Source organism: Anser anser (assembly GCF_964211835.1).
Source record: "Anser anser genome assembly, contig: HAP1_SCAFFOLD_105, whole genome shotgun sequence".
In the NCBI taxonomy this organism is placed as follows: domain Eukaryota; kingdom Metazoa; phylum Chordata; class Aves; order Anseriformes; family Anatidae; genus Anser; species Anser anser.
This window is the reverse complement of record NW_028153892.1, coordinates 7,465-122,808: the sequence shown is the minus strand read 5'-3', so window position 1 is coordinate 122,808 and position 115,344 is coordinate 7,465. Positions and strand designations below refer to the sequence as shown.

The 115,344-nt window shown below is 52.9% G+C and overlaps 5 protein-coding genes across 6 annotated transcripts; 3 read left to right on the top strand and 2 right to left on the bottom strand.

The window, feature by feature from the left end:
- Window positions 1–28,306: 28,306 nt before the first annotated feature.
- LOC310891212 (coiled-coil domain-containing protein 81-like) lies at window positions 28,307–56,263 on the bottom strand. 2 transcript variants are annotated; one of them, XM_083853493.1, is made up of 3 exons: window positions 46,391–47,328; window positions 45,014–45,151; window positions 28,307–29,694 (listed from the first exon to the last, which is right to left on the bottom strand). In XM_083853493.1, the coding sequence occupies exons 1-3, from the start codon at window positions 46,664–46,666 to the stop codon at window positions 29,545–29,547; spliced, it is 564 nt and encodes a 187-aa protein (XP_083709619.1). In that variant the 5' UTR covers window positions 46,667–47,328; the 3' UTR covers window positions 28,307–29,544. The 2 variants fall into 2 exon arrangements, 1 of the variants encoding a protein (XP_083709619.1); XR_014577480.1 differs by lacking the exons at window positions 28,307–29,694; window positions 46,391–47,328 and adding an exon at window positions 55,298–56,263 and having other exon boundaries at window positions 38,256–45,151.
- LOC310891217 (olfactory receptor 14C36-like) lies at window positions 48,228–49,761 on the top strand. The gene has a single exon (XM_083853497.1). The coding sequence runs from the start codon at window positions 48,468–48,470 to the stop codon at window positions 49,557–49,559; it is 1,092 nt and encodes a 363-aa protein (XP_083709623.1). The 5' UTR covers window positions 48,228–48,467; the 3' UTR covers window positions 49,560–49,761.
- Window positions 56,264–61,497: 5,234 nt separating the features above from the next.
- LOC310891211 (coiled-coil domain-containing protein 81-like) lies at window positions 61,498–79,305 on the bottom strand. The gene is made up of 3 exons (XM_083853492.1): window positions 78,368–79,305; window positions 76,992–77,129; window positions 61,498–61,672 (listed from the first exon to the last, which is right to left on the bottom strand). The coding sequence occupies exons 1-3, from the start codon at window positions 78,641–78,643 to the stop codon at window positions 61,523–61,525; spliced, it is 564 nt and encodes a 187-aa protein (XP_083709618.1). The 5' UTR covers window positions 78,644–79,305; the 3' UTR covers window positions 61,498–61,522.
- Window positions 79,306–79,508: 203 nt separating this feature from the next.
- On the top strand, window positions 79,509–81,738 carry LOC310891216 (olfactory receptor 14C36-like). The gene has a single exon (XM_083853496.1). The coding sequence runs from the start codon at window positions 80,445–80,447 to the stop codon at window positions 81,534–81,536; it is 1,092 nt and encodes a 363-aa protein (XP_083709622.1). The 5' UTR covers window positions 79,509–80,444; the 3' UTR covers window positions 81,537–81,738.
- A 16,601-nt stretch (window positions 81,739–98,339) lies between these two features.
- Window positions 98,340–99,390, top strand: LOC310891218 (olfactory receptor 14C36-like; the record flags this gene model as incomplete). Its single annotated transcript, XM_083853498.1, has 1 exon — window positions 98,340–99,390. One exon carries the CDS (start codon window positions 98,340–98,342, stop codon window positions 99,279–99,281), a length of 942 nt encoding a protein of 313 aa, XP_083709624.1. The 3' UTR covers window positions 99,282–99,390.
- Between the last annotated feature and the right edge of the window lie 15,954 nt (window positions 99,391–115,344).

The following is a 115,344-nucleotide window of genomic DNA, read 5'->3' as shown; positions in this document are numbered from 1 at the left end:
TATTTGAGAAATTTGTCAATAATTTTCACCATTCCTGTGCCTAGCTTCTATCTTAAGTGGATATTGTTTGATTCAAACAGGTTTGGCTCCTTCCTTTAATTCCACCTTTACCAGTTGTGCCAGTTTCGACTTCCCTGGTACATCTGTTTCCCGTACTGTTGCTATAACTGCATTTTCTGCTTCTCTTGGAATATTAACAAAGGGTTTATCTTTGATCATTAGGATTTGGCCTACTTTGGACTCAGGTACCTTCATTATTAATTCTCCATCCTCAAAGGTTATTGTTGCATCTAATTTGGCTAATAGATCCCGTCCCAAGAGTGGCATCGGGCATTCTGGTACATACTAAAATTCATGGGTTAGTTCCTTACCCCCAAAACGCAAATCAAGGGGTTGTAAGAATGACCATTCCTCCTCTTTCCCTGTGGCTCCAATTATTGTAGTTGTCTTAGTTCCTAATCGTCCTTTTAAACTATTTAACACTGAATATGTTGCTCCTATTACATTTACAGCCTAATTAACACAGAGAAAGAAGCTCCCATAACCAACAAAAAATTCAAGCCTCTGTCTTCGTTTCCTAGCTTTATTTCAACTAGTGGACCTGCTAGGGTAGATGCCCCAGGTCCCCATCATTCCTGACTGTTGTAAGTTTGTCCTGCAGCCTAAGACAATTTCTTTCTGATATCAGGGGCTGATTGCCCTGGAAAGAGGCTAGCCAGTTGCCTCTCTCTCTCTCTTTTTTTTTTTTTTTTTAAGCCAGGTCCATTTTTTTTTTCCATTGCATTTCAAAGTTGGTCCAGAAATTCAAAAATTCCATAAATTCCATAGGGGTTTCTTTTGGACCTTGTTGGAACAGATTCTCATTTCCCAATTTAACCAGATTTTAGTATTTACATAATTTCCGGGGTGATTAGGGTCTCAGTGAGGGGGTCGGTCAGGGGAATGCAATGGTTGAAAGTTCCCTGAGCGGTCCCATTGGCAATCTGAGCTCACACAGGAACTCAGGTTGTTTCAAGAGTTAGCTGCTTTTCTGTTTCCACGACAACTCTCTCGGACCCATCACGGTCCCCCTGCCCCAGAGGGCTCACACCCGCGATTTAGAGATCTCAGCCTCGGGTTGAGACGGAACTATTAACATTCCTACATCCTCTTTCCCTGATCTCAGCCTCGGGTTGAGACGGAACTATTAACATTCCTACATCCTCTTTCCCTGCTCATTCAACTTCAAACAGCTCTGTTAAATACTACATGCCACACAACCTTTAACACCTTCAACAATCCTTTTAACACTTCCTTTATCTTTCTCCAGCCCGTACTTTTCTAATGCCAACACCAAAGGCTCAGTCAGGGGCCAACTTAATTCCAAACCTTTTCCCTCCAACATGCTGAAACAACATATCACTATACAACATTTCATCCTATTTTCCTTCTCTCCTCAAAAACATTAATTGCAAGACACTGTTATAGTCGATTGATCCATAAAGTGGCCATTTAGTTTATATAGTGGCCACCATTGATTGCAATACTTAGTGAAAGTCCTCTTGCTTTCTGTGCCCCCATTTCTAACAATATCCTTCCAATGTGCCAATATGCACCCAAGGAGGCTTTTTTTTTTTTTTTAGGACGTCTTTTTTTTTGGATTTTCCCCTTTTCCTTGATTTCCCATTCCCTTTTATTTATTTATATTAGTTACTGTCCCTTGTTTCAATTTCCACGCAAACCTTTTTATTGCAGGTTTTTACTATCTTTTCCTAATCTTCTTCCCAAATGTCCCAATTCTCTGGGATTAAACTCTTCTTTCCACATACAAACTTTACTATTTCAGATTATTAATGAGCCCCATTCCAATCATAAATCCGCAGGACTTCGGAAAAAACACCTGAAGCACTCAGCCTTCTGTCTTCTAGACAAACAATACCACCTTTTCCACAAAATTTACATTTCAATAAGACCGAATTTCAAGCCAAATGCTAATTTTTCTCATGCACTTTGTTAGTAAGCCTACACAAAACAAGGAATCACTCCTGTGTATCCGTCAAGATGGGGGTTTAAAAAGGTATTGAGGCCTAAATAAATTCGCTCTCCCCCTTCTTACCGAATTCCCAGGGCTCAGGCCCGAACCACCAAAGAAGTGGCTCTCCGTTCTACCACTTTGATAATCAGTCAGCCCCCCTCCCCCGATACTTGGGAAACTGACCGAACACCACCGCGAATATACCCAAACTTCTAAACTGTTACTTAGATAATGCTCCCACCTTCCTCCTTGACACAGTCAAAACATTTAAGAACAAAACAGGATTACAAGATGCACCACCGGGGGTGGATTGTTAGGATATAGAGGTGGTAGGTTATCCAATGACTCCCATTCATCATCTTTTTCTTTTTCCTTTTTTTTTTATTTTTTACTTTTTTGTTCTCTTCTTCGTCAAACTTCTCGTCTGCTTTTAGTGTAAATATTGAGGCTGGAAAAGGACGTGAGATCCTGATCCATAATCCTGCATAATCACTTTCCTCCTGGCTAAAAGGTTCCTTTGAATTAACATGTATATTTAAGGCCTGGCAAACCCAGTCTTCAAAGGATCCGAAAACGGGCCAAAAGACATGTGGTCTTAAAGGCTCCTTTGGCCATTCTGTCATACAATACTGAACCATTTTTAATTTACTTTTTCCCTTTTCTGGGGCCCCTATCGTTCCAATTTCTAATCATTATCGCTAATGAACTTTCTGGTGGTATGTCTGGTAATTTGCTCCCTTTTCTCTGGTCCCAGGTCTTCAATTTTGTCTGACCCATCTAGGAATTTTACTGTGGCAATTCCTACAGCCCTTGGTTGCCTTAGTGAGAGTGTCTTGCAGGGGGTTTAGGACCTATCACCCACCCACGAATCCTATAGGAATCGCTTCGGTCCTTCACCGGCCAAGTCCCTCGCGGGAGATTGGAACCGCGGCTAGAAGACCTCCACAATCGCTTCGGAACTACGTTCCGTCTCAGTCACACTCTCACACACACAGGCAACCGAATCCCACCCAACCGAACGGTATACGCCTTAAATACTTACGACTCCGTCGTCTTCATTCGGATCTTCGCGCGCAGAATTACGGGCAAAATATAGTGCTGCAGCCGGCAAAGGGAGCTCATAAAAAAATCTAAATCTTTGCTTGCCCTTATTCAGGTTCAAGATGGCATTAGCCCCGACCTGACTCGAACAGGAGCCACCAAATGGTGGGGGCGCCCCTCCTAGATCAAGTCAGAATTCAGGAACCAAGACCATACCGGACGAGCCCCCAGTTGTTATAAATGACTGAGTCCCAAATAGGATTACAATCAAAGTTTACAATTTATTAAATGAATAGAGGCAAGCAAACAGCGCTGGGTGCGTCCTGGTGGAGCAGAGACTCCCGGCGCACCCAGCGCTGTTTGCTTGCCTCTATTCATTTAATAAATTGTAAACTTTGATTGTAATCCTATTTGGGACTCAGTCATTTATAACAGAGAGAATTGAAAAAGCAAAAAGTGTGAGAACTCGGGGGTTCAGATAGTTAACAACTTCATAAGAAAGAAAACAAAGAAATAAACCAACAAATATAAGGGGAAAAACAAATACGAAAAAAACCACCTTCTTCTCGTATTTATAGGCATTGGTGAGATCCCTTCAGACCCTCCTCTGCTCTAGGCTAAAAACGTCCCTTATCACCCTGAGCCCGTGTAGAAACAAGCAAAACAAGGTCCCTATTTAGAGTCTGTTTTCTGGTGAGTGTGTTTGACAGCAACTGCGCAAGAAGACCCAAGCCCTCAGGTGCTATCCCGAGCAGCTTCCCTTCACGTGATGCAAATGCTGTGGCAAAGACTTATCCCTTGCTCGTCCCCGCCTGCAGTCACAGGACTGCCACACAGCAGGGCCCTGCAACAGGACCTGGGAACCAGGCGACTCGGCGCTGCCAGCCCACGTCTGGCTGCTGCTTTTATCCCTCCCTTTCTGCTGACAACCTCTCCCTCACAGGGAGGAGCAGGCAAAGCCCTGCCCTGCGGCCTGGTGCCCGTCCTGCTCCCACCACCCTGGGACCTGCCGCCCTCGGAGCCCTGGCGGAGAGGATCGCTGCTGTTCTCAGCGCTGTTGATCACTGCCAGTACCTGGGGTATCTGTTGGTCCTCCCCCTCAGACCAGGCTTCCCATGCAGCCATTTCTGCCCGGGCTTGCTCTTGTCGCTTTCGGTACGTGGGCCATGAGCTGTCTGTTTGGTCCCACTTTGAAGACAGGTTCCAGACCTCCTGGAGGAAAAAAAAAAACAAAAACAAAACAAAAACACAACAGCAGACAGGATTGGTCTCAGCTGTCCCTCAGGCCTAACCCGCACTCCTGCCCCCTCGCCTCAGCCGGTCTGTCAGCAGTGCTTCGACCCTCCAGGATGAGGGGCCCTGAAGCTAGGCCAGGCTCCTCAACTCGTGACAAACACAGCTGAACAGCCCGCGGTGACCAAAGCCCTCTGCCATCAATGACCCAGAAAGGCCTTGTTCCTTTTCCATGGCCCCTGGTCAAAATGAAGTGGCTCATGGCAACACGGGAGGCAGTAAGAGGCAGGGAAGGTGTGCGGGACGCCACCTTCTGTCTCCTGAGGAAGAGATGAAGGAGGTAACAAACGTGGAAATGAACGCATCCCAAGGGACCTGCTCGGGATCGCTCCACACAAAGAGGCTTTTGCACAGGCCCAAACAGCACGGTCATTGCAGCAAGGCAGAGCAGGTACCTGCAGCGCTCTCCTGGAGGCTTCAGGAGCAGGGAGCGCAGTGGTGGTTGTAAGGAATGGTCCAGCAATTCGTGCCACTAAGGGATTTGAAGGGTTAACATTGAGGCCTGGGTTTAGGTGATAAGAGAACAAAGGGATTTCTTCAGAGAAAACCTGCTGACTCTGCACGGACGTGCAGTAACTTCTGACAGCCGGCCAAGAGACCACTAGATAAGGAGGAAGAATATGAGCCTCCCCGTCTGAGCGGCCCCCAAGAGACTAACAGAGACTGATAAGCAGGCGCACCTGGGAGGACTTTGGATTCGGGAAACCAATTATAATAACCCTGCCTCTTCTAGAAGTAGTAATGAATATGTATTAGCCTAGGAGCATAAAAACCAGCCGCCTTACGTAACAGGTGTGCGTCCTGGTGGAGCAGAGACTCCCGGCGCACCCAGCGCTGTTTGCTCGCCTCTATTCGTTTAATAAATTGTAAACTTTGATTGTAATCCTATTTGGGACTCAGTCATTTATAACAGTGGTGGACTTGGCTCGAGGAGCTGTTTCCTGCCTGTCTGCCTTCTTCGTCCCGGGGGAGCTGCCCGGACACGGGGGGAGCACACTGCAAACAGACACCAGGAGGAGGCTGCATGAGCCCAGGGGAATTCAGTCTCCAGTCCAAGCTCGCAAGCTGCGTCAGCTGGCCAACAGCGGTCGGATTCCTCACCCTTCACTAGGATTCCCAAAGAAATTGAAGTAGCCCTCAAAACCTCACCAACTTACACTGTGGAGCAGTGCAACAAGGCCCGCAGTGCTCTCCAGACGTTTGACACAGTCCAGATAAAACTTCATGCACGGGAAACCATCTTCGCACGTCAGAACACCAATGTCCCTGAAGGCAAAGGGGACGTGCTCCTTGCTCCTCAGGAGGAAGCAGTACAAGAGGATGGTCTCTTGCACACAGTTCTTCACCACGTGCAGTGGGAAGGAGGTGGCTCGCGATAGCTGCACGCAGTTCAGCGGCTCGATCTTGACACCATCTGCAAGGAGAAGCAACATCCTCACTGCCACAGCAAGCCCAAGTTGCTTGCAACATTCAGAACAAGTTCCCAGAGAAAGGGTCGCTCAGACGAACTGCTCCTGGGGCACAGTTTCTTTTGGGGGAACTCAAGCTGTACCCTGACCGTCGGAGACAATCCTCTACTTCTCCCAGGCCTTTCCAAAGAGCAGGGAGAACAAACCGTTGCGGACATGGGGCAGGAAGAGGGGGGCTGCTGCCTTCTCACCAGGGAGGATCTCAGTGGGACAGTAGATCTCCTCCAGCCACAACTCATCGATGTCCAGCTGGAAGAAAGGTCTTTGAATCAAGAGCAGCTCTTCTTTGCCATGGAACTGCTCTCGGACAACACCAAAGGTCCCGAGTCCCGCAACCCAAACGCCCTGCACACAGAAAAGACAGAAAGGCCGAGGAGGGAGTTCTTGAGAGACGGGAAAAGGGATGACTGTCAGAGCAGGGGGACACTGCTCTGTGCCCTGCCCGCTCCTCAGGGACAATGGGGCAAGGTGGGGCACTTTGGAAAGCTTTGCAAAAGAGCCGCATCCTCTGTTTCTTTCGTCACCCCCCTCACAGGATTTGCCAACATCCCTTGGCTAGAGAAGCGCCCGGAGGTTTCCAGCACACGGATTAGGCCTGGGACTGACTGCCAGCAACTGTCCTAGGCACGGAGCCAGGATATTCCCCCATCTCTCTGCTCGCCCTCCCCACTCAGGCCGCAGGGAAGAGTGAAGCCCTAGGGTGTGCCAAACACCTGAGAGGCAGAGCACATCTGGCCTTGGTTTCTCTCCCAGCTGGCCAAGAAGCTGCTCCGGGCACCCCGGGCAGTCTCAGAGCACTGCCATGGTGCTCGAGCAGGGATTGCTCTGCAGGGCCCAGGACACCAGCCCACCTTACTCCGCTTCAGCTCTTCCAGAATGTACTCGGATACGGAGTACCGAGGCCCCCTCGGGACCCTGGGGTCCCCTCTAGTCCTTGACTAGAGGTGTGGTGCTGAGACCTTGTTCAGGTCCCTTGAGAAAGGCTGGGCATTGACAGATTGGCAGTGGATTCATCTGGTCTCAGCAGCATCTGGCTTCTTTTCAGGGTAACATAAATGTGATTGCCCTCCATCTACAAAAGCTCAGGCAGCTGGGGACAAGTCCAGCCAGCTCCCTCACTCTGCTCTGAGCCACAGGGAATCCCTTTGCCTCTCAGGTCTCACAACCATTCCCTGTGAGTGCAGCAGAAATGCTCAGGATTTCTGACTTCAGAGAACACTGTGTGGGCATGAAGAGGGGGAAGAGAATGTGTATAAAACATTGCCCCTAAAACTCCTTTCTGCCAACTACATTATGTAGCAGCGGAATGCAGATGTTAACATGCTGACATGAAGATGATCAGCATGCTGGAGCACCTCTCCTTCGAAGAAAGGCTGAGAGAGCTGGGGCTGAGCAGGGTGACCTCACTGCAGCTTTTCCGCATTTAAAGGGGTCTTCTAAAAATATGGAGAGCTATTTTTTTGATCAATCAAATCATGACAGGATCAGGGGAATGTTTTTAAACTAAAAGCGGGCAGATTTAGATTAGAGATTAGGAGGAAATTCTTCACTCAGAGGGAGGCGAGGTACTGAAACATATTGCCCAGATAGGCTGGGCATTCATTTCATCTGACAAAATCTGAAAATAAAACCTTGCCCTCCTGCTATGTTCCTGTGTACTCCCTGCACTGGGTCAGGACTGATTCCCTCGCGAGACCAGCAGCAGAGGCCCCTGCTCCTCATCGCACACTGAACCTTAAAAATGAAGCTCATGTCATGGAGCTAAATGAAAGATTCCAGCAGAGAAACAAAAAGCATTGGAGTATGGCAGGGGGAGGTCTACAAGGAATGGCATAGGGTTCACTCAGAGAAACCTGTCCTAACTTTTCATTGCCTTTTACTACATGTACAGATCTCCATACCCAACAGGCATCAGATGTCCAACAGCAGCTCCATCAGCGAGTTCCTCCTCCTGCCATTCGCAGACACGCGGGAGCTGCAGCTCCTGCACTTCGCGCTCTTCCTGGCCATCTACCTGGCTGCCCTCCTGGGCAACGGCCTCATCCTCACCGCCGCAGCCTGCGACCACCGCCTCCACACCCCCATGTACTTCTTCCTCCTCGACCTCGCCCTCCTCGACCTGGGCTGCATCTCCACCACTCTCCCCAAAGCCGTGGTCAATTCCCTCTGGGACACCAGGGCCATTTCCTACACAGGATGTGCTGCCCAGGTCTTTTTCTTTTTCTTTTTGTTTTCAGCAGAGTGTTATCTTCTCACTGTCATGTCCTACGACCGCTACGTTGCCATCTGCAAGCCCCTGCACTACGGGAGCCTCCTGGGCAGCAGAGCTTGTGCCCAGATGGCAGCAGCTGCCTGGGGCAGTGGCTTTCTCCATGCTGTGCTGCACACTGCTAATGCATTTTCTCTGACACTTTGCCAAGGCAATGCTGTGGACCAGTTCTTCTGTGAAGTTCCAAAGATCCTCAAGCTCTCCTGCTCAAACTCCTACCTCAGGGAAGTTTGGATAATTATCGTTGGATTCTGTTTAGCGTCTGGCTGTTTTGTTTTCATCGTGCTGTCCTATGTGCAGATTTTCAGGGCTGTACTGAGGATGCCATCTGAGCAGGGACAGCTCAAAGCCTTTTCCATGTGTCTCCCTCACCTGGCCGTGGCCTCCCTGTTTCTCAGCATGACCATATTTGCCTACCTGAAGTCCCCCTCCATCTCACCATCTCTGGACCTGGTGGTGGCAGTTCTGTACTCAGTTGTGCCACCGGCATTGAACCCCCTCATCTACAGCATGAGAAACAAGGAGCTTAAGGGTGCTGTTAGGAAAGTGATTGCATGGATATTTCTGATTAGTGATAAATTTAAATGATCTACACAAATGACTTCCCTTGCAGGCCTGCTCCTTGTTTATCATTATTGAAGTTTTTATCCTCAGTATCATTTGCATTTACTAATTTCTTAGAAATATGTTTCTTTATTCTTCGGCCACCTACTGCGGAATGAAACTGTTCTGTTTACTCTCGAGGCTTTATAATATGTGTATAACAGCAGGCCAGAGTAAACTCTGTGATAGCGTCTGCCTAATAAAATTGCATCTCCCCAGTGCTCTTCTTGAAGACTTGGTTCTTCTTTCAAAGCTGGTGCCAAGACCAGGGCTGAGCAGCTGCTCCCCGAAAAGCCTGTTGCTCCACGGATAAGGCAAAGAAAAAGCTCATTTTGTGAGCTGTGAGAGACCGAGGGTAGGATTTAGGAGTAAGCTGTTGGTGTCTGATGACAGCAGAAATGGTGAACAGTCACTGAGGTACACAGCCGTGACTGTCCCACAACCGTCAGGGCAGAGGACATCGTCCAGGAAATTAATGGGGAGCTGCCTGAAGCTGCCACAACCATGGAACCCAGTGAGAGGGTTTGGCAGCAGTGATCCCAACCCAGCTGGGTCTACTTCTCACCCTGTGCAGCTGTGTCTGTTTGCTTCTGTCCTGCAGTTCCTAGGGCCAGCACGCATCCTTGAGACAGTTTCCCCCAAGCTATCTGTTGGCCCTTACCTCAAAAGTCACCACCGGACGAGGCTTCTCAGCTCACGTACACCTGAAGGACTGGAGTGAAGCTGTGATCACAGAAAGAGCAAGCCCTTGGATCCTTGCAACATCCTTGGATCTCTGCATGGCTGGAAGCCTCTGCAAGCCCCATGGGAAAAGAGAGCCTACTGAAAACATCCTGATGCTCCATATACCATCCCCTCAGGCCATCAAGAAAGGTCCCTCAGCCCTAAGATCCAGCCCAGCTTCTTGTTGCATCAGCAACCAGGAGAAATTGCCCCAGAATACCCAACACTCTTGCGCTAGCAAGCAAATACGCCCATGTGTGTACATAAACACACCGTCTTGTACACACACACAAACGTGCACACACGGATACAGCTGAGCACACACAAACCGGTTCAACTGGGAACAGCATTTGCCCAGGGTAGGCAGTGACTGGAGCCTCACAAAGGGAGAGATCAGTCAAGCTGGAGTCACCCACAGGGACAGTACCGAATTAAGATGTCCACAGGCAAAAGATGACTCTGCAGCTCCTGTGGGATTCAGTGGGAGACAGCATGCACGAGGAAGGGAAGACACACAGGGACTGATGCTGTATAACCTGCCAGGCACCTAAGCACCGCACAGCCATTTTTTCCCCTCTCCCCTCACAGCAGGATGAATGAGAGAATTGAAAAAGGTAAAAGTGTGAGAACTCGGGGGTTCAGATGGGTAACAACTTCATAAGAAAGAAGACAAAGAAATAAACCAACAAATATAAGGGGAAAAACAAATACGAAAAAAACCACCTTCTTCTCGTATTTATAGGCATTGGTGAGATCCCTTCAGACCCTCCTCTGCTCTAGGCTAAAAACGTCCTTTATCACCCTGAGCCCGTGTAGAAACAAGCAAAACAAGGTCCCTATTTAGAGTCTGTTTTCTGGTGAGTGTGTTTGACAGCAACTGCGCAAGAAGACCCAAGCCCTCAGGTGCTATCCCGAGCAGCTTCCCTTCACGTGATGCAAATGCTGTGGCAAAGACTTATCCCTTGCTCGTCCCCGCCTGCAGTCACAGGACTGCCACCCAGCAGCACTGTGCCCAAGCTCCAGGAGCAATCGGGCCCAACCCAACACAAGGCCCAGGAGGAGAGCGCGGAAGTGAGAGCAGAGGAAAGAAGCAGCACCGGTTGCCGGGCGCCGATTGGCTGCCAGAGCCGCCAGGCAAAGGGAGCCCCACCCCCTGCCGGCTGCCTGGGGCTCGCTGCCATGGCAACCGTGCGACCGCCTGACCAGGCAGGGCGGGCGCCGCCATCTTAGGGGTCGTGGGCGGGCTGGGGGCGTCTCGGGGCCTGAGGGGGGGACCCGGCCCGTGTGCCCGGGGCGCCCCTGCCCGCCCCTGCCCGCCCCTGCCTTTGCTCGCTCCCTGTGCCTCACCGCCTTGTCTTCCCTTTTCTTTGCGGTGTCGAATGCACGAGAAGCCCGACAGGCTCGGGAAGGCGGCCAGTCACTTGCACAAGAAGCAATAGGGCTGGATGCTCCTGAAATGCTGCTTGTTGCTGGCCGGGGCGGCACCCTGCCACAGTCATGGTGCCAGCCTGGCAGCTTTGTGCCTGGGTATCACTGTGAGATCAGGCTAACAGGATGAAGGCTTTGTTCCTCATCCCTTCTGCTGAGAGAGGGGTTTTGCCTCTCGGCAGCAGCTATCCCCAGGCTCTCAGCATATTTAAGCAAACTAAATGCAGCTACAGCCTCTTCTTTGTCTGAGACCTGATCTCAGCTGATGAGGAAGGAATGGGACCAGCAAACCCTTTCCGGCTGCAGCAGCTCAGGCCCGGCTGCCCTGGCCCTGGGGCAGGAGGAGCTGCCTGAAGACCCCCAGGGATGGCACGGAGGGGCTGCAGGCCTCCCAGGGGCTGGCTTGTGCCTCGGATGTCCCATCTGTGGGGCTGAGCCCTCTGTGCCCCCAGGAGCTGCCGTGCCCTTCAGAGGGACTGGGGCTGTGGTGGCAGTGCCCAGAGCCCTGCAGCAGCCTGCTCCGGACACTGCCCTGGGGCCAGCCCAGCATGAGAAGCTGGGCTGGGCTGGGCAGAGGGCAGGGAGGTGGGCAGAGGGCAGGAAGGTGGGAGTGCCTCCACAGCAGAAAGGGATCCCTCAGCCTCTGTCAGACACCCCTTCTGCCTCTCCCCTCATCCAGACCCTGCAGCCATGCGGTGCCACGTGCACCCACCCTTCCAACCTGTGATGAGTTTTAGGCCTTGGCGGTAACCAAGGTCATGCCCGCTTTAGGAGGAATCAAAGGGTGTCAGAGGCAAGCCCAGGACTCAGGGACCGGGCTCCTGGACATGTCCTGACATCACTCAAGAGCTACTCGAGTGCCCCAGGACGGGAACGGAGCCGGCACACACTTACTCAGGCTGGAGTCTCTCCAGCTTGGCTGCTGCTCCCAACTCCTCTGCTGGGGCAGGGTTCTCAGCCTTCCTCCACCTCTTCCTGACCTCCTTGCTCCTGGGCTGGGCTGGAGGACGGGGAGTCCAAGCATGTTGGCTGTTGAATCGCTGCAAGGAGAAGACGCTCTCATCAAACAGGACTGGACACACAGGTGCTGTTTCCCAGAGGACCTCTTGAAAGGGCCCTGCAACAGGACCTGGGAACCAGGCGACTCGGCGCTGCCAGCCCACGTCTGGCTGCTGCTTTTATCCCTCCCTTTCTGCTGACAACCTCTCCCTCACAGGGAGGAGCAGGCAAAGCCCTGCCCTGCGGCCTGGTGCCCGTCCTGCTCCCACCACCCTGGGACCTGCCGCCCTCGGAGCCCTGGCGGAGAGGATCGCTGCTGTTCTCAGCGCTGTTGATCACTGCCAGTAGCTGGGGTATCTGTTGGTCCTCCCCCTCAGACCAGGCTTCCCATGCAGCCATTTCTGCCCGGGCTTGCTCTTGTAGCTTTCGGTACGTGGGCCATGAGCTGTCTGTTTGGTCCCACTGTGAAGACAGGTTCCAGACCTCCTGGAGGAAAAAAAAACAAAACAAAAACACAACAGCAGACAGGATTGGTCTCAGCTGTCCCTCAGGCCTAACCCGCACTCCTGCCCCCTCGCCTCAGCCGGTCTGTCAGCAGTGCTTCGACCCTCCAGGATGAGGGGCCCTGAAGCTAGGCCAGGCTCCTCAACTCGTGACAAACACAGCTGAACAGCCCGCGGTGACCAAAGCCCTCTGCCATCAATGACCCAGAAAGGCCTTGTTCCTTTTCCATGGCCCCTGGTCAAAATGAAGTGGCTCATGGCAACACGGGAGGCAGTAAGAGGCAGGGAAGGTGTGCGGGACGCCACCTTCTGTCTCCTGAGGAAGAGATGAAGGAGGTAACAAACGTGGAAATGAACGCATCCCAAGGGACCTGCTCGGGATCGCTCCACACAAAGAGGCTTTTGCACAGGCCCAAACAGCACGGTCATTGCAGCAAGGCAGAGCAGGTACCTGCAGCGCTCTCCTGGAGGCTTCAGGAGCAGGGAGCGCAGTGGTGGTTGTAAGGAATGGTCCAGCAATTCGTGCCACTAAGGGATTTGAAGGGTTAACATTGAGGCCTGGGTTTAGGTGATAAGAGAACAAAGGGATTTCTTCAGAGAAAACCTGCTGACTCTGCACGGACGTGCAGTAACTTCTGACAGCCGGCCAAGAGACCACTAGATAAGGAGGAAGAATATGAGCCTCCCCGTCTGAGCGGCCCCCAAGAGACTAACAGAGACTGATAAGCAGGCGCACCTGGGAGGACTTTGGATTCGGGAAACCAATTATAATAACCCTGCCTCTTCTAGAAGTAGTAATGAATATGTATTAGCCTAGGAGCATAAAAACCAGCCGCCTTACGTAACAGGTGTGCGTCCTGGTGGAGCAGAGACTCCCGGCGCACCCAGCGCTGTTTGCTCGCCTCTATTCGTTTAATAAATTGTAAACTTTGATTGTAATCCTATTTGGGACTCAGTCATTTATAACAGTGGTGGACTTGGCTCGAGGAGCTGTTTCCTGCCTGTCTGCCTTCTTCGTCCCGGGGGAGCTGCCCGGACACGGGGGGAGCACACTGCAAACAGACACCAGGAGGAGGCTGCATGAGCCCAGGGGAATTCAGTCTCCAGTCCAAGCTCGCAAGCTGCGTCAGCCTCTGCAGCAGACGGCAGTTCCACAACGAGCGGGCGTATTGGACTGGCTGTGTTCACTTCAGCAGAGACAGAGAGAGCCAAACGCGAAGCTGTGGCACCACCTGCCTTCAGGAAGGCTCGGGATGCCCGCATCCAGGCCCTTTTTGGTGGAAGAAGGAGAGGAGCAGTGTCTTGCGCAAGGACAGGAGCCGAGAGACACCATTATGGCCCACCCGGGCTTTACTTCAGCTTCTCCTCTGTGGCCCTGAAACACGGTGCGCTCATGGGTGGAAAACAGGTTATCGCTGCGGAGCCAGTAGCATCAGAGAAAGCCGTCAGGTAAGGAGGGCAGTCATGCCATCTCCCTACCTCAGCACTCTCTTGTGCCTGCCACAACTTTTGGGATAGCGTTTGAAAAAAATGCCTGAAAGAAACTTTCCCAGGAAGCCTCCCGCTGGGTCAGCCAAGGGCTGCGGAGGAAATGCACTCACCTTGGGAACATCTGGATCCCACGAGCGGTGGTCTCGCCACTGAAGGCGGTCAGATGTGCCGGCCACATTCTCTGCAAAGAGACACAGACCTGCTGGAGGGTTTCTGAGGCGGTTTTCTCACGGCTCTCATTGACAGGAAGCAAACCTGTCTCCCAAGCCAAAAGAAAGCCTTCTCTCCAAAGCCCTCCTCCAAAGCCTCTTCCATGAACCTTTGTTCTGCTCTGGAGGAGCTGCATGGCAGAATATGGAGGCTGTACAGTAACACTGCCAGGCTTTTTGCAGGGGCAAGCGCCCAGATGCTCAGAAGAAACTCTCTTTGTTAACGGAGAAAGCAGCTAAGGGGGCAAGCGAGGGGAAGGGCATTTGACTGGCCTGCCATGTCCGGGCTGGCCAACAGCGGTCGGATTCCTCACCCTTCACTAGGATTCCCAAAGAAATTGAAGTAGCCCTCAAAACCTCACCAACTTACACTGTGGAGCAGTGCAACAAGGCCCGCAGTGCTCTCCAGACGTTTGACACAGTCCAGATAAAACTTCATGCACGGGAAACCATCTTCGCACGTCAGAACACCAATGTCCCTGAAGGCAAAGGGGACGTGCTCCTTGCTCCTCAGGAGGAAGCAGTACAAGAGGATGGTCTCTTGCACACAGTTCTTCACCACGTGCAGTGGGAAGGAGGTGGCTCGCGATAGCTGCACGCAGTTCAGCGGCTCGATCTTGACACCATCTGCAAGGAGAAGCAACATCCTCACTGCCACAGCAAGCCCAAGTTGCTTGCAACATTCAGAACAAGTTCCCAGAGAAAGGGTCGCTCAGACGAACTGCTCCTGGGGCACAGTTTCTTTTGGGGGAACTCAAGCTGTACCCTGACCGTCGGAGACAATCCTCTACTTCTCCCAGGCCTTTCCAAAGAGCAGGGAGAACAAACCGTTGCGGACATGGGGCAGGAAGAGGGGGGCTGCTGCCTTCTCACCAGGGAGGATCTCAGTGGGACAGTAGATCTCCTCCAGCCACAACTCATCGATGTCCAGCTGGAAGAAAGGTCTTTGAATCAAGAGCAGCTCTTCTTTGCCATGGAACTGCTCTCGGACAACACCAAAGGTCCCGAGTCCCGCAACCCAAACGCCCTGCACACAGAAAAGACAGAAAGGCCGAGGAGGGAGTTCTTGAGAGACGGGAAAAGGGATGACTGTCAGAGCAGGGGGACACTGCTCTGTGCCCTGCCCGCTCCTCAGGGACAATGGGGCAAGGTGGGGCACTTTGGAAAGCTTTGCAAAAGAGCCGCATCCTCTGTTTCTTTCGTCACCCCCCTCACAGGATTTGCCAACATCCCTTGGCTAGAGAAGCGCCCGGAGGTTTCCAGCACACGGATTAGGCCTGGGACTGACTGCCAGCAACTGTCCTAGGCACGGAGCCAGGATATTCCCCCATCTCTCTGCTCGCCCTCCCCACTCAGGCCGCAGGGAAGAGTGAAGCCCTAGGGTGTGCCAAACACCTGAGAGGCAGAGCACATCTGGCCTTGGTTTCTCTCCCAGCTGGCCAAGAAGCTGCTCCGGGCACCCCGGGCAGTCTCAGAGCACTGCCATGGTGCTCGAGCAGGGATTGCTCTGCAGGGCCCAGGACACCAGCCCACCTTACTCCGCTTCAGCTCTTCCAGAATGTACTCGGATACGGAGTACCGAGGCCCCCTCGGGACCCTGGGGTCCCCTCTAGTCCTTGACTAGAGGTGTGGTGCTGAGACCTTGTTCAGGTCCCTTGAGAAAGGCTGGGCATTGACAGATTGGCAGTGGATTCATCTGGTCTCAGCAGCATCTGGCTTCTTTTCAGGGTAACATAAATGTGATTGCCCTCCATCTACAAAAGCTCAGGCAGCTGGGGACAAGTCCAGCCAGCTCCCTCACTCTGCTCTGAGCCACAGGGAATCCCTTTGCCTCTCAGGTCTCACAACCATTCCCTGTGAGTGCAGCAGAAATGCTCAGGATTTCTGACTTCAGAGAACACTGTGTGGGCATGAAGAGGGGGAAGAGAATGTGTATAAAACATTGCCCCTAAAACTCCTTTCTGCCAACTACATTATGTAGCAGCGGAATGCAGATGTTAACATGCTGACATGAAGATGATCAGCATGCTGGAGCACCTCTCCTTCGAAGAAAGGCTGAGAGAGCTGGGGCTGAGCAGGGTGACCTCACTGCAGCTTTTCCGCATTTAAAGGGGTCTTCTAAAAATATGGAGAGCTATTTTTTTGATCAATCAAATCATGACAGGATCAGGGGAATGTTTTTAAACTAAAAGCGGGCAGATTTAGATTAGAGATTAGGAGGAAATTCTTCACTCAGAGGGAGGCGAGGTACTGAAACATATTGCCCAGATAGGCTGGGCATTCATTTCATCTGACAAAATCTGAAAATAAAACCTTGCCCTCCTGCTATGTTCCTGTGTACTCCCTGCACTGGGTCAGGACTGATTCCCTCGCGAGACCAGCAGCAGAGGCCCCTGCTCCTCATCGCACACTGAACCTTAAAAATGAAGCTCATGTCATGGAGCTAAATGAAAGATTCCAGCAGAGAAACAAAAAGCATTGGAGTATGGCAGGGGGAGGTCTACAAGGAATGGCATAGGGTTCACTCAGAGAAACCTGTCCTAACTTTTCATTGCCTTTTACTACATGTACAGATCTCCATACCCAACAGGCATCAGATGTCCAACAGCAGCTCCATCAGCGAGTTCCTCCTCCTGCCATTCGCAGACACGCGGGAGCTGCAGCTCCTGCACTTCGCGCTCTTCCTGGCCATCTACCTGGCTGCCCTCCTGGGCAACGGCCTCATCCTCACCGCCGCAGCCTGCGACCACCGCCTCCACACCCCCATGTACTTCTTCCTCCTCGACCTCGCCCTCCTCGACCTGGGCTGCATCTCCACCACTCTCCCCAAAGCCGTGGTCAATTCCCTCTGGGACACCAGGGCCATTTCCTACACAGGATGTGCTGCCCAGGTCTTTTTCTTTTTCTTTTTGTTTTCAGCAGAGTGTTATCTTCTCACTGTCATGTCCTACGACCGCTACGTTGCCATCTGCAAGCCCCTGCACTACGGGAGCCTCCTGGGCAGCAGAGCTTGTGCCCAGATGGCAGCAGCTGCCTGGGGCAGTGGCTTTCTCCATGCTGTGCTGCACACTGCTAATGCATTTTCTCTGACACTTTGCCAAGGCAATGCTGTGGACCAGTTCTTCTGTGAAGTTCCAAAGATCCTCAAGCTCTCCTGCTCAAACTCCTACCTCAGGGAAGTTTGGATAATTATGGTTGGATTCTGTTTAGCGTCTGGCTGTTTCGTTTTCATCGTGCTGTCCTATGTGCAGATTTTCAGGGCTGTACTGAGGATGCCCTCTGAGCAGGGACAGCTCAAAGCCTTTTCCACGTGCCTCCCTCACCTGGCCGTGGCCTCCCTGTTTCTCAGCATGACCATATTTGCCTACCTGAAGTCCCCCTCCATCTCACCATCTCTGGACCTGGTGGTGGCAGTTCTGTACTCAGTTGTGCCACCGGCATTGAACCCCCTCATCTACAGCATGAGAAACAAGGAGCTTAAGAGTGCTGTTAGGAAAGTGATTGCATGGATATTTCTGATTAGTGATAAATTTAAATGATCTACACAAATGACTTCCCTTGCAGGCCTGCTCCTTGTTTATCATTATTGAAGTTTTTATCCTCAGTATCATTTGCATTTACTAATTTCTTAGAAATATGTTTCTTTATTCTTCGGCCACCTACTGCGGAATGAAACTGTTCTGTTTACTCTCGAGGCTTTATAATATGTGTATAACAGCAGGCCAGAGTAAACTCTGTGATAGCGTCTGCCTAATAAAATTGCATCTCCCCAGTGCTCTTCTTGAAGACTTGGTTCTTCTTTCAAAGCTGGTGCCAAGACCAGGGCTGAGCAGCTGCTCCCCGAAAAGCCTGTTGCTCCACGGATAAGGCAAAGAAAAAGCTCATTTTGTGAGCTGTGAGAGACCGAGGGTAGGATTTAGGAGTAAGCTGTTGGTGTCTGATGACAGCAGAAATGGTGAACAGTCACTGAGGTACACAGCCGTGACTGTCCCACAACCGTCAGGGCAGAGGACATCGTCCAGGAAATTAATGGGGAGCTGCCTGAAGCTGCCACAACCATGGAACCCAGTGAGAGGGTTTGGCAGCAGTGATCCCAACCCAGCTGGGTCTACTTCTCACCCTGTGCAGCTGTGTCTGTTTGCTTCTGTCCTGCAGTTCCTAGGGCCAGCACGCATCCTTGAGACAGTTTCCCCCAAGCTATCTGTTGGCCCTTACCTCAAAAGTCACCACCGGACGAGGCTTCTCAGCTCACGTACACCTGAAGGACTGGAGTGAAGCTGTGATCACAGAAAGAGCAAGCCCTTGGATCCTTGCAACATCCTTGGATCTCTGCATGGCTGGAAGCCTCTGCAAGCCCCATGGGAAAAGAGAGCCTACTGAGAACATCCTGATGCTCCATATACCATCCCCTCAGGCCATCAAGAAAGGTCCCTCAGCCCTAAGATCCAGCCCAGCTTCTTGTTGCATCAGCAACCAGGAGAAATTGCCCCAGAATACCCAACACTCTTGCGCTAGCAAGCAAATACGCCCATGTGTGTACATAAACACACCGTCTTGTACACACACACAAACGTGCACACACGGATACAGCTGAGCACACACAAACCGGTTCAACTGGGAACAGCATTTGCCCAGGGTAGGCAGTGACTGGAGCCTCACAAAGGGAGAGATCAGTCAAGCTGGAGTCACCCACAGGGACAGTACCGAATTAAGATGTCCACAGGCAAAAGATGACTCTGCAGCTCCTGTGGGATTCAGTGGGAGACAGCATGCACGAGGAAGGGAAGACACACAGGGACTGATGCTGTATAACCTGCCAGGCACCTAAGCACCGCACAGCCATTTTTTCCCCTCTCCCCTCACAGCAGGATGAATGAGAGAATTGAAAAAGGTAAAAGTGTGAGAACTCGGGGGTTCAGATGGGTAACAACTTCATAAGAAAGAAGACAAAGAAATAAACCAACAAATATAAGGGGAAAAACAAATACGAAAAAAAACACCTTCTTCTCGTATTTATAGGCATTGGTGAGATCCCTTCAGACCCTCCTCTGCTCTAGGCTAAAAACGTCCTTTATCACCCTGAGCCCGTGTAGAAACAAGCAAAACAAGGTCCCTATTTAGAGTCTGTTTTCTGGTGAGTGTGTTTGACAGCAACTGCGCAAGAAGACCCAAGCCCTCAGGTGCTATCCCGAGCAGCTTCCCTTCACGTGATGCAAATGCTGTGGCAAAGACTTATCCCTTGCTCGTCCCCGCCTGCAGTCACAGGACTGCCACCCAGCAGCACTGTGCCCAAGCTCCAGGAGCAATCGGGCCCAACCCAACACAAGGCCCAGGAGGAGAGCGCGGAAGTGAGAGCAGAGGAAAGAAGCAGCACCGGTTGCCGGGCGCCGATTGGCTGCCAGAGCCGCCAGGCAAAGGGAGCCCCACCCCCTGCCGGCTGCCTGGGGCTCGCTGCCATGGCAACCGTGCGACCGCCTGACCAGGCAGGGCGGGCGCCGCCATCTTAGGGGTCGTGGGCGGGCTGGGGGCGTCTCGGGGCCTGAGGGGGGGACCCGGCCCGTGTGCCCGGGGCGCCCCTGCCCGCCCCTGCCCGCCCCTGCCTTTGCTCGCTCCCTGTGCCTCACCGCCTTGTCTTCCCTTTTCTTTGCGGTGTCGAATGCACGAGAAGCCCGACAGGCTCGGGAAGGCGGCCAGTCACTTGCACAAGAAGCAATAGGGCTGGATGCTCCTGAAATGCTGCTTGTTGCTGGCCGGGGCGGCACCCTGCCACAGTCATGGTGCCAGCCCGGCAGCTTTGTGCCTGGGTATCACTGTGAGATCAGGCTAACAGGATGAAGGCTTTGTTCCTCATCCCTTCTGCTGAGAGAGGGGTTTTGCCTCTCGGCAGCAGCTATCCCCAGGCTCTCAGCATATTTAAGCAAACTAAATGCAGCTACAGCCTCTTCTTTGTCTGAGACCTGATCTCAGCTGATGAGGAAGGAATGGGACCAGCAAACCCTTTCCGGCTGCAGCAGCTCAGGCCCGGCTGCCCTGGCCCTGGGGCAGGAGGAGCTGCCTGAAGACCCCCAGGGATGGCACGGAGGGGCTGCAGGCCTCCCAGGGGCTGGCTTGTGCCTCGGATGTCCCATCTGTGGGGCTGAGCCCTCTGTGCCCCCAGGAGCTGCCGTGCCCTTCAGAGGGACTGGGGCTGTGGTGGCAGTGCCCAGAGCCCTGCAGCAGCCTGCTCCGGACACTGCCCTGGGGCCAGCCCAGCATGAGAAGCTGGGCTGGGCTGGGCAGAGGGCAGGGAGGTGGGCAGAGGGCAGGAAGGTGGGAGTGCCTCCACAGCAGAAAGGGATCCCTCAGCCTCTGTCAGACACCCCTTCTGCCTCTCCCCTCATCCAGACCCTGCAGCCATGCGGTGCCACGTGCACCCACCCTTCCAACCTGTGATGAGTTTTAGGCCTTGGCGGTAACCAAGGTCATGCCCGCTTTAGGAGGAATCAAAGGGTGTCAGAGGCAAGCCCAGGACTCAGGGACCGGGCTCCTGGACATGTCCTGACATCACTCAAGAGCTACTCGAGTGCCCCAGGACGGGAACGGAGCCGGCACACACTTACTCAGGCTGGAGTCTCTCCAGCTTGGCTGCTGCTCCCAACTCCTCTGCTGGGGCAGGGTTCTCAGCCTTCCTCCACCTCTTCCTGACCTCCTTGCTCCTGGGCTGGGCTGGAGGACGGGGAGTCCAAGCATGTTGGCTGTTGAATCGCTGCAAGGAGAAGACGCTCTCATCAAACAGGACTGGACACACAGGTGCTGTTTCCCAGAGGACCTCTTGAAAGGGCCCTGCAACAGGACCTGGGAACCAGGCGACTCGGCGCTGCCAGCCCACGTCTGGCTGCTGCTTTTATCCCTCCCTTTCTGCTGACAACCTCTCCCTCACAGGGAGGAGCAGGCAAAGCCCTGCCCTGCGGCCTGGTGCCCGTCCTGCTCCCACCACCCTGGGACCTGCCGCCCTCGGAGCCCTGGCGGAGAGGATCGCTGCTGTTCTCAGCGCTGTTGATCACTGCCAGTAGCTGGGGTATCTGTTGGTCCTCCCCCTCAGACCAGGCTTCCCATGCAGCCATTTCTGCCCGGGCTTGCTCTTGTAGCTTTCGGTACGTGGGCCATGAGCTGTCTGTTTGGTCCCACTGTGAAGACAGGTTCCAGACCTCCTGGAGGAAAAAAAAACAAAACAAAAACACAACAGCAGACAGGATTGGTCTCAGCTGTCCCTCAGGCCTAACCCGCACTCCTGCCCCCTCGCCTCAGCCGGTCTGTCAGCAGTGCTTCGACCCTCCAGGATGAGGGGCCCTGAAGCTAGGCCAGGCTCCTCAACTCGTGACAAACACAGCTGAACAGCCCGCGGTGACCAAAGCCCTCTGCCATCAATGACCCAGAAAGGCCTTGTTCCTTTTCCATGGCCCCTGGTCAAAATGAAGTGGCTCATGGCAACACGGGAGGCAGTAAGAGGCAGGGAAGGTGTGCGGGACGCCACCTTCTGTCTCCTGAGGAAGAGATGAAGGAGGTAACAAACGTGGAAATGAACGCATCCCAAGGGACCTGCTCGGGATCGCTCCACACAAAGAGGCTTTTGCACAGGCCCAAACAGCACGGTCATTGCAGCAAGGCAGAGCAGGTACCTGCAGCGCTCTCCTGGAGGCTTCAGGAGCAGGGAGCGCAGTGGTGGTTGTAAGGAATGGTCCAGCAATTCGTGCCACTAAGGGATTTGAAGGGTTAACATTGAGGCCTGGGTTTAGGTGATAAGAGAACAAAGGGATTTCTTCAGAGAAAACCTGCTGACTCTGCACGGACGTGCAGTAACTTCTGACAGCCGGCCAAGAGACCACTAGATAAGGAGGAAGAATATGAGCCTCCCCGTCTGAGCGGCCCCCAAGAGACTAACAGAGACTGATAAGCAGGCGCACCTGGGAGGACTTTGGATTCGGGAAACCAATTATAATAACCCTGCCTCTTCTAGAAGTAGTAATGAATATGTATTAGCCTAGGAGCATAAAAACCAGCCGCCTTACGTAACAGGTGTGCGTCCTGGTGGAGCAGAGACTCCCGGCGCACCCAGCGCTGTTTGCTCGCCTCTATTCGTTTAATAAATTGTAAACTTTGATTGTAATCCTATTTGGGACTCAGTCATTTATAACAGTGGTGGACTTGGCTCGAGGAGCTGTTTCCTGCCTGTCTGCCTTCTTCGTCCCGGGGGAGCTGCCCGGACACGGGGGGAGCACACTGCAAACAGACACCAGGAGGAGGCTGCATGAGCCCAGGGGAATTCAGTCTCCAGTCCAAGCTCGCAAGCTGCATCAGCCTCTGCAGCAGACGGCAGTTCCACAACGAGCGGGCGTATTGGACTGGCTGTGTTCACTTCAGCAGAGACAGAGAGAGCCAAACGCGAAGCTGTGGCACCACCTGCCTTCAGGAAGGCTCGGGATGCCCGCATCCAGGCCCTTTTTGGTGGAAGAAGGAGAGGAGCAGTGTCTTGCGCAAGGACAGGAGCCGAGAGACACCATTATGGCCCACCCGGGCTTTACTTCAGCTTCTCCTCTGTGGCCCTGAAACACGGTGCGCTCATGGGTGGAAAACAGGTTATCGCTGCGGAGCCAGTAGCATCAGAGAAAGCCGTCAGGTAAGGAGGGCAGTCATGCCATCTCCCTACCTCAGCACTCTCTTGTGCCTGCCACAACTTTTGGGATAGCGTTTGAAAAAAATGCCTGAAAGAAACTTTCCCAGGTAGCCTCCCGCTGGGTCAGCCAAGGGCTGCGGAGGAAATGCACTCACCTTGGGAACATCTGGATCCCACGAGCGGTGGTCTCGCCACTGAAGGCGGTCAGATGTGCCGGCCACATTCTCTGCAAAGAGACACAGACCTGCTGGAGGGTTTCTGAGGCGGTTTTCTCACGGCTCTCATTGACAGGAAGCAAACCTGTCTCCCAAGCCAAAAGAAAGCCTTCTCTCCAAAGCCCTCCTCCAAAGCCTCTTCCATGAACCTTTGTTCTGCTCTGGAGGAGCTGCATGGCAGAATATGGAGGCTGTACAGTAACACTGCCAGGCTTTTTGCAGGGGCAAGCGCCCAGATGCTCAGAAGAAACTCTCTTTGTTAACGGAGAAAGCAGCTAAGGGGGCAAGCGAGGGGAAGGGCATTTGACTGGCCTGCCATGTCCGGGCTGGCCAACAGCGGTCGGATTCCTCACCCTTCACTAGGATTCCCAAAGAAATTGAAGTAGCCCTCAAAACCTCACCAACTTACACTGTGGAGCAGTGCAACAAGGCCCGCAGTGCTCTCCAGACGTTTGACACAGTCCAGATAAAACTTCATGCACGGGAAACCATCTTCGCACGTCAGAACACCAATGTCCCTGAAGGCAAAGGGGACGTGCTCCTTGCTCCTCAGGAGGAAGCAGTACAAGAGGATGGTCTCTTGCACACAGTTCTTCACCACGTGCAGTGGGAAGGAGGTGGCTCGCGATAGCTGCACGCAGTTCAGCGGCTCGATCTTGACACCATCTGCAAGGAGAAGCAACATCCTCACTGCCACAGCAAGCCCAAGTTGCTTGCAACATTCAGAACAAGTTCCCAGAGAAAGGGTCGCTCAGACGAACTGCTCCTGGGGCACAGTTTCTTTTGGGGGAACTCAAGCTGTACCCTGACCGTCGGAGACAATCCTCTACTTCTCCCAGGCCTTTCCAAAGAGCAGGGAGAACAAACCGTTGCGGACATGGGGCAGGAAGAGGGGGGCTGCTGCCTTCTCACCAGGGAGGATCTCAGTGGGACAGTAGATCTCCTCCAGCCACAACTCATCGATGTCCAGCTGGAAGAAAGGTCTTTGAATCAAGAGCAGCTCTTCTTTGCCATGGAACTGCTCTCGGACAACACCAAAGGTCCCGAGTCCCGCAACCCAAACGCCCTGCACACAGAAAAGACAGAAAGGCCGAGGAGGGAGTTCTTGAGAGACGGGAAAAGGGATGACTGTCAGAGCAGGGGGACACTGCTCTGTGCCCTGCCCGCTCCTCAGGGACAATGGGGCAAGGTGGGGCACTTTGGAAAGCTTTGCAAAAGAGCCGCATCCTCTGTTTCTTTCGTCACCCCCCTCACAGGATTTGCCAACATCCCTTGGCTAGAGAAGCGCCCGGAGGTTTCCAGCACACGGATTAGGCCTGGGACTGACTGCCAGCAACTGTCCTAGGCACGGAGCCAGGATATTCCCCCATCTCTCTGCTCGCCCTCCCCACTCAGGCCGCAGGGAAGAGTGAAGCCCTAGGGTGTGCCAAACACCTGAGAGGCAGAGCACATCTGGCCTTGGTTTCTCTCCCAGCTGGCCAAGAAGCTGCTCCGGGCACCCCGGGCAGTCTCAGAGCACTGCCATGGTGCTCGAGCAGGGATTGCTCTGCAGGGCCCAGGACACCAGCCCACCTTACTCCGCTTCAGCTCTTCCAGAATGTACTCGGATACGGAGTACCGAGGCCCCCTCGGGACCCTGGGGTCCCCTCTAGTCCTTGACTAGAGGTGTGGTGCTGAGACCTTGTTCAGGTCCCTTGAGAAAGGCTGGGCATTGACAGATTGGCAGTGGATTCATCTGGTCTCAGCAGCATCTGGCTTCTTTTCAGGGTAACATAAATGTGATTGCCCTCCATCTACAAAAGCTCAGGCAGCTGGGGACAAGTCCAGCCAGCTCCCTCACTCTGCTCTGAGCCACAGGGAATCCCTTTGCCTCTCAGGTCTCACAACCATTCCCTGTGAGTGCAGCAGAAATGCTCAGGATTTCTGACTTCAGAGAACACTGTGTGGGCATGAAGAGGGGGAAGAGAATGTGTATAAAACATTGCCCCTAAAACTCCTTTCTGCCAACTACATTATGTAGCAGCGGAATGCAGATGTTAACATGCTGACATGAAGATGATCAGCATGCTGGAGCACCTCTCCTTCGAAGAAAGGCTGAGAGAGCTGGGGCTGAGCAGGGTGACCTCACTGCAGCTTTTCCGCATTTAAAGGGGTCTTCTAAAAATATGGAGAGCTATTTTTTTGATCAATCAAATCATGACAGGATCAGGGGAATGTTTTTAAACTAAAAGCGGGGAGATTTAGATTAGAGATTAGGAGGAAATTCTTCACTCAGAGGGAGGCGAGGTACTGAAACATATTGCCCAGATAGGCTGGGCATTCATTTCATCTGACAAAATCTGAAAATAAAACCTTGCCCTCCTGCTATGTTCCTGTGTACTCCCTGCACTGGGTCAGGACTGATTCCCTCGCGAGACCAGCAGCAGAGGCCCCTGCTCCTCATCGCACACTGAACCTTAAAAATGAAGCTCATGTCATGGAGCTAAATGAAAGATTCCAGCAGAGAAACAAAAAGCATTGGAGTATGGCAGGGGGAGGTCTACAAGGAATGGCATAGGGTTCACTCAGAGAAACCTGTCCTAACTTTTCATTGCCTTTTACTACATGTACAGATCTCCATACCCAACAGGCATCAGATGTCCAACAGCAGCTCCATCAGCGAGTTCCTCCTCCTGCCATTCGCAGACACGCGGGAGCTGCAGCTCCTGCACTTCGCGCTCTTCCTGGCCATCTACCTGGCTGCCCTCCTGGGCAACGGCCTCATCCTCACCGCCGCAGCCTGCGACCACCGCCTCCACACCCCCATGTACTTCTTCCTCCTCGACCTCGCCCTCCTCGACCTGGGCTGCATCTCCACCACTCTCCCCAAAGCCGTGGTCAATTCCCTCTGGGACACCAGGGCCATTTCCTACACAGGATGTGCTGCCCAGGTCTTTTTCTTTTTCTTTTTGTTTTCAGCAGAGTGTTATCTTCTCACTGTCATGTCCTACGACCGCTACGTTGCCATCTGCAAGCCCCTGCACTACGGGAGCCTCCTGGGCAGCAGAGCTTGTGCCCAGATGGCAGCAGCTGCCTGGGGCAGTGGCTTTCTCCATGCTGTGCTGCACACTGCTAATGCATTTTCTCTGACACTTTGCCAAGGCAATGCTGTGGACCAGTTCTTCTGTGAAGTTCCAAAGATCCTCAAGCTCTCCTGCTCAAACTCCTACCTCAGGGAAGTTTGGATAATTATGGTTGGATTCTGTTTAGCGTCTGGCTGTTTCGTTTTCATCGTGCTGTCCTATGTGCAGATTTTCAGGGCTGTACTGAGGATGCCCTCTGAGCAGGGACAGCTCAAAGCCTTTTCCACGTGCCTCCCTCACCTGGCCGTGGCCTCCCTGTTTCTCAGCATGACCATATTTGCCTACCTGAAGTCCCCCTCCATCTCACCATCTCTGGACCTGGTGGTGGCAGTTCTGTACTCAGTTGTGCCACCGGCATTGAACCCCCTCATCTACAGCATGAGAAACAAGGAGCTTAAGAGTGCTGTTAGGAAAGTGATTGCATGGATATTTCTGATTAGTGATAAATTTAAATGATCTACACAAATGACTTCCCTTGCAGGCCTGCTCCTTGTTTATCATTATTGAAGTTTTTATCCTCAGTATCATTTGCATTTACTAATTTCTTAGAAATATGTTTCTTTATTCTTCGGCCACCTACTGCGGAATGAAACTGTTCTGTTTACTCTCGAGGCTTTATAATATGTGTATAACAGCAGGCCAGAGTAAACTCTGTGATAGCGTCTGCCTAATAAAATTGCATCTCCCCAGTGCTCTTCTTGAAGACTTGGTTCTTCTTTCAAAGCTGGTGCCAAGACCAGGGCTGAGCAGCTGCTCCCCGAAAAGCCTGTTGCTCCACGGATAAGGCAAAGAAAAAGCTCATTTTGTGAGCTGTGAGAGACCGAGGGTAGGATTTAGGAGTAAGCTGTTGGTGTCTGATGACAGCAGAAATGGTGAACAGTCACTGAGGTACACAGCCGTGACTGTCCCACAACCGTCAGGGCAGAGGACATCGTCCAGGAAATTAATGGGGAGCTGCCTGAAGCTGCCACAACCATGGAACCCAGTGAGAGGGTTTGGCAGCAGTGATCCCAACCCAGCTGGGTCTACTTCTCACCCTGTGCAGCTGTGTCTGTTTGCTTCTGTCCTGCAGTTCCTAGGGCCAGCACGCATCCTTGAGACAGTTTCCCCCAAGCTATCTGTTGGCCCTTACCTCAAAAGTCACCACCGGACGAGGCTTCTCAGCTCACGTACACCTGAAGGACTGGAGTGAAGCTGTGATCACAGAAAGAGCAAGCCCTTGGATCCTTGCAACATCCTTGGATCTCTGCATGGCTGGAAGCCTCTGCAAGCCCCATGGGAAAAGAGAGCCTACTGAGAACATCCTGATGCTCCATATACCATCCCCTCAGGCCATCAAGAAAGGTCCCTCAGCCCTAAGATCCAGCCCAGCTTCTTGTTGCATCAGCAACCAGGAGAAATTGCCCCAGAATACCCAACACTCTTGTGCTAGCAAGCAAATACGCCCATGTGTGTACATAAACACACCGTCTTGTACACACACACAAACGTGCACACACGGATACAGCTGAGCACACACAAACCGGTTCAACTGGGAACAGCATTTGCCCAGGGTAGGCAGTGACTGGAGCCTCACAAAGGGAGAGATCAGTCAAGCTGGAGTCACCCACAGGGACAGTACCGAATTAAGATGTCCACAGGCAAAAGATGACTCTGCAGCTCCTGTGGGATTCAGTGGGAGACAGCATGCACGAGGAAGGGAAGACACACAGGGACTGATGCTGTATAACCTGCCAGGCACCTAAGCACCGCACAGCCATTTTTTCCCCTCTCCCCTCACAGCAGGATGAATGAGAGAATTGAAAAAGGTAAAAGTGTGAGAACTCGGGGGTTCAGATGGGTAACAACTTCATAAGAAAGAAGACAAAGAAATAAACCAACAAATATAAGGGGAAAAACAAATACGAAAAAAAACACCTTCTTCTCGTATTTATAGGCATTGGTGAGATCCCTTCAGACCCTCCTCTGCTCTAGGCTAAAAACGTCCCTTATCACCCTGAGCCCGTGTAGAAACAAGCAAAACAAGGTCCCTATTTAGAGTCTGTTTTCTGGTGAGTGTGTTTGACAGCAACTGCGCAAGAAGACCCAAGCCCTCAGGTGCTATCCCGAGCAGCTTCCCTTCACGTGATGCAAATGCTGTGGCAAAGACTTATCCCTTGCTCGTCCCCGCCTGCAGTCACAGGACTGCCACCCAGCAGCACTGTGCCCAAGCTCCAGGAGCAATCGGGCCCAACCCAACACAAGGCCCAGGAGGAGAGCGCGGAAGTGAGAGCAGAGGAAAGAAGCAGCACCGGTTGCCGGGCGCCGATTGGCTGCCAGAGCCGCCAGGCAAAGGGAGCCCCACCCCCTGCCGGCTGCCTGGGGCTCGCTGCCATGGCAACCGTGCGACCGCCTGACCAGGCAGGGCGGGCGCCGCCATCTTAGGGGTCGTGGGCGGGCTGGGGGCGTCTCGGGGCCTGAGGGGGGGACCCGGCCCGTGTGCCCGGGGCGCCCCTGCCCGCCCCTGCCCGCCCCTGCCTTTGCTCGCTCCCTGTGCCTCACCGCCTTGTCTTCCCTTTTCTTTGCGGTGTCGAATGCACGAGAAGCCCGACAGGCTCGGGAAGGCGGCCAGTCACTTGCACAAGAAGCAATAGGGCTGGATGCTCCTGAAATGCTGCTTGTTGCTGGCCGGGGCGGCACCCTGCCACAGTCATGGTGCCAGCCTGGCAGCTTTGTGCCTGGGTATCACTGTGAGATCAGGCTAACAGGATGAAGGCTTTGTTCCTCATCCCTTCTGCTGAGAGAGGGGTTTTGCCTCTCGGCAGCAGCTATCCCCAGGCTCTCAGCATATTTAAGCAAACTAAATGCAGCTACAGCCTCTTCTTTGTCTGAGACCTGATCTCAGCTGATGAGGAAGGAATGGGACCAGCAAATCCTTTCTGGCTGCAGCAGCTCAGGCCCGGCTGCCCTGGCCCTGGGGCAGGAGGAGCTGCCTGAAGACCCCCAGGGATGGCACGGAGGGGCTGCAGGCCTCCCAGGGGCTGGCTTGTGCCTCGGATGTCCCATCTGTGGGGCTGAGCCCTCTGTGCCCCCAGGAGCTGCCGTGCCCTTCAGAGGGACTGGGGCTGTGGTGGCAGTGCCCAGAGCCCTGCAGCAGCCTGCTCCGGACACTGCCCTGGGGCCAGCCCAGCATGAGAAGCTGGGCTGGGCTGGGCAGAGGGCAGGGAGGTGGGCAGAGGGCAGGAAGGTGGGAGTGCCTCCACAGCAGAAAGGGATCCCTCAGCCTCTGTCAGACACCCCTTCTGCCTCTCCCCTCATCCAGACCCTGCAGCCATGCGGTGCCACGTGCACCCACCCTTCCAACCTGTGATGAGTTTTAGGCCTTGGCGGTAACCAAGGTCATGCCCGCTTTAGGAGGAATCAAAGGGTGTCAGAGGCAAGCCCAGGACTCAGGGACCGGGCTCCTGGACATGTCCTGACATCACTCAAGAGCTACTCGAGTGCCCCAGGACGGGAACGGAGCCGGCACACACTTACTCAGGCTGGAGTCTCTCCAGCTTGGCTGCTGCTCCCAACTCCTCTGCTGGGGCAGGGTTCTCAGCCTTCCTCCACCTCTTCCTGACCTCCTTGCTCCTGGGCTGGGCTGGAGGACGGGGAGTCCAAGCATGTTGGCTGTTGAATCGCTGCAAGGAGAAGACGCTCTCATCAAACAGGACTGGACACACAGGTGCTGTTTCCCAGAGGACCTCTTGAAAGGGCCCTGCAACAGGACCTGGGAACCAGGCGACTCGGCGCTGCCAGCCCACGTCTGGCTGCTGCTTTTATCCCTCCCTTTCTGCTGACAACCTCTCCCTCACAGGGAGGAGCAGGCAAAGCCCTGCCCTGCGGCCTGGTGCCCGTCCTGCTCCCACCACCCTGGGACCTGCCGCCCTCGGAGCCCTGGCGGAGAGGATCGCTGCTGTTCTCAGCGCTGTTGATCACTGCCAGTAGCTGGGGTATCTGTTGGTCCTCCCCCTCAGACCAGGCTTCCCATGCAGCCATTTCTGCCCGGGCTTGCTCTTGTAGCTTTCGGTACGTGGGCCATGAGCTGTCTGTTTGGTCCCACTGTGAAGACAGGTTCCAGACCTCCTGGAGGAAAAAAAAACAAAACAAAAACACAACAGCAGACAGGATTGGTCTCAGCTGTCCCTCAGGCCTAACCCGCACTCCTGCCCCCTCGCCTCAGCCGGTCTGTCAGCAGTGCTTCGACCCTCCAGGATGAGGGGCCCTGAAGCTAGGCCAGGCTCCTCAACTCGTGACAAACACAGCTGAACAGCCCGCGGTGACCAAAGCCCTCTGCCATCAATGACCCAGAAAGGCCTTGTTCCTTTTCCATGGCCCCTGGTCAAAATGAAGTGGCTCATGGCAACACGGGAGGCAGTAAGAGGCAGGGAAGGTGTGCGGGACGCCACCTTCTGTCTCCTGAGGAAGAGATGAAGGAGGTAACAAACGTGGAAATGAACGCATCCCAAGGGACCTGCTCGGGATCGCTCCACACAAAGAGGCTTTTGCACAGGCCCAAACAGCACGGTCATTGCAGCAAGGCAGAGCAGGTACCTGCAGCGCTCTCCTGGAGGCTTCAGGAGCAGGGAGCGCAGTGGTGGTTGTAAGGAATGGTCCAGCAATTCGTGCCACTAAGGGATTTGAAGGGTTAACATTGAGGCCTGGGTTTAGGTGATAAGAGAACAAAGGGATTTCTTCAGAGAAAACCTGCTGACTCTGCACGGACGTGCAGTAACTTCTGACAGCCGGCCAAGAGACCACTAGATAAGGAGGAAGAATATGAGCCTCCCCGTCTGAGCGGCCCCCAAGAGACTAACAGAGACTGATAAGCAGGCGCACCTGGGAGGACTTTGGATTCGGGAAACCAATTATAATAACCCTGCCTCTTCTAGAAGTAGTAATGAATATGTATTAGCCTAGGAGCATAAAAACCAGCCGCCTTACGTAACAGGTGTGCGTCCTGGTGGAGCAGAGACTCCCGGCGCACCCAGCGCTGTTTGCTCGCCTCTATTCGTTTAATAAATTGTAAACTTTGATTGTAATCCTATTTGGGACTCAGTCATTTATAACAGTGGTGGACTTGGCTCGAGGAGCTGTTTCCTGCCTGTCTGCCTTCTTCGTCCCGGGGGAGCTGCCCGGACACGGGGGGAGCACACTGCAAACAGACACCAGGAGGAGGCTGCATGAGCCCAGGGGAATTCAGTCTCCAGTCCAAGCTCGCAAGCTGCGTCAGCCTCTGCAGCAGACGGCAGTTCCACAACGAGCGGGCGTATTGGACTGGCTGTGTTCACTTCAGCAGAGACAGAGAGAGCCAAACGCGAAGCTGTGGCACCACCTGCCTTCAGGAAGGCTCGGGATGCCCGCATCCAGGCCCTTTTTGGTGGAAGAAGGAGAGGAGCAGTGTCTTGCGCAAGGACAGGAGCCGAGAGACACCATTATGGCCCACCCGGGCTTTACTTCAGCTTCTCCTCTGTGGCCCTGAAACACGGTGCGCTCATGGGTGGAAAACAGGTTATCGCTGCGGAGCCAGTAGCATCAGAGAAAGCCGTCAGGTAAGGAGGGCAGTCATGCCATCTCCCTACCTCAGCACTCTCTTGTGCCTGCCACAACGTTTGGGATAGCGTTTGAAAAAAATGCCTGAAAGAAACTTTTCCATCTGGTATCACAGCTCCTTAGGCTGGAAGAAACAGCAGGGGCCACGGCAATCCTAAGCCACGGTGAGACATGTTAGAATGAAGGCAGGGGACATTTGCTCCCACAGACAAGAAGATGGACTCTGCTGCAATGTGGGGGGGCTCCTGAAGGGAGAAGAGCTTCTGCAACAAGGCCCTGCATTCAGCTCCCCCAGGGATCGGGGCCCTGGTGGAAAATGAAGCTGGTGTGCCAGTCTCAGGCAAACGTGCTGCACGCTTGCCATCCGTTGAGAGAGCGGCCTCCGCTGGGACGTGTGTCAGGAGCCACCCTGCGGCTGGTGGGTCCAAAGGGGACATCTCTCCTGTGTGGCTGCAAGTGGCTCCTTCCTCCTTTCCCCCAGGGGTCTCACCTGGTAGACGGCTTCTTCTCCACATCTTGCTGCCTTGTGCCCGGCTCCCAGCTTGTCAGGATGGGGAGGGAAAGCTTCTTCCTCCTCTGCAGCAGCTTGCCAGGATGGCTCTCTGAAACTAGGAAAGGAGGAAGCTCTTCAGAGCAGCCGCGTGGGCACTGCCTTTTAACCTGGTTCAAGTCAGCCAGCATGGGACAGGGACCACCTCCAGACAGCAGGGACCTGTTCCCTTACCTCTTCTGATCCTGCGCTCTCCTGAAGCTTCCTCCTGTGAGGTGGTGGAAGCTTTGGCCTCTGGCCTTCTCCTCACAGTCAGATGAAACCTGGCAACCAAACGATGACAGGGGCTTGAAGAAGGCTGGCCTCCTACCCGTTGCAGCTTGCTGGCAGTAATCCTCCTGGTGTTGCACGAGGCATGGCATCCCTTTTCCGTCATGCCCATGCATGGGGTTTGTTGTCAGTCTTCCCGCAGCACCAGAAAAGGTAGCCTAAATTCCCCTCCACATGCAGGCAACTCTCTTTGACGGGAATCGGAACAGCGCGGGCACAAGGAACACAACCACAATGCCCCTCCGCTCCAGGTGAAGACACTCGTAGCCGAAACTCAGCATTAGTTAAGCAGGAACCAGTCTCCCCGGGATTTAGCCCTGACTGGGTGCTGAAGGTGGAGACCCAGCCGCGCACGGTCCAAAGCAGGAGGTGGGAAGCCTCCCGCTGGGTCAGCCAAGGGCTGCAGAGGAAATGCACTCACCTTGGGAACATCTGGATCCCACGAGTGGTGGTCTCGCCACTGAAGGCGGTCAGATGTGCCGGCCACATTCTCTGCAAAGAGACACAGACCTGCTGGAGGGTTTCTGAGGCGGTTTTCTCACGGCTCTCATTGACAGGAAGCAAACCTGTCTTCCAAGCCAAAAGAAAGCCTTCTCTCCAAAGCCCTCCTCCAAAGCCTCTTCCATGAACCTTTGTTCTGCTCTGGAGGAGCTGCATGGCAGAATATGGAGGCTGTACAGTAACACTGCCAGGCTTTTTGCAGGGGCAAGCATCCAGATGCTCAGAAGAAACTCTCTTTGTTAACGGAGAAAGCAGCTAAGGGGGCAAGCGAGGGGAAGGGCATTTGACTGGCCTGCCATGTCCGGGCTGGCCAACAGCGGTCGGATTCCTCACCCTTCACTAGGATTCCCAAAGAAGTTGAAGTAGCCCTCAAAACCTCACCAACTTACACTGTGGAGCAGTGCAACAAGGCCCGCAGTGCTCTCCAGACGTTTGACACAGTCCAGATAAAACTTCACGCACGGGAAACCATCTTCGCACGTCAGAACACCAATGTCCCTGAAGGCAAAGGGGACGTGCTCCTTGCTCCTCAGGAGGAAGCAGTACAAGAGGATGGTCTCTTGCACACAGTTCTTCACCACGTGCAGTGGGAAGGAGGTGGCTCGCGATAGCTGCACGCAGTTCAGCGGCTCGATCTTGACACCATCTGCAAGGAGAAGCAACATCCTCACTGCCACAGCAAGCCCAAGTTGCTTGCAACATTCAGAACAAGTTCCCAGAGAAAGGGTCACTCAGAGGAACTGCTCCTGGGGCACAGTTTCTTTTGGGGGAACTCAAGCTGCACCCTGACCGTCGGAGACAATCCTCTACTTCTCCCAGGCCTTTCCAAAGAGCAGGGAGAACAAACCGTTCCGGACATGGGGCAGGAACGGGGGGGCTGCTGCCTTCTCACCAGGGAGGAGCTCAGTGGGACAGTAGATCTCCTCCAGCCACAACTCATCGATGTCCAGCTGGAAGAAAGGTCTTCGAATCAAGAGCAGCTCTTCTTTGCCATGGAACTGCTCTCGGACAACACCAAAGGTCCCGAGTCCCGCAACCCAAACTCCCTGCACACAGAAAAGTCAGAAAGGCCGAGGAGGGAGTTCTTGAGAGACGGGAAAAGGGATGACTGTCAGAGCAGGGGGACACTGCTCTGTGCCCTGCCCGCTCCTCAGGGACAATGGGGCAAGGTGGGGCACTTTGGAAAGCTTTGCAAAAGAGCCGCATCCTCTGTTTCTTTCGTCACCCCCCCTCACAGGATTTGCCAACATCCCTTGGCTAGAGAAGCGCCCGGAGGTTTCCAGCACACGGATTAGGCCTGGGACTGACTGCCAGCAACTGTCCTAGGCACGGAGCCAGGATATTCCCCCATCTCTCTGCTCGCCCTCCCCACTCAGGCCGCAGGGAAGAGTGAAGCCCTAGGGTGTGCCAAACACCTGAGAGGCAGAGCACATCTGGCCTTGGTTTCTCTCCCAGCTGGCCAAGAAGCTGCTCCGGGCACCCCGGGCAGTCTCAGAGCACTGCCACGGTGCTCGGGCAGGGATTGCTCTGCAGGGCCCAGGACACCAGCCCACCTTACTCCGCTTCAGCTCTTCCAGAATGTACTCGGATACGGAGTACCGAGGCCCCCTCGGGACCCTGGGGTCCCCTCTAGTCCTTGACTAGAGGTGTGGTGCTGAGACCTTGTCCAGGTCCCTTGAGAAAGGCTGGGCATTGACAGATTGGCAGTGGATTCATCTGGTCTCAGCAGCATCTGGCTTCTTTTCAGGGTAACATAAATGTGATTGCCCTCCATCTACAAAAGCTCAGGCAGCTGGGGACAAGTCCAGCCAGCTCCCTCACTCTGCTCTGAGCCACAGGGAATCCCTTTGCCTCTCAGGTCTCACAACCATTCCCTGTGAGTGCAGCAGAAATGCTCAGGATTTCTGACTTCAGAGAACACTGTGTGGGCATGAAGAGGGGGAAGAGAATGTGTGTAAAACATTGCCCCTAAAACTCCTTTCTGCCAACTACATTATGTAGCAGCGGAATGCAGATGTTAACATGCTGACATGAAGATGATCAGCATGCTGGAGCACCTCTCCTTCGAAGAAAGGCTGAGAGAGCTGGGGCTGAGCAGGGTGACCTCACTGCAGCTTTTCCGCATTTAAAGGGGTCTTCTAAAAATATGGAGAGCTATTTTTTTGATCAATCAAATCATGACAGGATCAGGGGAATGTTTTTAAACTAAAAGCGGGGAGATTTAGATTAGAGATTAGGAGGAAATTCTTCACTCAGAGGGAGGCGAGGTACTGAAACATATTGCCCAGATAGGCTGGGCATTCATTTCATCTGACAAAATCTGAAAATAAAACCTTGCCCTCCTGCTATGTTCCTGTGTACTCCCTGCACTGGGTCAGGACTGATTCCCTCGCGAGACCAGCAGCAGAGGCCCCTGCTCCTCATCGCACACTGAACCTTAAAAATGAAGCTCATGTCATGGAGCTAAATGAAAGATTCCAGCAGAGAAACAAAAAGCATTGGAGTATGGCAGGGGGAGGTCTACAAGGAATGGCATAGGGTTCACTCAGAGAAACCTGTCCTAACTTTTCATTGCCTTTTACTACATGTACAGATCTCCATACCCAACAGGCATCAGATGTCCAACAGCAGCTCCATCAGCGAGTTCCTCCTCCTGCCATTCGCAGACACGCGGGAGCTGCAGCTCCTGCACTTCGCGCTCTTCCTGGCCATCTACCTGGCTGCCCTCCTGGGCAACGGCCTCATCCTCACCGCCGCAGCCTGCGACCACCGCCTCCACACCCCCATGTACTTCTTCCTCCTCGACCTCGCCCTCCTCGACCTGGGCTGCATCTCCACCACTCTCCCCAAAGCCGTGGTCAACTCCCTCTGGGACACCAGGGCCATTTCCTTATACAGGATGTGCTGCCCAGGTCTTTTTCTTTTTCTTTTTGTTTTCAGCAGAGTGTTATCTTCTCACTGTCATGTCCTACGACCGCTACGTTGCCATCTGCAAGCCCCTGCACTATGGGAGCCTCCTGGGCAGCAGAGCTTGTGCCCAGATGGCAGCAGCTGCCTGGGGCAGTGGCTTTCTCCATGCTGTGCTGCACACTGCTAATGCATTTTCTCTGACACTTTGCCAAGGCAATGCTGTGGACCAGTTCTTCTGTGAAGTTCCAAAGATCCTCAAGCTCTCCTGCTCAAACTCCTACCTCAGGGAAGTTTGGATAATTATGGTTGGATTCTGTTTAGCGTCTGGGTGTTTTGTTTTCATCGTGCTGTCCTATGTGCAGATTTTCAGGGCTGTACTGAGGATGCCCTCTGAGCAGGGACAGCTCAAAGCCTTTTCCACGTGCCTCCCTCACCTGGCCGTGGCCTCCCTGTTTCTCAGCATGACCATATTTGCCTACCTGAAGTCCCCCTCCATCTCACCATCTCTGGACCTGGTGGTGGCAGTTCTGTACTCAGTTGTGCCACCGGCATTGAACCCCCTCATCTACAGCATGAGAAACAAGGAGCTTAAGAGTGCTGTTAGGAAAGTGATTGCATGGATATTTCTGATTAGTGATAAATTTCCCCTCTATCTACACAAATGACTTCCCTTGCAGGCCTGCTCCTTGTTTATCATTATTGAAGTTTTTATCCTCAGTATCATTTGCATTTACTAATTTCTTAGAAATATGTTTCTTTATTCATCGGCCACCTACTGCGGAATGAAACTGTTCTGTTTACTCTCGAGGCTTTATAATATGTGTATAACAGCAGGCCAGAGTAAACTCTGTGATAGCGTCTGCCTAATAAAATTGCATCTCCCCAGTGCTCTTCTTGAAGACTTGGTTCTTCTTTCAAAGCTGGTGCCAAGACCAGGGCTGAGCAGCTGCTCCCCGAAAAGCCTGTTGCTCCACGGATAAGGCAAAGAAAAAGCTCATTTTGTGAGCTGTGAGAGACCGAGGGTAGGATTTAGGAGTAAGCTGTTGGTGTCTGATGACAGCAGAAATGGTGAACAGTCACTGAGGTACACAGCCGTGACTGTCCCACAACTGTCAGGGCAGAGGACATCCTCCAGGAAATTAACGGGGAGCTGCCTGAAGCTGCCACAACCATGGAACCCAGTGAGAGGGTTTGGCAGCAGTGATCCCAACCCAGCTGGGTCTACTTCTCACCCTGTGCAGCTGTGTCTGTTTGCTTCTGTCCTGCAGTTCCTAGGGCCAGCACGCATCCTTGAGACAGTTTCCCCCAAGCTATCTGTTGGCCCTTACCTCAAAAGTCACCACCGGACGAGGCTTCTCAGCTCACGTACACCTGAAGGACTGGAGTGAAGCTGTGATCACAGAAAGAGCAAGCCCTTGGATCCTTGCAACATCCTTGGATCTCTGCATGGCTGGAAGCCTCTGCAAGCCCCATGGGAAAAGAGAGCCTACTGAGAACATCCTGATGCTCCATATACCATCCCCTCAGGCCATCAAGAAAGGTCCCTCAGCCCTAAGATCCAGCCCAGCTTCTTGTTGCATCAGCAGCCAGGAGAAATTGCCCCAGAATACCCAACACTCTTGCGCTAGCAAGCAAATACGCCCATGTGTGTACATAAACACACCGTCTTGTACACACACACAAACGTGCACACACGGATACAGCTGAGCACACACAAACCGGTTCAACTGGGAACAGCATTTGCCCAGGGTAGGCAGTGACTGGAGCCTCACAAAGGGAGGGATCAGTCAAGCTGGAGTCACCCACAGGGACAGTACCGAATTAAGATGTCCACAGGCAAAAGATGACTCTGCAGCTCCTGTGGGATTCAGTGGGAGACAGCATGCACAAGGAAGGGAAGACACACAGGGACTGATGCTGTATAACCTGCCAGGCACCTAAGCACCGCACAGCCGTTTTTTCCCCTCTCCCCTCACAGCAGGATGAATGAGATGTTATAAATGACTGAGTCCCAAATAAGATTACAATCAAAGTTTACAATTTATTAAACGAATAGAGGCGAGCAAACAGCGCTGGGTGCGCCGGGAGTCTCTGCTCCACCAGGACGCACACCTGTTACTTAAGGCGGCTGGTTTTTATGCTCCTAGGCTAATACATATTCATTACTACTTCTAGAAGAGGCAGGGTTATTATAATTGGTTTCCCGAATCCAAAGTCCTCCCAGGTGCGCCTGCTTATCAGTCTCTGTTGGTTTCTCGGGGGCCGCTCAGACGGGGAGGCTCATATTCTTCCTCCTTATCTAGTGGTCTCTTGGCTGGCTGTCAGAAGTTACTGCACGTCTGTGCAAAGTCAGCAGTTTTTCTCTGAAGAAATCCCTTTGTTCTCTTCTCGCCTAAACCCAGGCCTCAATGTTAACCCTTCACACCCCTTAGTGGCACGAATTGCTGGACTATTCCTTACAATTCCTCCCTTTTTTTTTTTTTAATATCATCAATTCGTGTCTCTTCTTCAACTTTTGTTAGTAGCAGTTGGATTTCATCAGTCAGTTCTCGGGGTGTCCATTTCTTAAGCATCATTATCGACACATCACCTTTTCTCTCCCAAAGTCATCACAAATTGGGTGCTATTTATTATCCGCCGTATCAACAACGTAAAGCAAGGTATCATACAAGGTATAAACAATAATGTCATTACACCACATAAAAATAAAAATAGCATTCTTTTAACCCATGGTCCACCGGGCAACCATGGAAAGAAATCCCAATCCATACCCTTCCAAGTTTGTACTGGGACGTGGGCTAGCTTTTTAATTTCTTTTGTTATCTGCTGAACCACTTTTCCATTATCATCAATTTGTAAACAACAATTAGAATCGTTCAGTTTTCCACACACTCCCCCTTCTTCTGCTAGTAAATAGTCTAAGACCATTCTACGTTGAAAGATAGCATTCCTCATCTGAGTGGATTGATCAGCCAGAAGATCCAAGGTCGTCGCTGTTTGATTGGTTACAACTTCGAGGATAGCTTGCGACCTAATTGTTCGGTTCAAATTATAAATAGGTTCTCGGGCTCCTGATACCAACTCATTCGGGTTCCACGTAGCTGGCCCATAATGCTGTATGATTCTTTCAGGAGGCCATTCATCCTTTCCCCATTTTTGGGCACTATCCCCGGATAAGGAAGTATCAATAGATCGTTTTACTCTGTTCAGGTCATCATATAATCTTATTCCTAAATGATTTCCTTGTGTTTGTGACAATAAAAAGAACAAGGGTCTTATGTACCCCACATAGCATATTCCCGACCAGTTTCCGGGTAGCCTCTTGTAAGCATGTTTGCCACACACCCAATAATGTCTCTTTAGGGCCCACGTCCCGTTTGGAAAATGGCCATCCCATCCATCTTTACCCTTTGGGGCGTGATAATACAGAGTGTCCTTGTTACCGAGTGGTCCTGTTACAATGTCTGCCCCGTTTGTACTCGTATATGCACGCTTCCAAGCTCCCACGTTGGGTTTCCACTTACAGTCACAATTCAGTTCTCTTTGGCGACCTGTCATATTATAAGCCTTTTTCGCCGTCCAATCTTGAAAGTGTGGGAAGCGCCTTCAATCATGGGGTTGGGCCCGCTTTCAGAGCTTGTGTTACCATTCAACCCTTCAGGGTGATCCAGCTCCTGGAAAAACTAATCACAATTTTATTATGGGTTTAAAAGGTTCTCATGTTATTTTTCTCAGGACAAACTGATCTTGGTGTGGGAGAAGTCCGGTCGAGGCACTCTCACTTGGCGGTCAATACCCATAGGGGTTGCCTCCCTCGGTAGACCATACACGCCGCAGTGGAGGGTCCTACCCCAGTCTTGCCTTCTCCCTTTCCTCCCTTCAGCCTTGTCCTCTTTATCCAGTGCCCTTAATTCATGCAGAACCTCATTGCTGGGATATCAGTTCCTCTTTAGTCTCAGTTTCAGTTCCCCAGGAGTGGACTCAACCCTCCAGGCTTCGGTAGTTATTGGTCCTTTTATTCTGGATGCGTGGGTCCAACCCCTTTCTGCTGTTCTCACAGCTGTTTCAGTAGTAAGTAAAACAAGGTACAGTCCCTCCCATCGGGGGTTCAATGATTCTTCTCTCCAGGTTTTTATTAAGACCTTGTCTCCTGGTTGTATTTTATGAATAGCAAATCCTAAAGGTGGTGTCTGAGTCATCATCCCAATTTCTCTTATCTCCTGTAATCTCCTTCCAATGGTAATTATGTATTTCTGGATACTATGATCCTCAACTACATTGTTCCCTAGGGGCATCCCTTGAGAATAAGGCATACCATATAACATTTCATATGATGATAACCAGTCTCACTGTGTGGTTTAGTTCTTATGTTTAAAAGTGCCAATGGTAAGCATTTCGTCCAGGGCAGCTGTGTCTTGATCATTAACTTAGCCAATTGTTGTTTTATTGTTTGATTCATCCTTTCTACTTTCCCTGAGCTTTGTGGGTGCCACGGAGTGTGGTATTCCCACTGAATACCTTTCAAGGGGTACATCCTTCAAATCTTTGTGGCTGGCGTATGTTCGATTATTTCCACACAACTGTGTTCCAACGGTCCTTCTTCTGGAACGGTTCCTAGAAATACTGCTGGATATAACAGGTTAGTCGTTTTCAAGGTTATGTCATCTTGTTCAGTTAGGATTGCCTGATATTTCATCATCCAGCTGGGTGATAACCAGTGCCCCCCCCCCCTTTGTTCCAAAACGGTTGTTACCATATGTGGTCCAAAAACTTCAATACGTTTTCCCATTTGAAGGCAAATAATTTTCTACTATCTTTATCAAGAGGTATGCAAAAGAAGGCATCCTTTAAATCTATCACGGTAAACCATTTATATTTCCCTTTCACAGATGTTAACAATGTGTAAGGATTAGCTACTACCGGGTGAATGTCCTTTGTTATTTCATTTATTGCTCTAAGATCTTGTACAAATCTATACTCGCCATTCGGCTTCTTTACTGGAAAAATTGGAGTATTGTATTCCGATTTACATTCTTCCAGAATCTGATATTTGAGAAATTTGTCAATAATTTTCACCATTCCTGTGCCTAGCTTCTATCTTAAGTGGATATTGTTTGATTCAAACAGGTTTGGCTCCTTCCTTTAATTCCACCTTTACCAGTTGTGCCAGTTTCGACTTCCCTGGTACATCTGTTTCCCGTACTGTTGCTATAACTGCATTTTCTGCTTCTCTTGGAATATTAACAAAGGGTTTATCTTTGATCATTAGGATTTGGCCTACTTTGGACTCAGGTACCTTCATTATTAATTCTCCATCCTCAAAGGTTATTGTTGCATCTAATTTGGCTAATAGATCCCGTCCCAAGAGTGGCATCGGGCATTCTGGTACATACTAAAATTCATGGGTTAGTTCCTTACCCCCAAAACGCAAATCAAGGGGTTGTAAGAATGACCATTCCTCCTCTTTCCCTGTGGCTCCAATTATTGTAGTTGTCTTAGTTCCTAATCGTCCTTTTAAACTATTTAACACTGAATATGTTGCTCCTATTACATTTACAGCCTAATTAACACAGAGAAAGAAGCTCCCATAACCAACAAAAAATTCAAGCCTCTGTCTTCGTTTCCTAGCTTTATTTCAACTAGTGGACCTGCTAGGGTAGATGCCCCAGGTCCCCATCATTCCTGACTGTTGTAAGTTTGTCCTGCAGCCTAAGACAATTTCTTTCTGATATCAGGGGCTGATTGCCCTGGAAAGAGGCTAGCCAGTTGCCTCTCTCTCTCTCTTTTTTTTTTTTTTTTTAAGCCAGGTCCATTTTTTTTTTCCATTGCATTTCAAAGTTGGTCCAGAAATTCAAAAATTCCATAAATTCCATAGGGGTTTCTTTTGGACCTTGTTGGAACAGATTCTCATTTCCCAATTTAACCAGATTTTAGTATTTACATAATTTCCGGGGTGATTAGGGTCTCAGTGAGGGGGTCGGTCAGGGGAATGCAATGGTTGAAAGTTCCCTGAGCGGTCCCATTGGCAATCTGAGCTCACACAGGAACTCAGGTTGTTTCAAGAGTTAGCTGCTTTTCTGTTTCCACGACAACTCTCTCGGACCCATCACGGTCCCCCTGCCCCAGAGGGCTCACACCCGCGATTTAGAGATCTCAGCCTCGGGTTGAGACGGAACTATTAACATTCCTACATCCTCTTTCCCTGATCTCAGCCTCGGGTTGAGACGGAACTATTAACATTCCTACATCCTCTTTCCCTGCTCATTCAACTTCAAACAGCTCTGTTAAATACTACATGCCACACAACCTTTAACACCTTCAACAATCCTTTTAACACTTCCTTTATCTTTCTCCAGCCCGTACTTTTCTAATGCCAACACCAAAGGCTCAGTCAGGGGCCAACTTAATTCCAAACCTTTTCCCTCCAACATGCTGAAACAACATATCACTATACAACATTTCATCCTATTTTCCTTCTCTCCTCAAAAACATTAATTGCAAGACACTGTTATAGTCGATTGATCCATAAAGTGGCCATTTAGTTTATATAGTGGCCACCATTGATTGCAATACTTAGTGAAAGTCCTCTTGCTTTCTGTGCCCCCATTTCTAACAATATCCTTCCAATGTGCCAATATGCACCCAAGGAGGCTTTTTTTTTTTTTTTAGGACGTCTTTTTTTTTGGATTTTCCCCTTTTCCTTGATTTCCCATTCCCTTTTATTTATTTATATTAGTTACTGTCCCTTGTTTCAATTTCCACGCAAACCTTTTTATTGCAGGTTTTTACTATCTTTTCCTAATCTTCTTCCCAAATGTCCCAATTCTCTGGGATTAAACTCTTCTTTCCACATACAAACTTTACTATTTCAGATTATTAATGAGCCCCATTCCAATCATAAATCCGCAGGACTTCGGAAAAAACACCTGAAGCACTCAGCCTTCTGTCTTCTAGACAAACAATACCACCTTTTCCACAAAATTTACATTTCAATAAGACCGAATTTCAAGCCAAATGCTAATTTTTCTCATGCACTTTGTTAGTAAGCCTACACAAAACAAGGAATCACTCCTGTGTATCCGTCAAGATGGGGGTTTAAAAAGGTATTGAGGCCTAAATAAATTCGCTCTCCCCCTTCTTACCGAATTCCCAGGGCTCAGGCCCGAACCACCAAAGAAGTGGCTCTCCGTTCTACCACTTTGATAATCAGTCAGCCCCCCTCCCCCGATACTTGGGAAACTGACCGAACACCACCGCGAATATACCCAAACTTCTAAACTGTTACTTAGATAATGCTCCCACCTTCCTCCTTGACACAGTCAAAACATTTAAGAACAAAACAGGATTACAAGATGCACCACCGGGGGTGGATTGTTAGGATATAGAGGTGGTAGGTTATCCAATGACTCCCATTCATCATCTTTTTCTTTTTCCTTTTTTTTTTATTTTTTACTTTTTTGTTCTCTTCTTCGTCAAACTTCTCGTCTGCTTTTAGTGTAAATATTGAGGCTGGAAAAGGACGTGAGATCCTGATCCATAATCCTGCATAATCACTTTCCTCCTGGCTAAAAGGTTCCTTTGAATTAACATGTATATTTAAGGCCTGGCAAACCCAGTCTTCAAAGGATCCGAAAACGGGCCAAAAGACATGTGGTCTTAAAGGCTCCTTTGGCCATTCTGTCATACAATACTGAACCATTTTTAATTTACTTTTTCCCTTTTCTGGGGCCCCTATCGTTCCAATTTCTAATCATTATCGCTAATGAACTTTCTGGTGGTATGTCTGGTAATTTGCTCCCTTTTCTCTGGTCCCAGGTCTTCAATTTTGTCTGACCCATCTAGGAATTTTACTGTGGCAATTCCTACAGCCCTTGGTTGCCTTAGTGAGAGTGTCTTGCAGGGGGTTTAGGACCTATCACCCACCCACGAATCCTATAGGAATCGCTTCGGTCCTTCACCGGCCAAGTCCCTCGCGGGAGATTGGAACCGCGGCTAGAAGACCTCCACAATCGCTTCGGAACTACGTTCCGTCTCAGTCACACTCTCACACACACAGGCAACCGAATCCCACCCAACCGAACGGTATACGCCTTAAATACTTACGACTCCGTCGTCTTCATTCGGATCTTCGCGCGCAGAATTACGGGCAAAATATAGTGCTGCAGCCGGCAAAGGGAGCTCATAAAAAAATCTAAATCTTTGCTTGCCCTTATTCAGGTTCAAGATGGCATTAGCCCCGACCTGACTCGAACAGGAGCCACCAAATGGTGGGGGCGCCCCTCCTAGATCAAGTCAGAATTCAGGAACCAAGACCATACCGGACGAGCCCCCAGTTGTTATAAATGACTGAGTCCCAAATAGGATTACAATCAAAGTTTACAATTTATTAAATGAATAGAGGCAAGCAAACAGCGCTGGGTGCGTCCTGGTGGAGCAGAGACTCCCGGCGCACCCAGCGCTGTTTGCTTGCCTCTATTCATTTAATAAATTGTAAACTTTGATTGTAATCCTATTTGGGACTCAGTCATTTATAACAGAGAGAATTGAAAAAGCAAAAAGTGTGAGAACTCGGGGGTTCAGATAGTTAACAACTTCATAAGAAAGAAAACAAAGAAATAAACCAACAAATATAAGGGGAAAAACAAATACGAAAAAAACCACCTTCTTCTCGTATTTATAGGCATTGGTGAGATCCCTTCAGACCCTCCTCTGCTCTAGGCTAAAAACGTCCCTTATCACCCTGAGCCCGTGTAGAAACAAGCAAAACAAGGTCCCTATTTAGAGTCTGTTTTCTGGTGAGTGTGTTTGACAGCAACTGCGCAAGAAGACCCAAGCCCTCAGGTGCTATCCCGAGCAGCTTCCCTTCACGTGATGCAAATGCTGTGGCAAAGACTTATCCCTTGCTCGTCCCCGCCTGCAGTCACAGGACTGCCACACAGCAGGGCCCTGCAACAGGACCTGGGAACCAGGCGACTCGGCGCTGCCAGCCCACGTCTGGCTGCTGCTTTTATCCCTCCCTTTCTGCTGACAACCTCTCCCTCACAGGGAGGAGCAGGCAAAGCCCTGCCCTGCGGCCTGGTGCCCGTCCTGCTCCCACCACCCTGGGACCTGCCGCCCTCGGAGCCCTGGCGGAGAGGATCGCTGCTGTTCTCAGCGCTGTTGATCACTGCCAGTACCTGGGGTATCTGTTGGTCCTCCCCCTCAGACCAGGCTTCCCATGCAGCCATTTCTGCCCGGGCTTGCTCTTGTCGCTTTCGGTACGTGGGCCATGAGCTGTCTGTTTGGTCCCACTTTGAAGACAGGTTCCAGACCTCCTGGAGGAAAAAAAAAAAACAAAAACAAAACAAAAACACAACAGCAGACAGGATTGGTCTCAGCTGTCCCTCAGGCCTAACCCGCACTCCTGCCCCCTCGCCTCAGCCGGTCTGTCAGCAGTGCTTCGACCCTCCAGGATGAGGGGCCCTGAAGCTAGGCCAGGCTCCTCAACTCGTGACAAACACAGCTGAACAGCCCGCGGTGACCAAAGCCCTCTGCCATCAATGACCCAGAAAGGCCTTGTTCCTTTTCCATGGCCCCTGGTCAAAATGAAGTGGCTCATGGCAACACGGGAGGCAGTAAGAGGCAGGGAAGCTGTGCGGGACGCCACCTTCTGTCTCCTGAGGAAGAGATGAAGGAGGTAACAAACGTGGAAATGAACGCATCCCAAGGGACCTGCTCGGGATCGCTCCACACAAAGAGGCTTTTGCACAGGCCCAAACAGCACGGTCATTGCAGCAAGGCAGAGCAGGTACCTGCAGCGCTCTCCTGGAGGCTTCAGGAGCAGGGAGCGCAGTGGTGGTTGTAAGGAATGGTCCAGCAATTCGTGCCACTAAGGGATTTGAAGGGTTAACATTGAGGCCTGGGTTTAGGTGATAAGAGAACAAAGGGATTTCTTCAGAGAAAACCTGCTGACTCTGCACGGACGTGCAGTAACTTCTGACAGCCGGCCAAGAGACCACTAGATAAGGAGGAAGAATATGAGCCTCCCCGTCTGAGCGGCCCCCAAGAGACTAACAGAGACTGATAAGCAGGCGCACCTGGGAGGACTTTGGATTCGGGAAACCAATTATAATAACCCTGCCTCTTCTAGAAGTAGTAATGAATATGTATTAGCCTAGGAGCATAAAAACCAGCCGCCTTACGTAACAGGTGTGCGTCCTGGTGGAGCAGAGACTCCCGGCGCACCCAGCGCTGTTTGCTCGCCTCTATTCGTTTAATAAATTGTAAACTTTGATTGTAATCCTATTTGGGACTCAGTCATTTATAACAGTGGTGGACTTGGCTTGAGGAGCTGTTTCCTGCCTGTCTGCCTTCTTCGTCCCGGGGGAGCTGCCCGGACACGGGGGGAGCACACTGCAAACAGACACCAGGAGGAGGCTGCATGAGCCCAGGGGAATTCAGTCTCCAGTCCAAGCTCGCAAGCTGCGTCAGCTGGCCAACAGCGGTCGGATTCCTCACCCTTCACTAGGATTCCCAAAGAAATTGAAGTAGCCCTCAAAACCTCACCAACTTACACTGTGGAGCAGTGCAACAAGGCCCGCAGTGCTCTCCAGACGTTTGACACAGTCCAGATAAAACTTCATGCACGGGAAACCATCTTCGCACATCAGAACACCAATGTCCCTGAAGGCAAAGGGGACGTGCTCCTTGCTCCTCAGGAGGAAGCAGTACAAGAGGATGGTCTCTTGCACACAGTTCTTCACCACGTGCAGTGGGAAGGAGGTGGCTCGCGATAGCTGCACGCAGTTCAGCGGCTCGATCTTGACACCATCTGCAAGGAGAAGCAACATCCTCACTGCCACAGCAAGCCCAAGTTGCTTGCAACATTCAGAACAACTTCCCAGAGAAAGGGTCGCTCAGACGAACTGCTCCTGGGGCACAGTTTCTTTTGGGGGAACTCAAGCTGTACCCTGACCGTCGGAGACAATCCTCTACTTCTCCCAGGCCTTTCCAAAGAGCAGGGAGAACAAACCGTTGCGGACATGGGGCAGGAAGAGGGGGGCTGCTGCCTTCTCACCAGGGAGGATCTCAGTGGGACAGTAGATCTCCTCCAGCCACAACTCATCGATGTCCAGCTGGAAGAAAGGTCTTCGAATCAAGAGCAGCTCTTCTTTGCCATGGAACTGCTCTCGGACAACACCAAAGGTCCCGAGTCCCGCAACCCAAACGCCCTGCACACAGAAAAGACAGAAAGGCCGAGGAGGGAGTTCTTGAGAGACGGGAAAAGGGATGACTGTCAGAGCAGGGGGACACTGCTCTGTGCCCTGCCCGCTCCTCAGGGACAATGGGGCAAGGTGGGGCACTTTGGAAAGCTTTGCAAAAGAGCCGCATCCTCTGTTTCTTTCGTCACCCCCCTCACAGGATTTGCCAACATCCCTTGGCTAGAGAAGCGCCCGGAGGTTTCCAGCACACGGATTAGGCCTGGGACTGACTGCCAGCAACTGTCCTAGGCACGGAGCCAGGATATTCCCCCATCTCTCTGCTCGCCCTCCCCACTCAGGCCGCAGGGAAGAGTGAAGCCCTAGGGTGTGCCAAACACCTGAGAGGCAGAGCACATCTGGCCTTGGTTTCTCTCCCAGCTGGCCAAGAAGCTGCTCCGGGCACCCCGGGCAGTCTCAGAGCACTGCCATGGTGCTCGAGCAGGGATTGCTCTGCAGGGCCCAGGACACCAGCCCACCTTACTCCGCTTCAGCTCTTCCAGAATGTACTCGGATACGGAGTACCGAGGCCCCCTCGGGACCCTGGGGTCCCCTCTAGTCCTTGACTAGAGGTGTGGTGCTGAGACCTTGTTCAGGTCCCTTGAGAAAGGCTGGGCATTGACAGATTGGCAGTGGATTCATCTGGTCTCAGCAGCATCTGGCTTCTTTTCAGGGTAACATAAATGTGATTGCCCTCCATCTACAAAAGCTCAGGCAGCTGGGGACAAGTCCAGCCAGCTCCCTCACTCTGCTCTGAGCCACAGGGAATCCCTTTGCCTCTCAGGTCTCACAACCATTCCCTGTGAGTGCAGCAGAAATGCTCAGGATTTCTGACTTCAGAGAACACTGTGTGGGCATGAAGAGGGGGAAGAGAATGTGTATAAAACATTGCCCCTAAAACTCCTTTCTGCCAACTACATTATGTAGCAGCGGAATGCAGATGTTAACATGCTGACATGAAGATGATCAGCATGCTGGAGCACCTCTCCTTCGAAGAAAGGCTGAGAGAGCTGGGGCTGAGCAGGGTGACCTCACTGCAGCTTTTCCGCATTTAAAGGGGTCTTCTAAAAATATGGAGAGCTATTTTTTTGATCAATCAAATCATGACAGGATCAGGGGAATGTTTTTAAACTAAAAGCGGGGAGATTTAGATTAGAGATTAGGAGGAAATTCTTCACTCAGAGGGAGGCGAGGTACTGAAACATATTGCCCAGATAGGCTGGGCATTCATTTCATCTGACAAAATCTGAAAATAAAACCTTGCCCTCCTGCTATGTTCCTGTGTACTCCCTGCACTGGGTCAGGACTGATTCCCTCGCGAGACCAGCAGCAGAGGCCCCTGCTCCTCATCGCACACTGAACCTTAAAAATGAAGCTCATGTCATGGAGCTAAATGAAAGATTCCAGCAGAGAAACAAAAAGCATTGGAGTATGGCAGGGGGAGGTCTACAAGGAATGGCATAGGGTTCACTCAGAGAAACCTGTCCTAACTTTTCATTGCCTTTTACTACATGTACAGATCTCCATACCCAACAGGCATCAGATGTCCAACAGCAGCTCCATCAGCGAGTTCCTCCTCCTGCCATTCGCAGACACGCGGGAGCTGCAGCTCCTGCACTTCGCGCTCTTCCTGGCCATCTACCTGGCTGCCCTCCTGGGCAACGGCCTCATCCTCACCGCCGTAGCCTGCGACCACCGCCTCCACACCCCCATGTACTTCTTCCTCCTCGACCTCGCCCTCCTCGACCTGGGCTGCATCTCCACCACTCTCCCCAAAGCCGTGGTCAATTCCCTCTGGGACACCAGGGCCATTTCCTACACAGGATGTGCTGCCCAGGTCTTTTTCTTTTTCTTTTTGTTTTCAGCAGAGTGTTATCTTCTCACTGTCATGTCCTACGACCGCTACGTTGCCATCTGCAAGCCCCTGCACTACGGGAGCCTCCTGGGCAGCAGAGCTTGTGCCCAGATGGCAGCAGCTGCCTGGGGCAGTGGCTTTCTCCATGCTGTGCTGCACACTGCTAATGCATTTTCTCTGACACTTTGCCAAGGCAATGCTGTGGACCAGTTCTTCTGTGAAGTTCCAAAGATCCTCAAGCTCTCCTGCTCAAACTCCTACCTCAGGGAAGTTTGGATAATTATGGTTGGATTCTGTTTAGCGTCTGGGTGTTTTGTTTTCATCGTGCTGTCCTATGTGCAGATTTTCAGGGCTGTACTGAGGATGCCCTCTGAGCAGGGACAGCTCAAAGCCTTTTCCACGTGCCTCCCTCACCTGGCCGTGGCCTCCCTGTTTCTCAGCATGACCATATTTGCCTACCTGAAGTCCCCCTCCATCTCACCATCTCTGGACCTGGTGGTGGCAGTTCTGTACTCAGTTGTGCCACCGGCATTGAACCCCCTCATCTACAGCATGAGAAACAAGGAGCTTAAGAGTGCTGTTAGGAAAGTGATTGCATGGATATTTCTGATTAGTGATAAATTTAAATGATCTACACAAATGACTTCCCTTGCAGGCCTGCTCCTTGTTTATCATTATTGAAGTTTTTATCCTCAGTATCATTTGCATTTACTAATTTCTTAGAAATATGTTTCTTTATTCTTCGGCCACCTACTGCGGAATGAAACTGTTCTGTTTACTCTCGAGGCTTTATAATATGTGTATAACAGCAGGCCAGAGTAAACTCTGTGATAGCGTCTGCCTAATAAAATTGCATCTCCCCAGTGCTCTTCTTGAAGACTTGGTTCTTCTTTCAAAGCTGGTGCCAAGACCAGGGCTGAGCAGCTGCTCCCCGAAAAGCCTGTTGCTCCACGGATAAGGCAAAGAAAAAGCTCATTTTGTGAGCTGTGAGAGACCGAGGGTAGGATTTAGGAGTAAGCTGTTGGTGTCTGATGACAGCAGAAATGGTGAACAGTCACTGAGGTACACAGCCGTGACTGTCCCACAACCGTCAGGGCAGAGGACATCGTCCAGGAAATTAATGGGGAGCTGCCTGAAGCTGCCACAACCATGGAACCCAGTGAGAGGGTTTGGCAGCAGTGATCCCAACCCAGCTGGGTCTACTTCTCACCCTGTGCAGCTGTGTCTGTTTGCTTCTGTCCTGCAGTTCCTAGGGCCAGCACGCATCCTTGAGACAGTTTCCCCCAAGCTATCTGTTGGCCCTTACCTCAAAAGTCACCACCGGACGAGGCTTCTCAGCTCACGTACACCTGAAGGACTGGAGTGAAGCTGTGATCACAGAAAGAGCAAGCCCTTGGATCCTTGCAACATCCTTGGATCTCTGCATGGCTGGAAGCCTCTGCAAGCCCCATGGGAAAAGAGAGCCTACTGAAAACATCCTGATGCTCCATATACCATCCCCTCAGGCCATCAAGAAAGGTCCCTCAGCCCTAAGATCCAGCCCAGCTTCTTGTTGCATCAGCAACCAGGAGAAATTGCCCCAGAATACCCAACACTCTTGCGCTAGCAAGCAAATACGCCCATGTGTGTACATAAACACACCGTCTTGTACACACACACAAACGTGCACACACGGATACAGCTGAGCACACACAAACCGGTTCAACTGGGAACAGCATTTGCCCAGGGTAGGCAGTGACTGGAGCCTCACAAAGGGAGAGATCAGTCAAGCTGGAGTCACCCACAGGGACAGTACCGAATTAAGATGTCCACAGGCAAAAGATGACTCTGCAGCTCCTGTGGGATTCAGTGGGAGACAGCATGCACGAGGAAGGGAAGACACACAGGGACTGATGCTGTATAACCTGCCAGGCACCTAAGCACCGCACAGCCATTTTTTCCCCTCTCCCCTCACAGCAGGATGAATGAGAGAATTGAAAAAGGTAAAAGTGTGAGAACTCGGGGGTTCAGATGGGTAACAACTTCATAAGAAAGAAGACAAAGAAATAAACCAACAAATATAAGGGGAAAAACAAATACGAAAAAAAACACCTTCTTCTCGTATTTATAGGCATTGGTGAGATCCCTTCAGACCCTCCTCTGCTCTAGGCTAAAAACGTCCTTTATCACCCTGAGCCCGTGTAGAAACAAGCAAAACAAGGTCCCTATTTAGAGTCTGTTTTCTGGTGAGTGTGTTTGACAGCAACTGCGCAAGAAGACCCAAGCCCTCAGGTGCTATCCCGAGCAGCTTCCCTTCACGTGATGCAAATGCTGTGGCAAAGACTTATCCCTTGCTCGTCCCCGCCTGCAGTCACAGGACTGCCACCCAGCAGCACTGTGCCCAAGCTCCAGGAGCAATCGGGCCCAACCCAACACAAGGCCCAGGAGGAGAGCGCGGAAGTGAGAGCAGAGGAAAGAAGCAGCACCGGTTGCCGGGCGCCGATTGGCTGCCAGAGCCGCCAGGCAAAGGGAGCCCCACCCCCTGCCGGCTGCCTGGGGCTCGCTGCCATGGCAACCGTGCGACCGCCTGACCAGGCAGGGCGGGCGCCGCCATCTTAGGGGTCGTGGGCGGGCTGGGGGCGTCTCGGGGCCTGAGGGGGGGACCCGGCCCGTGTGCCCGGGGCGCCCCTGCCCGCCCCTGCCCGCCCCTGCCTTTGCTCGCTCCCTGTGCCTCACCGCCTTGTCTTCCCTTTTCTTTGCGGTGTCGAATGCACGAGAAGCCCGACAGGCTCGGGAAGGCGGCCAGTCACTTGCACAAGAAGCAATAGGGCTGGATGCTCCTGAAATGCTGCTTGTTGCTGGCCGGGGCGGCACCCTGCCACAGTCATGGTGCCAGCCTGGCAGCTTTGTGCCTGGGTATCACTGTGAGATCAGGCTAACAGGATGAAGGCTTTGTTCCTCATCCCTTCTGCTGAGAGAGGGGTTTTGCCTCTCGGCAGCAGCTATCCCCAGGCTCTCAGCATATTTAAGCAAACTAAATGCAGCTACAGCCTCTTCTTTGTCTGAGACCTGATCTCAGCTGATGAGGAAGGAATGGGACCAGCAAACCCTTTCCGGCTGCAGCAGCTCAGGCCCGGCTGCCCTGGCCCTGGGGCAGGAGGAGCTGCCTGAAGACCCCCAGGGATGGCACGGAGGGGCTGCAGGCCTCCCAGGGGCTGGCTTGTGCCTCGGATGTCCCATCTGTGGGGCTGAGCCCTCTGTGCCCCCAGGAGCTGCCGTACCCTTCAGAGGGACTGGGGCTGTGGTGGCAGTGCCCAGAGCCCTGCAGCAGCCTGCTCCGGACACTGCCCTGGGGCCAGCCCAGCATGAGAAGCTGGGCTGGGCTGGGCAGAGGGCAGGGAGGTGGGCAGAGGGCAGGAAGGTGGGAGTGCCTCCACAGCAGAAAGGGATCCCTCAGCCTCTGTCAGACACCCCTTCTGCCTCTCCCCTCATCCAGACCCTGCAGCCATGCGGTGCCACGTGCACCCACCCTTCCAACCTGTGATGAGTTTTAGGCCTTGGCGGTAACCAAGGTCATGCCCGCTTTAGGAGGAATCAAAGGGTGTCAGAGGCAAGCCCAGGACTCAGGGACCGGGCTCCTGGACATGTCCTGACATCACTCAAGAGCTACTCGAGTGCCCCAGGACGGGAACGGAGCCGGCACACACTTACTCAGGCTGGAGTCTCTCCAGCTTGGCTGCTGCTCCCAACTCCTCTGCTGGGGCAGGGTTCTCAGCCTTCCTCCACCTCTTCCTGACCTCCTTGCTCCTGGGCTGGGCTGGAGGCCGGGGAGTCCAAGCATGTTGGCTGTTGAATCGCTGCAAGGAGAAGACGCTCTCATCAAACAGGACTGGACACACAGGTGCTGTTTCCCAGAGGACCTCTTGAAAGGGCCCTGCAACAGGACCTGGGAACCAGGCGACTCGGCGCTGCCAGCCCACGTCTGGCTGCTGCTTTTATCCCTCCCTTTCTGCTGACAACCTCTCCCTCACAGGGAGGAGCAGGCAAAGCCCTGCCCTGCGGCCTGGTGCCCGTCCTGCTCCCACCACCCTGGGACCTGCCGCCCTCGGAGCCCTGGCGGAGAGGATCGCTGCTGTTCTCAGCGCTGTTGATCACTGCCAGTAGCTGGGGTATCTGTTGGTCCTCCCCCTCAGACCAGGCTTCCCATGCAGCCATTTCTGCCCGGGCTTGCTCTTGTAGCTTTCGGTACGTGGGCCATGAGCTGTCTGTTTGGTCCCACTGTGAAGACAGGTTCCAGACCTCCTGGAGGAAAAAAAAACAAAACAAAAACACAACAGCAGACAGGATTGGTCTCAGCTGTCCCTCAGGCCTAACCCGCACTCCTGCCCCCTCGCCTCAGCCGGTCTGTCAGCAGTGCTTCGACCCTCCAGGATGAGGGGCCCTGAAGCTAGGCCAGGCTCCTCAACTCGTGACAAACACAGCTGAACAGCCCGCGGTGACCAAAGCCCTCTGCCATCAATGACCCAGAAAGGCCTTGTTCCTTTTCCATGGCCCCTGGTCAAAATGAAGTGGCTCATGGCAACACGGGAGGCAGTAAGAGGCAGGGAAGGTGTGCGGGACGCCACCTTCTGTCTCCTGAGGAAGAGATGAAGGAGGTAACAAACGTGGAAATGAACGCATCCCAAGGGACCTGCTCGGGATCGCTCCACACAAAGAGGCTTTTGCACAGGCCCAAACAGCACGGTCATTGCAGCAAGGCAGAGCAGGTACCTGCAGCGCTCTCCTGGAGGCTTCAGGAGCAGGGAGCGCAGTGGTGGTTGTAAGGAATGGTCCAGCAATTCGTGCCACTAAGGGATTTGAAGGGTTAACATTGAGGCCTGGGTTTAGGTGATAAGAGAACAAAGGGATTTCTTCAGAGAAAACCTGCTGACTCTGCACGGACGTGCAGTAACTTCTGACAGCCGGCCAAGAGACCACTAGATAAGGAGGAAGAATATGAGCCTCCCCGTCTGAGCGGCCCCCAAGAGACTAACAGAGACTGATAAGCAGGCGCACCTGGGAGGACTTTGGATTCGGGAAACCAATTATAATAACCCTGCCTCTTCTAGAAGTAGTAATGAATATGTATTAGCCTAGGAGCATAAAAACCAGCCGCCTTACGTAACAGGTGTGCGTCCTGGTGGAGCAGAGACTCCCGGCGCACCCAGCGCTGTTTGCTCGCCTCTATTCGTTTAATAAATTGTAAACTTTGATTGTAATCCTATTTGGGACTCAGTCATTTATAACAGTGGTGGACTTGGCTCGAGGAGCTGTTTCCTGCCTGTCTGCCTTCTTCGTCCCGGGGGAGCTGCCCGGACACGGGGGGAGCACACTGCAAACAGACACCAGGAGGAGGCTGCATGAGCCCAGGGGAATTCAGTCTCCAGTCCAAGCTCGCAAGCTGCGTCAGCCTCTGCAGCAGACGGCAGTTCCACAACGAGCGGGCGTATTGGACTGGCTGTGTTCACTTCAGCAGAGACAGAGAGAGCCAAACGCGAAGCTGTGGCACCACCTGCCTTCAGGAAGGCTCGGGATGCCCGCATCCAGGCCCTTTTTGGTGGAAGAAGGAGAGGAGCAGTGTCTTGCGCAAGGACAGGAGCCGAGAGACACCATTATGGCCCACCCGGGCTTTACTTCAGCTTCTCCTCTGTGGCCCTGAAACACGGTGCGCTCATGGGTGGAAAACAGGTTATCGCTGCGGAGCCAGTAGCATCAGAGAAAGCCGTCAGGTAAGGAGGGCAGTCATGCCATCTCCCTACCTCAGCACTCTCTTGTGCCTGCCACAACTTTTGGGATAGCGTTTGAAAAAAATGCCTGAAAGAAACTTTCCCAGGAAGCCTCCCGCTGGGTCAGCCAAGGGCTGCGGAGGAAATGCACTCACCTTGGGAACATCTGGATCCCACGAGCGGTGGTCTCGCCACTGAAGGCGGTCAGATGTGCCGGCCACATTCTCTGCAAAGAGACACAGACCTGCTGGAGGGTTTCTGAGGCGGTTTTCTCACGGCTCTCATTGACAGGAAGCAAACCTGTCTCCCAAGCCAAAAGAAAGCCTTCTCTCCAAAGCCCTCCTCCAAAGCCTCTTCCATGAACCTTTGTTCTGCTCTGGAGGAGCTGCATGGCAGAATATGGAGGCTGTACAGTAACACTGCCAGGCTTTTTGCAGGGGCAAGCGCCCAGATGCTCAGAAGAAACTCTCTTTGTTAACGGAGAAAGCAGCTAAGGGGGCAAGCGAGGGGAAGGGCATTTGACTGGCCTGCCATGTCCGGGCTGGCCAACAGCGGTCGGATTCCTCACCCTTCACTAGGATTCCCAAAGAAATTGAAGTAGCCCTCAAAACCTCACCAACTTACACTGTGGAGCAGTGCAACAAGGCCCGCAGTGCTCTCCAGACGTTTGACACAGTCCAGATAAAACTTCATGCACGGGAAACCATCTTCGCACGTCAGAACACCAATGTCCCTGAAGGCAAAGGGGACGTGCTCCTTGCTCCTCAGGAGGAAGCAGTACAAGAGGATGGTCTCTTGCACACAGTTCTTCACCACGTGCAGTGGGAAGGAGGTGGCTCGCGATAGCTGCACGCAGTTCAGCGGCTCGATCTTGACACCATCTGCAAGGAGAAGCAACATCCTCACTGCCACAGCAAGCCCAAGTTGCTTGCAACATTCAGAACAAGTTCCCAGAGAAAGGGTCGCTCAGACGAACTGCTCCTGGGGCACAGTTTCTTTTGGGGGAACTCAAGCTGTACCCTGACCGTCGGAGACAATCCTCTACTTCTCCCAGGCCTTTCCAAAGAGCAGGGAGAACAAACCGTTGCGGACATGGGGCAGGAAGAGGGGGGCTGCTGCCTTCTCACCAGGGAGGATCTCAGTGGGACAGTAGATCTCCTCCAGCCACAACTCATCGATGTCCAGCTGGAAGAAAGGTCTTTGAATCAAGAGCAGCTCTTCTTTGCCATGGAACTGCTCTCGGACAACACCAAAGGTCCCGAGTCCCGCAACCCAAACGCCCTGCACACAGAAAAGACAGAAAGGCCGAGGAGGGAGTTCTTGAGAGACGGGAAAAGGGATGACTGTCAGAGCAGGGGGACACTGCTCTGTGCCCTGCCCGCTCCTCAGGGACAATGGGGCAAGGTGGGGCACTTTGGAAAGCTTTGCAAAAGAGCCGCATCCTCTGTTTCTTTCGTCACCCCCCTCACAGGATTTGCCAACATCCCTTGGCTAGAGAAGCGCCCGGAGGTTTCCAGCACACGGATTAGGCCTGGGACTGACTGCCAGCAACTGTCCTAGGCACGGAGCCAGGATATTCCCCCATCTCTCTGCTCGCCCTCCCCACTCAGGCCGCAGGGAAGAGTGAAGCCCTAGGGTGTGCCAAACACCTGAGAGGCAGAGCACATCTGGCCTTGGTTTCTCTCCCAGCTGGCCAAGAAGCTGCTCCGGGCACCCCGGGCAGTCTCAGAGCACTGCCATGGTGCTCGAGCAGGGATTGCTCTGCAGGGCCCAGGACACCAGCCCACCTTACTCCGCTTCAGCTCTTCCAGAATGTACTCGGATACGGAGTACCGAGGCCCCCTCGGGACCCTGGGGTCCCCTCTAGTCCTTGACTAGAGGTGTGGTGCTGAGACCTTGTTCAGGTCCCTTGAGAAAGGCTGGGCATTGACAGATTGGCAGTGGATTCATCTGGTCTCAGCAGCATCTGGCTTCTTTTCAGGGTAACATAAATGTGATTGCCCTCCATCTACAAAAGCTCAGGCAGCTGGGGACAAGTCCAGCCAGCTCCCTCACTCTGCTCTGAGCCACAGGGAATCCCTTTGCCTCTCAGGTCTCACAACCATTCCCTGTGAGTGCAGCAGAAATGCTCAGGATTTCTGACTTCAGAGAACACTGTGTGGGCATGAAGAGGGGGAAGAGAATGTGTATAAAACATTGCCCCTAAAACTCCTTTCTGCCAACTACATTATGTAGCAGCGGAATGCAGATGTTAACATGCTGACATGAAGATGATCAGCATGCTGGAGCACCTCTCCTTCGAAGAAAGGCTGAGAGAGCTGGGGCTGAGCAGGGTGACCTCACTGCAGCTTTTCCGCATTTAAAGGGGTCTTCTAAAAATATGGAGAGCTATTTTTTTGATCAATCAAATCATGACAGGATCAGGGGAATGTTTTTAAACTAAAAGCGGGGAGATTTAGATTAGAGATTAGGAGGAAATTCTTCACTCAGAGGGAGGCGAGGTACTGAAACATATTGCCCAGATAGGCTGGGCATTCATTTCATCTGACAAAATCTGAAAATAAAACCTTGCCCTCCTGCTATGTTCCTGTGTACTCCCTGCACTGGGTCAGGACTGATTCCCTCGCGAGACCAGCAGCAGAGGCCCCTGCTCCTCATCGCACACTGAACCTTAAAAATGAAGCTCATGTCATGGAGCTAAATGAAAGATTCCAGCAGAGAAACAAAAAGCATTGGAGTATGGCAGGGGGAGGTCTACAAGGAATGGCATAGGGTTCACTCAGAGAAACCTGTCCTAACTTTTCATTGCCTTTTACTACATGTACAGATCTCCATACCCAACAGGCATCAGATGTCCAACAGCAGCTCCATCAGCGAGTTCCTCCTCCTGCCATTCGCAGACACGCGGGAGCTGCAGCTCCTGCACTTCGCGCTCTTCCTGGCCATCTACCTGGCTGCCCTCCTGGGCAACGGCCTCATCCTCACCGCCGCAGCCTGCGACCACCGCCTCCACACCCCCATGTACTTCTTCCTCCTCGACCTCGCCCTCCTCGACCTGGGCTGCATCTCCACCACTCTCCCCAAAGCCGTGGTCAATTCCCTCTGGGACACCAGGGCCATTTCCTACACAGGATGTGCTGCCCAGGTCTTTTTCTTTTTCTTTTTGTTTTCAGCAGAGTGTTATCTTCTCACTGTCATGTCCTACGACCGCTACGTTGCCATCTGCAAGCCCCTGCACTACGGGAGCCTCCTGGGCAGCAGAGCTTGTGCCCAGATGGCAGCAGCTGCCTGGGGCAGTGGCTTTCTCCATGCTGTGCTGCACACTGCTAATGCATTTTCTCTGACACTTTGCCAAGGCAATGCTGTGGACCAGTTCTTCTGTGAAGTTCCAAAGATCCTCAAGCTCTCCTGCTCAAACTCCTACCTCAGGGAAGTTTGGATAATTATGGTTGGATTCTGTTTAGCGTCTGGCTGTTTCGTTTTCATCGTGCTGTCCTATGTGCAGATTTTCAGGGCTGTACTGAGGATGCCCTCTGAGCAGGGACAGCTCAAAGCCTTTTCCACGTGCCTCCCTCACCTGGCCGTGGCCTCCCTGTTTCTCAGCATGACCATATTTGCCTACCTGAAGTCCCCCTCCATCTCACCATCTCTGGACCTGGTGGTGGCAGTTCTGTACTCAGTTGTGCCACCGGCATTGAACCCCCTCATCTACAGCATGAGAAACAAGGAGCTTAAGAGTGCTGTTAGGAAAGTGATTGCATGGATATTTCTGATTAGTGATAAATTTAAATGATCTACACAAATGACTTCCCTTGCAGGCCTGCTCCTTGTTTATCATTATTGAAGTTTTTATCCTCAGTATCATTTGCATTTACTAATTTCTTAGAAATATGTTTCTTTATTCTTCGGCCACCTACTGCGGAATGAAACTGTTCTGTTTACTCTCGAGGCTTTATAATATGTGTATAACAGCAGGCCAGAGTAAACTCTGTGATAGCGTCTGCCTAATAAAATTGCATCTCCCCAGTGCTCTTCTTGAAGACTTGGTTCTTCTTTCAAAGCTGGTGCCAAGACCAGGGCTGAGCAGCTGCTCCCCGAAAAGCCTGTTGCTCCACGGATAAGGCAAAGAAAAAGCTCATTTTGTGAGCTGTGAGAGACCGAGGGTAGGATTTAGGAGTAAGCTGTTGGTGTCTGATGACAGCAGAAATGGTGAACAGTCACTGAGGTACACAGCCGTGACTGTCCCACAACCGTCAGGGCAGAGGACATCGTCCAGGAAATTAATGGGGAGCTGCCTGAAGCTGCCACAACCATGGAACCCAGTGAGAGGGTTTGGCAGCAGTGATCCCAACCCAGCTGGGTCTACTTCTCACCCTGTGCAGCTGTGTCTGTTTGCTTCTGTCCTGCAGTTCCTAGGGCCAGCACGCATCCTTGAGACAGTTTCCCCCAAGCTATCTGTTGGCCCTTACCTCAAAAGTCACCACCGGACGAGGCTTCTCAGCTCACGTACACCTGAAGGACTGGAGTGAAGCTGTGATCACAGAAAGAGCAAGCCCTTGGATCCTTGCAACATCCTTGGATCTCTGCATGGCTGGAAGCCTCTGCAAGCCCCATGGGAAAAGAGAGCCTACTGAGAACATCCTGATGCTCCATATACCATCCCCTCAGGCCATCAAGAAAGGTCCCTCAGCCCTAAGATCCAGCCCAGCTTCTTGTTGCATCAGCAACCAGGAGAAATTGCCCCAGAATACCCAACACTCTTGCGCTAGCAAGCAAATACGCCCATGTGTGTACATAAACACACCGTCTTGTACACACACACAAACGTGCACACACGGATACAGCTGAGCACACACAAACCGGTTCAACTGGGAACAGCATTTGCCCAGGGTAGGCAGTGACTGGAGCCTCACAAAGGGAGAGATCAGTCAAGCTGGAGTCACCCACAGGGACAGTACCGAATTAAGATGTCCACAGGCAAAAGATGACTCTGCAGCTCCTGTGGGATTCAGTGGGAGACAGCATGCACGAGGAAGGGAAGACACACAGGGACTGATGCTGTATAACCTGCCAGGCACCTAAGCACCGCACAGCCATTTTTTCCCCTCTCCCCTCACAGCAGGATGAATGAGAGAATTGAAAAAGGTAAAAGTGTGAGAACTCGGGGGTTCAGATGGGTAACAACTTCATAAGAAAGAAGACAAAGAAATAAACCAACAAATATAAGGGGAAAAACAAATACGAAAAAAACCACCTTCTTCTCGTATTTATAGGCATTGGTGAGATCCCTTCAGACCCTCCTCTGCTCTAGGCTAAAAACGTCCCTTATCACCCTGAGCCCGTGTAGAAACAAGCAAAACAAGGTCCCTATTTAGAGTCTGTTTTCTGGTGAGTGTGTTTGACAGCAACTGCGCAAGAAGACCCAAGCCCTCAGGTGCTATCCCGAGCAGCTTCCCTTCACGTGATGCAAATGCTGTGGCAAAGACTTATCCCTTGCTCGTCCCCGCCTGCAGTCACAGGACTGCCACCCAGCAGCACTGTGCCCAAGCTCCAGGAGCAATCGGGCCCAACCCAACACAAGGCCCAGGAGGAGAGCGCGGAAGTGAGAGCAGAGGAAAGAAGCAGCACCGGTTGCCGGGCGCCGATTGGCTGCCAGAGCCGCCAGGCAAAGGGAGCCCCACCCCCTGCCGGCTGCCTGGGGCTCGCTGCCATGGCAACCGTGCGACCGCCTGACCAGGCAGGGCGGGCGCCGCCATCTTAGGGGTCGTGGGCGGGCTGGGGGCGTCTCGGGGCCTGAGGGGGGGACCCGGCCCGTGTGCCCGGGGCGCCCCTGCCCGCCCCTGCCCGCCCCTGCCTTTGCTCGCTCCCTGTGCCTCACCGCCTTGTCTTCCCTTTTCTTTGCGGTGTCGAATGCACGAGAAGCCCGACAGGCTCGGGAAGGCGGCCAGTCACTTGCACAAGAAGCAATAGGGCTGGATGCTCCTGAAATGCTGCTTGTTGCTGGCCGGGGCGGCACCCTGCCACAGTCATGGTGCCAGCCTGGCAGCTTTGTGCCTGGGTATCACTGTGAGATCAGGCTAACAGGATGAAGGCTTTGTTCCTCATCCCTTCTGCTGAGAGAGGGGTTTTGCCTCTCGGCAGCAGCTATCCCCAGGCTCTCAGCATATTTAAGCAAACTAAATGCAGCTACAGCCTCTTCTTTGTCTGAGACCTGATCTCAGCTGATGAGGAAGGAATGGGACCAGCAAACCCTTTCTGGCTGCAGCAGCTCAGGCCCGGCTGCCCTGGCCCTGGGGCAGGAGGAGCTGCCTGAAGACCCCCAGGGATGGCACGGAGGGGCTGCAGGCCTCCCAGGGGCTGGCTTGTGCCTCGGATGTCCCATCTGTGGGGCTGAGCCCTCTGTGCCCCCAGGAGCTGCCGTGCCCTTCAGAGGGACTGGGGCTGTGGTGGCAGTGCCCAGAGCCCTGCAGCAGCCTGCTCCGGACACTGCCCTGGGGCCAGCCCAGCATGAGAAGCTGGGCTGGGCTGGGCAGAGGGCAGGGAGGTGGGCAGAGGGCAGGAAGGTGGGAGTGCCTCCACAGCAGAAAGGGATCCCTCAGCCTCTGTCAGACACCCCTTCTGCCTCTCCCCTCATCCAGACCCTGCAGCCATGCGGTGCCACGTGCACCCACCCTTCCAACCTGTGATGAGTTTTAGGCCTTGGCGGTAACCAAGGTCATGCCCGCTTTAGGAGGAATCAAAGGGTGTCAGAGGCAAGCCCAGGACTCAGGGACCGGGCTCCTGGACATGTCCTGACATCACTCAAGAGCTACTCGAGTGCCCCAGGACGGGAACGGAGCCGGCACACACTTACTCAGGCTGGAGTCTCTCCAGCTTGGCTGCTGCTCCCAACTCCTCTGCTGGGGCAGGGTTCTCAGCCTTCCTCCACCTCTTCCTGACCTCCTTGCTCCTGGGCTGGGCTGGAGGACGGGGAGTCCAAGCATGTTGGCTGTTGAATCGCTGCAAGGAGAAGACGCTCTCATCAAACAGGACTGGACACACAGGTGCTGTTTCCCAGAGGACCTCTTGAAAGGGCCCTGCAACAGGACCTGGGAACCAGGCGACTCGGCGCTGCCAGCCCACGTCTGGCTGCTGCTTTTATCCCTCCCTTTCTGCTGACAACCTCTCCCTCACAGGGAGGAGCAGGCAAAGCCCTGCCCTGCGGCCTGGTGCCCGTCCTGCTCCCACCACCCTGGGACCTGCCGCCCTCGGAGCCCTGGCGGAGAGGATCGCTGCTGTTCTCAGCGCTGTTGATCACTGCCAGTAGCTGGGGTATCTGTTGGTCCTCCCCCTCAGACCAGGCTTCCCATGCAGCCATTTCTGCCCGGGCTTGCTCTTGTAGCTTTCGGTACGTGGGCCATGAGCTGTCTGTTTGGTCCCACTGTGAAGACAGGTTCCAGACCTCCTGGAGGAAAAAAAAACAAAACAAAAACACAACAGCAGACAGGATTGGTCTCAGCTGTCCCTCAGGCCTAACCCGCACTCCTGCCCCCTCGCCTCAGCCGGTCTGTCAGCAGTGCTTCGACCCTCCAGGATGAGGGGCCCTGAAGCTAGGCCAGGCTCCTCAACTCGTGACAAACACAGCTGAACAGCCCGCGGTGACCAAAGCCCTCTGCCATCAATGACCCAGAAAGGCCTTGTTCCTTTTCCATGGCCCCTGGTCAAAATGAAGTGGCTCATGGCAACACGGGAGGCAGTAAGAGGCAGGGAAGGTGTGCGGGACGCCACCTTCTGTCTCCTGAGGAAGAGATGAAGGAGGTAACAAACGTGGAAATGAACGCATCCCAAGGGACCTGCTCGGGATCGCTCCACACAAAGAGGCTTTTGCACAGGCCCAAACAGCACGGTCATTGCAGCAAGGCAGAGCAGGTACCTGCAGCGCTCTCCTGGAGGCTTCAGGAGCAGGGAGCGCAGTGGTGGTTGTAAGGAATGGTCCAGCAATTCGTGCCACTAAGGGATTTGAAGGGTTAACATTGAGGCCTGGGTTTAGGTGATAAGAGAACAAAGGGATTTCTTCAGAGAAAACCTGCTGACTCTGCACGGACGTGCAGTAACTTCTGACAGCCGGCCAAGAGACCACTAGATAAGGAGGAAGAATATGAGCCTCCCCGTCTGAGCGGCCCCCAAGAGACTAACAGAGACTGATAAGCAGGCGCACCTGGGAGGACTTTGGATTCGGGAAACCAATTATAATAACCCTGCCTCTTCTAGAAGTAGTAATGAATATGTATTAGCCTAGGAGCATAAAAACCAGCCGCCTTACGTAACAGGTGTGCGTCCTGGTGGAGCAGAGACTCCCGGCGCACCCAGCGCTGTTTGCTCGCCTCTATTCGTTTAATAAATTGTAAACTTTGATTGTAATCCTATTTGGGACTCAGTCATTTATAACAGTGGTGGACTTGGCTCGAGGAGCTGTTTCCTGCCTGTCTGCCTTCTTCGTCCCGGGGGAGCTGCCCGGACACGGGGGGAGCACACTGCAAACAGACACCAGGAGGAGGCTGCATGAGCCCAGGGGAATTCAGTCTCCAGTCCAAGCTCGCAAGCTGCGTCAGCCTCTGCAGCAGACGGCAGTTCCACAACGAGCGGGCGTATTGGACTGGCTGTGTTCACTTCAGCAGAGACAGAGAGAGCCAAACGCGAAGCTGTGGCACCACCTGCCTTCAGGAAGGCTCGGGATGCCCGCATCCAGGCCCTTTTTGGTGGAAGAAGGAGAGGAGCAGTGTCTTGCGCAAGGACAGGAGCCGAGAGACACCATTATGGCCCACCCGGGCTTTACTTCAGCTTCTCCTCTGTGGCCCTGAAACACGGTGCGCTCATGGGTGGAAAACAGGTTATCGCTGCGGAGCCAGTAGCATCAGAGAAAGCCGTCAGGTAAGGAGGGCAGTCATGCCATCTCCCTACCTCAGCACTCTCTTGTGCCTGCCACAACGTTTGGGATAGCGTTTGAAAAAAATGCCTGAAAGAAACTTTTCCATCTGGTATCACAGCTCCTTAGGCTGGAAGAAACAGCAGGGGCCACGGCAATCCTAAGCCACGGTGAGACATGTTAGAATGAAGGCAGGGGACATTTGCTCCCACAGACAAGAAGATGGACTCTGCTGCAATGTGGGGGGGCTCCTGAAGGGAGAAGAGCTTCTGCAACAAGGCCCTGCATTCAGCTCCCCCAGGGATCGGGGCCCTGGTGGAAAATGAAGCTGGTGTGCCAGTCTCAGGCAAACGTGCTGCACGCTTGCCATCCGTTGAGAGAGCGGCCTCCGCTGGGACGTGTGTCAGGAGCCACCCTGCGGCTGGTGGGTCCAAAGGGGACATCTCTCCTGTGTGGCTGCAAGTGGCTCCTTCCTCCTTTCCCCCAGGGGTCTCACCTGGTAGACGGCTTCTTCTCCACATCTTGCTGCCTTGTGCCCGGCTCCCAGCTTGTCAGGATGGGGAGGGAAAGCTTCTTCCTCCTCTGCAGCAGCTTGCCAGGATGGCTCTCTGAAACTAGGAAAGGAGGAAGCTCTTCAGAGCAGCCGCGTGGGCACTGCCTTTTAACCTGGTTCAAGTCAGCCAGCATGGGACAGGGACCACCTCCAGACAGCAGGGACCTGTTCCCTTACCTCTTCTGATCCTGCGCTCTCCTGAAGCTTCCTCCTGTGAGGTGGTGGAAGCTTTGGCCTCTGGCCTTCTCCTCACAGTCAGATGAAACCTGGCAACCAAACGATGACACGGGCTTGAAGAAGGCTGGCCTCCTACCCGTTGCAGCTTGCTGGCAGTAATCCTCCTGGTGTTGCACGAGGCATGGCATCCCTTTTCCGTCATGCCCATGCATGGGGTTTGTTGTCAGTCTTCCCGCAGCACCAGAAAAGGTAGCCTAAATTCCCCTCCACATGCAGGCAACTCTCTTTGACGGGAATCGGAACAGCGCGGGCACAAGGAACACAACCACAATGCCCCTCCGCTCCAGGTGAAGACACTCGTAGCCGAAACTCAGCATTAGTTAAGCAGGAACCAGTCTCCCCGGGATTTAGCCCTGACTGGGTGCTGAAGGTGGAGACCCAGCCGCGCACGGTCCAAAGCAGGAGGTGGGAAGCCTCCCGCTGGGTCAGCCAAGGGCTGCAGAGGAAATGCACTCACCTTGGGAACATCTGGATCCCACGAGTGGTGGTCTCGCCACTGAAGGCGGTCAGATGTGCCGGCCACATTCTCTGCAAAGAGACACAGACCTGCTGGAGGGTTTCTGAGGCGGTTTTCTCACGGCTCTCATTGACAGGAAGCAAACCTGTCTTCCAAGCCAAAAGAAAGCCTTCTCTCCAAAGCCCTCCTCCAAAGCCTCTTCCATGAACCTTTGTTCTGCTCTGGAGGAGCTGCATGGCAGAATATGGAGGCTGTACAGTAACACTGCCAGGCTTTTTGCAGGGGCAAGCATCCAGATGCTCAGAAGAAACTCTCTTTGTTAACGGAGAAAGCAGCTAAGGGGGCAAGCGAGGGGAAGGGCATTTGACTGGCCTGCCATGTCCGGGCTGGCCAACAGCGGTCGGATTCCTCACCCTTCACTAGGATTCCCAAAGAAGTTGAAGTAGCCCTCAAAACCTCACCAACTTACACTGTGGAGCAGTGCAACAAGGCCCGCAGTGCTCTCCAGACGTTTGACACAGTCCAGATAAAACTTCACGCACGGGAAACCATCTTCGCACGTCAGAACACCAATGTCCCTGAAGGCAAAGGGGACGTGCTCCTTGCTCCTCAGGAGGAAGCAGTACAAGAGGATGGTCTCTTGCACACAGTTCTTCACCACGTGCAGTGGGAAGGAGGTGGCTCGCGATAGCTGCACGCAGTTCAGCGGCTCGATCTTGACACCATCTGCAAGGAGAAGCAACATCCTCACTGCCACAGCAAGCCCAAGTTGCTTGCAACATTCAGAACAAGTTCCCAGAGAAAGGGTCACTCAGAGGAACTGCTCCTGGGGCACAGTTTCTTTTGGGGGAACTCAAGCTGCACCCTGACCGTCGGAGACAATCCTCTACTTCTCCCAGGCCTTTCCAAAGAGCAGGGAGAACAAACCGTTCCGGACATGGGGCAGGAAGGGGGGGGCTGCTGCCTTCTCACCAGGGAGGAGCTCAGTGGGACAGTAGATCTCCTCCAGCCACAACTCATCGATGTCCAGCTGGAAGAAAGGTCTTCGAATCAAGAGCAGCTCTTCTTTGCCATGGAACTGCTCTCGGACAACACCAAAGGTCCCGAGTCCCGCAACCCAAACTCCCTGCACACAGAAAAGTCAGAAAGGCCGAGGAGGGAGTTCTTGAGAGACGGGAAAAGGGATGACTGTCAGAGCAGGGGGACACTGCTCTGTGCCCTGCCCGCTCCTCAGGGACAATGGGGCAAGGTGGGGCACTTTGGAAAGCTTTGCAAAAGAGCCGCATCCTCTGTTTCTTTCGTCACCCCCCCTCACAGGATTTGCCAACATCCCTTGGCTAGAGAAGCGCCCGGAGGTTTCCAGCACACGGATTAGGCCTGGGACTGACTGCCAGCAACTGTCCTAGGCACGGAGCCAGGATATTCCCCCATCTCTCTGCTCGCCCTCCCCACTCAGGCCGCAGGGAAGAGTGAAGCCCTAGGGTGTGCCAAACACCTGAGAGGCAGAGCACATCTGGCCTTGGTTTCTCTCCCAGCTGGCCAAGAAGCTGCTCCGGGCACCCCGGGCAGTCTCAGAGCACTGCCACGGTGCTCGGGCAGGGATTGCTCTGCAGGGCCCAGGACACCAGCCCACCTTACTCCGCTTCAGCTCTTCCAGAATGTACTCGGATACGGAGTACCGAGGCCCCCTCGGGACCCTGGGGTCCCCTCTAGTCCTTGACTAGAGGTGTGGTGCTGAGACCTTGTCCAGGTCCCTTGAGAAAGGCTGGGCATTGACAGATTGGCAGTGGATTCATCTGGTCTCAGCAGCATCTGGCTTCTTTTCAGGGTAACATAAATGTGATTGCCCTCCATCTACAAAAGCTCAGGCAGCTGGGGACAAGTCCAGCCAGCTCCCTCACTCTGCTCTGAGCCACAGGGAATCCCTTTGCCTCTCAGGTCTCACAACCATTCCCTGTGAGTGCAGCAGAAATGCTCAGGATTTCTGACTTCAGAGAACACTGTGTGGGCATGAAGAGGGGGAAGAGAATGTGTGTAAAACATTGCCCCTAAAACTCCTTTCTGCCAACTACATTATGTAGCAGCGGAATGCAGATGTTAACATGCTGACATGAAGATGATCAGCATGCTGGAGCACCTCTCCTTCGAAGAAAGGCTGAGAGAGCTGGGGCTGAGCAGGGTGACCTCACTGCAGCTTTTCCGCATTTAAAGGGGTCTTCTAAAAATATGGAGAGCTATTTTTTTGATCAATCAAATCATGACAGGATCAGGGGAATGTTTTTAAACTAAAAGCGGGGAGATTTAGATTAGAGATTAGGAGGAAATTCTTCACTCAGAGGGAGGCGAGGTACTGAAACATATTGCCCAGATAGGCTGGGCATTCATTTCATCTGACAAAATCTGAAAATAAAACCTTGCCCTCCTGCTATGTTCCTGTGTACTCCCTGCACTGGGTCAGGACTGATTCCCTCGCGAGACCAGCAGCAGAGGCCCCTGCTCCTCATCGCACACTGAACCTTAAAAATGAAGCTCATGTCATGGAGCTAAATGAAAGATTCCAGCAGAGAAACAAAAAGCATTGGAGTATGGCAGGGGGAGGTCTACAAGGAATGGCATAGGGTTCACTCAGAGAAACCTGTCCTAACTTTTCATTGCCTTTTACTACATGTACAGATCTCCATACCCAACAGGCATCAGATGTCCAACAGCAGCTCCATCAGCGAGTTCCTCCTCCTGCCATTCGCAGACACGCGGGAGCTGCAGCTCCTGCACTTCGCGCTCTTCCTGGCCATCTACCTGGCTGCCCTCCTGGGCAACGGCCTCATCCTCACCGCCGCAGCCTGCGACCACCGCCTCCACACCCCCATGTACTTCTTCCTCCTCGACCTCGCCCTCCTCGACCTGGGCTGCATCTCCACCACTCTCCCCAAAGCCGTGGTCAACTCCCTCTGGGACACCAGGGCCATTTCCTTATACAGGATGTGCTGCCCAGGTCTTTTTCTTTTTCTTTTTGTTTTCAGCAGAGTGTTATCTTCTCACTGTCATGTCCTACGACCGCTACGTTGCCATCTGCAAGCCCCTGCACTATGGGAGCCTCCTGGGCAGCAGAGCTTGTGCCCAGATGGCAGCAGCTGCCTGGGGCAGTGGCTTTCTCCATGCTGTGCTGCACACTGCTAATGCATTTTCTCTGACACTTTGCCAAGGCAATGCTGTGGACCAGTTCTTCTGTGAAGTTCCAAAGATCCTCAAGCTCTCCTGCTCAAACTCCTACCTCAGGGAAGTTTGGATAATTATGGTTGGATTCTGTTTAGCGTCTGGGTGTTTTGTTTTCATCGTGCTGTCCTATGTGCAGATTTTCAGGGCTGTACTGAGGATGCCCTCTGAGCAGGGACAGCTCAAAGCCTTTTCCACGTGCCTCCCTCACCTGGCCGTGGCCTCCCTGTTTCTCAGCATGACCATATTTGCCTACCTGAAGTCCCCCTCCATCTCACCATCTCTGGACCTGGTGGTGGCAGTTCTGTACTCAGTTGTGCCACCGGCATTGAACCCCCTCATCTACAGCATGAGAAACAAGGAGCTTAAGAGTGCTGTTAGGAAAGTGATTGCATGGATATTTCTGATTAGTGATAAATTTCCCCTCTATCTACACAAATGACTTCCCTTGCAGGCCTGCTCCTTGTTTATCATTATTGAAGTTTTTATCCTCAGTATCATTTGCATTTACTAATTTCTTAGAAATATGTTTCTTTATTCATCGGCCACCTACTGCGGAATGAAACTGTTCTGTTTACTCTCGAGGCTTTATAATATGTGTATAACAGCAGGCCAGAGTAAACTCTGTGATAGCGTCTGCCTAATAAAATTGCATCTCCCCAGTGCTCTTCTTGAAGACTTGGTTCTTCTTTCAAAGCTGGTGCCAAGACCAGGGCTGAGCAGCTGCTCCCCGAAAAGCCTGTTGCTCCACGGATAAGGCAAAGAAAAAGCTCATTTTGTGAGCTGTGAGAGACCGAGGGTAGGATTTAGGAGTAAGCTGTTGGTGTCTGATGACAGCAGAAATGGTGAACAGTCACTGAGGTACACAGCCGTGACTGTCCCACAACTGTCAGGGCAGAGGACATCCTCCAGGAAATTAACGGGGAGCTGCCTGAAGCTGCCACAACCATGGAACCCAGTGAGAGGGTTTGGCAGCAGTGATCCCAACCCAGCTGGGTCTACTTCTCACCCTGTGCAGCTGTGTCTGTTTGCTTCTGTCCTGCAGTTCCTAGGGCCAGCACGCATCCTTGAGACAGTTTCCCCCAAGCTATCTGTTGGCCCTTACCTCAAAAGTCACCACCGGACGAGGCTTCTCAGCTCACGTACACCTGAAGGACTGGAGTGAAGCTGTGATCACAGAAAGAGCAAGCCCTTGGATCCTTGCAACATCCTTGGATCTCTGCATGGCTGGAAGCCTCTGCAAGCCCCATGGGAAAAGAGAGCCTACTGAGAACATCCTGATGCTCCATATACCATCCCCTCAGGCCATCAAGAAAGGTCCCTCAGCCCTAAGATCCAGCCCAGCTTCTTGTTGCATCAGCAGCCAGGAGAAATTGCCCCAGAATACCCAACACTCTTGCGCTAGCAAGCAAATACGCCCATGTGTGTACATAAACACACCGTCTTGTACACACACACAAACGTGCACACACGGATACAGCTGAGCACACACAAACCGGTTCAACTGGGAACAGCATTTGCCCAGGGTAGGCAGTGACTGGAGCCTCACAAAGGGAGGGATCAGTCAAGCTGGAGTCACCCACAGGGACAGTACCGAATTAAGATGTCCACAGGCAAAAGATGACTCTGCAGCTCCTGTGGGATTCAGTGGGAGACAGCATGCACAAGGAAGGGAAGACACACAGGGACTGATGCTGTATAACCTGCCAGGCACCTAAGCACCGCACAGCCGTTTTTTCCCCTCTCCCCTCACAGCAGGATGAATGAGATGTTATAAATGACTGAGTCCCAAATAAGATTACAATCAAAGTTTACAATTTATTAAACGAATAGAGGCGAGCAAACAGCGCTGGGTGCGCCGGGAGTCTCTGCTCCACCAGGACGCACACCTGTTACTTAAGGCGGCTGGTTTTTATGCTCCTAGGCTAATACATATTCATTACTACTTCTAGAAGAGGCAGGGTTATTATAATTGGTTTCCCGAATCCAAAGTCCTCCCAGGTGCGCCTGCTTATCAGTCTCTGTTGGTTTCTCGGGGGCCGCTCAGACGGGGAGGCTCATATTCTTCCTCCTTATCTAGTGGTCTCTTGGCTGGCTGTCAGAAGTTACTGCACGTCTGTGCAAAGTCAGCAGTTTTTCTCTGAAGAAATCCCTTTGTTCTCTTCTCGCCTAAACCCAGGCCTCAATGTTAACCCTTCACACCCCTTAGTGGCACGAATTGCTGGACTATTCCTTACAATTCCTCCCTTTTTTTTTTTTTAATATCATCAATTCGTGTCTCTTCTTCAACTTTTGTTAGTAGCAGTTGGATTTCATCAGTCAGTTCTCGGGGTGTCCATTTCTTAAGCATCATTATCGACACATCACCTTTTCTCTCCCAAAGTCATCACAAATTGGGTGCTATTTATTATCCGCCGTATCAACAACGTAAAGCAAGGTATCATACAAGGTATAAACAATAATGTCATTACACCACATAAAAATAAAAATAGCATTCTTTTAACCCATGGTCCACCGGGCAACCATGGAAAGAAATCCCAATCCATACCCTTCCAAGTTTGTACTGGGACGTGGGCTAGCTTTTTAATTTCTTTTGTTATCTGCTGAACCACTTTTCCATTATCATCAATTTGTAAACAACAATTAGAATCGTTCAGTTTTCCACACACTCCCCCTTCTTCTGCTAGTAAATAGTCTAAGACCATTCTACGTTGAAAGATAGCATTCCTCATCTGAGTGGATTGATCAGCCAGAAGATCCAAGGTCGTCGCTGTTTGATTGGTTACAACTTCGAGGATAGCTTGCGACCTAATTGTTCGGTTCAAATTATAAATAGGTTCTCGGGCTCCTGATACCAACTCATTCGGGTTCCACGTAGCTGGCCCATAATGCTGTATGATTCTTTCAGGAGGCCATTCATCCTCTCCCCATTTTTGGGCACTATCCCCGGATAAGGAAGTATCAATAGATCGTTTTACTCTGTTCAGGTCATCATATAATCTTATTCCTAAATGATTTCCTTGTGTTTGTGACAATAAAAAGAACAAGGGTCTTATGTACCCCACATAGCATATTCCCGACCAGTTTCCGGGTAGCCTCTTGTAAGCATGTTTGCCACACACCCAATAATGTCTCTTTAGGGCCCACGTCCCGTTTGGAAAATGGCCATCCCATCCATCTTTACCCTTTGGGGCGTGATAATACAGAGTGTCCTTGTTACCGAGTGGTCCTGTTACAATGTCTGCCCCGTTTGTACTCGTATATGCACGCTTCCAAGCTCCCACGTTGGGTTTCCACTTACAGTCACAATTCAGTTCTCTTTGGCGACCTGTCATATTATAAGCCTTTTTCGCCGTCCAATCTTGAAAGTGTGGGAAGCGCCTTCAATCATGGGGTTGGGCCCGCTTTCAGAGCTTGTGTTACCATTCAACCCTTCAGGGTGATCCAGCTCCTGGAAAAACTAATCACAATTTTATTATGGGTTTAAAAGGTTCTCATGTTATTTTTCTCAGGACAAACTGATCTTGGTGTGGGAGAAGTCCGGTCGAGGCACTCTCACTTGGCGGTCAATACCCATAGGGGTTGCCTCCCTCGGTAGACCATACACGCCGCAGTGGAGGGTCCTACCCCAGTCTTGCCTTCTCCCTTTCCTCCCTTCAGCCTTGTCCTCTTTATCCAGTGCCCTTAATTCATGCAGAACCTCATTGCTGGGATATCAGTTCCTCTTTAGTCTCAGTTTCAGTTCCCCAGGAGTGGACTCAACCCTCCAGGCTTCGGTAGTTATTGGTCCTTTTATTCTGGATGCGTGGGTCCAACCCCTTTCTGCTGTTCTCACAGCTGTTTCAGTAGTAAGTAAAACAAGGTACAGTCCCTCCCATCGGGGGTTCAATGATTCTTCTCTCCAGGTTTTTATTAAGACCTTGTCTCCTGGTTGTATTTTATGAATAGCAAATCCTAAAGGTGGTGTCTGAGTCATCATCCCAATTTCTCTTATCTCCTGTAATCTCCTTCCAATGGTAATTATGTATTTCTGGATACTATGATCCTCAACTACATTGTTCCCTAGGGGCATCCCTTGAGAATAAGGCATACCATATAACATTTCATATGATGATAACCAGTCTCACTGTGTGGTTTAGTTCTTATGTTTAAAAGTGCCAATGGTAAGCATTTCGTCCAGGGCAGCTGTGTCTTGATCATTAACTTAGCCAATTGTTGTTTTATTGTTTGATTCATCCTTTCTACTTTCCCTGAGCTTTGTGGGTGCCACGGAGTGTGGTATTCCCACTGAATACCTTTCAAGGGGTACATCCTTCAAATCTTTGTGGCTGGCGTATGTTCGATTATTTCCACACAACTGTGTTCCAACGGTCCTTCTTCTGGAACGGTTCCTAGAAATACTGCTGGATATAACAGGTTAGTCGTTTTCAAGGTTATGTCATCTTGTTCAGTTAGGATTGCCTGATATTTCATCATCCAGCTGGGTGATAACCAGTGCCCCCCCCCCCTTTGTTCCAAAACGGTTGTTACCATATGTGGTCCAAAAACTTCAATACGTTTTCCCATTTGAAGGCAAATAATTTTCTACTATCTTTATCAAGAGGTATGCAAAAGAAGGCATCCTTTAAATCTATCACGGTAAACCATTTATATTTCCCTTTCACAGATGTTAACAATGTGTAAGGATTAGCTACTACCGGGTGAATGTCCTTTGTTATTTCATTTATTGCTCTAAGATCTTGTACAAATCTATACTCGCCATTCGGCTTCTTTACTGGAAAAATTGGAGTATTGTATTCCGATTTACATTCTTCCAGAATCTGATATTTGAGAAATTTGTCAATAATTTTCACCATTCCTGTGCCTAGCTTCTATCTTAAGTGGATATTGTTTGATTCAAACAGGTTTGGCTCCTTCCTTTAATTCCACCTTTACCAGTTGTGCCAGTTTCGACTTCCCTGGTACATCTGTTTCCCGTACTGTTGCTATAACTGCATTTTCTGCTTCTCTTGGAATATTAACAAAGGGTTTATCTTTGATCATTAGGATTTGGCCTACTTTGGACTCAGGTACCTTCATTATTAATTCTCCATCCTCAAAGGTTATTGTTGCATCTAATTTGGCTAATAGATCCCGTCCCAAGAGTGGCATCGGGCATTCTGGTACATACTAAAATTCATGGGTTAGTTCCTTACCCCCAAAACGCAAATCAAGGGGTTGTAAGAATGACCATTCCTCCTCTTTCCCTGTGGCTCCAATTATTGTAGTTGTCTTAGTTCCTAATCGTCCTTTTAAACTATTTAACACTGAATATGTTGCTCCTATTACATTTACAGCCTAATTAACACAGAGAAAGAAGCTCCCATAACCAACAAAAAATTCAAGCCTCTGTCTTCGTTTCCTAGCTTTATTTCAACTAGTGGACCTGCTAGGGTAGATGCCCCAGGTCCCCATCATTCCTGACTGTTGTAAGTTTGTCCTGCAGCCTAAGACAATTTCTTTCTGATATCAGGGGCTGATTGCCCTGGAAAGAGGCTAGCCAGTTGCCTCTCTCTCTCTCTTTTTTTTTTTTTTTTTAAGCCAGGTCCATTTTTTTTTTCCATTGCATTTCAAAGTTGGTCCAGAAATTCAAAAATTCCATAAATTCCATAGGGGTTTCTTTTGGACCTTGTTGGAACAGATTCTCATTTCCCAATTTAACCAGATTTTAGTATTTACATAATTTCCGGGGTGATTAGGGTCTCAGTGAGGGGGTCGGTCAGGGGAATGCAATGGTTGAAAGTTCCCTGAGCGGTCCCATTGGCAATCTGAGCTCACACAGGAACTCAGGTTGTTTCAAGAGTTAGCTGCTTTTCTGTTTCCACGACAACTCTCTCGGACCCATCACGGTCCCCCTGCCCCAGAGGGTTCACACCCGCGATTTAGAGATCTCAGCCTCGGGTTGAGACGGAACTATTAACATTCCTACATCCTCTTTCCCTGATCTCAGCCTCGGGTTGAGACGGAACTATTAACATTCCTACATCCTCTTTCCCTGCTCATTCAACTTCAAACAGCTCTGTTAAATACTACATGCCACACAACCTTTAACACCTTCAACAATCCTTTTAACACTTCCTTTATCTTTCTCCAGCCCGTACTTTTCTAATGCCAACACCAAAGGCTCAGTCAGGGGCCAACTTAATTCCAAACCTTTTCCCTCCAACATGCTGAAACAACATATCACTATACAACATTTCATCCTATTTTCCTTCTCTCCTCAAAAACATTAATTGCAAGACACTGTTATAGTCGATTGATCCATAAAGTGGCCATTTAGTTTATATAGTGGCCACCATTGATTGCAATACTTAGTGAAAGTCCTCTTGCTTTCTGTGCCCCCATTTCTAACAATATCCTTCCAATGTGCCAATATGCACCCAAGGAGGCTTTTTTTTTTTTTTTAGGACGTCTTTTTTTTTGGATTTTCCCCTTTTCCTTGATTTCCCATTCCCTTTTATTTATTTATATTAGTTACTGTCCCTTGTTTCAATTTCCACGCAAACCTTTTTATTGCAGGTTTTTACTATCTTTTCCTAATCTTCTTCCCAAATGTCCCAATTCTCTGGGATTAAACTCTTCTTTCCACATACAAACTTTACTATTTCAGATTATTAATGAGCCCCATTCCAATCATAAATCCGCAGGACTTCGGAAAAAACACCTGAAGCACTCAGCCTTCTGTCTTCTAGACAAACAATACCACCTTTTCCACAAAATTTACATTTCAATAAGACCGAATTTCAAGCCAAATGCTAATTTTTCTCATGCACTTTGTTAGTAAGCCTACACAAAACAAGGAATCACTCCTGTGTATCCGTCAAGATGGGGGTTTAAAAAGGTATTGAGGCCTAAATAAATTCGCTCTCCCCCTTCTTACCGAATTCCCAGGGCTCAGGCCCGAACCACCAAAGAAGTGGCTCTCCGTTCTACCACTTTGATAATCAGTCAGCCCCCCTCCCCCGATACTTGGGAAACTGACCGAACACCACCGCGAATATACCCAAACTTCTAAACTGTTACTTAGATAATGCTCCCACCTTCCTCCTTGACACAGTCAAAACATTTAAGAACAAAACAGGATTACAAGATGCACCACCGGGGGTGGATTGTTAGGATATAGAGGTGGTAGGTTATCCAATGACTCCCATTCATCATCTTTTTCTTTTTCCTTTTTTTTTTATTTTTTACTTTTTTGTTCTCTTCTTCGTCAAACTTCTCGTCTGCTTTTAGTGTAAATATTGAGGCTGGAAAAGGACGTGAGATCCTGATCCATAATCCTGCATAATCACTTTCCTCCTGGCTAAAAGGTTCCTTTGAATTAACATGTATATTTAAGGCCTGGCAAACCCAGTCTTCAAAGGATCCGAAAACGGGCCAAAAGACATGTGGTCTTAAAGGCTCCTTTGGCCATTCTGTCATACAATACTGAACCATTTTTAATTTACTTTTTCCCTTTTCTGGGGCCCCTATCGTTCCAATTTCTAATCATTATCGCTAATGAACTTTCTGGTGGTATGTCTGGTAATTTGCTCCCTTTTCTCTGGTCCCAGGTCTTCAATTTTGTCTGACCCATCTAGGAATTTTACTGTGGCAATTCCTACAGCCCTTGGTTGCCTTAGTGAGAGTGTCTTGCAGGGGGTTTAGGACCTATCACCCACCCACGAATCCTATAGGAATCGCTTCGGTCCTTCACCGGCCAAGTCCCTCGCGGGAGATTGGAACCGCGGCTAGAAGACCTCCACAATCGCTTCGGAACTACGTTCCGTCTCAGTCACACTCTCACACACACAGGCAACCGAATCCCACCCAACCGAACGGTATACGCCTTAAATACTTACGACTCCGTCGTCTTCATTCGGATCTTCGCGCGCAGAATTACGGGCAAAATATAGTGCTGCAGCCGGCAAAGGGAGCTCATAAAAAAATCTAAATCTTTGCTTGCCCTTATTCAGGTTCAAGATGGCATTAGCCCCGACCTGACTCGAACAGGAGCCACCAAATGGTGGGGGCGCCCCTCCTAGATCAAGTCAGAATTCAGGAACCAAGACCATACCGGACGAGCCCCCAGTTGTTATAAATGACTGAGTCCCAAATAGGATTACAATCAAAGTTTACAATTTATTAAATGAATAGAGGCAAGCAAACAGCGCTGGGTGCGTCCTGGTGGAGCAGAGACTCCCGGCGCACCCAGCGCTGTTTGCTTGCCTCTATTCATTTAATAAATTGTAAACTTTGATTGTAATCCTATTTGGGACTCAGTCATTTATAACAGAGAGAATTGAAAAAGCAAAAAGTGTGAGAACTCGGGGGTTCAGATAGTTAACAACTTCATAAGAAAGAAAACAAAGAAATAAACCAACAAATATAAGGGGAAAAACAAATACGAAAAAAACCACCTTCTTCTCGTATTTATAGGCATTGGTGAGATCCCTTCAGACCCTCCTCTGCTCTAGGCTAAAAACGTCCCTTATCACCCTGAGCCCGTGTAGAAACAAGCAAAACAAGGTCCCTATTTAGAGTCTGTTTTCTGGTGAGTGTGTTTGACAGCAACTGCGCAAGAAGACCCAAGCCCTCAGGTGCTATCCCGAGCAGCTTCCCTTCACGTGATGCAAATGCTGTGGCAAAGACTTATCCCTTGCTCGTCCCCGCCTGCAGTCACAGGACTGCCACACAGCAGGGCCCTGCAACAGGACCTGGGAACCAGGCGACTCGGCGCTGCCAGCCCACGTCTGGCTGCTGCTTTTATCCCTCCCTTTCTGCTGACAACCTCTCCCTCACAGGGAGGAGCAGGCAAAGCCCTGCCCTGCGGCCTGGTGCCCGTCCTGCTCCCACCACCCTGGGACCTGCCGCCCTCGGAGCCCTGGCGGAGAGGATCGCTGCTGTTCTCAGCGCTGTTGATCACTGCCAGTACCTGGGGTATCTGTTGGTCCTCCCCCTCAGACCAGGCTTCCCATGCAGCCATTTCTGCCCGGGCTTGCTCTTGTCGCTTTCGGTACGTGGGCCATGAGCTGTCTGTTTGGTCCCACTTTGAAGACAGGTTCCAGACCTCCTGGAGGAAAAAAAAAAACAAAAACAAAACAAAAACACAACAGCAGACAGGATTGGTCTCAGCTGTCCCTCAGGCCTAACCCGCACTCCTGCCCCCTCGCCTCAGCCGGTCTGTCAGCAGTGCTTCGACCCTCCAGGATGAGGGGCCCTGAAGCTAGGCCAGGCTCCTCAACTCGTGACAAACACAGCTGAACAGCCCGCGGTGACCAAAGCCCTCTGCCATCAATGACCCAGAAAGGCCTTGTTCCTTTTCCATGGCCCCTGGTCAAAATGAAGTGGCTCATGGCAACACGGGAGGCAGTAAGAGGCAGGGAAGGTGTGCGGGACGCCACCTTCTGTCTCCTGAGGAAGAGATGAAGGAGGTAACAAACGTGGAAATGAACGCATCCCAAGGGACCTGCTCGGGATCGCTCCACACAAAGAGGCTTTTGCACAGGCCCAAACAGCACGGTCATTGCAGCAAGGCAGAGCAGGTACCTGCAGCGCTCTCCTGGAGGCTTCAGGAGCAGGGAGCGCAGTGGTGGTTGTAAGGAATGGTCCAGCAATTCGTGCCACTAAGGGATTTGAAGGGTTAACATTGAGGCCTGGGTTTAGGTGATAAGAGAACAAAGGGATTTCTTCAGAGAAAACCTGCTGACTCTGCACGGACGTGCAGTAACTTCTGACAGCCGGCCAAGAGACCACTAGATAAGGAGGAAGAATATGAGCCTCCCCGTCTGAGCGGCCCCCAAGAGACTAACAGAGACTGATAAGCAGGCGCACCTGGGAGGACTTTGGATTCGGGAAACCAATTATAATAACCCTGCCTCTTCTAGAAGTAGTAATGAATATGTATTAGCCTAGGAGCATAAAAACCAGCCGCCTTACGTAACAGGTGTGCGTCCTGGTGGAGCAGAGACTCCCGGCGCACCCAGCGCTGTTTGCTCGCCTCTATTCGTTTAATAAATTGTAAACTTTGATTGTAATCCTACTTGGGACTCAGTCATTTATAACAGTGGTGGACTTGGCTCGAGGAGCTGTTTCCTGCCTGTCTGCCTTCTTCGTCCCGGGGGAGCTGCCCGGACACGGGGGGAGCACACTGCAAACAGACACCAGGAGGAGGCTGCATGAGCCCAGGGGAATTCAGTCTCCAGTCCAAGCTCGCAAGCTGCGTCAGCTGGCCAACAGCGGTCGGATTCCTCACCCTTCACTAGGATTCCCAAAGAAATTGAAGTAGCCCTCAAAACCTCACCAACTTACACTGTGGAGCAGTGCAACAAGGCCCGCAGTGCTCTCCAGACGTTTGACACAGTCCAGATAAAACTTCATGCACGGGAAACCATCTTCGCACGTCAGAACACCAATGTCCCTGAAGGCAAAGGGGACGTGCTCCTTGCTCCTCAGGAGGAAGCAGTACAAGAGGATGGTCTCTTGCACACAGTTCTTCACCACGTGCAGTGGGAAGGAGGTGGCTCGCGATAGCTGCACGCAGTTCAGCGGCTCGATCTTGACACCATCTGCAAGGAGAAGCAACATCCTCACTGCCACAGCAAGCCCAAGTTGCTTGCAACATTCAGAACAAGTTCCCAGAGAAAGGGTCGCTCAGACGAACTGCTCCTGGGGCACAGTTTCTTTTGGGGGAACTCAAGCTGTACCCTGACCGTCGGAGACAATCCTCTACTTCTCCCAGGCCTTTCCAAAGAGCAGGGAGAACAAACCGTTGCGGACATGGGGCAGGAAGAGGGGGGCTGCTGCCTTCTCACCAGGGAGGATCTCAGTGGGACAGTAGATCTCCTCCAGCCACAACTCATCGATGTCCAGCTGGAAGAAAGGTCTTTGAATCAAGAGCAGCTCTTCTTTGCCATGGAACTGCTCTCGGACAACACCAAAGGTCCCGAGTCCCGCAACCCAAACGCCCTGCACACAGAAAAGACAGAAAGGCCGAGGAGGGAGTTCTTGAGAGACGGGAAAAGGGATGACTGTCAGAGCAGGGGGACACTGCTCTGTGCCCTGCCCGCTCCTCAGGGACAATGGGGCAAGGTGGGGCACTTTGGAAAGCTTTGCAAAAGAGCCGCATCCTCTGTTTCTTTCGTCACCCCCCTCACAGGATTTGCCAACATCCCTTGGCTAGAGAAGCGCCCGGAGGTTTCCAGCACACGGATTAGGCCTGGGACTGACTGCCAGCAACTGTCCTAGGCACGGAGCCAGGATATTCCCCCATCTCTCTGCTCGCCCTCCCCACTCAGGCCGCAGGGAAGAGTGAAGCCCTAGGGTGTGCCAAACACCTGAGAGGCAGAGCACATCTGGCCTTGGTTTCTCTCCCAGCTGGCCAAGAAGCTGCTCCGGGCACCCCGGGCAGTCTCAGAGCACTGCCATGGTGCTCGAGCAGGGATTGCTCTGCAGGGCCCAGGACACCAGCCCACCTTACTCCGCTTCAGCTCTTCCAGAATGTACTCGGATACGGAGTACCGAGGCCCCCTCGGGACCCTGGGGTCCCCTCTAGTCCTTGACTAGAGGTGTGGTGCTGAGACCTTGTTCAGGTCCCTTGAGAAAGGCTGGGCATTGACAGATTGGCAGTGGATTCATCTGGTCTCAGCAGCATCTGGCTTCTTTTCAGGGTAACATAAATGTGATTGCCCTCCATCTACAAAAGCTCAGGCAGCTGGGGACAAGTCCAGCCAGCTCCCTCACTCTGCTCTGAGCCACAGGGAATCCCTTTGCCTCTCAGGTCTCACAACCATTCCCTGTGAGTGCAGCAGAAATGCTCAGGATTTCTGACTTCAGAGAACACTGTGTGGGCATGAAGAGGGGGAAGAGAATGTGTATAAAACATTGCCCCTAAAACTCCTTTCTGCCAACTACATTATGTAGCACCGGAATGCAGATGTTAACATGCTGACATGAAGATGATCAGCATGCTGGAGCACCTCTCCTTCGAAGAAAGGCTGAGAGAGCTGGGGCTGAGCAGGGTGACCTCACTGCAGCTTTTCCGCATTTAAAGGGGTCTTCTAAAAATATGGAGAGCTATTTTTTTGATCAATCAAATCATGACAGGATCAGGGGAATGTTTTTAAACTAAAAGCGGGGAGATTTAGATTAGAGATTAGGAGGAAATTCTTCACTCAGAGGGAGGCGAGGTACTGAAACATATTGCCCAGATAGGCTGGGCATTCATTTCATCTGACAAAATCTGAAAATAAAACCTTGCCCTCCTGCTATGTTCCTGTGTACTCCCTGCACTGGGTCAGGACTGATTCCCTCGCGAGACCAGCAGCAGAGGCCCCTGCTCCTCATCGCACACTGAACCTTAAAAATGAAGCTCATGTCATGGAGCTAAATGAAAGATTCCAGCAGAGAAACAAAAAGCATTGGAGTATGGCAGGGGGAGGTCTACAAGGAATGGCATAGGGTTCACTCAGAGAAACCTGTCCTAACTTTTCATTGCCTTTTACTACATGTACAGATCTCCATACCCAACAGGCATCAGATGTCCAACAGCAGCTCCATCAGCGAGTTCCTCCTCCTGCCATTCGCAGACACGCGGGAGCTGCAGCTCCTGCACTTCGCGCTCTTCCTGGCCATCTACCTGGCTGCCCTCCTGGGCAACGGCCTCATCCTCACCGCCGTAGCCTGCGACCACCGCCTCCACACCCCCATGTACTTCTTCCTCCTCGACCTCGCCCTCCTCGACCTGGGCTGCATCTCCACCACTCTCCCCAAAGCCGTGGTCAATTCCCTCTGGGACACCAGGGCCATTTCCTACACAGGATGTGCTGCCCAGGTCTTTTTCTTTTTCTTTTTGTTTTCAGCAGAGTGTTATCTTCTCACTGTCATGTCCTACGACCGCTACGTTGCCATCTGCAAGCCCCTGCACTACGGGAGCCTCCTGGGCAGCAGAGCTTGTGCCCAGATGGCAGCAGCTGCCTGGGGCAGTGGCTTTCTCCATGCTGTGCTGCACACTGCTAATGCATTTTCTCTGACACTTTGCCAAGGCAATGCTGTGGACCAGTTCTTCTGTGAAGTTCCAAAGATCCTCAAGCTCTCCTGCTCAAACTCCTACCTCAGGGAAGTTTGGATAATTATGGTTGGATTCTGTTTAGCGTCTGGCTGTTTCGTTTTCATCGTGCTGTCCTATGTGCAGATTTTCAGGGCTGTACTGAGGATGCCCTCTGAGCAGGGACAGCTCAAAGCCTTTTCCACGTGCCTCCCTCACCTGGCCGTGGCCTCCCTGTTTCTCAGCATGACCATATTTGCCTACCTGAAGTCCCCCTCCATCTCACCATCTCTGGACCTGGTGGTGGCAGTTCTGTACTCAGTTGTGCCACCGGCATTGAACCCCCTCATCTACAGCATGAGAAACAAGGAGCTTAAGAGTGCTGTTAGGAAAGTGATTGCATGGATATTTCTGATTAGTGATAAATTTAAATGATCTACACAAATGACTTCCCTTGCAGGCCTGCTCCTTGTTTATCATTATTGAAGTTTTTATCCTCAGTATCATTTGCATTTACTAATTTCTTAGAAATATGTTTCTTTATTCTTCGGCCACCTACTGCGGAATGAAACTGTTCTGTTTACTCTCGAGGCTTTATAATATGTGTATAACAGCAGGCCAGAGTAAACTCTGTGATAGCGTCTGCCTAATAAAATTGCATCTCCCCAGTGCTCTTCTTGAAGACTTGGTTCTTCTTTCAAAGCTGGTGCCAAGACCAGGGCTGAGCAGCTGCTCCCCGAAAAGCCTGTTGCTCCACGGATAAGGCAAAGAAAAAGCTCATTTTGTGAGCTGTGAGAGACCGAGGGTAGGATTTAGGAGTAAGCTGTTGGTGTCTGATGACAGCAGAAATGGTGAACAGTCACTGAGGTACACAGCCGTGACTGTCCCACAACCGTCAGGGCAGAGGACATCGTCCAGGAAATTAATGGGGAGCTGCCTGAAGCTGCCACAACCATGGAACCCAGTGAGAGGGTTTGGCAGCAGTGATCCCAACCCAGCTGGGTCTACTTCTCACCCTGTGCAGCTGTGTCTGTTTGCTTCTGTCCTGCAGTTCCTAGGGCCAGCACGCATCCTTGAGACAGTTTCCCCCAAGCTATCTGTTGGCCCTTACCTCAAAAGTCACCACCGGACGAGGCTTCTCAGCTCACGTACACCTGAAGGACTGGAGTGAAGCTGTGATCACAGAAAGAGCAAGCCCTTGGATCCTTGCAACATCCTTGGATCTCTGCATGGCTGGAAGCCTCTGCAAGCCCCATGGGAAAAGAGAGCCTACTGAAAACATCCTGATGCTCCATATACCATCCCCTCAGGCCATCAAGAAAGGTCCCTCAGCCCTAAGATCCAGCCCAGCTTCTTGTTGCATCAGCAACCAGGAGAAATTGCCCCAGAATACCCAACACTCTTGCGCTAGCAAGCAAATACGCCCATGTGTGTACATAAACACACCGTCTTGTACACACACACAAACGTGCACACACGGATACAGCTGAGCACACACAAACCGGTTCAACTGGGAACAGCATTTGCCCAGGGTAGGCAGTGACTGGAGCCTCACAAAGGGAGAGATCAGTCAAGCTGGAGTCACCCACAGGGACAGTACCGAATTAAGATGTCCACAGGCAAAAGATGACTCTGCAGCTCCTGTGGGATTCAGTGGGAGACAGCATGCACGAGGAAGGGAAGACACACAGGGACTGATGCTGTATAACCTGCCAGGCACCTAAGCACCGCACAGCCATTTTTTCCCCTCTCCCCTCACAGCAGGATGAATGAGAGAATTGAAAAAGGTAAAAGTGTGAGAACTCGGGGGTTCAGATGGGTAACAACTTCATAAGAAAGAAGACAAAGAAATAAACCAACAAATATAAGGGGAAAAACAAATACGAAAAAAACCACCTTCTTCTCGTATTTATAGGCATTGGTGAGATCCCTTCAGACCCTCCTCTGCTCTAGGCTAAAAACGTCCTTTATCACCCTGAGCCCGTGTAGAAACAAGCAAAACAAGGTCCCTATTTAGAGTCTGTTTTCTGGTGAGTGTGTTTGACAGCAACTGCGCAAGAAGACCCAAGCCCTCAGGTGCTATCCCGAGCAGCTTCCCTTCACGTGATGCAAATGCTGTGGCAAAGACTTATCCCTTGCTCGTCCCCGCCTGCAGTCACAGGACTGCCACCCAGCAGCACTGTGCCCAAGCTCCAGGAGCAATCGGGCCCAACCCAACACAAGGCCCAGGAGGAGAGCGCGGAAGTGAGAGCAGAGGAAAGAAGCAGCACCGGTTGCCGGGCGCCGATTGGCTGCCAGAGCCGCCAGGCAAAGGGAGCCCCACCCCCTGCCGGCTGCCTGGGGCTCGCTGCCATGGCAACCGTGCGACCGCCTGACCAGGCAGGGCGGGCGCCGCCATCTTAGGGGTCGTGGGCGGGCTGGGGGCGTCTCGGGGCCTGAGGGGGGGACCCGGCCCGTGTGCCCGGGGCGCCCCTGCCCGCCCCTGCCCGCCCCTGCCTTTGCTCGCTCCCTGTGCCTCACCGCCTTGTCTTCCCTTTTCTTTGCGGTGTCGAATGCACGAGAAGCCCGACAGGCTCGGGAAGGCGGCCAGTCACTTGCACAAGAAGCAATAGGGCTGGATGCTCCTGAAATGCTGCTTGTTGCTGGCCGGGGCGGCACCCTGCCACAGTCATGGTGCCAGCCTGGCAGCTTTGTGCCTGGGTATCACTGTGAGATCAGGCTAACAGGATGAAGGCTTTGTTCCTCATCCCTTCTGCTGAGAGAGGGGTTTTGCCTCTCGGCAGCAGCTATCCCCAGGCTCTCAGCATATTTAAGCAAACTAAATGCAGCTACAGCCTCTTCTTTGTCTGAGACCTGATCTCAGCTGATGAGGAAGGAATGGGACCAGCAAACCCTTTCCGGCTGCAGCAGCTCAGGCCCGGCTGCCCTGGCCCTGGGGCAGGAGGAGCTGCCTGAAGACCCCCAGGGATGGCACGGAGGGGCTGCAGGCCTCCCAGGGGCTGGCTTGTGCCTCGGATGTCCCATCTGTGGGGCTGAGCCCTCTGTGCCCCCAGGAGCTGCCGTGCCCTTCAGAGGGACTGGGGCTGTGGTGGCAGTGCCCAGAGCCCTGCAGCAGCCTGCTCCGGACACTGCCCTGGGGCCAGCCCAGCATGAGAAGCTGGGCTGGGCTGGGCAGAGGGCAGGGAGGTGGGCAGAGGGCAGGAAGGTGGGAGTGCCTCCACAGCAGAAAGGGATCCCTCAGCCTCTGTCAGACACCCCTTCTGCCTCTCCCCTCATCCAGACCCTGCAGCCATGCGGTGCCACGTGCACCCACCCTTCCAACCTGTGATGAGTTTTAGGCCTTGGCGGTAACCAAGGTCATGCCCGCTTTAGGAGGAATCAAAGGGTGTCAGAGGCAAGCCCAGGACTCAGGGACCGGGCTCCTGGACATGTCCTGACATCACTCAAGAGCTACTCGAGTGCCCCAGGACGGGAACGGAGCCGGCACACACTTACTCAGGCTGGAGTCTCTCCAGCTTGGCTGCTGCTCCCAACTCCTCTGCTGGGGCAGGGTTCTCAGCCTTCCTCCACCTCTTCCTGACCTCCTTGCTCCTGGGCTGGGCTGGAGGACGGGGAGTCCAAGCATGTTGGCTGTTGAATCGCTGCAAGGAGAAGACGCTCTCATCAAACAGGACTGGACACACAGGTGCTGTTTCCCAGAGGACCTCTTGAAAGGGCCCTGCAACAGGACCTGGGAACCAGGCGACTCGGCGCTGCCAGCCCACGTCTGGCTGCTGCTTTTATCCCTCCCTTTCTGCTGACAACCTCTCCCTCACAGGGAGGAGCAGGCAAAGCCCTGCCCTGCGGCCTGGTGCCCGTCCTGCTCCCACCACCCTGGGACCTGCCGCCCTCGGAGCCCTGGCGGAGAGGATCGCTGCTGTTCTCAGCGCTGTTGATCACTGCCAGTAGCTGGGGTATCTGTTGGTCCTCCCCCTCAGACCAGGCTTCCCATGCAGCCATTTCTGCCCGGGCTTGCTCTTGTAGCTTTCGGTACGTGGGCCATGAGCTGTCTGTTTGGTCCCACTGTGAAGACAGGTTCCAGACCTCCTGGAGGAAAAAAAAACAAAACAAAAACACAACAGCAGACAGGATTGGTCTCAGCTGTCCCTCAGGCCTAACCCGCACTCCTGCCCCCTCGCCTCAGCCGGTAAACACAGCTGAACAGCCCGCGGTGACCAAAGCCCTCTGCCATCAATGACCCAGAAAGGCCTTGTTCCTTTTCCATGGCCCCTGGTCAAAATGAAGTGGCTCATGGCAACACGGGAGGCAGTAAGAGGCAGGGAAGGTGTGCGGGACGCCACCTTCTGTCTCCTGAGGAAGAGATGAAGGAGGTAACAAACGTGGAAATGAACGCATCCCAAGGGACCTGCTCGGGATCGCTCCACACAAAGAGGCTTTTGCACAGGCCCAAACAGCACGGTCATTGCAGCAAGGCAGAGCAGGTACCTGCAGCGCTCTCCTGGAGGCTTCAGGAGCAGGGAGCGCAGTGGTGGTTGTAAGGAATGGTCCAGCAATTCGTGCCACTAAGGGATTTGAAGGGTTAACATTGAGGCCTGGGTTTAGGTGATAAGAGAACAAAGGGATTTCTTCAGAGAAAACCTGCTGACTCTGCACGGACGTGCAGTAACTTCTGACAGCCGGCCAAGAGACCACTAGATAAGGAGGAAGAATATGAGCCTCCCCGTCTGAGCGGCCCCCAAGAGACTAACAGAGACTGATAAGCAGGCGCACCTGGGAGGACTTTGGATTCGGGAAACCAATTATAATAACCCTGCCTCTTCTAGAAGTAGTAATGAATATGTATTAGCCTAGGAGCATAAAAACCAGCCGCCTTACGTAACAGGTGTGCGTCCTGGTGGAGCAGAGACTCCCGGCGCACCCAGCGCTGTTTGCTCGCCTCTATTCGTTTAATAAATTGTAAACTTTGATTGTAATCCTATTTGGGACTCAGTCATTTATAACAGTGGTGGACTTGGCTCGAGGAGCTGTTTCCTGCCTGTCTGCCTTCTTCGTCCCGGGGGAGCTGCCCGGACACGGGGGGAGCACACTGCAAACAGACACCAGGAGGAGGCTGCATGAGCCCAGGGGAATTCAGTCTCCAGTCCAAGCTCGCAAGCTGCGTCAGCCTCTGCAGCAGACGGCAGTTCCACAACGAGCGGGCGTATTGGACTGGCTGTGTTCACTTCAGCAGAGACAGAGAGAGCCAAACGCGAAGCTGTGGCACCACCTGCCTTCAGGAAGGCTCGGGATGCCCGCATCCAGGCCCTTTTTGGTGGAAGAAGGAGAGGAGCAGTGTCTTGCGCAAGGACAGGAGCCGAGAGACACCATTATGGCCCACCCGGGCTTTACTTCAGCTTCTCCTCTGTGGCCCTGAAACACGGTGCGCTCATGGGTGGAAAACAGGTTATCGCTGCGGAGCCAGTAGCATCAGAGAAAGCCGTCAGGTAAGGAGGGCAGTCATGCCATCTCCCTACCTCAGCACTCTCTTGTGCCTGCCACAACGTTTGGGATAGCGTTTGAAAAAAATGCCTGAAAGAAACTTTCCCAGGAAGCCTCCCGCTGGGTCAGCCAAGGGCTGCGGAGGAAATGCACTCACCTTGGGAACATCTGGATCCCACGAGCGGTGGTCTCGCCACTGAAGGCGGTCAGATGTGCCGGCCACATTCTCTGCAAAGAGACACAGACCTGCTGGAGGGTTTCTGAGGCGGTTTTCTCACGGCTCTCATTGACAGGAAGCAAACCTGTCTCCCAAGCCAAAAGAAAGCCTTCTCTCCAAAGCCCTCCTCCAAAGCCTCTTCCATGAACCTTTGTTCTGCTCTGGAGGAGCTGCATGGCAGAATATGGAGGCTGTACAGTAACACTGCCAGGCTTTTTGCAGGGGCAAGCGCCCAGATGCTCAGAAGAAACTCTCTTTGTTAACGGAGAAAGCAGCTAAGGGGGCAAGCGAGGGGAAGGGCATTTGACTGGCCTGCCATGTCCGGGCTGGCCAACAGCGGTCGGATTCCTCACCCTTCACTAGGATTCCCAAAGAAATTGAAGTAGCCCTCAAAACCTCACCAACTTACACTGTGGAGCAGTGCAACAAGGCCCGCAGTGCTCTCCAGACGTTTGACACAGTCCAGATAAAACTTCATGCACGGGAAACCATCTTCGCACGTCAGAACACCAATGTCCCTGAAGGCAAAGGGGACGTGCTCCTTGCTCCTCAGGAGGAAGCAGTACAAGAGGATGGTCTCTTGCACACAGTTCTTCACCACGTGCAGTGGGAAGGAGGTGGCTCGCGATAGCTGCACGCAGTTCAGCGGCTCGATCTTGACACCATCTGCAAGGAGAAGCAACATCCTCACTGCCACAGCAAGCCCAAGTTGCTTGCAACATTCAGAACAAGTTCCCAGAGAAAGGGTCGCTCAGACGAACTGCTCCTGGGGCACAGTTTCTTTTGGGGGAACTCAAGCTGTACCCTGACCGTCGGAGACAATCCTCTACTTCTCCCAGGCCTTTCCAAAGAGCAGGGAGAACAAACCGTTGCGGACATGGGGCAGGAAGAGGGGGGCTGCTGCCTTCTCACCAGGGAGGATCTCAGTGGGACAGTAGATCTCCTCCAGCCACAACTCATCGATGTCCAGCTGGAAGAAAGGTCTTTGAATCAAGAGCAGCTCTTCTTTGCCATGGAACTGCTCTCGGACAACACCAAAGGTCCCGAGTCCCGCAACCCAAACGCCCTGCACACAGAAAAGACAGAAAGGCCGAGGAGGGAGTTCTTGAGAGACGGGAAAAGGGATGACTGTCAGAGCAGGGGGACACTGCTCTGTGCCCTGCCCGCTCCTCAGGGACAATGGGGCAAGGTGGGGCACTTTGGAAAGCTTTGCAAAAGAGCCGCATCCTCTGTTTCTTTCGTCACCCCCCTCACAGGATTTGCCAACATCCCTTGGCTAGAGAAGCGCCCGGAGGTTTCCAGCACACGGATTAGGCCTGGGACTGACTGCCAGCAACTGTCCTAGGCACGGAGCCAGGATATTCCCCCATCTCTCTGCTCGCCCTCCCCACTCAGGCCGCAGGGAAGAGTGAAGCCCTAGGGTGTGCCAAACACCTGAGAGGCAGAGCACATCTGGCCTTGGTTTCTCTCCCAGCTGGCCAAGAAGCTGCTCCGGGCACCCCGGGCAGTCTCAGAGCACTGCCATGGTGCTCGAGCAGGGATTGCTCTGCAGGGCCCAGGACACCAGCCCACCTTACTCCGCTTCAGCTCTTCCAGAATGTACTCGGATACGGAGTACCGAGGCCCCCTCGGGACCCTGGGGTCCCCTCTAGTCCTTGACTAGAGGTGTGGTGCTGAGACCTTGTTCAGGTCCCTTGAGAAAGGCTGGGCATTGACAGATTGGCAGTGGATTCATCTGGTCTCAGCAGCATCTGGCTTCTTTTCAGGGTAACATAAATGTGATTGCCCTCCATCTACAAAAGCTCAGGCAGCTGGGGACAAGTCCAGCCAGCTCCCTCACTCTGCTCTGAGCCACAGGGAATCCCTTTGCCTCTCAGGTCTCACAACCATTCCCTGTGAGTGCAGCAGAAATGCTCAGGATTTCTGACTTCAGAGAACACTGTGTGGGCATGAAGAGGGGGAAGAGAATGTGTATAAAACATTGCCCCTAAAACTCCTTTCTGCCAACTACATTATGTAGCAGCGGAATGCAGATGTTAACATGCTGACATGAAGATGATCAGCATGCTGGAGCACCTCTCCTTCGAAGAAAGGCTGAGAGAGCTGGGGCTGAGCAGGGTGACCTCACTGCAGCTTTTCCGCATTTAAAGGGGTCTTCTAAAAATATGGAGAGCTATTTTTTTGATCAATCAAATCATGACAGGATCAGGGGAATGTTTTTAAACTAAAAGCGGGGAGATTTAGATTAGAGATTAGGAGGAAATTCTTCACTCAGAGGGAGGCGAGGTACTGAAACATATTGCCCAGATAGGCTGGGCATTCATTTCATCTGACAAAATCTGAAAATAAAACCTTGCCCTCCTGCTATGTTCCTGTGTACTCCCTGCACTGGGTCAGGACTGATTCCCTCGCGAGACCAGCAGCAGAGGCCCCTGCTCCTCATCGCACACTGAACCTTAAAAATGAAGCTCATGTCATGGAGCTAAATGAAAGATTCCAGCAGAGAAACAAAAAGCATTGGAGTATGGCAGGGGGAGGTCTACAAGGAATGGCATAGGGTTCACTCAGAGAAACCTGTCCTAACTTTTCATTGCCTTTTACTACATGTACAGATCTCCATACCCAACAGGCATCAGATGTCCAACAGCAGCTCCATCAGCGAGTTCCTCCTCCTGCCATTCGCAGACACGCGGGAGCTGCAGCTCCTGCACTTCGCGCTCTTCCTGGCCATCTACCTGGCTGCCCTCCTGGGCAACGGCCTCATCCTCACCGCCGCAGCCTGCGACCACCGCCTCCACACCCCCATGTACTTCTTCCTCCTCGACCTCGCCCTCCTCGACCTGGGCTGCATCTCCACCACTCTCCCCAAAGCCGTGGTCAATTCCCTCTGGGACACCAGGGCCATTTCCTACACAGGATGTGCTGCCCAGGTCTTTTTCTTTTTCTTTTTGTTTTCAGCAGAGTGTTATCTTCTCACTGTCATGTCCTACGACCGCTACGTTGCCATCTGCAAGCCCCTGCACTACGGGAGCCTCCTGGGCAGCAGAGCTTGTGCCCAGATGGCAGCAGCTGCCTGGGGCAGTGGCTTTCTCCATGCTGTGCTGCACACTGCTAATGCATTTTCTCTGACACTTTGCCAAGGCAATGCTGTGGACCAGTTCTTCTGTGAAGTTCCAAAGATCCTCAAGCTCTCCTGCTCAAACTCCTACCTCAGGGAAGTTTGGATAATTATGGTTGGATTCTGTTTAGCGTCTGGCTGTTTCGTTTTCATCGTGCTGTCCTATGTGCAGATTTTCAGGGCTGTACTGAGGATGCCCTCTGAGCAGGGACAGCTCAAAGCCTTTTCCACGTGCCTCCCTCACCTGGCCGTGGCCTCCCTGTTTCTCAGCATGACCATATTTGCCTACCTGAAGTCCCCCTCCATCTCACCATCTCTGGACCTGGTGGTGGCAGTTCTGTACTCAGTTGTGCCACCGGCATTGAACCCCCTCATCTACAGCATGAGAAACAAGGAGCTTAAGAGTGCTGTTAGGAAAGTGATTGCATGGATATTTCTGATTAGTGATAAATTTAAATGATCTACACAAATGACTTCCCTTGCAGGCCTGCTCCTTGTTTATCATTATTGAAGTTTTTATCCTCAGTATCATTTGCATTTACTAATTTCTTAGAAATATGTTTCTTTATTCTTCGGCCACCTACTGCGGAATGAAACTGTTCTGTTTACTCTCGAGGCTTTATAATATGTGTATAACAGCAGGCCAGAGTAAACTCTGTGATAGCGTCTGCCTAATAAAATTGCATCTCCCCAGTGCTCTTCTTGAAGACTTGGTTCTTCTTTCAAAGCTGGTGCCAAGACCAGGGCTGAGCAGCTGCTCCCCGAAAAGCCTGTTGCTCCACGGATAAGGCAAAGAAAAAGCTCATTTTGTGAGCTGTGAGAGACCGAGGGTAGGATTTAGGAGTAAGCTGTTGGTGTCTGATGACAGCAGAAATGGTGAACAGTCACTGAGGTACACAGCCGTGACTGTCCCACAACCGTCAGGGCAGAGGACATCGTCCAGGAAATTAATGGGGAGCTGCCTGAAGCTGCCACAACCATGGAACCCAGTGAGAGGGTTTGGCAGCAGTGATCCCAACCCAGCTGGGTCTACTTCTCACCCTGTGCAGCTGTGTCTGTTTGCTTCTGTCCTGCAGTTCCTAGGGCCAGCACGCATCCTTGAGACAGTTTCCCCCAAGCTATCTGTTGGCCCTTACCTCAAAAGTCACCACCGGACGAGGCTTCTCAGCTCACGTACACCTGAAGGACTGGAGTGAAGCTGTGATCACAGAAAGAGCAAGCCCTTGGATCCTTGCAACATCCTTGGATCTCTGCATGGCTGGAAGCCTCTGCAAGCCCCATGGGAAAAGAGAGCCTACTGAGAACATCCTGATGCTCCATATACCATCCCCTCAGGCCATCAAGAAAGGTCCCTCAGCCCTAAGATCCAGCCCAGCTTCTTGTTGCATCAGCAACCAGGAGAAATTGCCCCAGAATACCCAACACTCTTGCGCTAGCAAGCAAATACGCCCATGTGTGTACATAAACACACCGTCTTGTACACACACACAAACGTGCACACACGGATACAGCTGAGCACACACAAACCGGTTCAACTGGGAACAGCATTTGCCCAGGGTAGGCAGTGACTGGAGCCTCACAAAGGGAGAGATCAGTCAAGCTGGAGTCACCCACAGGGACAGTACCGAATTAAGATGTCCACAGGCAAAAGATGACTCTGCAGCTCCTGTGGGATTCAGTGGGAGACAGCATGCACGAGGAAGGGAAGACACACAGGGACTGATGCTGTATAACCTGCCAGGCACCTAAGCACCGCACAGCCATTTTTTCCCCTCTCCCCTCACAGCAGGATGAATGAGAGAATTGAAAAAGGTAAAAGTGTGAGAACTCGGGGGTTCAGATGGGTAACAACTTCATAAGAAAGAAGACAAAGAAATAAACCAACAAATATAAGGGGAAAAACAAATACGAAAAAAAACACCTTCTTCTCGTATTTATAGGCATTGGTGAGATCCCTTCAGACCCTCCTCTGCTCTAGGCTAAAAACGTCCCTTATCACCCTGAGCCCGTGTAGAAACAAGCAAAACAAGGTCCCTATTTAGAGTCTGTTTTCTGGTGAGTGTGTTTGACAGCAACTGCGCAAGAAGACCCAAGCCCTCAGGTGCTATCCCGAGCAGCTTCCCTTCACGTGATGCAAATGCTGTGGCAAAGACTTATCCCTTGCTCGTCCCCGCCTGCAGTCACAGGACTGCCACCCAGCAGCACTGTGCCCAAGCTCCAGGAGCAATCGGGCCCAACCCAACACAAGGCCCAGGAGGAGAGCGCGGAAGTGAGAGCAGAGGAAAGAAGCAGCACCGGTTGCCGGGCGCCGATTGGCTGCCAGAGCCGCCAGGCAAAGGGAGCCCCACCCCCTGCCGGCTGCCTGGGGCTCGCTGCCATGGCAACCGTGCGACCGCCTGACCAGGCAGGGCGGGCGCCGCCATCTTAGGGGTCGTGGGCGGGCTGGGGGCGTCTCGGGGCCTGAGGGGGGGACCCGGCCCGTGTGCCCGGGGCGCCCCTGCCCGCCCCTGCCCGCCCCTGCCTTTGCTCGCTCCCTGTGCCTCACCGCCTTGTCTTCCCTTTTCTTTGCGGTGTCGAATGCACGAGAAGCCCGACAGGCTCGGGAAGGCGGCCAGTCACTTGCACAAGAAGCAATAGGGCTGGATGCTCCTGAAATGCTGCTTGTTGCTGGCCGGGGCGGCACCCTGCCACAGTCATGGTGCCAGCCTGGCAGCTTTGTGCCTGGGTATCACTGTGAGATCAGGCTAACAGGATGAAGGCTTTGTTCCTCATCCCTTCTGCTGAGAGAGGGGTTTTGCCTCTCGGCAGCAGCTATCCCCAGGCTCTCAGCATATTTAAGCAAACTAAATGCAGCTACAGCCTCTTCTTTGTCTGAGACCTGATCTCAGCTGATGAGGAAGGAATGGGACCAGCAAACCCTTTCTGGCTGCAGCAGCTCAGGCCCGGCTGCCCTGGCCCTGGGGCAGGAGGAGCTGCCTGAAGACCCCCAGGGATGGCACGGAGGGGCTGCAGGCCTCCCAGGGGCTGGCTTGTGCCTCGGATGTCCCATCTGTGGGGCTGAGCCCTCTGTGCCCCCAGGAGCTGCCGTGCCCTTCAGAGGGACTGGGGCTGTGGTGGCAGTGCCCAGAGCCCTGCAGCAGCCTGCTCCGGACACTGCCCTGGGGCCAGCCCAGCATGAGAAGCTGGGCTGGGCTGGGCAGAGGGCAGGGAGGTGGGCAGAGGGCAGGAAGGTGGGAGTGCCTCCACAGCAGAAAGGGATCCCTCAGCCTCTGTCAGACACCCCTTCTGCCTCTCCCCTCATCCAGACCCTGCAGCCATGCGGTGCCACGTGCACCCACCCTTCCAACCTGTGATGAGTTTTAGGCCTTGGCGGTAACCAAGGTCATGCCCGCTTTAGGAGGAATCAAAGGGTGTCAGAGGCAAGCCCAGGACTCAGGGACCGGGCTCCTGGACATGTCCTGACATCACTCAAGAGCTACTCGAGTGCCCCAGGACGGGAACGGAGCCGGCACACACTTACTCAGGCTGGAGTCTCTCCAGCTTGGCTGCTGCTCCCAACTCCTCTGCTGGGGCAGGGTTCTCAGCCTTCCTCCACCTCTTCCTGACCTCCTTGCTCCTGGGCTGGGCTGGAGGACGGGGAGTCCAAGCATGTTGGCTGTTGAATCGCTGCAAGGAGAAGACGCTCTCATCAAACAGGACTGGACACACAGGTGCTGTTTCCCAGAGGACCTCTTGAAAGGGCCCTGCAACAGGACCTGGGAACCAGGCGACTCGGCGCTGCCAGCCCACGTCTGGCTGCTGCTTTTATCCCTCCCTTTCTGCTGACAACCTCTCCCTCACAGGGAGGAGCAGGCAAAGCCCTGCCCTGCGGCCTGGTGCCCGTCCTGCTCCCACCACCCTGGGACCTGCCGCCCTCGGAGCCCTGGCGGAGAGGATCGCTGCTGTTCTCAGCGCTGTTGATCACTGCCAGTAGCTGGGGTATCTGTTGGTCCTCCCCCTCAGACCAGGCTTCCCATGCAGCCATTTCTGCCCGGGCTTGCTCTTGTAGCTTTCGGTACGTGGGCCATGAGCTGTCTGTTTGGTCCCACTGTGAAGACAGGTTCCAGACCTCCTGGAGGAAAAAAAAACAAAACAAAAACACAACAGCAGACAGGATTGGTCTCAGCTGTCCCTCAGGCCTAACCCGCACTCCTGCCCCCTCGCCTCAGCCGGTCTGTCAGCAGTGCTTCGACCCTCCAGGATGAGGGGCCCTGAAGCTAGGCCAGGCTCCTCAACTCGTGACAAACACAGCTGAACAGCCCGCGGTGACCAAAGCCCTCTGCCATCAATGACCCAGAAAGGCCTTGTTCCTTTTCCATGGCCCCTGGTCAAAATGAAGTGGCTCATGGCAACACGGGAGGCAGTAAGAGGCAGGGAAGGTGTGCGGGACGCCACCTTCTGTCTCCTGAGGAAGAGATGAAGGAGGTAACAAACGTGGAAATGAACGCATCCCAAGGGACCTGCTCGGGATCGCTCCACACAAAGAGGCTTTTGCACAGGCCCAAACAGCACGGTCATTGCAGCAAGGCAGAGCAGGTACCTGCAGCGCTCTCCTGGAGGCTTCAGGAGCAGGGAGCGCAGTGGTGGTTGTAAGGAATGGTCCAGCAATTCGTGCCACTAAGGGATTTGAAGGGTTAACATTGAGGCCTGGGTTTAGGTGATAAGAGAACAAAGGGATTTCTTCAGAGAAAACCTGCTGACTCTGCACGGACGTGCAGTAACTTCTGACAGCCGGCCAAGAGACCACTAGATAAGGAGGAAGAATATGAGCCTCCCCGTCTGAGCGGCCCCCAAGAGACTAACAGAGACTGATAAGCAGGCGCACCTGGGAGGACTTTGGATTCGGGAAACCAATTATAATAACCCTGCCTCTTCTAGAAGTAGTAATGAATATGTATTAGCCTAGGAGCATAAAAACCAGCCGCCTTACGTAACAGGTGTGCGTCCTGGTGGAGCAGAGACTCCCGGCGCACCCAGCGCTGTTTGCTCGCCTCTATTCGTTTAATAAATTGTAAACTTTGATTGTAATCCTATTTGGGACTCAGTCATTTATAACAGTGGTGGACTTGGCTCGAGGAGCTGTTTCCTGCCTGTCTGCCTTCTTCGTCCCGGGGGAGCTGCCCGGACACGGGGGGAGCACACTGCAAACAGACACCAGGAGGAGGCTGCATGAGCCCAGGGGAATTCAGTCTCCAGTCCAAGCTCGCAAGCTGCGTCAGCCTCTGCAGCAGACGGCAGTTCCACAACGAGCGGGCGTATTGGACTGGCTGTGTTCACTTCAGCAGAGACAGAGAGAGCCAAACGCGAAGCTGTGGCACCACCTGCCTTCAGGAAGGCTCGGGATGCCCGCATCCAGGCCCTTTTTGGTGGAAGAAGGAGAGGAGCAGTGTCTTGCGCAAGGACAGGAGCCGAGAGACACCATTATGGCCCACCCGGGCTTTACTTCAGCTTCTCCTCTGTGGCCCTGAAACACGGTGCGCTCATGGGTGGAAAACAGGTTATCGCTGCGGAGCCAGTAGCATCAGAGAAAGCCGTCAGGTAAGGAGGGCAGTCATGCCATCTCCCTACCTCAGCACTCTCTTGTGCCTGCCACAACGTTTGGGATAGCGTTTGAAAAAAATGCCTGAAAGAAACTTTCCCAGGAAGCCTCCCGCTGGGTCAGCCAAGGGCTGCGGAGGAAATGCACTCACCTTGGGAACATCTGGATCCCACGAGCGGTGGTCTCGCCACTGAAGGCGGTCAGATGTGCCGGCCACATTCTCTGCAAAGAGACACAGACCTGCTGGAGGGTTTCTGAGGCGGTTTTCTCACGGCTCTCATTGACAGGAAGCAAACCTGTCTCCCAAGCCAAAAGAAAGCCTTCTCTCCAAAGCCCTCCTCCAAAGCCTCTTCCATGAACCTTTGTTCTGCTCTGGAGGAGCTGCATGGCAGAATATGGAGGCTGTACAGTAACACTGCCAGGCTTTTTGCAGGGGCAAGCGCCCAGATGCTCAGAAGAAACTCTCTTTGTTAACGGAGAAAGCAGCTAAGGGGGCAAGCGAGGGGAAGGGCATTTGACTGGCCTGCCATGTCCGGGCTGGCCAACAGCGGTCGGATTCCTCACCCTTCACTAGGATTCCCAAAGAAATTGAAGTAGCCCTCAAAACCTCACCAACTTACACTGTGGAGCAGTGCAACAAGGCCCGCAGTGCTCTCCAGACGTTTGACACAGTCCAGATAAAACTTCATGCACGGGAAACCATCTTCGCACGTCAGAACACCAATGTCCCTGAAGGCAAAGGGGACGTGCTCCTTGCTCCTCAGGAGGAAGCAGTACAAGAGGATGGTCTCTTGCACACAGTTCTTCACCACGTGCAGTGGGAAGGAGGTGGCTCGCGATAGCTGCACGCAGTTCAGCGGCTCGATCTTGACACCATCTGCAAGGAGAAGCAACATCCTCACTGCCACAGCAAGCCCAAGTTGCTTGCAACATTCAGAACAAGTTCCCAGAGAAAGGGTCGCTCAGACGAACTGCTCCTGGGGCACAGTTTCTTTTGGGGGAACTCAAGCTGTACCCTGACCGTCGGAGACAATCCTCTACTTCTCCCAGGCCTTTCCAAAGAGCAGGGAGAACAAACCGTTGCGGACATGGGGCAGGAAGAGGGGGGCTGCTGCCTTCTCACCAGGGAGGATCTCAGTGGGACAGTAGATCTCCTCCAGCCACAACTCATCGATGTCCAGCTGGAAGAAAGGTCTTTGAATCAAGAGCAGCTCTTCTTTGCCATGGAACTGCTCTCGGACAACACCAAAGGTCCCGAGTCCCGCAACCCAAACGCCCTGCACACAGAAAAGACAGAAAGGCCGAGGAGGGAGTTCTTGAGAGACGGGAAAAGGGATGACTGTCAGAGCAGGGGGACACTGCTCTGTGCCCTGCCCGCTCCTCAGGGACAATGGGGCAAGGTGGGGCACTTTGGAAAGCTTTGCAAAAGAGCCGCATCCTCTGTTTCTTTCGTCACCCCCCTCACAGGATTTGCCAACATCCCTTGGCTAGAGAAGCGCCCGGAGGTTTCCAGCACACGGATTAGGCCTGGGACTGACTGCCAGCAACTGTCCTAGGCACGGAGCCAGGATATTCCCCCATCTCTCTGCTCGCCCTCCCCACTCAGGCCGCAGGGAAGAGTGAAGCCCTAGGGTGTGCCAAACACCTGAGAGGCAGAGCACATCTGGCCTTGGTTTCTCTCCCAGCTGGCCAAGAAGCTGCTCCGGGCACCCCGGGCAGTCTCAGAGCACTGCCATGGTGCTCGAGCAGGGATTGCTCTGCAGGGCCCAGGACACCAGCCCACCTTACTCCGCTTCAGCTCTTCCAGAATGTACTCGGATACGGAGTACCGAGGCCCCCTCGGGACCCTGGGGTCCCCTCTAGTCCTTGACTAGAGGTGTGGTGCTGAGACCTTGTTCAGGTCCCTTGAGAAAGGCTGGGCATTGACAGATTGGCAGTGGATTCATCTGGTCTCAGCAGCATCTGGCTTCTTTTCAGGGTAACATAAATGTGATTGCCCTCCATCTACAAAAGCTCAGGCAGCTGGGGACAAGTCCAGCCAGCTCCCTCACTCTGCTCTGAGCCACAGGGAATCCCTTTGCCTCTCAGGTCTCACAACCATTCCCTGTGAGTGCAGCAGAAATGCTCAGGATTTCTGACTTCAGAGAACACTGTGTGGGCATGAAGAGGGGGAAGAGAATGTGTATAAAACATTGCCCCTAAAACTCCTTTCTGCCAACTACATTATGTAGCAGCGGAATGCAGATGTTAACATGCTGACATGAAGATGATCAGCATGCTGGAGCACCTCTCCTTCGAAGAAAGGCTGAGAGAGCTGGGGCTGAGCAGGGTGACCTCACTGCAGCTTTTCCGCATTTAAAGGGGTCTTCTAAAAATATGGAGAGCTATTTTTTTGATCAATCAAATCATGACAGGATCAGGGGAATGTTTTTAAACTAAAAGCGGGGAGATTTAGATTAGAGATTAGGAGGAAATTCTTCACTCAGAGGGAGGCGAGGTACTGAAACATATTGCCCAGATAGGCTGGGCATTCATTTCATCTGACAAAATCTGAAAATAAAACCTTGCCCTCCTGCTATGTTCCTGTGTACTCCCTGCACTGGGTCAGGACTGATTCCCTCGCGAGACCAGCAGCAGAGGCCCCTGCTCCTCATCGCACACTGAACCTTAAAAATGAAGCTCATGTCATGGAGCTAAATGAAAGATTCCAGCAGAGAAACAAAAAGCATTGGAGTATGGCAGGGGGAGGTCTACAAGGAATGGCATAGGGTTCACTCAGAGAAACCTGTCCTAACTTTTCATTGCCTTTTACTACATGTACAGATCTCCATACCCAACAGGCATCAGATGTCCAACAGCAGCTCCATCAGCGAGTTCCTCCTCCTGCCATTCGCAGACACGCGGGAGCTGCAGCTCCTGCACTTCGCGCTCTTCCTGGCCATCTACCTGGCTGCCCTCCTGGGCAACGGCCTCATCCTCACCGCCGCAGCCTGCGACCACCGCCTCCACACCCCCATGTACTTCTTCCTCCTCGACCTCGCCCTCCTCGACCTGGGCTGCATCTCCACCACTCTCCCCAAAGCCGTGGTCAATTCCCTCTGGGACACCAGGGCCATTTCCTACACAGGATGTGCTGCCCAGGTCTTTTTCTTTTTCTTTTTGTTTTCAGCAGAGTGTTATCTTCTCACTGTCATGTCCTACGACCGCTACGTTGCCATCTGCAAGCCCCTGCACTACGGGAGCCTCCTGGGCAGCAGAGCTTGTGCCCAGATGGCAGCAGCTGCCTGGGGCAGTGGCTTTCTCCATGCTGTGCTGCACAGTGCTAATGCATTTTCTCTGACACTTTGCCAAGGCAATGCTGTGGACCAGTTCTTCTGTGAAGTTCCAAAGATCCTCAAGCTCTCCTGCTCAAACTCCTACCTCAGGGAAGTTTGGATAATTATGGTTGGATTCTGTTTAGCGTCTGGGTGTTTTGTTTTCATCGTGCTGTCCTATGTGCAGATTTTCAGGGCTGTACTGAGGATGCCCTCTGAGCAGGGACAGCTCAAAGCCTTTTCCACGTGCCTCCCTCACCTGGCCGTGGCCTCCCTGTTTCTCAGCATGACCATATTTGCCTACCTGAAGTCCCCCTCCATCTCACCATCTCTGGACCTGGTGGTGGCAGTTCTGTACTCAGTTGTGCCACCGGCATTGAACCCCCTCATCTACAGCATGAGAAACAAGGAGCTTAAGAGTGCTGTTAGGAAAGTGATTGCATGGATATTTCTGATTAGTGATAAATTTAAATGATCTACACAAATGACTTCCCTTGCAGGCCTGCTCCTTGTTTATCATTATTGAAGTTTTTATCCTCAGTATCATTTGCATTTACTAATTTCTTAGAAATATGTTTCTTTATTCTTCGGCCACCTACTGCGGAATGAAACTGTTCTGTTTACTCTCGAGGCTTTATAATATGTGTATAACAGCAGGCCAGAGTAAACTCTGTGATAGCGTCTGCCTAATAAAATTGCATCTCCCCAGTGCTCTTCTTGAAGACTTGGTTCTTCTTTCAAAGCTGGTGCCAAGACCAGGGCTGAGCAGCTGCTCCCCGAAAAGCCTGTTGCTCCACGGATAAGGCAAAGAAAAAGCTCATTTTGTGAGCTGTGAGAGACCGAGGGTAGGATTTAGGAGTAAGCTGTTGGTGTCTGATGACAGCAGAAATGGTGAACAGTCACTGAGGTACACAGCCGTGACTGTCCCACAACCGTCAGGGCAGAGGACATCGTCCAGGAAATTAATGGGGAGCTGCCTGAAGCTGCCACAACCATGGAACCCAGTGAGAGGGTTTGGCAGCAGTGATCCCAACCCAGCTGGGTCTACTTCTCACCCTGTGCAGCTGTGTCTGTTTGCTTCTGTCCTGCAGTTCCTAGGGCCAGCACGCATCCTTGAGACAGTTTCCCCCAAGCTATCTGTTGGCCCTTACCTCAAAAGTCACCACCGGACGAGGCTTCTCAGCTCACGTACACCTGAAGGACTGGAGTGAAGCTGTGATCACAGAAAGAGCAAGCCCTTGGATCCTTGCAACATCCTTGGATCTCTGCATGGCTGGAAGCCTCTGCAAGCCCCATGGGAAAAGAGAGCCTACTGAGAACATCCTGATGCTCCATATACCATCCCCTCAGGCCATCAAGAAAGGTCCCTCAGCCCTAAGATCCAGCCCAGCTTCTTGTTGCATCAGCAACCAGGAGAAATTGCCCCAGAATACCCAACACTCTTGCGCTAGCAAGCAAATACGCCCATGTGTGTACATAAACACACCGTCTTGTACACACACACAAACGTGCACACACGGATACAGCTGAGCACACACAAACCGGTTCAACTGGGAACAGCATTTGCCCAGGGTAGGCAGTGACTGGAGCCTCACAAAGGGAGAGATCAGTCAAGCTGGAGTCACCCACAGGGACAGTACCGAATTAAGATGTCCACAGGCAAAAGATGACTCTGCAGCTCCTGTGGGATTCAGTGGGAGACAGCATGCACGAGGAAGGGAAGACACACAGGGACTGATGCTGTATAACCTGCCAGGCACCTAAGCACCGCACAGCCATTTTTTCCCCTCTCCCCTCACAGCAGGATGAATGAGAGAATTGAAAAAGGTAAAAGTGTGAGAACTCGGGGGTTCAGATGGGTAACAACTTCATAAGAAAGAAGACAAAGAAATAAACCAACAAATATAAGGGGAAAAACAAATATGAGAAAAACCACCTTCTTCTCGTATTTATAGGCATTGGTGAGATCCCTTCAGACCCTCCTCTGCTCTAGGCTAAAAACGTCCCTTATCACCCTGAGCCCGTGTAGAAACAAGCAAAACAAGGTCCCTATTTAGAGTCTGTTTTCTGGTGAGTGTGTTTGACAGCAACTGCGCAAGAAGACCCAAGCCCTCAGGTGCTATCCCGAGCAGCTTCCCTTCACGTGATGCAAATGCTGTGGCAAAGACTTATCCCTTGCTCGTCCCCGCCTGCAGTCACAGGACTGCCACCCAGCAGCACTGTGCCCAAGCTCCAGGAGCAATCGGGCCCAACCCAACACAAGGCCCAGGAGGAGAGCGCGGAAGTGAGAGCAGAGGAAAGAAGCAGCACCGGTTGCCGGGCGCCGATTGGCTGCCAGAGCCGCCAGGCAAAGGGAGCCCCACCCCCTGCCGGCTGCCTGGGGCTCGCTGCCATGGCAACCGTGCGACCGCCTGACCAGGCAGGGCGGGCGCCGCCATCTTAGGGGTCGTGGGCGGGCTGGGGGCGTCTCGGGGCCTGAGGGGGGGACCCGGCCCGTGTGCCCGGGGCGCCCCTGCCCGCCCCTGCCCGCCCCTGCCTTTGCTCGCTCCCTGTGCCTCACCGCCTTGTCTTCCCTTTTCTTTGCGGTGTCGAATGCACGAGAAGCCCGACAGGCTCGGGAAGGCGGCCAGTCACTTGCACAAGAAGCAATAGGGCTGGATGCTCCTGAAATGCTGCTTGTTGCTGGCCGGGGCGGCACCCTGCCACAGTCATGGTGCCAGCCTGGCAGCTTTGTGCCTGGGTATCACTGTGAGATCAGGCTAACAGGATGAAGGCTTTGTTCCTCATCCCTTCTGCTGAGAGAGGGGTTTTGCCTCTCGGCAGCAGCTATCCCCAGGCTCTCAGCATATTTAAGCAAACTAAATGCAGCTACAGCCTCTTCTTTGTCTGAGACCTGATCTCAGCTGATGAGGAAGGAATGGGACCAGCAAACCCTTTCTGGCTGCAGCAGCTCAGGCCCGGCTGCCCTGGCCCTGGGGCAGGAGGAGCTGCCTGAAGACCCCCAGGGATGGCACGGAGGGGCTGCAGGCCTCCCAGGGGCTGGCTTGTGCCTCGGATGTCCCATCTGTGGGGCTGAGCCCTCTGTGCCCCCAGGAGCTGCCGTGCCCTTCAGAGGGACTGGGGCTGTGGTGGCAGTGCCCAGAGCCCTGCAGCAGCCTGCTCCGGACACTGCCCTGGGGCCAGCCCAGCATGAGAAGCTGGGCTGGGCTGGGCAGAGGGCAGGGAGGTGGGCAGAGGGCAGGAAGGTGGGAGTGCCTCCACAGCAGAAAGGGATCCCTCAGCCTCTGTCAGACACCCCTTCTGCCTCTCCCCTCATCCAGACCCTGCAGCCATGCGGTGCCACGTGCACCCACCCTTCCAACCTGTGATGAGTTTTAGGCCTTGGCGGTAACCAAGGTCATGCCCGCTTTAGGAGGAATCAAAGGGTGTCAGAGGCAAGCCCAGGACTCAGGGACCGGGCTCCTGGACATGTCCTGACATCACTCAAGAGCTACTCGAGTGCCCCAGGACGGGAACGGAGCCGGCACACACTTACTCAGGCTGGAGTCTCTCCAGCTTGGCTGCTGCTCCCAACTCCTCTGCTGGGGCAGGGTTCTCAGCCTTCCTCCACCTCTTCCTGACCTCCTTGCTCCTGGGCTGGGCTGGAGGACGGGGAGTCCAAGCATGTTGGCTGTTGAATCGCTGCAAGGAGAAGACGCTCTCATCAAACAGGACTGGACACACAGGTGCTGTTTCCCAGAGGACCTCTTGAAAGGGCCCTGCAACAGGACCTGGGAACCAGGCGACTCGGTGCTGCCAGCCCACGTCTGGCTGCTGCTTTTATCCCTCCCTTTCTGCTGACAACCTCTCCCTCACAGGGAGGAGCAGGCAAAGCCCTGCCCTGCGGCCTGGTGCCCGTCCTGCTCCCACCACCCTGGGACCTGCCGCCCTCGGAGCCCTGGCGGAGAGGATCGCTGCTGTTCTCAGCGCTGTTGATCACTGCCAGTAGCTGGGGTATCTGTTGGTCCTCCCCCTCAGACCAGGCTTCCCATGCAGCCATTTCTGCCCGGGCTTGCTCTTGTAGCTTTCAGTACGTGGGCCATGAGCTGTCTGTTTGGTCCCACTGTGAAGACAGGTTCCAGACCTCCTGGAGGAAAAAAAAACAAAACAAAAACACAACAGCAGACAGGATTGGTCTCAGCTGTCCCTCAGGCCTAACCCGCACTCCTGCCCCCTCGCCTCAGCCGGTCTGTCAGCAGTGCTTCGACCCTCCAGGATGAGGGGCCCTGAAGCTAGGCCAGGCTCCTCAACTCGTGACAAACACAGCTGAACAGCCCGCGGTGACCAAAGCCCTCTGCCATCAATGACCCAGAAAGGCCTTGTTCCTTTTCCATGGCCCCTGGTCAAAATGAAGTGGCTCATGGCAACACGGGAGGCAGTAAGAGGCAGGGAAGGTGTGCGGGACGCCACCTTCTGTCTCCTGAGGAAGAGATGAAGGAGGTAACAAACGTGGAAATGAACGCATCCCAAGGGACCTGCTCGGGATCGCTCCACACAAAGAGGCTTTTGCACAGGCCCAAACAGCACGGTCATTGCAGCAAGGCAGAGCAGGTACCTGCAGCGCTCTCCTGGAGGCTTCAGGAGCAGGGAGCGCAGTGGTGGTTGTAAGGAATGGTCCAGCAATTCGTGCCACTAAGGGATTTGAAGGGTTAACATTGAGGCCTGGGTTTAGGTGATAAGAGAACAAAGGGATTTCTTCAGAGAAAACCTGCTGACTCTGCACGGACGTGCAGTAACTTCTGACAGCCGGCCAAGAGACCACTAGATAAGGAGGAAGAATATGAGCCTCCCCGTCTGAGCGGCCCCCAAGAGACTAACAGAGACTGATAAGCAGGCGCACCTGGGAGGACTTTGGATTCGGGAAACCAATTATAATAACCCTGCCTCTTCTAGAAGTAGTAATGAATATGTATTAGCCTAGGAGCATAAAAACCAGCCGCCTTACGTAACAGTTGTGCGTCCTGGTGGAGCAGAGACTCCCGGCGCACCCAGCGCTGTTTGCTCGCCTCTATTCGTTTAATAAATTGTAAACTTTGATTGTAATCCTATTTGGGACTCAGTCATTTATAACAGTGGTGGACTTGGCTCGAGGAGCTGTTTCCTGCCTGTCTGCCTTCTTCGTCCCGGGGGAGCTGCCCGGACACGGGGGGAGCACACTGCAAACAGACACCAGGAGGAGGCTGCATGAGCCCAGGGGAATTCAGTCTCCAGTCCAAGCTCGCAAGCTGCGTCAGCTGGCCAACAGCGGTCGGATTCCTCACCCTTCACTAGGATTCCCAAAGAAATTGAAGTAGCCCTCAAAACCTCACCAACTTACACTGTGGAGCAGTGCAACAAGGCCCGCAGTGCTCTCCAGACGTTTGACACAGTCCAGATAAAACTTCATGCACGGGAAACCATCTTCGCACGTCAGAACACCAATGTCCCTGAAGGCAAAGGGGACGTGCTCCTTGCTCCTCAGGAGGAAGCAGTACAAGAGGATGGTCTCTTGCACACAGTTCTTCACCACGTGCAGTGGGAAGGAGGTGGCTCGCGATAGCTGCACGCAGTTCAGCGGCTCGATCTTGACACCATCTGCAAGGAGAAGCAACATCCTCACTGCCACAGCAAGCCCAAGTTGCTTGCAACATTCAGAACAAGTTCCCAGAGAAAGGGTCGCTCAGACGAACTGCTCCTGGGGCACAGTTTCTTTTGGGGGAACTCAAGCTGTACCCTGACCGTCGGAGACAATCCTCTACTTCTCCCAGGCCTTTCCAAAGAGCAGGGAGAACAAACCGTTGCGGACATGGGGCAGGAAGAGGGGGGCTGCTGCCTTCTCACCAGGGAGGATCTCAGTGGGACAGTAGATCTCCTCCAGCCACAACTCATCGATGTCCAGCTGGAAGAAAGGTCTTTGAATCAAGAGCAGCTCTTCTTTGCCATGGAACTGCTCTCGGACAACACCAAAGGTCCCGAGTCCCGCAACCCAAACGCCCTGCACACAGAAAAGACAGAAAGGCCGAGGAGGGAGTTCTTGAGAGACGGGAAAAGGGATGACTGTCAGAGCAGGGGGACACTGCTCTGTGCCCTGCCCGCTCCTCAGGGACAATGGGGCAAGGTGGGGCACTTTGGAAAGCTTTGCAAAAGAGCCGCATCCTCTGTTTCTTTCGTCACCCCCCTCACAGGATTTGCCAACATCCCTTGGCTAGAGAAGCGCCCGGAGGTTTCCAGCACACGGATTAGGCCTGGGACTGACTGCCAGCAACTGTCCTAGGCACGGAGCCAGGATATTCCCCCATCTCTCTGCTCGCCCTCCCCACTCAGGCCGCAGGGAAGAGTGAAGCCCTAGGGTGTGCCAAACACCTGAGAGGCAGAGCACATCTGGCCTTGGTTTCTCTCCCAGCTGGCCAAGAAGCTGCTCCGGGCACCCCGGGCAGTCTCAGAGCACTGCCATGGTGCTCGAGCAGGGATTGCTCTGCAGGGCCCAGGACACCAGCCCACCTTACTCCGCTTCAGCTCTTCCAGAATGTACTCGGATACGGAGTACCGAGGCCCCCTCGGGACCCTGGGGTCCCCTCTAGTCCTTGACTAGAGGTGTGGTGCTGAGACCTTGTTCAGGTCCCTTGAGAAAGGCTGGGCATTGACAGATTGGCAGTGGATTCATCTGGTCTCAGCAGCATCTGGCTTCTTTTCAGGGTAACATAAATGTGATTGCCCTCCATCTACAAAAGCTCAGGCAGCTGGGGACAAGTCCAGCCAGCTCCCTCACTCTGCTCTGAGCCACAGGGAATCCCTTTGCCTCTCAGGTCTCACAACCATTCCCTGTGAGTGCAGCAGAAATGCTCAGGATTTCTGACTTCAGAGAACACTGTGTGGGCATGAAGAGGGGGAAGAGAATGTGTATAAAACATTGCCCCTAAAACTCCTTTCTGCCAACTACATTATGTAGCAGCGGAATGCAGATGTTAACATGCTGACATGAAGATGATCAGCATGCTGGAGCACCTCTCCTTCGAAGAAAGGCTGAGAGAGCTGGGGCTGAGCAGGGTGACCTCACTGCAGCTTTTCCGCATTTAAAGGGGTCTTCTAAAAATATGGAGAGCTATTTTTTTGATCAATCAAATCATGACAGGATCAGGGGAATGTTTTTAAACTAAAAGCGGGGAGATTTAGATTAGAGATTAGGAGGAAATTCTTCACTCAGAGGGAGGCGAGGTACTGAAACATATTGCCCAGATAGGCTGGGCATTCATTTCATCTGACAAAATCTGAAAATAAAACCTTGCCCTCCTGCTATGTTCCTGTGTACTCCCTGCACTGGGTCAGGACTGATTCCCTCGCGAGACCAGCAGCAGAGGCCCCTGCTCCTCATCGCACACTGAACCTTAAAAATGAAGCTCATGTCATGGAGCTAAATGAAAGATTCCAGCAGAGAAACAAAAAGCATTGGAGTATGGCAGGGGGAGGTCTACAAGGAATGGCATAGGGTTCACTCAGAGAAACCTGTCCTAACTTTTCATTGCCTTTTACTACATGTACAGATCTCCATACCCAACAGGCATCAGATGTCCAACAGCAGCTCCATCAGCGAGTTCCTCCTCCTGCCATTCGCAGACACGCGGGAGCTGCAGCTCCTGCACTTCGCGCTCTTCCTGGCCATCTACCTGGCTGCCCTCCTGGGCAACGGCCTCATCCTCACCGCCGCAGCCTGCGACCACCGCCTCCACACCCCCATGTACTTCTTCCTCCTCGACCTCGCCCTCCTCGACCTGGGCTGCATCTCCACCACTCTCCCCAAAGCCGTGGTCAATTCCCTCTGGGACACCAGGGCCATTTCCTACACAGGATGTGCTGCCCAGGTCTTTTTCTTTTTCTTTTTGTTTTCAGCAGAGTGTTATCTTCTCACTGTCATGTCCTACGACCGCTACGTTGCCATCTGCAAGCCCCTGCACTACGGGAGCCTCCTGGGCAGCAGAGCTTGTGCCCAGATGGCAGCAGCTGCCTGGGGCAGTGGCTTTCTCCATGCTGTGCTGCACACTGCTAATGCATTTTCTCTGACACTTTGCCAAGGCAATGCTGTGGACCAGTTCTTCTGTGAAGTTCCAAAGATCCTCAAGCTCTCCTGCTCAAACTCCTACCTCAGGGAAGTTTGGATAATTATGGTTGGATTCTGTTTAGCGTCTGGCTGTTTCGTTTTCATCGTGCTGTCCTATGTGCAGATTTTCAGGGCTGTACTGAGGATGCCCTCTGAGCAGGGACAGCTCAAAGCCTTTTCCACGTGCCTCCCTCACCTGGCCGTGGCCTCCCTGTTTCTCAGCATGACCATATTTGCCTACCTGAAGTCCCCCTCCATCTCACCATCTCTGGACCTGGTGGTGGCAGTTCTGTACTCAGTTGTGCCACCGGCATTGAACCCCCTCATCTACAGCATGAGAAACAAGGAGCTTAAGAGTGCTGTTAGGAAAGTGATTGCATGGATATTTCTGATTAGTGATAAATTTAAATGATCTACACAAATGACTTCCCTTGCAGGCCTGCTCCTTGTTTATCATTATTGAAGTTTTTATCCTCAGTATCATTTGCATTTACTAATTTCTTAGAAATATGTTTCTTTATTCTTCGGCCACCTACTGCGGAATGAAACTGTTCTGTTTACTCTCGAGGCTTTATAATATGTGTATAACAGCAGGCCAGAGTAAACTCTGTGATAGCGTCTGCCTAATAAAATTGCATCTCCCCAGTGCTCTTCTTGAAGACTTGGTTCTTCTTTCAAAGCTGGTGCCAAGACCAGGGCTGAGCAGCTGCTCCCCGAAAAGCCTGTTGCTCCACGGATAAGGCAAAGAAAAAGCTCATTTTGTGAGCTGTGAGAGACCGAGGGTAGGATTTAGGAGTAAGCTGTTGGTGTCTGATGACAGCAGAAATGGTGAACAGTCACTGAGGTACACAGCCGTGACTGTCCCACAACCGTCAGGGCAGAGGACATCGTCCAGGAAATTAACGGGGAGCTGCCTGAAGCTGCCACAACCATGGAACCCAGTGAGAGGGTTTGGCAGCAGTGATCCCAACCCAGCTGGGTCTACTTCTCACCCTGTGCAGCTGTGTCTGTTTGCTTCTGTCCTGCAGTTCCTAGGGCCAGCACGCATCCTTGAGACAGTTTCCCCCAAGCTATCTGTTGGCCCTTACCTCAAAAGTCACCACCGGACGAGGCTTCTCAGCTCACGTACACCTGAAGGACTGGAGTGAAGCTGTGATCACAGAAAGAGCAAGCCCTTGGATCCTTGCAACATCCTTGGATCTCTGCATGGCTGGAAGCCTCTGCAAGCCCCATGGGAAAAGAGAGCCTACTGAGAACATCCTGATGCTCCATATACCATCCCCTCAGGCCATCAAGAAAGGTCCCTCAGCCCTAAGATCCAGCCCAGCTTCTTGTTGCATCAGCAACCAGGAGAAATTGCCCCAGAATACCCAACACTCTTGCGCTAGCAAGCAAATACGCCCATGTGTGTACATAAACACACCGTCTTGTACACACACACAAACGTGCACACACGGATACAGCTGAGCACACACAAACCGGTTCAACTGGGAACAGCATTTGCCCAGGGTAGGCAGTGACTGGAGCCTCACAAAGGGAGAGATCAGTCAAGCTGGAGTCACCCACAGGGACAGTACCGAATTAAGATGTCCACAGGCAAAAGATGACTCTGCAGCTCCTGTGGGATTCAGTGGGAGACAGCATGCACGAGGAAGGGAAGACACACAGGGACTGATGCTGTATAACCTGCCAGGCACCTAAGCACCGCACAGCCATTTTTTCCCCTCTCCCCTCACAGCAGGATGAATGAGAGAATTGAAAAAGGTAAAAGTGTGAGAACTCGGGGGTTCAGATGGGTAACAACTTCATAAGAAAGAAGACAAAGAAATAAACCAACAAATATAAGGGGAAAAACAAATACGAAAAAAAACACCTTCTTCTCGTATTTATAGGCATTGGTGAGATCCCTTCAGACCCTCCTCTGCTCTAGGCTAAAAACGTCCCTTATCACCCTGAGCCCGTGTAGAAACAAGCAAAACAAGGTCCCTATTTAGAGTCTGTTTTCTGGTGAGTGTGTTTGACAGCAACTGCGCAAGAAGACCCAAGCCCTCAGGTGCTATCCCGAGCAGCTTCCCTTCACGTGATGCAAATGCTGTGGCAAAGACTTATCCCTTGCTCGTCCCCGCCTGCAGTCACAGGACTGCCACCCAGCAGCACTGTGCCCAAGCTCCAGGAGCAATCGGGCCCAACCCAACACAAGGCCCAGGAGGAGAGCGCGGAAGTGAGAGCAGAGGAAAGAAGCAGCACCGGTTGCCGGGCGCCGATTGGCTGCCAGAGCCGCCAGGCAAAGGGAGCCCCACCCCCTGCCGGCTGCCTGGGGCTCGCTGCCATGGCAACCGTGCGACCGCCTGACCAGGCAGGGCGGGCGCCGCCATCTTAGGGGTCGTGGGCGGGCTGGGGGCATCTCGGGGCCTGAGGGGGGGACCCGGCCCGTGTGCCCGGGGCGCCCCTGCCCGCCCCTGCCTTTGCTCGCTCCCTGTGCCTCACCGCCTTGTCTTCCCTTTTCTTTGCGGTGTCGAATGCACGAGAAGCCCGACAGGCTCGGGAAGGCGGCCAGTCACTTGCACAAGAAGCAATAGGGCTGGATGCTCCTGAAATGCTGCTTGTTGCTGGCCGGGGCGGCACCCTGCCACAGTCATGGTGCCAGCCTGGCAGCTTTGTGCCTGGGTATCACTGTGAGATCAGGCTAACAGGATGAAGGCTTTGTTCCTCATCCCTTCTGCTGAGAGAGGGGTTTTGCCTCTCGGCAGCAGCTATCCCCAGGCTCTCAGCATATTTAAGCAAACTAAATGCAGCTACAGCCTCTTCTTTGTCTGAGACCTGATCTCAGCTGATGAGGAAGGAATGGGACCAGCAAATCCTTTCTGGCTGCAGCAGCTCAGGCCCGGCTGCCCTGGCCCTGGGGCAGGAGGAGCTGCCTGAAGACCCCCAGGGATGGCACGGAGGGGCTGCAGGCCTCCCAGGGGCTGGCTTGTGCCTCGGATGTCCCATCTGTGGGGCTGAGCCCTCTGTGCCCCCAGGAGCTGCCGTGCCCTTCAGAGGGACTGGGGCTGTGGTGGCAGTGCCCAGAGCCCTGCAGCAGCCTGCTCCGGACACTGCCCTGGGGCCAGCCCAGCATGAGAAGCTGGGCTGGGCTGGGCAGAGGGCAGGGAGGTGGGCAGAGGGCAGGAAGGTGGGAGTGCCTCCACAGCAGAAAGGGATCCCTCAGCCTCTGTCAGACACCCCTTCTGCCTCTCCCCTCATCCAGACCCTGCACCCATGCGGTGCCACGTGCACCCACCCTTCCAACCTGTGATGAGTTTTAGGCCTTGGCGGTAACCAAGGTCATGCCCGCTTTAGGAGGAATCAAAGGCTGTCAGAGGCAAGCCCAGGACTCAGGGACCAGGCTCCTGGACATGTCCTGACATCACTCAAGAGCTACTCGAGTGCCCCAGGACGGGAACGGAGCCGGCACACACTTACTCAGGCTGGAGTCTCTCCAGCTTGGCTGCTGCTCCCAACTCCTCTGCTGGGGCAGGGTTCTCAGCCTTCCTCCACCTCTTCCTGACCTCCTTGCTCCTGGGCTGGGCTGGAGGACGGGGAGTCCAAGCATGTTGGCTGTTGAATCGCTGCAAGGAGAAGACGCTCTCATCAAACAGGACTGGACACACAGGTGCTGTTTCCCAGAGGACCTCTTGAAAGGGCCCTGCAACAGGACCTGGGAACCAGGCGACTCGGCGCTGCCAGCCCACGTCTGGCTGCTGCTTTTATCCCTCCCTTTCTGCTGACAACCTCTCCCTCACAGGGAGGAGCAGGCAAAGCCCTGCCCTGCGGCCTGGTGCCCGTCCTGCTCCCACCACCCTGGGACCTGCCGCCCTCGGAGCCCTGGCGGAGAGGATCGCTGCTGTTCTCAGCGCTGTTGATCACTGCCAGTACCTGGGGTATCTGTTGGTCCTCCCCCTCAGACCAGGCTTCCCATGCAGCCATTTCTGCCCGGGCTTGCTCTTGTAGCTTTCGGTACGTGGGCCATGAGCTGTCTGTTTGGTCCCACTGTGAAGACAGGTTCCAGACCTCCTGGAGGAAAAAAAACAAAACAAAACAAAACAAAAACACAACAGCAGACAGGATTGGTCTCAGCTGTCCCTCAGGCCTAACCCGCACTCCTGCCCCCTCGCCTCAGCCAGTCTGTCAGCAGTGCTTCAACACTCAAGGATGAGGGGCCCTGAAGCTAGGCCAGGCTCCTCAACTCGTGACAAACACAGCTGAACAGCCCGCGGTGACCAAAGCCCTCTGCCATCAATGACCCAGAAAGGCCTTGTTCCTTTTCCATGGCCCCTGGTCAAAATGAAGTGGCTCATGGCAACACGGGAGGCAGTAAGAGGCAGGGAATGTGTGCGGGACGTCACCTTCTGTCTCCTGAGGAAGAGATGAAGGAGGTAACAAACGTGGAAATGAACGCATCCCAAGGGACCTGCTCGGGATCGCTCCACACAAAGAGGCTTTTGCACAGGCCCAAACAGCACGGTCATTGCAGCAAGGCAGAGCAGGTACCTGCAGCGCTCTCCTGGAGGCTTCAGGAGCAGGGAGCGCAGTGGTGGTTGTAAGGAATGGTCCAGCAATTCGTGCCACTAAGGGATTTGAAGGGTTAACATTGAGGCCTGGGTTTAGGTGATAAGAGAACAAAGGGATTTCTTCAGAGAAAACCTGCTGACTCTGCACGGACGTGCAGTAACTTCTGACATCCGGCCAAGAGAGCACTAGATAAGGAGGAAGAATATGAGCCTCCCCGTCTGAGCGGCCCCCAAGAGACTAACAGAGACTGATAAGCAGGCGCACCTGGGAGGACTTTGGATTCGGGAAACCAATTATAATAACCCTGCCTCTTCTAGAAGTAGTAATGAATATGTATTAGCCTAGGAGCATAAAAACCAGCCGCCTTACGTAACAGGTGTGCGTCCTGGTGGAGCAGAGACTCCCGGCGCACCCAGCGCTGTTTGCTCGCCTCTATTCGTTTAATAAATTGTAAACTTTGATTGTAATCCTACTTGGGACTCAGTCATTTATAACAGTGGTGGACTTGGCTCGAGGAGCTGTTTCCTGCCTGTCTGCCTTCTTCGTCCCGGGGGAGCTGCCTGGACACGGGGGGAGCACACTGCAAACAGACACCAGGAGGAGGCTGCATGAGCCCAGGGGAATTCGGTCTCCAGTCCGCGCTCGCAAGCTGCGTCAGCCTCTGCAGCAGACGGCAGTTCCGCAGCGAGCGGGCGTATTGGACTGGCCGTGTTCTCTTCAGCAGAGACAGAGAGAGCCAAACGCGAAGCTGTGGCACCACCTGCCTTCAGGAAGGCTCGGGATGCCCGCATCCAGGCCCTTTTTGGTGGAAGAAGGAGAGGAGCGGTGTCTTGTGCAAGGACAGGAGCCGAGAGACACCATTATGGCCCACCCGGGCTTTACTTCAGCTTCTCCTCTGTGGCCCTGAAACACGGTGCGCTTACGGGTGGAAAACAGATTATCGCTGCGGAGGGGAGCCAGTAACATTTGAGAAAGCCGTCAGGTAAGGAGGGCAGTCATGCCATCTCCCTACCTCAGCACTCTCTTGTGCCTGCCACAACGTTTGGGATAGCGTTTGAAAAAAATGCCTGAAAGAAACTTTTCCATCTGGTATCACAGCTCCTTAGGCTGGAAGAAACAGCAGGGGCCACGGCAATCCTAAGCCACGGTGAGACATGTTAGAATGAAGGCAGGGGACATTTGCTCCCACAGACAAGAAGATGGACTCTGCTGCAATGTGGGGGGGCTCCTGAAGGGAGAAGAGCTTCTGCAACAAGGCCCTGCATTCAGCTCCCCCAGGGATCGGGGCCCTGGTGGAAAATGAAGCTGGTGTGCCAGTCTCAGGCAAACGTGCTGCACGCTTGCCATCCGTTGAGAGAGCGGCCTCCGCTGGGACGTGTGTCAGGAGCCACCCTGCGGCTGGTGGGTCCAAAGGGGACATCTCTCCTGTGTGGCTGCAAGTGGCTCCTTCCTCCTTTCCCCCAGGGGTCTCACCTGGTAGACGGCTTCTTCTCCACATCTTGCTGCCTTGTGCCCGGCTCCCAGCTTGTCAGGATGGGGAGGGAAAGCTTCTTCCTCCTCTGCAGCAGCTTGCCAGGATGGCTCTCTGAAACTAGGAAAGGAGGAAGCTCTTCAGAGCAGCCGCGTGGGCACTGCCTTTTAACCTGGTTCAAGTCAGCCAGCATGGGACAGGGACCACCTCCAGACAGCAGGGACCTGTTCCCTTACCTCTTCTGATCCTGCGCTCTCCTGAAGCTTCCTCCTGTGAGGTGGTGGAAGCTTTGGCCTCTGGCCTTCTCCTCACAGTCAGATGAAACCTGGCAACCAAACGATGACACGGGCTTGAAGAAGGCTGGCCTCCTACCCGTTGCAGCTTGCTGGCAGTAATCCTCCTGGTGTTGCACGAGGCATGGCATCCCTTTTCCGTCATGCCCATGCATGGGGTTTGTTGTCAGTCTTCCCGCAGCACCAGAAAAGGTAGCCTAAATTCCCCTCCACATGCAGGCAACTCTCTTTGACGGGAATCGGAACAGCGCGGGCACAAGGAACACAACCACAATGCCCCTCCGCTCCAGGTGAAGACACTCGTAGCCGAAACTCAGCATTAGTTAAGCAGGAACCAGTCTCCCCGGGATTTAGCCCTGACTGGGTGCTGAAGGTGGAGACCCAGCCGCGCACGGTCCAAAGCAGGAGGTGGGAAGCCTCCCGCTGGGTCAGCCAAGGGCTGCAGAGGAAATGCACTCACCTTGGGAACATCTGGATCCCACGAGTGGTGGTCTCGCCACTGAAGGCGGTCAGATGTGCCGGCCACATTCTCTGCAAAGAGACACAGACCTGCTGGAGGGTTTCTGAGGCGGTTTTCTCACGGCTCTCATTGACAGGAAGCAAACCTGTCTTCCAAGCCAAAAGAAAGCCTTCTCTCCAAAGCCCTCCTCCAAAGCCTCTTCCATGAACCTTTGTTCTGCTCTGGAGGAGCTGCATGGCAGAATATGGAGGCTGTACAGTAACACTGCCAGGCTTTTTGCAGGGGCAAGCATCCAGATGCTCAGAAGAAACTCTCTTTGTTAACGGAGAAAGCAGCTAAGGGGGCAAGCGAGGGGAAGGGCATTTGACTGGCCTGCCATGTCCGGGCTGGCCAACAGCGGTCGGATTCCTCACCCTTCACTAGGATTCCCAAAGAAGTTGAAGTAGCCCTCAAAACCTCACCAACTTACACTGTGGAGCAGTGCAACAAGGCCCGCAGTGCTCTCCAGACGTTTGACACAGTCCAGATAAAACTTCACGCACGGGAAACCATCTTCGCACGTCAGAACACCAATGTCCCTGAAGGCAAAGGGGACGTGCTCCTTGCTCCTCAGGAGGAAGCAGTACAAGAGGATGGTCTCTTGCACACAGTTCTTCACCACGTGCAGTGGGAAGGAGGTGGCTCGCGATAGCTGCACGCAGTTCAGCGGCTCGATCTTGACACCATCTGCAAGGAGAAGCAACATCCTCACTGCCACAGCAAGCCCAAGTTGCTTGCAACATTCAGAACAAGTTCCCAGAGAAAGGGTCACTCAGAGGAACTGCTCCTGGGGCACAGTTTCTTTTGGGGGAACTCAAGCTGCACCCTGACCGTCGGAGACAATCCTCTACTTCTCCCAGGCCTTTCCAAAGAGCAGGGAGAACAAACCGTTCCGGACATGGGGCAGGAAGGGGGGGGCTGCTGCCTTCTCACCAGGGAGGATCTCAGTGGGACAGTAGATCTCCTCCAGCCACAACTCATCGATGTCCAGCTGGAAGAAAGGTCTTTGAATCAAGAGCAGCTCTTCTTTGCCATGGAACTGCTCTCGGACAACACCAAAGGTCCCGAGTCCCGCAACCCAAACTCCCTGCACACAGAAAAGTCAGAAAGGCCGAGGAGGGAGTTCTTGAGAGACGGGAAAAGGGATGACTGTCAGAGCAGGGGGACACTGCTCTGTGCCCTGCCCGCTCCTCAGGGACAATGGGGCAAGGTGGGGCACTTTGGAAAGCTTTGCAAAAGAGCCGCATCCTCTGTTTCTTTCGTCACCCCCCCTCACAGGATTTGCCAACATCCCTTGGCTAGAGAAGCGCCCGGAGGTTTCCAGCACACGGATTAGGCCTGGGACTGACTGCCAGCAACTGTCCTAGGCACGGAGCCAGGATATTCCCCCATCTCTCTGCTCGCCCTCCCCACTCAGGCCGCAGGGAAGAGTGAAGCCCTAGGGTGTGCCAAACACCTGAGAGGCAGAGCACATCTGGCCTTGGTTTCTCTCCCAGCTGGCCAAGAAGCTGCTCCGGGCACCCCGGGCAGTCTCAGAGCACTGCCACGGTGCTCGGGCAGGGATTGCTCTGCAGGGCCCAGGACACCAGCCCACCTTACTCCGCTTCAGCT

What these genes read in the sequence shown, in the direction of transcription:
- LOC310891211 (XM_083853492.1), bottom strand. Translation starts at nt 78,643, where the DNA reads ATGTTGCTTCTCCTTGCAGATGGTGTCAAGATCGAGCCGCTGAACTGC. An exon ending in TTGTTGCACTGCTCCACAGT is followed by an intron (nt 77,130 to 78,367) that starts GTAAGTTGGTGA and finishes TTTTTCCTCCAG; the next exon opens with GAGGTCTGGAACCTGTCTTC. An exon ending in AGGACCAACAGATACCCCAG is followed by an intron (nt 61,673 to 76,991) that starts GTACTGGCAGTG and finishes TTCTCCTTGCAG; the next exon opens with CGATTCAACAGCCAACATGC.
- LOC310891212 (XM_083853493.1), bottom strand. Translation starts at nt 46,666, where the DNA reads ATGTTGCTTCTCCTTGCAGATGGTGTCAAGATCGAGCCGCTGAACTGC. An exon ending in TTGTTGCACTGCTCCACAGT is followed by an intron (nt 45,152 to 46,390) that starts GTAAGTTGGTGA and finishes TTTTTCCTCCAG; the next exon opens with GAGGTCTGGAACCTGTCTTC. An exon ending in AGGACCAACAGATACCCCAG is followed by an intron (nt 29,695 to 45,013) that starts GTACTGGCAGTG and finishes TTCTCCTTGCAG; the next exon opens with CGATTCAACAGCCAACATGC.
- LOC310891217 (XM_083853497.1), top strand. Translation starts at nt 48,468, where the DNA reads ATGAAAGATTCCAGCAGAGAAACAAAAAGCATTGGAGTATGGCAGGGG.
- LOC310891216 (XM_083853496.1), top strand. Translation starts at nt 80,445, where the DNA reads ATGAAAGATTCCAGCAGAGAAACAAAAAGCATTGGAGTATGGCAGGGG.